This window comes from Triturus cristatus, chromosome 12 (assembly GCF_964204655.1).
Source record: "Triturus cristatus chromosome 12, aTriCri1.1, whole genome shotgun sequence".
Taxonomy (NCBI): Eukaryota; Metazoa; Chordata; class Amphibia; order Caudata; family Salamandridae; genus Triturus; species Triturus cristatus.
In genome coordinates this window covers 284,882,838-285,027,016 of record NC_140595.1, presented here as the reverse complement: position 1 = coordinate 285,027,016, position 144,179 = coordinate 284,882,838, and positions in this window count along the sequence as shown.

Here is a 144,179-nt window from a genome sequence, read left to right as displayed (position 1 = left end):
TTTCACCATCAGAAACAACAAGTGTAATATTTTCCTCTTCTTTAGGACAATACAAAATTCTTCCATTGAGAGGACCTCGCAGGATGGGGTCGGAGATGGTATCTTTCAGTCCCTTGGCGACTGACATCATTTCTCCTCTTGTCTGAAATATCGGTCACTGGGAACGTGCTGAGGCCAGAGAGACCAGGTGAACACCTTTCTGGAAGACAACTTCTCTAACCGTCAGAGAGCAAAGGCACCACCCTGGGCGGCGTGGACGGGACAGAGCAAACAGACGGCAACCGCTCGTCTTCAGTAGACTCTTCTACTTCAGACCGCACACCAGCGTTGATTATGGAAAAATTCATAGGAGTTTGGGACTGCTTGAAAAACGAATCATTTCTAATAATGGTCTCCCCCGCCTGTTGGGCTGTAATCATAGTGCCCTTCACAGCTTCAACCCTCCAGAGACGGAGCTCAAAAGGAAGTGAACATTTTCCTCAGGAGTGTCTATTCTTTACTATCACCTGGGCACTAACATCAATGGAACCCGGTCTAGCTCTGTGAGTTCGGGACGTGTCTGTTTCTTGATTGACGCTTCTGTAACTTGTCAGCAACCTTTTCCAGCAGTCTTGATACACTTTCCATGTGAGGAAAAACATCACCCACACAACGATTAATGCACAGAGAGCTTGGACTGACCTGAGTTGTGGAATGGGAAGTCAACCAATATTCCCTCAGAAAAGCATAGAGAGCACAGTCCACATTCTGTCTATTGGCCAACGCAATTCTGAGCACCTTATTAGGAGTGCGCATAAAGCGATCCACCTCTCTATTGGCTTAGTGCCACCGTGATGTAATTTTCTGGTGGCGTGCACCTCTGGATTGTAGGTACTCCATTACCTGAAGACTAGAGAAAGGAGGGCCATCGTCGGTACGCAGGTCTTTGAGGATTCCATGAGTGGCCATAATCTTTCAAGACGAGGTATGGTCTGATTTGCGGTGGTGGATTTCATTATCTCCACCTCAGGATAATTTGAAAAATCATCATTGACCACCAGCATGTGTCCACCATCTGGGAGGCCACCAAATTCTGCACTGGCTCTCTGCCAAGGAAATGGAGGGATGTCTTCAGTGATGACAGGTGCTGGCAGATCCACAGGCCCAGTCGCTTGACTTGGAGAGCACTGATGAAGCGCCTGCTCTACCAGGGCATCCAGGCTGGAAAACCATACCTCACACCTCAATCGAGACTTCGTCTTGACAACCCCTTGATGAACCAGATGGGCATGATCAACCACCCGCTGTTGCACCACTCCTTGAATGACCAGACGTAACCCTCTCAGGAGACAACCTTTAGGGGCGACAGTCAGTTCATCACGAATGTTGTGCAGGGAGGCCAATGTCAGTCTAGCGTCGTTCATGCGATAGGAGACCTTGCCAATCAGGTTACACCACTTTCCAGACCGCATAGCCGATTTGTCCAACTGGAGGCACTTGTACATGGAGGTTGCTTCGACGATCTCTTTGAGCAAGATAGGGAGTAGCAGGGAGTGCTCAACAACCATTCAAACATATTCCTCTACTTCTTCTGTGTCACGATCCTCGCTCTTCGTAGTGGCTGGGCATGCCTCGATAGATAGTCCGCAGGATTCTGGGTCTCCAGATGGAAGATCACTGAAAAATTATATTCCTGTAATTGGAAGATCCATTTTTCGATGCTGGGTGGAGGCTTGGAGGAGGACCCCATGAGCAATGGGATCAGAGGCTTATCGTCTGTGTGGACCACAAATGGGTGACCGTAGAGATATAACTGAAAATGTTGGCACCCCCAATACACCATGATTGTTTCCTTTTCAATTTGGGAGTAATGTTGCTCCGTTTCTGTCACTGGAGCCCACTCACCTTTATATTGTTTCTGAGATAACACCGCCCCTAGGTCAGTAGGGCTGGCATCAACAGACAGTTCTGATTACGTTGCAGGATCGAAGTACACCAAGAATGTGTCTGCTGACAATGCCAATTTGGTGACTCGGAAAGCTTTCTTCTGGTCAGGCTCCCAGTTCCATTTGGTGTTGCTTTTGGTCATCTCCCTGAGGGGAGCAATAAGATCCATGAGATTTCGAATAAAACAGCCACAATAGGTCACCATCCCAAGAAAACTTCTCACTCCAGACACTGTGGTGGGGGCTGGAGCATCCAGAATATCTTGAACCTTGACAGGATCGTGTGAAACTCCTTTTTGAGAAAAATGATATCCGAAAAATGTAACTCCTTTTGAAGAAAAGAACACTTTTCCTTGTGAGTGTCAGTCCATTCTCTTGAAGGCATTGGAACACGGCCCTCAGCTGATCAAAATGGTCTTCCAGCGTGGGGTCGTGGACCAGAATATTGTCACTAACATTGAGGACACTTTCTAGTCCGCCAAGAACAGTTCTGATGGTGTTCTGAAACACTTTGGTGGCACTAAAGATGCCAAAACTGAGGCGCTTATACCTCCTCAAACCCACATGAGTGGAGAAGGTGGTGATGGCTCGTGACTCGGGGTCCAACAGCAGTTGATGATATCCAGCTCGCAAGTCCATTTTTGAAAACCATCTAGAGCCACTCACTTCTGACACAATATCATAAACTGTGGGTGTCAGGTGCCGCTCACACTTGATAGCCAAGTTGGGTAGGTATATGTCCACACATATTCAAACTTCCCCAGGTTGCTTAGGCTTCCGTGCCGACACCCACGGAGTTGGGCCGCTGACCTTTTCAATGATATCTGCCTGTTCCAGTTTTAGTAATTCCTATTTCACCTTTGGTCTTAGGTGGAACGCTATTCGTCAATGCTTGAGGGCCACAGGGTGGATGGAGTTGTCGATGTGCAAACATATTAAACGTTTTTTAAGGCAGCCTAGGCCTTCAAACAGTGATGTGAACTGAGCCAGAAAATCATCCACACTTTCTTGGTGTACGCTGAGGGCAAAGGTGACTAGCTGAAGGCGCTCTGGTGTTCGACAGCTTAATAGCCAAATGACGATGCAGCGCACGCAATGTAATTTGTTTGAATTATTTACTTACCTCCGGTTGGCTGTATGCCGAAGTTTAATACCCCCCACCCTGCCCCACCCACCGCCCCGCAGCACTCCCTTGAGGAGCCGCCGCTGAACAGAGGTGAAGTAACACGGAGGGTGGGGGGCAAATGCAACATAGAAACAACAAGTGGGGGAAGCAATATGGAGGGCAGGTAGAAAGCAACATGGGTAAGAAAGAGGAATGGGCAGCTTTTGCCAGAAGCACATATGGGCAAACACAATACTGAGGGGGCGGGAGACAAGCACACGGGTGAGACAGAAACAGCAGTACACAAAGAACACATCTGGAAAACACATGCACTCTTGAACAGTGTTTACTGTTCCGCTCAACTCGAACCTTAAATGAGCTGCTGCAGAGGAGTATTATTAAAAATGTGTGCAGCAAATGAGCACAAAGAAAGCAAACACAGTTGAATGCTTAAACCGAGAGTTTAACTAGATTAGGAAATAAGTACAAAATAATGGGTCATGAGAGGAAGCAAACGATAAAAGGGGTTTAATAGAGGTCAACTCGGGGGCAAACAAGTAGTTCTTTATTCAATTTCCTCCAAACAGGACCTACTTGTGTACACAGATTGCTGAAACTCAGCTTGCACCTCTATTCCATACACTCGTCACAAGAATACAATCTGCCGAACTTTGTGAAATATGGATGAGGTACAACAAGGCAATTAGAGAGCCCAGTACATCGATTAATGTGTCATACACCTACAACAAAGCCAATGGGGCTTGTCATTCACATAAGTACAAAACACCCACAGTTTGCCATAAATCATGGAAACTTAATTTTTGTAAACTAGCACCAACAAGTTTCTAGCACCCGTGGTCATTTAATTTATCTGTGAATTCTGCAAAGTTAACAACCAGCTCGAGTATCAAGAAAAAAAGAGCCTTATAGCTTATGCTATGCTACCACATAAAATATGTTATTAAAGTAGTTAGCACATGTAGCACTCACATCAAGAACATGCCAGCAAAGGTGCATGTTTGATCGGTGAAAAAAACCATCATGGGTCATAATCGTGTTAATAATGTGGTAGGCTCAGTTTAATAGAAGTGGCATGGTGAGGGAACGCTACAAAGTCTCGAGATGGGGCAATGTGTTCTGACAGTTTTCGGAGCAGAGCCAGAATTGTGGATACATGGAAAGTTTGCGGCACACAAGCAAGTGGGTTTATAAATGGACTAGTCTACTGCAATTTGGCCAACATAAAAACAAAACACTGAGCGTGGGGTATTTAGGATACAAAAAAGAAATGCAGACAATGATGCCAACTTGTGATCATGGCCCACAGAAATGTAGGAGGAAACTACAGTATTGGTGCTAGGACACGTTAGTTGTCAGTGCATTTGAAAAGCGTATTAAGGGAGCTGGTTGTGAAAAAAGATCATGTGATGCACAGGCGCATTTTCTGCTTGGATTGGTAAATACATTTTTTTAACTCTGGAAAGAGGATGTGGCGCAACATACAGATCTGCCAAATTTGGAATTGGGGAACCAGGTTTGAGTATTAGCGTTGTTTCCCCCCATGGCTACCATAAAAACATATACACAACGAACGTTAACAAAGTAAAACAATGGCGAAAGCCCCCAAAATTCAGATTGGAATCAATTATGGGACAAAAACAAAATGACAAATCTAGAATGCTGCTACGTACGTTTATTAGCACTATCGCAATTGTTACTGAACTCGCACCGAGTGAAGACGTGCACAAAATAAAGCCGACATTTCGAAAACATGGGCTGTAACAAAATAAACAAATAGTGCCCTTAACCAAACCCACATGCACAAAAGGGCAAGCCTATAAGTAATAGAGGCGTGCTCCATGGGAGGAGTGGACACACAAAAAGCAGGGATATATAACCAGCACTGACCCCAAAGAAGCAAGCCTTTGTGGACGACATGCATAGCAAAAAATTAAAAGCAATGGGCCGGCTGTAAACCCACAGAGTAAATACAGCATGTCTTGAAGAGACAGCGCATGCGCTGCCTAGGCGAGACCTAAAAAAAACAGCTCAGCAAACCATAAAACAGATCCACAAACAACCATGAAAACGACCCACATACTGACCTGTCAGACTAGCCCAATGGACAGTGCCTGATTGCCCACTAGAGTAGTGTGACCCAGGGTGTACACTGTTGCAGGATAGGTTTTGGTTGCATTTCTTCGGAATCCATTTTGTCTGTATTTTGGTGAAGTGGGTGAGCCGATAAAAAGAGAAATACAAAACCTTCCCAAAACAACTGAAGAAAAAGAAGTCTAGCCCTGTCAGGTGGCGAGAACCGGCAACGCGCTGCTCGCGCACCTCATGCGCCCGTCATAACAAACGGCCTCTATGGGAACTCCATTTCCCAGACCTCCCGGCGGATCACACCCCACGTGACCGGCGCCGGGCGCGACAAGGGATAAAGCCGCTCCCGAACAACGAGCGGTGCCGATGATTCCTGCCAGCTCCGCATACCCTTATGCGGACGCCTTGCTCCTGTCCGGTATCCTCGACCCTGCCCTCACCGTTGCATCCAGGAACCCTGTGCCCCAGCTAGGGGAATCTCGTAAACCGCCCCGACGCGAGGGAGACTCCAAGGAGAACACAGCCCTCAGCGAGTCCTTCTTCAGCGGAAACCCCCGGTGCTCCTCTGCCCACGCCTGGCTGGGTCCAGAGTAGAAGCGCGAAGGTGAAAACCTCGCCGATCACCCCCGACGCTAGAAGGACGCCCCAGAGACCTCCGCATTCAACACTCCAGACTCCCAGAAGAACCTCCGGCGCTCCTCTGCCCACGGAGCCCCGGGTCCAGAGTCGCAGCGCGAACACGAGTGCTCCTCTGCCCACGGAGTTCCGGGTTCAGAGTAGCAGCGCGAACAGGGGCATTCCTCTGCCCAAGGAGTTCCGGGCTTAGAGTCGCAGCGCCCACTTGGTTCAAAGCCCTTCGAGACCGTGAGTACTACTGTCTTTGCCTTCAGGGAGGCGTCTTCCGTTTGTTTCCTTTATTGACCCTGATTCGCGCTCTGGAGCATTAAGCACTGAGTTTGAAGTGCTGACCTTTGCTCCCAGAGGGGTCGCGCTACCTCGACCAACTGAACCTGCCACTAAGGCCAGCCCTGGACCTAAGGCCGTGAGCCAGTGCCATTGCTTAACTAGGCTACTCGCCTTCTCAGGCTGGGGGGCCTTCCTCCATAGGGCGGGGAAGGTAGCAGGTGAGAATACAACCAAGCGAAAGGTGGGGAGGTAAACGGGGGAGGTCACGAATAACGTGTTGTTAATGGTGTGCTTGTCGCATTCCAGATCCCTCTCCCTGCTGCTCCTTCCCTTCCTTCCCTCACCCACCTGTCTCCTTAGTCCGTGTGTATCACACGTTCTCCGGACTGGGGACGGATGGGAGGTGGACCCCATTAAAGCATCAGCGTCATCCTGAGGAGAGGATTCCCGGCCGCCGTGACAAGCCCTTTCACAAAGCTAAAAGAGAAAGCAGAATACATTCCAAATAAGTTGCATCATCAACATCATTAAACTGGAAATGTAATATAATGTCAATCAAGTATATGCTTGAGAGTATTGCTTTGATGATTTGTAGCAGGTTCCCTCTTTATAAATACACTTGGATACATGTATATTAAATTTATGGGCTCAATTAAGGAGCAAGAACTTGCTCCCAAACATACATTATGTTAATTTGCTCCAACATTTTACAAAAATTAAGCTGACAACAGCACATCTGTGTTACATGTCATCCGTACTAAAGCCACCTGGCGGGTTGTTTTCAAAAGCCTGTTTTATTAACAACAATACCACCTCCACCAATACCACCACCAATACCACCACCATTGCCCTTGCCACCAGCAATACCCTGCCACTGCCAATACCACCGCCAATACCACCATCAGCAACACCACCACCACTAATCTAATACTACCATCACACCACCAATACCACCACCTCCACCAATAGCAAAACCAATACCACCACCACCATCAATACCACCACCTCTACTACCACAATACCACCAGCAATACCACCACCACCACCAATACCACCACAAACAATACCACCAATACCACCACCACCAATACCACCACCAGTATCAATACCACCACCAACACCAATACCACCACCACCAATACCATCACCACCAGTACCAATACCAATATCAACTCCAATACCAATAACACCGCAAATACCAATACCACCACCACCAATACCACCACCAATACCATGACCATTGCCAATACCACCACCACCAATACCACCACCACCAAGAGCACCACCACCAATACCACCACCACTAACACCACCATCACCAATACCACCACCACCAGTACCACCACCACCAATACCACCGGCACCAATACTAATACCACCACTACTAATACCACCACCACAACTAGTACCATCACCACCAATACCTCCACCACTAATACCACCAATACTACCACTACCAATAGCACCACTAATATCACCACCACCAATACCAACAACACCAATACCATTACCAATACCACTACCACCAATACCACTACCACCATTACCACTACCACCAATAGCACCACCAATACCACCACCACCAATACCACTACCACCAATACCAATACCACCACCAATACCACCCCCAACAATACCACCACCACCAATACCACCACCTCCACCACCACAATACCACCACCAATACCATAACCACCAATTCCACCAACACCACCACAAATACCACCACCACGAATACCACCACCACCAATATCAATACCACTGCCACAAATACCACCCACACCACCAATACCACTACCACCTCCAAAACCACCACCACCAATACCACAACCACCACCAATAACACCACCAATTCCACCACCACCGCAAATACAACCACCACCGCCAATACCACCACCAATACCACCACCACCAGTACCATCACCAACACCACCACCACCTTCAACACCAATACCACCACGAATACCACTACAAACAATAGCACCACCACCAATACCACCTCCACCAATACCACCAATACCAATACCACCATCACCAATACCACTACCACCAATACAACCACCACCAATACCACCATCTCCATAAATACCACCACCTCCACCACCACCAATACCACCACAATTACCAATACCACCACCAACACAACTACCACCAATACCATCACCACCAATAGCAACACCATCAATACTAACACCACCAACACCACCACCCCAATACCACCACCAATACCAATACCACCACCACTAATACCACCATCACAACTAATAACATCACCACCAATACCACCACCACCAATACCACCACTAATACCACCACCACCAATACCACCACCAATACCATCACCACCAATACCACCACTACCAATACCATCACCACAAATACCAGCACCACTACAATACCACCACCTCCACCACCACCAATACCACCACCACCGATGCCAATACCACCACCACCACCAATACCACCACCACAATACCAATGCCACCACCAATACCGCCACCACCACTAATACCACCACCACCAATACGACCACCAATACCATCACCAACAATACCACCACTACCAATACCACCACCAATACCACCACTAAGACCAATACCACCACCACCAATACCACCACCAATATTACCACCAACACCACCAATACCACTTCCACCGCCAATACCACCACCAACAATAGCACCACTACCAATACCACCACCACCAATACCACCACCAACAATATTACCACCAACACAACCACCATCAACACCACCAATACCACTGCCACCACCAATACCACCACCAACAATAGCACCACTACCAATACAACCACCATCAACACCACCACCAATGCTGCCACCACCAATACCACTACCAATACCACCACCACCAATGCCACCAATACCACCACCACAAATACCACCAGTACCAATACCAGTACCACCAAAAATACCAATACCAGCACCACCAATACCACCACCACCAGTACCAATACCACCCCCACCAATACCACCACCACCACCAATACCACCACCATTAACACCACCACCTCCACCACCAATACCAATACCACCACCACCAACAATACCACTACCACCAATACCACCACCATTACCACCACCACCAATACAACTCCACCAATACCACCACCACCACCACCAATACCACCACTACCACCACCACCACCAATCCAATACCACCACCACCAATACGATGTTAATACCACCGCCAATGCCACCTCCACCACTAATACCACTACTACCAATACCATGATCACCACCAATACCACCATCACCACCATCACCAATACCACCACCAATACTACCACTGCCAATACCACCCCCAATGCCACCACTATCAATACCCCCACCATCACCAATACCACCACCACCAAAACCACCAATACTACCACCACCAATACCACCACCACCAATTCCAATACCACAAGTTCAAATACCAGTACCACCACCAATACTAGCACCACCACCAATTTCAATACCAATACCACTACCAATACCACCACCACCAATACCACCACCACCAATACCACCAGTACCAATACAAATACCACCACCAATACCACCACCAATACCACCACCAATACCCCACCACCAATACCATCACCAATAACACGACCACCAATACTACCACCACCAATACCACCACCATCAATACTACCACCACCAACACCACCACCACCAATATCACCACCACCACCAATCCAATACCGCCACCACCAATATGAAGCTAATATCACCAAAACCACCACCACCAATACCACCACCAATACCATGCCAATACCACCACCACCAATACCAACACCACCACTACCACCACCCCTAGTACCACCAATAACACTACCACCAATACCACCACCACCACCAATACCACAATCCCCACCAATACCACCATACCAATACCACCACCACCAATACCACCAATACCTCAACCACTACCACCACCACCAATATCACCACCAATACCACAACCACCAATACCACAACCACCAATACCACCACCATAACCACCACCACCAATACCACCATCAATACCGCCACCAATACCACCAGTACCAATACCAATTCCACCACCAATACCACCACCACCAATACCACCACCACCAATACCCCACCACCAATACCAGTACCACCACCACCAATACCAATACCACCGCTACCAATAGTACCACCACCAATACCTCCACCACCAATACCACCACCAATACCGCCACCAATACCAATACCACCAGTACCAATACCAATTCCACCACCAATACCACCACCACCAATACCACCACCACCAATACCCCACCACCAATACCAGTACCACCACCACCAATACCAATACCACCGCCACCAATACTACCACCACCAATACCACCACCAATACCTCCACCACCAACCAATACCACCACCACCAATACCAATACCACCAGCACCAATACCAATACCACCACCACCAATACCGCCACCACCAATACCACCAATGCCACCACCAATAAAAGCACCACCACTACCAATACCATCACCACCACCACCAGTACCAATACCACTACCACCAATACCACCACCACCAATACCACCACCACAAATACCACCACCACCACCAATACTAACACCACCAATACCACCACCGCCAATACTATCACCACTACCACCACCACCACCACCACCACCACAACTACCACCACCAATACCATCACTACCAATAACCCCACCACAACCAATACCATGTCAATACCACCACCAGCAATATCACCACCAATACCACCACTAGTACCACTATCACCAATACCACCACCTCTTCCACCAAACCACCACCATCACCAATACCACCACCGACAATACCACCAATACCACCACCACCAATACCACAAGACCAAATACCACCACCAATTCCACCACCAATACCACCACCAATACCAGCACCACCAATACCACCACCACCACCAATACCAATACCACCACAACCACCAATACCAATACCACCACCACCAATACCACCAGCACCAATACCAATAGCACCACCAATACCACCACCAATACCACCACCATGACCAATAGCACCATCTATATCCCACCACCAATACCACCACCACCAATACTACCACCACCAATACCACCAACACCAATACCATCACCACAACCAATCCAATACCACCACCACCAATACCAATACGACACTAATACCACCAATACCACCAGCACCACCACTAATAATACCAATACCACTGCCACCACCAATACTATGATCACCACCAATACCACCACCACCAATACCACCAACAATACCACCACCACTAATACCACCAATACCACCACCATCACCACCACCAATACCACCACCACTTCTATCACCACCAACACCCATGCCACCAATACCACCACCAATACCAATATCAATACCACCATCATCACCACTACCACCACCACCACCACCAATGCCACCACCACCAATACCACCACCAATACCTCCACCACCAATACCAGTACCACCACCACCATTACCAATACCACCACCACCAATACCAATACTGCCACCACCAATGCCACCATCACAACCAATACCACCACCATATCAATACCACCACCACCAATACCAATACCAATACCACCACCATGAACACCACGACCTCCACCACCACCAATACCACCACCAATACCACCACCACCACCAATGCCACCACCAATACCAGAACCACCACCATGAATACTACCTCCTCCATTACCACCACCAATACTACCACCACCAATACCACCACCACCAATACCACCACCACCACCAATACCACCACCAGTACCATCACCACCAATACCATCACCACCACCAGCAATCCAATACCACGCCAATACCACCACCACCACCACTACTAATAGCACCACTACCAATACCACCACCACCAATACCATGATCACCACCAATACCACTATCACCAATACCAATACCACCACCACCAATACCACCAATAATACCACCACCACCAATACTACTACCAATACCACCACCAATCCTACCAATGCCACCACCACCAATACCACCACCAACACTCCCACCACCAATACCACCACCACCAGTACCACCACCACCACCAATCCCACTACCACCAATACCACCACCAATACCTTCACCACCAATACCAGTACCACCACCAACAATACCAATACCACCACCACCAATACCAATACTGCCACCACCAATGCCACCAGCACCACCAATACCATCACAACCAATACCACCACCAATATCAATACCACCACCACCAATACCAACACCAATACCTCCACCATGAACACCCCCACCACCACCAATACCACCACCACCAATACCAACACCAATACCACCAACATGAACACCACCACCTCCACCACCACCAATACCACCACCAATACTGCCACCACCAATGCCCCCAATGCCACCACTACCAATACCACCACAACCACCAATACCACCACCACTGATAACATTACCACCACCTCAGTGTCTCTCGCTCACTAGTAATAGCAGGGGCACTGTACGAGGTTGGAGCTGCAGCCAAGACCATCCCTCCCTCTCTCCATGCCTGCCATAAAGCACAGTCCACCATGCACCAGGAGGTGAAGATAGTGTCCTACTACAGCTGGAGTGTTTTTATTAAGGCCAAAGATAGCAATGACATTACGCAATGCCACAATGCACACTGAAATCATGGAGAGGGCATGCAATAGCCCCCCCTCCCGCTCTTCCTCCAAACCTGCAACATTGTAATCCTAGAGCAAAAGGTGTCGGAGCGCCTTGTTAGTGTTTATAGCTCGGATCATATGTCATTCTCACTTTACTCTTTGTGTCTGTGTAATTTACAACACTTACACATCTTCTTCACTGCACTATTTATCACTACTTTGAAGACGTCGCAGGCCGGTCTCTTCCTCTTATATTTACAATCTAACAAGCAATCGAGAAGGGCCTTTATTGCAATGCAATAGGTCTCGCATTTGCGAGAGTTTAAGCTATTAGTGTTGTAAATAACAATGCCTTTTATTTATGTTTTAACCTCTTCTGTGCCCATGACGAGATAGTCTCGTCATGGAGCACGGTTGCGCTGTGCCCATGACGAGACTATCTCGTCATGAACCCCGCCCGCTAATGTAACGCCCGGCACAGGAGGGGGAAAGGGCGTGGCACTGAAGGGGTTAAAACCCAAAACATAAATAAAAGGCATTGTCATTTACAATGCCAATATCTCTTTACTACTGGGATGATCATGTTTGGATTAACCTCACATTTCCATGTTAACGATCTGGCTTCCAAATTTATTTTCTATATTATCATCCTGGCAAGGCGAGAAATATGCAGGGCCTGGAAAAATGAAAATGCCCCAAATTTCTCCGAGTGTCTGAAATACCTCATATATATAAGTGAATCGGATATGGCCTGTGACAGCGCAAGTTACGATAAGATCTGGGCGGCCCTTGTGGCTTGGCGGAACAGATGAGAGTACTTCATGGATGTCACCTGGCCACTGTGGGTCCTCTGTCCCCAAACCATGGCATGAGATAACACAAGTCACGATAAGACCTGGGCGGCTTTTGTGGCATGGCGGAACAGACGAGAGTATTCCAATGATTCCACCTGGGCAGTGTTGGTTCTGTGTCTCCAATCCATCGATGGGCAAAGCTGTTTGAATGGAACGGAGTGGAATAAGAAAACAGTTGTTACTAGAGTGGTGTTTTCCCTCCCGCCTCTCCTCGGACCTTAAAACATCAGGACTGGAATATCTTGGGAAGAGGAGAGAGGTGGGATTCTCCATCTAGAATGCCCGTATTGGTATATGAGGAATAAAAAAAAAAGAAGAAAACAAAACAAAAAAAAAATAAACAATGCCAATATCTGAAACTTGTGTGAATATGAGACCTATTGCATTGCAAATGCTTGTTTCTATTTAGTTACCAGTCCAAGTTAGATCACTAACTAAAATGAAAAAATGTGTGGAAGCGTTTTTAAAAATAAAAGTTTGTTGAGGGAAGCAATGGTGGGGCAGAAGCAACACTTGGGGTGGACGCAACACAGGGAGTGGAAGCAACAAGGGGAATAAGCAATAGATGGTGTAAGCAGAAATAACACAGAGGTCTTGGGTGGAAAGAGGAGAAGCAAGAGAGCAACTTGGTGCGTATGTGAAGAAGCATATGGACGAGCAGGCAATGTGGAAGTTTGGGGTGAGGAGGAAGCACCAGGAGAGAGAGGAGGGCGCAGATGCTGGAGAAAGAGCACAGAGGGCGTGGTTAGGAATAGAAGAGGCGAGAGAACAAAGTAGAGCGGGGTAGAAGTACACGGACGAGAAGGCAACAGGGGAAGTACACATGGGCAAGCGCACCATTGGGGGGGGGGGGGGGTAGAAGCACACCGATGACAGAGAGCAACCCGTAATGGAGGGGGAGATAAGTGCATGAGAGAGACAGCTGGAAAAAAACATTCACACTCATTGAGTGCTTAATCGAAAAGAAAGCAGTGGAAGCGTAGAAGCCAGCCAACTAATTGTGATGGTACAGAGGCAATGCTCCATGGGAGGGACAAACACAACATTGGCAAACCGGGACACGTTAGAAAGCAGGCAAATGAAACCTGCAAGGCAGCAAATGGTAAGCAATGGGTGGGCTCCATGCCCCTATATTTTCTCGGTAAGAACACACTATGTCTCACCACAGATAGTGCATGATCTGTCTAGTAGGCAAGACCTAAAAATGCAATTTACTGGCTGTTTTGCACATCTCACATGTACATGACATAAAAGGTAATGTATTTTGGGGAGAGTCCAAGGAGTGTCCATGCAATGAAACTTTCTATGGTAAATGTAAGAAAGAGCATCTCCATTTCTTTAAACAGAGCTTCTGAACACAGGGACTCTAAGTAAAGAGAAACAAGCATTGCCAAAGACAATCGGTCTCGGCACTGGAACCCATTGACTTTGCCGGTGCTTTTTCTATGCAAAGGGCCATTATATCACATGTTCCAGTAGATAAGCCGCATTAGAGTGCTATCCACAAAAACGATGAGCGCAAGGTGCAGTATAATGAAAGCTGAATACAGATCCCCGAAACGTGATGTACGAAACAACACCAATGTAAAATAGCACGTGTTTTTATTCAGAAGTTAGGACCAAATGTACATACATCATGGCTCCGATAGGACCTTCGCCCTACCTCTACCATAATTAACAGCCAGGTCTTCGCCTAACCTCACTGTAAGTAACCGCCACGCTCCCTATCTTTATATCTCATTTCTGTCTCTCACACACCAATATTTACACGTCATCATTGGGATGACTCACCCCTGCCGCAGAATGTCTCACTCAGCATTCTACTGCAGGGCTCAGAACCTCCACTCACACATTACCAAGACCAGAGGCTACTCTCTCCTTGACCTTCTCTGCGCGCTGTGCGTTCTCTTCCCCGAGCCTTCCTCAGAGATGTTTATAAAGATGAAGGAAGCTGCGCTGTGTACATGAAACAGATATCGCTTCGATCATCAGTCAAACACCAGCATGCGGAATCTGCAGTAGAAACTGAAAACAGATCCAGTATATACGGCAATGTGAAACGACCTTCAGAAAAAGCATGGTTTGTGTTTCTTTTTCTTTGAATCAATAAGAAAGTCTAATGCTACAAAACAAGTAACGAGGCAGAACCAAAAAATGAAGTCTAGGCACTATACAAGATGCTATTTAAATAATAAAGGACTCCACTTGTCAGAGGTGCCCTAATGGAACGCTGAGGGTAAAATCAGTGACCGCAATATGCAAGGTAAGTAACAAAGTGGCACAATGTTGATAAAGCAAAAAATATGACATGAAAGCAGTGCTTAATTTGTAAACTAATGTATGCCGGTGCCCACAAATGTTGGGACTGCCGAATATCAGTGAGTACGAATGAGTGCAGGAGTGCCCCACCTGCACCCACCGGCCGAAGTTAAGCACTGCAGGAGAGGATAGGTGGCTATCTTTAAAATGTGGAGGATGTTGCACATCAGCATGGGTATCTAGCCATCTCACAGGGACTATTCAGTTATCACTAGAACCACAGAAGAATTCTTACTGAAAATATGCAACTTAAATATCCGTGTTACATTTAAGGACATGTATCCCATTAGTTTACTTTAATTTCTAAGGACTAGCTGAAGACATTGGGGGACATAAAACATACATTTAATTAATCTAAAGTAGTACTAATGTGTACGTATGTTTATAGGAACAGTCTATGCATTTCGATACAGATATGTCTATTGTGTTCTCGTGCCACCGCTCAGCGGGTGGGTGGCCCTATTGGAGGCTTGGAGCTCATAGGAAACTTAACAATTGATAATTTTCAGCTCTACTTGAGACCCCGGGGAGGACGTGCAACATAGACAGCTAGTTCTGAGTAAAGATTACATATTGTTCATCAAATAGAGGTTAGCAGCTTAGCCCCTTTGTTCCTAAGGGCATCCCTGGCCCTTACTGTGGACTGGCAGCACGTTTCCCCAGTGAGTGTCTTAGATGCAGGCGGACACCTTTTAGTACATCACTTACAGAAGAAAAAGAGCAGGGGCCAATCCACAGCTGGGTCCCTTCCCACCATCACTGCCGTCTTCACAGCAGCACCACAAGCGCATCTTCTGCACCGCTGGCGAAGTATCACCCTATCATATCCGACGATGCCTGCTCCTTGTACATCATCCTTTGCTGCCCAGACTATATTTTGCACAGAGGCTTTCTTGCAGTTGCCACAAAGGCAGACATTCAGTTTCAAGGGTTAAAGTCCCTGAAAGCAATGATCGCCATCTTGGGATTGGAACCTTTCATCGTCTTTGCACTAAAATGGAAACACCCTGCCTAGACTGAGCACAAATCTGATGCCAGACTCTGTTCAGGGGTCCTCGAGGCAGACAGGGGCCGCTGAGCCCCAACCATGGTGACTGAGGTCATTTGCCCTAGGCATCCCAAGCCCCCTCAAACTATGGCTCTGCAAATTGGGAAAGAGGCAAGACTTTCTGCACCTACAGGTCTTTGTAGGTGGGGCAAGCAGTCAAAGGCTTCTCAGGGAGGTACTGTAGGATGCTCTAGCTAAGCACGATACAATCAACCAACAGACACAATAACTTCAATGTTCATGCTAATGATTGTCTTTTCAGGAAAAATTACTTTTAATCATACAGTAGAACTAAATAGAGCACAATTACCTATCCGATACACCACAAGGGGATATGAATCAAAACGATCAATTAAGTGGTGGCACATTTGACTGTGAGAAGTCTTTGAGACTAATCTGAGCTTGATTCATACTTTTCCTGATTTCCAGAAGGGCAGGATAAAACCTAGAGAGGCCACCCAGAATGCGCTAGTGAAGAGGAATCAGGAGTGTAGCGCCTCACACGAGGATCACACCCAGAGACACAATCTTGTGCAACAAATTGAATTGTCCGCACCTCGCTCTTCTGAAGCAGTCTGGGTGCCTCCTCCAAGCACATCATTCGATGTCTGTGGGGAGAGAGGATTCCTCAAAGCCACAGTGTATGTTAGGCATGGGCCACATAGGTCCAAGGGCCTGCCAAGTTAAGTCCTATGATGCCACGGCTCCATGGCAGTCTACTAGGCTCATGGTGGTGGGGCCCCACAAAGGTCAATGACAGATGCCGATCCTATTGGGCCAATGATGACCACTGCAGATGCGGCTTCTTATGGGCCAAAGGTAGATGCATCCCCAATCAGGGGAGAGGATATAGCATCACGGCTAGAGCGGTCGGCCTCGAAGCTGGGGAACCGGGTTCGAGTCTCAGCAATGACGCTCAGCATCCTGCAATTCTGAGCAAATCACTTAATCTCCCCGTGCCTAACAAAAATGAATGTGTCTATCTGTAACAAAACTGGTGCTCATGTAAAGCGCTCTGATACCTGATATCTTCGGGTCTAGTTCGTGCTATATGAAACTCTTTAAAAAAATCAGTCCTACAATGATTACAGCAGTTGCAGCCCCCAGCAGGGCTATAGGGAGATGCGGTCCCGATCATGCCTACAATGATCCCAGCAATTGCAGCCCATGACCAAGCTAAAGGTGGATGCAGCCGTGATTGAGTCTATGATTATCACAGCAGTTGCAGCTCCCGACTGGACTAATGGTGAATACAGCTCTGATCGGGATTATGATGATCAAAGCAGTTGCACTCCCCGAATGGGCCCAAGGTCCAGCAGGTTGTAATTATTCACATCTGGAACCAGGGTCAGGACAAGGAAGAACCCTCTGACATACTAGGGTAGTCAGCTCTCTCTCAGTCCCTGGGGACATGTCGGCCATCCCTCCTCATGGTGAGATTCACCTCCTGTAGAGCCAGCTGGCCCTTTCCACGCTCAGTAGGCAGACACGTTTCTACGTGCTGAGGCAGATCCACAGCTCCTCCAGCAGAACTTGCAGACGTAAGGTGATATCCCCTCAAATCTGACTAGTGGTACAGCAGTCATTTGAGTACTCTGTTGAGCACTCCAGTTCTTTATCACAAAGGACTTGAAACTGAAACAAAGTGGGGTATTTTGGGTCCCACTTTTATATACATTTTCAAGACAACGGATGCAGAGCTCCCTTCACAAACTACAGACCCAGTTTGGGCATTTCTTCTTTCAAGTGTCATCCTCAGGCTGCTCTTGTAACAGTTGGCCAGTCCTCAGGATCGGGTTGTTGCAAGGAGTAACAAATAACCATATATCCATAAGCTCCCTCTTTTCCTGTAGATATCAAACTTCAACAACCTGGCACAGTAAACATGTATCATGAACGGGGAACAGCCATTAAAACACGGTTTTTACCACGCAGTGCAGTTACATCGCATGCGTTACAACGCATGCGATGTTACAACGCTATGCCATTACAACGCAAGTCTGTACATCGACTTGCGCTAGATGGCGTGCTAACATTACAAATAGTGTAGTTTACTATCCCAACACCTTCCCTACTGTTAAGTGGACTGGAGTTGGAATAGTAAATTACACTTTTTTAATGTTAGCACGCCATCTAGCGCAAGTCGATGTAAAGACTTGCGTTGGAATGGCATAGCGTTGTAACATCGCATGCGTTGTAACGCATGCGATGTAACTGCACGCGTGGTAAAAACCGTGTTGTAATGTCATACATCCATCATGAACCTACCCTTATCTAGACTCCACCGTACGTCACAGGGATAGAGCGTAGACCTCTGCCACTCATACCAACCCCTGTTAAAGATAGAGCCAGAGACAACACTTATAACAAGTCTGTGGGCATTTTCCAAATACATAACAAAGCAATCCAGAATCATTCGGTCATAGAAGTAACCTCCCCTTATATGACACTTGAATCATCAAATAAACCTTTTGTAAATCCATACGACAGTATCTGTAAACATTTCTTGTGTAATGCTTCTTACACGGACATCTCTAGGAAATGCAGCAACCAAAGCATATGGGACACACTGGGGAGCGCCTAGAGAGTGAGCTCAGAAGGACCAGGGATAGACCTTGAGTAAGAGCGCGTGAGAACCGCTCTTCATGAGACCCCCCGCCGGCCGACAATGCAGGCCGAGCAAATCCACAGCGCTCCCACGCCGCCAGCCGAAAATGCCAGCTGACTACCAACAACGAGCCAGCCTCCGCACGAGCAGCCGCTCACCAACGGAGGATGGCTAAGGAAGAAGAACGAGTGGTGCAAGGCACCCTTACCAGTCTAGGCAAACAAGGAAGGGAACCGCTGCTGGAGCACCACCAGGAACTAAGAATTTCCGACGACGTCTCGGGAATCTGTTTCCTGTTTATGCCGTCCTCTCGCGACGTCGGACGTGACGCGCGAGGACTCCTGGGCATTGTAGTCGAGTGCAATGAAGCGGAATACTGGTGAAGTTTTCCGCTTCTGGAAACGTGCGCTCCCAAAGAGTGTGCTCATGACAGCTCTCCAGACACAGCGGGTTGAACCGAGGCAGTCTCCAACTTGGAGCACTCATAGTACAGACACAATGAGGTGTGAGGTTTCTGCACCTGGCTGTTATCATCCCAATTGGCAGAGTAATCAGGGACGGACAAAACATGAGACCTGACCTAGAAATGTCTTTAATTCACACAATTGAAACTCAGTCCCACCACTCGTCCCTACCATCAACTAAATAGCAGTGCTTATAGAGGCCAAACTACAGCTCCTTCCTAACCAAAGGACTCATGGAATTTCTAAAGGGAGCACTGTCTCAATCCTCCTCACTTTGGTGTCCGATTCCCCTCTCTGACTACTGGAATGAAGGCAATACACGTCTTGCACATGACACACACGTGCACAGACTTGACATACACATGATTTGCCAGTGCAAGGTTCTGGCCAGATGCATAATACCTGATCTATACACAAGTTTGGCCAGTAGGCCTCAATTCCAGTGAAACAGATAAAAATGTCTGGTCACTCTATTGATCCATAATAAAGCATGGTATGTTGTTACAAATGTTTGATGTGCTATTCCCAAGACAGGCACAGTAATCCTCTTCCCTTAGTAAAGATAAGCTTGGGGAGCCCCTCCTGGTCACTGGGCAGACCTATTGAATTTGCCAATACGTGTTTCAGTCAGCCTCAACATATGTATATATGTGAACACAGGTGTGCATGCTTGTGTATATGTGTTTGCATGCACGTGTGTCTGTGAACACATAAATCAAACATAAACATAAAGTAGACACTTGAAAGTTGTCTGGTTTATGAGGTCGGAATGGGTTTTTCATTTCCCGTATAACGTCTGTCTTTATAATTAAGTTCATTTGAATATGTTAGGCAGGGTGTGTATCTGCATATTGCTCATAAACCTACCTACAGGTAAAGTACATTTCTTCTTCCCCATGCCTTGCTTAGCTACACTGGTTTAGGCACCTCTAGTTGGTTACTTTGCTCCTTTTCTTATTGGATAGACGAACTCACAATCCGAGACACACCTGGAATGGAAATCTATTTGTCACATAAATACCAAATGGACAAAATGCCTACAGCGCAGCCAGACAGGCAGAATCTGCTTGGCGGAAATGTGGAAAGGATGGACTACCACATGAGGAGGGGCTTTTCAGTGAGAGGCGAGAGTGGAAAGACTTTTTGACATGGATTTAAAGATATATTACTTCATAAACATTAGGGTATCAATATGTCTTGGTTTTTTTATAACCATACATTCTCTTTTCTTACATTATAGTTTTACTATTGACAGTTTCACAAGATTTCTTAACATACCAGCTTCATTTTTAGGTCTTGCCTACGCAGCACGCAAGCGCTGCTTTGGAGTGACCTCTTGGAATCACTCCGGGCTTTTAAAAAAAAATTATAAAGCTTTTTATTGAACAAACATTCATTACATAAGAGGGGAACATCATGGGGAGGGTGGATCATCTTGTTCGATACTTCGAGGTGGTGTACAAATTTCTCCTCTATAAGCATTCCACGGGCCCCATACATGGGACCACTTTTTAGGGCATCCCCTTGCAAAGTATACTGTCTTCTCTCTAAACATGCACCAGTCAAGATTCCTTTCCCAGGCTTCTAATGTGGGTGGGTGCGTTGCCCCCCATAGCTGGGTGATGTTCCTTTTTGCCAACATGAACCCTAGGGTGGCCCATTGTGTCTGATGAGTGTTCAAATCCGTGGGCTCCCAGATGTTTAGGAGGCATCGTCTTGCCTCTGGACGGAGACAGACCCGTAACACTTCATTGATCGTGTCGTGTATCTGGAGACAGTAAGAGCTAATATGTGCGCATTTCCAGATATTGTGTATGAACGTTCCCATAAGGCCACAGCGCCACCTGCATTCTCCAGTGTCGGACCACCCCATGCGTATTAAGCGGGCCCCGTAATGTAAATCCTTTGAAGGATCTTAAGCTGCACCAACCGTAGGCGTGCCAGGATAGCCACCACCCTGGGGGAAGATAATGACACTTGCCAATTCTCGTCGTCTAACTCTATCCCATCGTGTACCCACCTATCCCGTAGTGTCTGGAGGGGGTCCGCCATGTGATTAATTAACTTCTTGTATATTAAGGAGATAGTTTTGTTGGGGAGATGACCGTTTAATATTCTGTCCTCCAGGGGACAGGCCTCCGGAGGAACAGTCCCTTTAGTTAAGGAAGACTGAAGAGAGTGCAGGACCTGTTTGTAGCGAAAGTGTTCTGTTCCTGCCAGTTCATATTCACTCTGTAACGTACTGAAGGACTTAATCCCTCCACCTCCCCAAACATCCTTAATATATGAAATCCCAATAAGGTCCCATCTGTCGAACCCCTTCGTTTTCCACAAATCACCCAGTTTCTCAGAGTCCCAAAGAGGGGTGGCCAATGTTAATTTATGTCTCCAACCAAGAGAATTAGTGGCGTCATGCCAGACTTGAACGGAGTGTTTAGTAGGGCCTGTCAACATAAACCGCCTAGGTCGGGAATACAATGCTCTATTGTAGTTGCCACCCGGAAGGAGCCATCTATCCATGGCGTAGCCGGGATCGTCAGCACGACCATATGTTCAATGGTTGATGGCTGCAAGATGGGATGCCCAATAATATTTCTTGATATCTGGGAGGCTAATGCCTCCGTCATACCAATTCAGCGTTAATATACTCAGGGCAATTGGAGGTTTGCCGTCCCATAGTAGGTCCCTCTGCAGGGGCCCTCAATCTCCTTGAAATAGTGTGTCGAAACTGGGTCAAGAGAGTTTTGCAGGACGTAAAGGAACCGTGGTAGGGACATCATTTTGAACAGGGCGGTTTTGCCCAGGAGGGAGAGGGGAAGCGTCTTCCATCTGGCAATATCACTTTTGAGTTTGCGGAGAGGGGAAGGAGGTTTTCAGCATAATGGACTGAAGGGTCAAGTGAGACAAAAATCCCCAAATATTTAAACCCTACCGTGTTGATTTGTATTTGGCAGTTTCTCGGAGGGATGGGTGGTTCTCCTCTCAAAACAAATAACAAGGATTTTCCCCAATTTACGGAGAATCCAGAGTATCTGCCAAAAACTGCGAGAATGTCTAGTACTACTGCAAGAGACTTCTTAGGGGAGGCCAAATAAAGCAATATGTCGTCCGCATAAAGTGAGATGTGGTCCTCCCAGACGGGGGACCACCACAGCCCCCTTATCATTGGATCCCAATGGATCCAGGCTGCCAGGGGTTCCAGGGTGAAGGAAAAAAGGAGAGGGGACAGCGGGTAAACTTGACGAGTTCCCCGACTAAGCAGAAATGTAGCCGATAATCTGTTATTTACCACCACTTGAGCCAGGGGTTCAGAATATAAAAGACGCACCCATTGGATGTATTCCGGACTGAATCCGAACTTTGCCAAAACTGCCCGAGGTAGGGCCACTCAATGGTATCGAAGGCCATGGTCGTGTCTAGTGATACAATCACAGCAGGCTCTCGAAGTGTGTGGGCCCTGTCTAGCACCCCGTGGACTCCGTATGTTCAGGGCCGTGTTCCTATGAGGCATAAAGCTGGATTGATCTGGATGCACTAAGCCACTGATCACTTTTACTAAGCGGTTAGCTAGAAGTTTGGCCAATATTTTGGGCTCAGCGTTTAGGAGAGAGATAGGCCTGTACAAGGCACAGTCTGTTTTGGGCTTTCCTTGTTTATGAATAGTGACAATTGTGGCTATTCTCTGCTCCCTGGGCAATATTCCTACTTCCCTGGACTCTTCAAACATAGATTTCAAATAAGGAGCAAGTTTATCCGGTCTCAGTTTGTATAGCTCAATAGGGAGGCCATTGGGGCCCAGTGCTTTTCCGGAATTTAATGAGCGAAACGCTTGCGCTATCTCATCCGTTGTCAAAGGGCTATCCATGTAGTCTCGGTCTTCAAGGGACAGGCAGGGAGCATAATGTCATGCAGTAATTCCTGTGAATCTACCTCTGTGTGTGAGGTTACTGTCGTATAAACAGTCTGGAAATGCCCAGCGAACCTGTCCACTATTTCCTGCGGCTCCGTAATCGAGATGTCTCCCTCCACCTCGCCCACTCCCTCCTGTCCAGCCACGCTATGAGTTTCCCTGCTTTGTCTCCCAAATCGTAGATCCTACCCTGTTGTTCCCTGCTCAGGGTCTTGGCCCTATCTGAGACCAGGGTTTTGTAATCATGTTGCTTTAGGCTCAGTAGATGAAGTTTCTCTGGGGTCACCCTAGATTCTAGGTCCCTCTCCAGCCTATAAATGTCAGATTCGAGTTTGAGAACTTCTTTCTGTTTATCTTTCTTGGAGTCAGATATCAGTGATAGGGCTTGTCCCCGAATTACAGTCTTGAATGCTTCCCATAGGGTCTGGGAAGAGGATACTGACCCCACATTGGCTGCAAAATATTCGTCTATGGTTTTAATGAGATCTGTACGGATTTTAGGGTTGCGAAGGTACCAAGGGTTAATTGGGGCTAACCTCCCCACTTTACTCGGACTAAGGACCATGTGAACCCAGACGGGCGAGTGATCGGAGATGCCTCTAGCCAGGTGTTTGATTTTGTCTATGTAGGCGACTTGTGCAGCAGGTATGAGACAATAGTCTAGTCGGGAGAGGCTGTGATGTGCCCCGGAATAAAAGGTGCGCTGTATCTGGTCCGGATGGTAGACTCTCCATCCATCGACCAGTCCCATCGTTTCAAGAAAATCTGGCAGCCAACAGGCCGAGGGGGGTATCTATCTAACATGCCCGAGACCACTGCATTAAAGTCGCCCCCTAGAATTAACAGACCATCTGGAATAGTGAGCAGTACCGCACCAAAGTCAGCAAACGTAGTGCCCTGCAGGCCTGGGGGAATGTATATGGACATAAAGGTGATGAGACGGCCCTCCCACATCCCAACCTATCTACCTCGATCGTCCACCCATGTGGAGCTTCTGGCAAGTGGGAGCGTGTTTTTCACCATGATACCCACACCCCTGAAACCAGAGGTGAATCCAGAATGTGCAACCATCTTGTATCCCCCTCTGTGCATTGCCCCACATAGATTCCCGACCAGGTGTGTCTCCTGGAGCAGAACGATATCTGGGGCCTTCCTCTTAATGTATTGGAGAACAATACTCCGTTTGATTTTGTCCCCCAACCCACTGACATTCCAACTCAAAATGTTAACGCTTTCATCCCCCCATCACACTTGCAGTTCAGTTCGTAAGTCCCACAATCCTCCATAGCTATATATTCAGCACCCCTTCCGTGGGTGAGCCCATATTGCACACCGATGTAACAATTACAACAACAAACAAACAAAAGTTCCCCCTCCCAACAACCCCCCACCCTGCTGCCCAGCCCTCTGGACTCTAAACTGCCCATATTAAACTTCCAGAGTGCCTGTCGCCCTAGCAAAAAACTAAAAGAAGAAGAAAGTGGGTGTGGGGTGCATCTCACCATTCTCCCACCTCCCTATCCCAAAGCAGATGATAGAATCTCAAAGGAAAAACACACCACAAAGTCTTGGTTTCCATTCGTCATGGAGAATTTCCTCACAAGTCAGTAACGTTATGCCCACCCGATACCTCACACAGGTCCCCCCTGGGCCACCAAGCCAGGCTTAGCATCTTCTCGCCGTTCCAGAGGGTTCATCCTGTGGGCTGCAACACTTCACCGTTCCTGGGGCGTTGATCCTGTGAGCTCCGGGCCCTCCTGTTCTCGATCCAGTCTGCCGCTTCCTCAGGATGTTCGAAGAACCAGGTTCTCCCTTCTGCCTCAACCCGAAGACGCACAGGAAACAGCATAGAATACTTCAGGCCGCTTTCCCTAAGGTCTCTCTTAACTGCTAGGAACGTACGTCTTTGCTTTTGCACCCTCTGCGTGAGGTCTGGAAAAAGGAGATGCCTGCATTTTCGAATCAGAGTGGGGCCCCCGCCCTAGCGTTTTGAAGAATAACATCTCTGTCCCGGAAATTTAACACCCTCGTTAATATTGGTCGCGGAGGGGTCCCGGGCTTAGGACGACCCCCCCGGTACTCTGTGGGCACGCTCTATGATGAAGAATTTGCTCAGCTCCTTAGGTTGGAGGTGCTTTAGGATCAAGTGTTTGACAAAGAGGTCAGGTGACTGTCCCTCTGCCCGTTCTGGGACCCCCAAAATACGTAAGTTGTTGCGCCGAAGGCGTCCTTCGTAATCGTCTAGTTTAATTTCCGTGAATTTGCGAAAGTTCTGTAGGTCTACAACTTCCCCTTGAAGCTGTGTGACATCCCCCATCAGACTGGTCGTAACAATTTCGGCCTGCTTGACTTTTAGTTTGGTAAAATCCGCTCTGATCAGATTGACGTCGATAGCTATAGTGTCCATCTTGTGCTCGAGGGAGGTATTAACACTTGTAATAGCATCCATAACATCTTTCTTTTTTTTTTTTTTGGTATATGTTTATTGAGAAGTACATGTCAGTTTATAAACAATACATAATCCATAACATCTTTCAATGAAAGTTCTTGTTCCTCGTCACCTCCCAGGGATGCACCTCTAGATTGGTGGCTCTGTATCACGTCTTTGGGCACAGTGTAGCGGTCAAGTTTGTTAGTCTGCGCTACTTTAGGCCCTCTGGTGCCTGAGGGCTTATTTCTCTCTGATGTAGCCATTTCTTACTTAGCAGGTGTACAGTATTACCAAGATCTGGCTAGCATGGGGGAGATGTGAGGGAGCTGTGCCGTTTCCTTCCCAGACCAACATGGGGGGCCAACGGCCCAGGGAGCAAGAAGACAAGGGGCGGTGGGCGAGCACGCCCGTACAACTCACCCGCACCCAATCTTCAGCGCAAGAAGCGGTGTCTAGCAGCTGACCGGTTCCAACGGGAGTCAAGGCCACATACAGATGACTCTTGGTATTCGCAGTTGCCGGGCAGAGGGCAGGCTAACACGCCCACCACTCCGGCCCGTTGGTCCAGGAGCTTCAATGTCCAGTTTTCAGACGGTCCCCGGCCGCTAATGTGGGTCGCCAATGTACGAGGGATGAGCCCACCACCTCCTGCAGGGCAGCTCCTTCGGCCCGATGAGAGCCCCGCTATAATTACGGCACCCGCCGATGCCCCACTGCTCCTCCCGGGTCTCAGTGCAGGTCAACGGGCCGGCACCACAGAGCGATGGCGTCTCGGCCCGTCAATGCGCACTTTGCTGCCGTTCAGATTCCGGTCTGAGTCGGGCCTCACCCCTCAGGCTCCGCTGCAGGTATCTGGCCCCTGTTGCCTTGGCACCAGTCGACGAGTAACCCTGAGGGCCCAGCTTTCAGGCCTCGGGTGCTCACAGGATTCATTCCGGGCCACCTCTCGTTAGCTGCGGCGCCGCTCCACACGGTGGGCCCCAGCTTCAGGACGCCACACAGGCATCAGGCTGTCTACCCTGATACACCCGTCTGTAGGCATCGGGCGGGACCAGAGCCGTCGGGAACCCACTCCAAAGGATCTCCGGAGGGATTTCACCCCTCGGGGAAACGGATTAGAGCGGTGAGTAGACGAGGATCACGGAGTTGCGGAAATAAGCGGCCATCTCGGTTCGCCGCTAAGCCATGCCCCCCACTCCGGGCTTTTGTGGAAACTCGTGCATGTTCTGCACTGTTTCCAATGGGCACTCGTGCATGTACGGCGTTTACCTTGCGGGAGTGAGCAGCGGCTCCATCTGTTTACAATTATCGCGCTCTCTCCAGCAAGGTAAATGCTGTACATGGACTGAGCACGCAGCATCTCCCCCAGGAAGTCGCCTCGCGATATCTCCTCCCCCCCTGTGCCCCAGCACCATCAGAGCCTCACCCCCCAGGAGCCACCGGGGGCAGGGCTCAGGCCTGCAGTTGTGGACTCCTACAATTATATTTATTTTTACATAGATTTAACTAGTCTGCAAGTTACGTTAGTGACTAGCATTTGGAGACACAGCAAGTTTTTGGACGTATTTTCTGGTGTCTGCATTTTTCCTAAGATGTGAAAAAAGAATGCAAAGATAAATACATGTCTGTAACAATGGAAAAACAGTGGAGCAGGAAAATAAAAACGTACGCTTAAGGGAAGGAGCTCTTTCTTATTTTGAGTTTCGGGCTCGCCGGTGAGTTAGCAGTGATGCTCCACGCAGAACAATAACATGATCAAGCGGGCCACTATTTAATGTAATTCACTGCTAAAAAATATGTTATTCTGTTTCACTGTTCCTAGACGCTGTCCTGTCTGATCGTATCCAAACAATCCGAAGCACCACTCCAGTCAATTATAAAACCAGAACTTAAAAATCTGCTCAGATTCCTAAAGCGCTTTGGGGCATTATTAACGATTGTAATGTACTACACAAATGCACTTAACATAACATGCACAGTTCCAGAGGGAAAAGGGGCGGAGATCGAAGTGCTCATGAAAATATTCAAAAGAACTGAAACGGAAATATTTTGGCCTCTAGGGGCGGCATGTCCAGTGTATGGTCAGATCCGTTTTTTGGGTTTTTTTGTATTCTCGTTGAGTATGTAAATATATTTCATTTAAACTTTTTTTTTTTGGTAAATGTATTCCTCGTGGATATCCCGAACATCCGGCCTGGCTGCAGCCCGGGGGATCTCACGGCGTCAGGGCTAAGAGACGGGCCGTGTCCACTGCAAGACAACTGCGCCATCACCTGCCGAACGCGGTGTTCCTCGGTGCGCCTTGCCAGACACCTTCGCGGTGCCTAATGGCTTCTATCAATACCCGTGTTGACTAAACAGTGCCCTCATTACACGTGCCCTAAGAGAAGGGCTCATGCCCAATTGGCCCTAATTAGACTGGGTTCCGCCAATTATTCACCCACTTTCAGGCCCTCAGAGGGGCTTGGGAGGGGGCTCCTGGGTGAGCAGCCCTGGGCCTGGAATGGACATCCATGCGGGGTGCTTAGGGGGCAATTCACTACAAGAGACCCCACCTACTCGCCTTGCATCCATAAAAACGAAAAAAAAGTCCCTCTGTTCGCCAGACACAATATCTTCGTATTCTTAATATCGGCCATTCATTGAGACTCGTTTATTGTAGAAGGAAACCTTTGACATAAAGTGTAGGTGTGAACTTTAAATCTTACTTATTTTAAAGCGCCAAGACGGCAAATGACGTTTTTATGACTTTGAGACGATAAGTACAAAGTCTGCTGAAATGGAATAATGTTTCGATATAGTTCACTGGCCAGAAAAAAGTTTGTAGAACATGGCCGAAGAATGTGGGGTTACCGCCAGAGGTACTGATTTTAGAAGTGGGGATATAGGTTTGATTCTCTGCAGCTCAGCATCCTGTGATTTTGGGCAAATCATTTAACATCCCCATGCCTTACAAAAACAAGCATTGGCATAGCCACTAGGTCTCGCCTTTGGGACCTTAAAAGAGTTTAGCAATGTAACAGTTGATGTTGTTGCAGCAAGGATATTGTGCTGCATAACTAAATACTTATAAGGTCCCAAAAGCGAGACCTATTGGCTATGCCAATGCTTGTTACTCTTGCTCCCAACTTGATATAATTCCAACTTGACAATTCTTTGTTTTCACTACGAGACAATAATGCGAGATTTAGCATCTTTGCCAAATGTTCCACTTTAGTGCTAGTCAAATTAAGCTAGTGAAACATCATGTGGTGCACGCATGGCTTGCGCCCTACCTTTGGGGCATCCACCTTCATCATCTAAGGCAATTTTGTCTTGGACACTGTAAAAACAAGCATTGGCATAGTCAATAGGTCTCGCTTTTGGGACCTAGTAAGTATTTAGTTATGCAGCACAATATCCTTGGTGCAACAACATAACTGTTGCATGGTTAAACACTTATAGGGCCCCAAAGGCGAGACCTATTGGCTATGCCAATGCATGTTTAAATGGCCTGACAGAGCTGCTATGTATCACCTGGGAATAGACCAGCACCTGAATTTGCCATGCACTGTACAGTAATAGGGAATTCAGAACTGTGCTATCCGTCCCTGAAGCTACAATGACAGCCGCACTCAGTGACAGGGGTGAGCCTCTCTAAGGCATTATTTGGTCATAACATGCATGGGTGGTAGCACTTTTTTTGCAGCAAAGAAGCAATGTCCAAAAGAACGGGGATGGCAATTAAGGAATGAGTAAGACACAGAAATAAATGCTGGGGTGAAAGAGTATGAGGTGAGAACCCAGGTGAAAAAAGTAGGAATTAGATGCAGATGAGAGAAAGGAAAACAGGGGAAAATGTCATCACCTTGTCTAATGTCTATTTCATTACCTAGCTCAGGAGTAGTGGGCGAGGCCTCCATATAAGCACAGACAAGTGCTGTCCACCAGTGTACGAGAATTACATGCCAAAATAAAATAAATGGGGTTAAAGGCAATTAATCAATTGAGGAAAGAAGTGAAGGAGAAGGTAAAGAGGAAAAATTATTTGATGAGCCAGACTGTGATGTGATAAAATTAACAGATTGAGTCTAAAGCCATGACATGTTGATCTGAGCGCGGTATAATTTGCTGCGTGCAGGGGATAGAGTAGGAAAGTCTGCCACAGTTCTACAGCCAACCACGATGAGACCAGCAACCTGCATTGGACTAAATGATGCATTTTGTACTGTGAGAACATAGATTCTATTATGGCTGTCTTGCACTTTACAATAATAAAAACAGCTTTTGTTTCACTATTTACTTTGGTTGTGCTATATGAATCTGTAAGAAACATTTCAAAAAATTTTATTCACTTGAGTTCGAGCATTTGAAATTTCAAGTGAATTGTTAAGGGGGAAATGGCTACAGAGATTTCAAAATGTGACATTGCAGTTTCTACTTCAAATTTGGGTTATGTGGCAAGAATACTGAATTACGAATGCCTTTTTTTAATTTGTGGAAATGAATTCAGAGTTTACAGAAAATTCCCAAACATGGTGTAAAAACATATCTATAATTTATAAATATCAACCCCGGGTTGGTCGGTGGACAATGCAATGGCTGTTTTTTTTTAATGAGAGGGATCAGGTGAAAGGTGTCAGGATTAAAGCATACCCTAGAGAACAGTAAAATTTCCTTTTCCCCCCGCAGCAAAAATTATGTATTTTATTTTTCTCATAACATCTACAAGCTGCAATAATGTCCGAGAAATATAATAAGCACATTTAATGTTACGATGCCATAAGAGCTTTCAAGGAGGGAGGGCTGGGAGAGGGGAAAGTCAAATAAGCTACAGCGTGAAAAAAGGAGAAAAAGCACAAAAGGACAAAAAGCAAACAAACAACAAGCAGTGGCCGCGCAGCCGCGAAAGTAAAAGAAAACAAGCACGCGGCGGGAAAAGTGAAAGCAGGCTGGCAAGTGGTGTTCGATGTGCGCACACCATGACGAGAGAGGAAAGCCAGATGGCGCCTAACCGCATGCTCTATGCCACCCAGTCTGACTTTTGAAAGCCCACTCACTAAATGTCTCGCCAGTGTAGTGCATGCGCTGGCTCAGGCAAGACCTAAAAATCACTAGACAACAAACATATTCCTATGCCTTTCTGCTCCAGAAGGAGCTGCCTAAATTACTTAAGGGGCTTGTTACGTCGGAGACAAAATGCCAACAAGCACCCCCCTTCTCTAGAAATGTGCATATTCTGTGCTGCCAACTTCTCTAAGATCAACCAGATCCAGCAACAAAATTCACCCAATTTTCTTATTGACTCAATGGTTCTTTTCTGTGTTTGTATGGTTTCATTGGTGTTGAAATATTACAGTTAAATACGCCATTATTTTAGCACAATTTACATCATATTTAACATGGAACCAGAAAAACAGCTTAAGAATTTAACATAGTATACATGTACTGCAGAAAATATATAATGAACTAACATTACACAATACACAGCTGAACAAAGCAAGCATCTGCTTGTCCGCTATACTTAAAGTATGAAAGCATTTAACACTCATGCATGTCAGGTTGTCCCACTCCTGTTTCTAAATGACAAAATGGATCAAGGCCATGACGCGAAAGCCTATACCGGTACATTGTCTAATTTATTCAGCTGCATCAAACGGAGCGAGACACTGAAAAGGCAATCTTTATGTGATATCGGCCACTATCCATGAAAGGAGTTATCGCATTATATTTAGTTTGCGACTTCCTTCATTTACATTTTGCTCTAAGTCTTTCCTCTTATTTTGGTTGTCCACTAGAGAGGAGGCGTGGACCCCATACCTAGTTGAGGATTTGTAGTTGGTCGTTCAGTTTTTATATTAGACGTTCATGTGCAGCCATTATCATTAGGGATTTCATTCACTCCTTGTGTGTCGGCGTGGTCACTATCTTCGGTGTCTGAGGACACCTGGTTTAACAATGGCCAGTTTTTCCAGGTGTCCTTCTGAGCGAAAGGAGTCTCCCTTCTGAATTATATACTTCTGGAACAGAAGGTTGTGATCCCCTTTGTTTCAGTTGTAGAGCAAGGAATGACCCTGCCTTCGTCCCATCATCATCAGGTCTTCCTTTAATGTTAGAGAGGGATTTTTCAGCTATGGTAGAGAATAACGTATTCAATTTAAATTTCTTGGTCACTTATAATCTGAAACTTTCGTTTGATGGATGCTGGCGGTGTTTGTCTTGCAGTATGACTATGTCTTGTTTTATTTTGTAATTTGACAAGTTGCTTTGAGTCTTTCAGCATAAGACGTATAATGTCGGATTTTCCCAATGTAAGTTTGTATCCAAAATAGTAGAGGTAATAATACTTAAAGTTATCAAGTTAGTAGAAAATAGCAGTGGGCATTTTACTTTCCCTGTTAAATATATATTTTTAATTCATTATGTGCAGCGTTCTCATACATTTTATAAGTGGGCTTGAGCAGTGTTATACCTCAGACATCTATTTGAATATTTGCATACTGTAAGTACTTTCATAAGAGGACCATACTTATGAAAACGTTTTGGGCTTCTTTAGAGATTGGCAGACAGGGTACTACCTCACAAATGTGGCAGATGTGTTGTCTGCCATATTTCAAATACATTATAGTCAAAGGTACTTGCAATAAGGTGGGCAGGACTTCTGCCACATTTGCGAAGGAGTCCCTTCAATCAAATTTTGATTAAGGACTTTTATTATTACTCATGGCTGACACTGATGAGGTTGCTGTCTCACTTGTTGTAAAGTTTGTGTGAGAACCGGGCCTATTTGTCTAGGGATGCAAACAGGTTTCAATGAGCACCACCTTGGCATCTTGGCCTGAACAGCAGGGTGGCATCCAACAAAACGATATTTATGTATTGTGCTTAATACCCCATACCCTTAAATTATTACTGTAAGAAACATAGAACCTTAATGTCCACAAAAAGACAAGTAAAAGAGATGACATAATAATAACAAAAAATAAATAAAGCAAAACTGTAGAAAATGTAAGATGGTGTTCAAAAGTAATGGAAGGCAAAACTGATCACCCCTAAGCATTCACTGAAAAAAACTGTAGTCAAATTTAATTAAAAAACAAACAGAAAATGAAAATAATGTAAACAGTGAAAGAAAATTATAAAACTTGTAATACAAAAATACAATAAATAAAGATGAGTAAAATAAGTCTCCATTGGAAACTACTGGGAAAATATTCCACTGAAATCAATAGAAAAACAATCATGCGATAATAAAAATATCACTTTAAAACTGATTTGTAAAAACAACTTAGCTTGAAAATCAGTAGAAAAACAATAATAATGAAAATGTTTCTATGCACGCTCAGTAATGTTTAAGGACCTTGCACCAACCGTAACCAACTTTCTGACTCTCCCAGGTGGATTCAGCATAAAGGTCTGTCTCTTTAGGTATGTTACCTTCTAGGTTAATAAAATTTATAAAGATTACAACATTTTTTCAGAATTAACCTGGAGGATGGATTAGATTTGAGTTTTAATAAGCTGCATATCTGTAGCACTAAGTTCTAATCAACCAGGCTAGTTCAGTAACAAAAGCTCAAAGTAGTACACCGTCATTACCACTGACCCTGATTCAAAGCACACTCCCCAGCATTGATGTTGAGCCAGCTCTGGGCTGAAGCATGGTTCTCTTGTTGGACATTTGAAAGATGGTGAAAGCAGTTTTCCTTTTAGCAAGTACCCCAAAATATTCAGAATGGGTCTCCCATGATTCAGTCTACATGAGGAAAAAGTTGATATGGTGTGTTAAACTAGGCAAACCCACTCTTCACTCAACCGGTTTACTCCGCACAACTGTTTTCATTTCCCTCAGGATTGCATCACTGCAGTTGCCTATAAATTTCCACAGGTCAGCAGCTTCAATTGGAATTGCAAAGTCTTCTCTAAGTAACACCTTTCTAGAGCAAGAGGTTGTCCACAGCAGACACAAAAATACAGGAGACCCAGTTCAAGAGTCTGATTGGTTGCAGCCTTACAGAAAGTCCTTTCAAGTTTAGTAATTCTGGGGGAAGGTCTGGGCAGCTCTCAAGGTAGTATGTGCTGCGGGCTGTCAATTTGGGGGAGAGTACAACTCCCTCCACTGACCCATCTTGCACATTATTGTAGAGTAGGTCTGGCACTGGTTCTGTCTTTTCCTCTTCACTCTCATCTGTGACCAATAGCATGGTCATTTCTGGCCAGTCGTGGTAGGGTTTCAATCTATTGACATGCATTACCCTATGAGGGTTCCTGGGGGTGTTACGGTCTACCAGGTAGGTAACCTCACCCTTCTTTCTAATGATTGGATAGGGCCCTGTCCATTTGTCATGGAGCGACTTGGAGCTACAGGCTCCCACACCCACAGCAACTGTCCTGGAGTATACTCCGGCATTTCAGCCTTTTGATCATACCCTTGCTTTGTGCGCTTCTGGCTGTCCTCCAGTTTCCTGCCTGCCTTGTGCATGTTCTTTGCCATACAAGATCTCAGGCCTAGCAAATATTCAAGCACATTGTCCTTTGTTTCCTTGAGAGGCTTTTCCAAAGACTCCCAGCAGGAACAATGCCCCCCTCACAGGGTTCCCACACAGGGTTCCCAAACAACAGATCAAAGGGACTGAAACCAACCCCTTTCTGTGGGACCTCCCTGTAGGCAAACAATAGGCATGGGAGAGAAGAACATCCCATCTCCTCCTGAGTTTGTCAGACAATCCATTGATCATGCTCTTCAGGGTAGTATTAAGCCTTTCCACCAGATTATTAGTCTGTGGGTGATATGGGGTGGTGAACTTGTAGGTAATACCACAGTCATCCCACATCTCTTTCAGATAGCTGGACATCAAGATCATGTCCCTATCTGACACAACCTCCTTTGGGAAACCCACTCTGGTGACCACACCAAGTAGGGCCCTAGCCACTGCAGGAGTAGTGACTATTCTGATGAGTATTGCCTCAGAGTATCTTGTGGCATGGTCCACTATCACCAATATATACTTATTCCCTGATGCAGTCAGGAGTTATAGGGGACCAACAATATCCAACCCACTCTCTCAAAGGGAGTCCCAACCACTGACACTCTTACTTTAAGGCAATCCGCCTCAGGCCCTCAAGGGTGGGACAGTATCTCTGCACTACAAAACTCCTCTCGGGAGGGTCCACTGGCTCCTGTCAGTTCTGCCAAGTCTGACAGCTCTGGCAGGGATGGAGTCCTGTCCTCAGAGGCCAGATCCTCCCACTCAGGTTCAGATTCCTGCTGCACCTCTGGAGTTCCCTGGGCTGGCTTACCAGGCCCAATGCCCTTGTCCGTGGATGCTTGACCCTTTGTTCCTGGGTCCAAGTGTCATCATTTCACTTCTGGCCAGTTTGTGATCTGGTCACTGCACATACCCACTGAGTGAACTCCCATATTCTAAAATGGATCCATCTCTCCACCTCTGACCATCCAAATGCTTTTAGATAATTTCCCAGTAAACACTGTACTGGGAGAGCTGAAGACACTGATTGTCACGAAGGTTAGTGATGACGGACAGAGTTAGACACCACTAACCGTTTTGACCGCAGCCAGCAGGAACGATGAGGTGCTGAGAATCCTCCCAGCTCTCCGAAATGATAAGCCCCACAGTGCTATTAACGCAGCTATGGAACCCAGCACCCCGGGGAAGAAGGGAAGGGGATAAAATAAGAAAGGTCACTGCCTGGGGAACGTCTGGCTTGAGGCTGCTCTGTGCTCGGGTCCGGATAATGGGAGCACCCAACAGAAGGGAAGAGAAGAATGAACACAAGCATAAAACCACTATACTGCCTTTCATTCACCCTTCATGCTCTTCCCCCTCCCTTGGTTGTCACCACGGCACTTACAAACTCCAGACAGTCACAGCTTGAAATTCTCTCTCCGAAATCCAACAAAGGAAAGGAAAGCAGTCCACTCTCCACTGGGAACTCCTAATCCCCGGCAAATGTCTCTTAAAGTCAGTGTCCTCGAAGAAAGCTGTTAGTCGCACAACAGGGTCAATGAGGACGAAGGGGGAACCGCCCCAGCTCTGGGCACGAAAGTCTGTACCACCTGTGCAGGGGAAGCAGGAGTACGAGGGAAAAGAGAGAAGGAGCAAAATGCGGAGGAGGATGGTTGCTTCTGGAAGCCTCCGCTCAACGAGTCTCTGTCTGAGGGAAATACGGGCTTTCCGGGACCTCAGAGCGGGAAATAACAACTATCGCTGGACTATCACGAAGAAAACAGTTGTCTAGGAGGACGAATTTGCACACTCTCAGAGAGCAAGTACTTGCGTGTGCGCGGTCAAGGATTCTCTGCAGCCCTCGGTGATCGGCGAGTCAGGAGCGATGTCTCAGGAACGTCGCGTCGGAGTACCGAGAGGTAACTCGAGAAAATTGCAGCGGCGGTGATTCTGGATTCCTCCGCGGGAAGGAAAGCGTCCGCCACGTCTCAGGTAAGCAAAACGATTGTCAAGCACCTTCTTCCTGTATAGGAGGCGCTTATGAGGTCGTTTGAATCTGTGGCTGCCAATCAACTGGGAGAAGTCCCGTCCCTTGGCATTCTGGGAGTTGTAGTGCCGCGGTCCCTTTCTCCATTCATTCTCGTGCATTCGTACCTGAAAGGGAGTGCGGGGGTGGTTACTCACTAGGCTGATGATAGGGATGTGTGGAATCGTGACACTGATACAGTCATAGGGCCTGTCACACCTCCCCATATCAAATCCACCCTAGCCACTGGTTGGAGTTTGGTTCTGGTGTCTGCGTATATCACCTGGTGAAAATCCCCAGGTGGGATCTGCTCTTTAGACCCCAGTGTGTTCTTGACCATAGTAATCCTGGCTCCTGTGTCTCTCAGAGCCTCAACCTCAGTTCCATTGATGATAGGCCTTTGCCTGCACTTATTCATGCTTTGAGGTTAGGTGGCCAGGGTTGCAATATCCACCCCACCCAGGAACACAAAGGTTGCTTCTGTCCCTACCCATCTCTGGGGAACTCTCCACCCCTACACTTACACTAGCAATCCCTGGGGACTGCACGCCAGTTGAGGGCTTCTTTCTGCAGACAGCATCTCCTCTCTTGTGCCCTGGCTGACTTCAGTCAAAGTACTTTCCTACCTTTGAGGGATCAAAGACCTACCATTCTTTCCTTGATACCCCCTCCACTTGAAGATAGATATGCTTGGGCCCCCTCACCTTGTTCATGTTTTTCTTGATCTTTCCAACTAGCTTCCCCCCATGGGGCCTTGCCCCTATTGGGGACCTGTCCTCCCTTCTTCTGACCACCCCTCTGGTGCTAAATGGAAACCCAGGTTCTCACTCACTCATCAGCTGCCCTGGCTAGCTCCCTCGGACTAGACAGCTTAGAGTGCACTAGGTACTGGCATAACTTCTTTTGCACACAATAATTCAAAATGTGTTCTTTTATAAACAAATTATACAACCCCTCATATGTGTTTACTTGGTTACCATCAATCCAGCCTCCTAGCGCTTTTCCTGAGAGATCCACAAAGTCCATCCAGCAATGTGTTCACTTTCTGGGCAGCCGCGGTCCAAGCTGGTAACAGTGGTGGGGCCGCGTGGGGGTGTATTTCGAGGGACGATGCAGAGGGAAAATAATTTATTTAATTTTCACTCTGCATTGTCCCTCAAAATCCCCCCCACGTGGCCTCACCGCTGTTACCTGCACAAACCGTGGCTGTTTCTGGGTGTCCCTCAAATTCACTCTGTAGTGCTCTGGGGTCAAACCAAATTTTTCAACTAAGCATCTTCTCATGTGGGTGTAGGATTTAGCCTCATCTTCCTCTAGGAGCAGGAGCCTGTCCCTCCCAGCTATAGGGATTAATTACTACAAGAGTGAACCTCAATGCTTGGGGTGGACATCCCTCATCTCAAGGAACCTCTCAAATGCTGTGAACAATTTGCCAATGTCATCCCCCTCTGTGTACCTCGGCACTATCCCTTTGGGGAGCTTGGAATCAAACCCCCACACAGCGGGATACCTCAACCTATTCTTCAATTTCACTGCCACTATTTCTTCTTGCTTTCTTCATCTCTGACTGCGCCATAGCTTAATCCAGTTTATCTTTCTCCAAGGCGATTGAAGCTAGCTGGACCTTAAGCTCCCTCTCTCTAATGGATATTTGGGGTCCCTGTGTGGGGGACCCTGTACCCTCCTCCCGCCATCTGGAATTATATACCTAGCGCTAGAAGCAATGAAGGAGGCATCATCATCACCCTCCTCCTGGCAGACATTGGGGGGGTCAGCCTTGCCCTCCCCTTCATTCTCTGGGGCTGGCCTGGCCCAGGCCTTCAGGTACCTAACCAACTCTGCCTCCCTAATCTTGTTAGTAGCAGGTAGCCCCCTAGCCTTACACAACACCCTAAGCTCAACCACTTTGAGTTTAGTCAGTTTAGCCAGATTCAGATCCATGGTATCCCTAGTTTTGGGTCTCAACAACTATCAATCAGACCAAGTTTAGAAAAAATAAAACCAATTGATTAAAAATCCTTTTAGTCCAAATTTTAAAAATTCTAAAATCAAAAGTTTTGTTCTAAGACAATTTAGAGGATTTTTAAAGATCTTACTTAACTACTGTATGGTGTACTATAAACACAGGTCTGCTACTGTTGTAAAGCGCTCTGCTGTCTTTCGGCCAAGTCCGCTCTATATAAAACTGCAAATATCTGTCCCATTACAAAGCAGCCCTGTACCACCAGCTCTGGGCTGTAAACTGCTAGTCCATCCTGAGGGGCTAAGCTGAGCTGACAGTGATAGATCCGACTTTGGACTAATCAGATCTCTGTCAATCACCTGCCAGCCTGCCTCAAGAGCTGATGGAGGTGTAAGGGATAGGGCAGTGTTAGAAATAGGATTTTTGGTCGGCTAGGGCATGTGCCAAAGTCAGGCAGAAACCACCACTCTAGTCAGGATAAGGGAGTTACACTGCTAAATAACCCCTGCTCACCCCCTTGGTAGCTTGGCACGAGCAGTCAGGCTTCTCTTAGAGGCAGTGTGTAAAGCATTTGCACATAGCCAACAGTAATACAGTGTAAGCACTAAAAAAAGGACATCACACCAGTTTAGAACAATATCCAATATTTTTATATACTTAAGACACGACCAAATACGATAAAAATCCACAATACAATACTTAAAAATCTTCGGTTATCAAAATATGCTTGAAAAACTGTTCCTTGATGTCGATAGCTCCGTCCGGGGCTATCACAGTGTTGTGAGCAAACAAATCCAAACAGTTCTGGCTTACCGCGGTGTCGCGGGCTAGCTACGGTGTCGGAAAGACCCGCATACAGTACCTTTTAGAAATGTAGGGTGTTGGCGACCTCTCGTTGAGCTTCTGAAAGCACGCGTCTGCAGACGTCGGTTCTGGAGGTCAGTGCAGGAGTCGTAGGGGCCCTCGAGGTCACACGTGTTGCAGATCGATCTCCTCTCTGTTGGAGTCAGGAGCGCTGGCGTCGGCAGGCGTCGGGTGCTGCGGTGCAAAGTGCAGCGGTGCGGCGTGCGTTGCCCTCATGTCTCAGTGCGAGCAGCGGCTCGGTGGCGGCGTCAGTTGGTGGTGTCGGTGAGACCAGGGTAGCGGTGCGAGGTGAAGGCGGTGCTGGCAGGTCACGGTGCAAGCAGCGGCTTAGTCGTGGCTGAGCCCTGTCGTCAGCTGATCAACTGGAGTTGATGGCGCTGGCAGGCCAAGGCTGCGATGTGGGATGAGGGCGGTGCGTCGTGTAACTTTACGAGCGGTGCCCTCGAACCACGGTGCAAGCAGCGGCATAGATTTTGGCGTGGAGCGGCGGCATTGGGGATACCAAGGCATCGTCGTGAAGCGAGGCGGTGCGGAGTGCGGTGCCCACAGGTCGCGGTGCGAGCAGCGGCTCGGTGGCACGTCTGCAGGCATCGTCGGTGAGACCAGGGTTGTGTTGCGGCAGTGCCCTCGGCAGTGCCTTCAGGACACGGAGTTGGCAGGGGCATCGTAGACGTTGTTGGGTTGCTTTTCTTCTGTTGCAGCACAAAACACACAGTCCCCAGTGCTGAGGCCAGAAGAGCTTGAAGTCTTTGCTGTTGCCGAGACTTCTTGAATAGGGGGCAAGCTCTACCTCAAGCCCTTGGAGAAACTCACAAAAGTAGATTGCAGAAAGTTCAGTCCAGTCCTTTCACTGCCCAAGACAGAAGCAGCCACTGCAGGCCAACACAGCAAAGCACACAGCAGTGTGGTAGTTCATCCTCACAGCTTCTCCAGCTCTTCGTCTTGGCAGTCTTCTTGGTCCAAAAGAGTTGTAAAGTTCAGGGGTCTGAGCCCCAATATTTATATCACAAAATCCTTTGATATCTTAGGCAGAGAATGTCTGTGCCCAGCCAGAACCAGTTTTGCCTTCTCTGGTGTGACTTCCTGGCAGGAGGTGGAGACGGCATGGTCAGAGGCAGACCAGGCCCTTAGAGGTGCAAGGAAATCTCCTCCCCCTTCCCCAATTGCAGCCCAGGTCTATTCAGAAATTTCCTGACCCACCTAGACTATCTGGAGCCACTCCTGCTCCCCAGCCTCCTGTCATCCAAAACCCAGACAGGCAATCCACATTCCAGCAGAGACACACGGGATGACTGAGCAAGAAAATTCTTACTTTCTAAAAGTGGTATTTTCAAACACAGAATGTAAAAATCACCTTCACTTAAAAGATGCATCGTTCGATTCTGAGTTCAGGTATACTAAACTTTATTTTCCTACCTAATAATCCGGGCCAGTTATGTTTATATGATGTTATAAACAAACTCACCATTCTGTCCTATGGGAAACAGGTAGCCTTGTAATAGCGAAAAACGAAATTGGCCGTAATTCGCTATCAGGACATGTCACACACACCAGGGCATGTCCTTCCTTTCACATACACTGCATCCCACCCACAGGGATACCTTGGCCCTACCTTAGGGATGGCGGACATGTAAGAAAAGGGAAGGTGAGGGACTGGCAAGTATGCGCACTGGCCAAGTCAACATGGCTGTTACAAACTGCGCGCAGACTCTGCAATGGCGGGTCTGAGTTACCTTTTCAGGGCTACTCACGTGGGTGGTACAATCAGTGCTGCAGGCCAACTAGTAGCATTTGACTCACAGGCCCCGGCACACTCAGTGCACTTTACTACGAACTAACAAGTACATCAAATGTTCAATCATTGAAACACCTATCCATAACACAATTTACTACAGGAGCACTTGCACTTTACCACTGATAAGCAGTGAGAAAAGTGCACAGGAACACTACGCCAACATGACAGAGTCAAAACCGGGAAGTCAGAAAGCAAAAACTCAGGGGAAACAGGCCAAAAGATGCCAAGTCTAACAGGCAGCGTATATTTATAGGTTGAACTGATCTCTCGACTGTAGCACATTGTTGGTCATCACAGAGGTCAACGATGGGTCAATACTGTTCGGTCTGTGTTCCCAAGCAGCTGCGAGCACCAAAATTAGTAAAGCACTGGAGTGCTAACTGTGCACATTTGAGCCAATGGGAGGCTTCTGCCTGGTCTAGCTAAGCCTCCTTAGTGACAATGGTGAGAGACCTTCCTGCACTAAGCTGGGCCCAAGACATTCAGTGACATTCTTTCCCATTTGTCATCTAAGTTGAAATTCCCACCTCCAAATCCTGCAGACCGACAAACTGACCGGATCCATGACAGCTCTGCTCAGAGTCCAATTCTTCACCTTGGCCATGGCAGCCCGGTATTGGGCGGGAAGGGGAAGCTGGACAGGCCTTGGGTGGACACCCAGAAGCAGTGCTAGCTGCTTCAAAGGACAGCCTTCTAACTGTCCACACTGAACGAGACTCTCTTCAGCCATAGAAATATTGTGCATTCATTTTCAGCTGATGCATGTCTCATTCTAAGCACCTTACCAGGTGAGAACAAATAAAAGCAATATTCAGCGGGTTCATGAAGCAGAGTTATGAATTCAAGCCCCCTCCTGACCTAGCTAAAGGTTTTTTTTGGTACAGTCTCCCACCAAACATGACATCACTCTTTCTCTTGAAGCCTCAAAGGCATCAGCAGCATTGCTTCTAGACAAAATGTTATTTTAATAAGGGTAAGCCAGCTCCCTAGCATGGGTTGGACTTGCCATTCCAAGCGGTTAGACTATTTGCAAGCATACCTTTTGCGTGTTTAAGCCAGCTCCCTCTCCGGGAACAAAATCACCAACAACCTTGTTTCAAATCTGAACAATATCTCTAAATGTATGTCTTGTAGCCGGTACTTAGGCTATTAACTGACTACACTACATTCCTGGGTTGTGAAGTTAAGACATACTACTTATTTTTAGGGCAATTATTCATGACATGTAATGTATTTATCACAATGTTTTTGGGCCCGCTGCCAAACAAACCTTTGATCTGGGTCCCAAGTCACAGTATGTGATTTGCTGTGATGTCATCACCAAGCCAGGGTCATGTGACATCATTCCTGATGGTTGGTCTCATCACTGTGATTACTAGTGGTTTCAAAACCTGAGAAATCCTGCCTCTTTTTGGTCACTTACTGCTGCCAATTATGTTAAACAAGTAGGCGTGACCAGGTATTACCAGTGATACAGATTAGACAGAGCACAAACCAAGAATCAGACTGGAAACCAAACGCAGCCCCTGCAAAGTGTTAAAACCAGTTGTGAGACTTTTCTAGGTCTCGCTTGCAGGCAATGCACATGTGCTTTCACTGAGCAACGATCTATTGTATATGAAAAACATCTAAAGAAGGACTTTAGGCTGTCTATTGCATACCGTTCGTAGGCGTCATTAGCACGCTTCTTTACTGCCTTCTAATTCGTCAGCAGTCCCAGTTGTCCTGCGTCACCTCCATTTCTAAGTGTGGAGCATGGACCAACTACAGATTGATTTAATTTAATTAATGTTCATCCTTACTCGCACTGTGATTGAGGTACTATTTTTTTTTGCATTTTCTATAGCGCAACTCTGCCCTTGAGTGCTTGAATTTCATTACTTCAAACCAAAACACTGTAGAGCTCTTTTGCTTTGCGAGTGTTTTCATTGCCCAGGTTCTATAGCTGTGTGGCTGCTGCACAGAATGGTTGAAAGTAGAAAAAACACAGAATGGTTGAGAGTAAAAAAAAAAGCTCTATAAAGAGGCCAGTGTTTACCACGTCATAGCCCTTTTTAGGTCTCGCCTGGCGTAAGACTGCGCAGACATGCGCAGTCTCGCTGGCGAGATTTAATGACTTTAGGAGATTTCTCTAGTGGGCTTTAAGCCCCGCCCCTCTTTTCCATTGGCTGGCGTCACCGTTTATGCTAAACGGTGGCCAGCCATTGGAAAAGAGCGTCCAGTGACGTACACTTTTCGCTTTTAGAGCCATCCCAGTTGGACTGGCTGCCCGACTTACTGCTGGCGTAAAAGGTTTTTTATCTTTATGGGGCCAAACACATGGCCCCATAAAGATAAGAAACCAGTAATGCGAGCCAGTCCAACTGGGATGCTCTAAAAGAGAGTTGTTGTTTGCGTTGCAGCGCGCGGCGGTGGAGGGCTCTCTCTCTGCAGCTCGCAGAGCAGCCCGCCTGTTGCGCCCTCCCTGCCCGTCCTCCTCCCGTCCCAACCCCCATTTGGCAAAGGATGGGGTTCGTCTGGGGGACGGGATGGGGCGTGTTGGGCTCCCACAGGGCCTAGGTGGCAGAAGAAATACAGACCTGAGTGAAGGCATACACTCAGGGGGGAATGGGGCTGACCGGAAGCGATGAGGCAGCACGAGGATAGACGGACTGACTAAGAAACTGAAGAGTCGGCGTGCTCTACAGGAGACAGGTATGACAAGGAAAGGGGTGACCATTAGAGTGCAGCAATAGGCAAGGAGACAGGGTAAGAATAGAGAAACACTTGTGAGTGGGTGAGAGAGAGAGAGGACCACCAGGCGAGTCCACTCCAGACGAAGAGGCGCAGATCAGAGAGAGGCAGGCACTGAGGAGAGAGTGCAGCTGAGTCCGAGAGGAGAGACAACGCTGCCGACAGGGGGCTTGCAGGAGTAGCTCTCTGGTCGAAGCACGAGAAGCCCCACAGAGACAGGCTGAAAGGGAGTGCAGCCGCTCGAAGACTCTGACTAGGCTGCACATGGCGCAAGAGCGGAGCCAAGACTGACTCGTGAGAGACTGCCACAGAGTGTCACCTGAGAGCGGGCAGAAAATACTGCTTCACACAGGAGAGAACGGCGACTGTCAAATGCGAGGTAGCAACAGAGAGGAGAGACATGCGAATGACACAGGTGAGACTTCAACACAGAGTGTGTCTGAGACTGACAGTGGGGAGACGGTAGCGTGTAGAAGAGAGCTGACACCAAAGAGACTGTAGCAAAGAAGGGAGGCTGAGACTGACACCATAGAGACTGTAGCAACGGGGAGGGGGGCTGAGACTGACACTGCAGAGACGGTAACCATGATGAGAGGGGGGGCTGAGACTGACGCTGCAGAGACTGTAGCACTGAGGAGAGGGCTGAGACTGACACTGAAGAGACTGTAGCACTGAGGAGGGGGCTGAGACTGACACTGAAGAGACGGTAACCGCGATGAGAGGACTGAGACAGACACCGTAGGGACTGTAGCACTGAGGAGGAGGGGGCTGAGACTGGCACTGAGGAGAGGACTGTGACTGACACTGCAGGGACGGTAACCATGATGAGAGGGCTGAGACTGACACTGCAGAGACTGTAGCACGGAGGAGAGGGCAGAGACTGACACTGCAGAGACTGTAGCACGGAGAGGGCAGAGACTGTAGCACTGAGGAGAGGGCTGAGACTGACACTGCAGGGACGGTAACCATGATGAGAGGGCTGAGACTGACACTGCAGAGACTGTAGCACGGAGGAGAGGGCAGAGACTGACACTGCAGAGACGGTAACCATGATGAGAGGGCTGAGACTGACACTGCAGAGACGGTAACCATGATGAGAGGGCTGAGACTGACACTGCAGAGACGGTAACCATGATGAGAGGGCTGAGACTGGCACTGCAGAGACTGTAGCACGGAGGAGAGGGCAGAGACTGTAGCACTGAGGAGAGGGCTGAGACTGACACTGCAGAGACGGTAACCATGATGAGAGGGCTGAGACTGACACTGCAGAGACTGTAGCACGGAGGAGAGGGCAGAGACTGACACTGCAGAGACGGTAACCATGATGAGAGGGCTGAGACTGACACTGCAGAGACGGTAACCATGATGAGAGGGCTGAGACTGACACTGCAGAGACGGTAACCATGATGAGAGGGCTGAGACTGACACTGCAGAGACGGTAACCATGATGAGAGGGCTGAGACTGGCACTGCAGAGACTGTAGCACGGAGGAGAGGGCAGAGACTGTAGCACTGAGGAGAGGGCTGAGACTGACACTGCAGAGACGGTAACCATGATGAGAGGGCTGAGACTGACACTGCAGAGACTGTAGCACGGAGGAGAGGGCAGAGACTGTAGCACTGAGGAGAGGGCTGAGACTGACACTGCAGAGACGGTAACCATGATGAGAGGGCTGAGACTGACATTCTAGCAACTTTAGCAATGAAGAGAGGGCTGAGACTGACAGGGCAGAGACTGCAACAAAATAGAGCTGGTAAGGGTAGAGGAAAGGGCTGGTTACATGCACAGGGTCGACTGCACGGCGGCAGCAGAGTGAGATGACCCTAGAGCTGCGGTGTGAGAGATGAGAATGAGAGAGGCTCCGAGGAGAGCAGAGAGACGGGGTCAGCGAGATGCAGAGCACCGGTGCACACATGGAGACTGGTGCACGGACAGGCAGCACCAGGGTTACAGGCAGAGTGAAACAAGATGAGTGAGTGAGACAACGAGCTGTGCAGGGTAAAAACCGGCAAAGGAATTCGGTGTGAGACGGCCAGGAGCTGAAGATTGAGACTGGGTTGGCGCGTGGCCCACGACCAGAAAGAGACAGATTCACACGAGACTAGAGTTGCAGACTGAGGCAGAGGAGGGGTGCAGATTGAGACAGAGGACTGTCGATGCTGAGTGAGACAGGTCCTGAGAGGTTCAGAGTAGGGATCAAACAGGAGAGAAGTGTCGAGGATCAGAGAGAAGCAGAGTGACGCCGAGACTGAGGGCGATGTTTGAGACGGTACCACACAGCCTGGGGGGAGAAAAGGCCAGGCAGGTGCGGGGCAAGGGGAGTTACAATGACAAAGTGGAGTAGAATGTGACAGGGCCGTTGGAGAGTATAGCGAGAACGGACCAATATGGTGCAGAGCTGAACACGAGACAGGGCGAGAGGCAGTCGTGCACGCAGAGACAGAACCTGGGAGGTGCAGATTTATAGATGCGGGGTGAGAAAGTGACACAGAATGAGAGCAGTCCCGCGAGAGGAAGAACCGGAGTGGAGTGTGAGGCACAAGGATACAGCTGTGGAGTCAAACAAGACCAGAGAGGTGCAGAGAGCAACAGGAGAGAGGGTGTGACACTGGATAAGAGACGCGGCGTGAGACAGACCCAGAGACGTGCAGAATGAGATAGGACCAGAGGTTCAGAGTGAGAGAGGACCTGTGAAGTGCAGAGTGAAACAGAACTAGAGATATGCATAATGAGACAGGACCAGAGGAGTGCATAATGAGACAAGACCATAGGAGTGCAGAATGAGACGGGACCAGTGGGGTGTACAGTGAGAGAGGATCAGTGAGGTGGAGAGTGGGTGAGGACCCAAGTGGTGCAGATTCAGACAGAACCAGAGAGATGCAGAAAGAAACTGGACCAGGGGGCTAAAATTCGCACCTGGTTCACCGGTTACAAAGTTGGTAGCTCTGACTGTGACGCCACATTCTCTCCCCTATCCACCTGATCACATATCTGGTATGAGACCTAAGTGAGACTGACAAATGGGAATAGAAAAGTTTGAGGACATGATGTTGTCATTCAAGGCATGTCTTCGAAAATGATTGCATGTTCACACTCAGTGTGTAATTTAATATCTTCCGTCCAGCAGAGTTAAGAAAGAATATTAAAAAAAAAAATTAAATGTTTTTTCCGATTCATAACCCTATGATAACAACATCTAGTGTTGGCAAAGCCAATATATCTTGCCTGTAAAAGGATGAGCTATTGGCTATACCAATGGTTGTTTGTACTTGCACAACAGCTTCAATTGGCTGCATGGCCAACTCATCCCTTCATCCTTCTGGGGTCGAAAACATGTGTGCCGTACAGTTGTGATCTCTCTTAGACAAAATGATCAATTTAAAGTGCAGACTACTTGCTGCAATTTGCTTATTTTATGGGCATAAAGAACAGTAGTCCCTGCCATCGCAGCACCTTTTTAAAGAGGATTTTCTGGTTCAAGGGGTTGGAGGACCGGTACCAGAAGCCTGTAACACTGAAATATAAAAACAAGCATTAAAAATGCAATAGGTCTCGGTTTTCATTAAGTTAAAGCCATTTGCTATGCTATACAATACCATTAGCAAAGCAAATGGCTTTATTAAGTTAAAGCCATTTGCTTTTCTAATGGTATTATATAGCAAAGCAAATGGCTTTAACTTAATAAAAGGCGAGGCATATTGCATTTTCAATGCTTGTTTACTTTTAGCCGCACATGGCTAAGAATATTGACAAATAGCAACATCTTGAATAGATGAGACCTATTGGAGAGATGATGGGTGGATGCAGGGATGGGTGCAGTGTAACTTGAAAGGATGGATGGAGAGAAGCATGAACAGAAAGAAGGATGAAGGGTGGGGAGAAAAGACAGTAACGGATGAAAGGAAAGAAGGGTAGATGGATGGAGAGGGAAAGAACAATATAGAGATGGATGGATGGATGGATGAATGGCAAGAAGGAAGGATGTATGAGAGATGAAATGGGGAGGAAGGAAAATAAGAAGCAGGATGCAGAGAAGGAAGATGGATGGAAAAGTTACACAAACAATAGAGCAAAATAAGTGCAAAATACCGAAAGGACATTTAATAATTTCACAAAGCCCTTAAGGGAAGCAATCTCCTGAACAACGGGCGGGTTAGCTTGCCTCACCCGCTCACTCACAGATATTTGGGACATGGTTTTTGTAGTATCTGGCTGGATAGATTCTAGTGTTTCCCCCTGCTGTATCACACACTAAACACCCACCCACCACAGGCGTCACCAGTCAGGTGACCCTGATAATAAAAGGGGCCGAGCGCACGTGCTCTGGGCCAGTTATCTACCCTAACCATCCGTGTCTGTGTACTCATTATAGGAGCATGTGGGCCTAGCGCCCGCCAACTCTACAATGGCGACGAGGGGGCTGTGCCCGTGCGTGCAGCAGCTCAGCAGCCCAGCAACTGAATGGTTAGGGGGAAAGAACTGCAGCGTGAAATTGGCACCCCCCTGAGAGGAGGCGCGCCATGCGCCTACCGGCCCGCAGGGCATGTGAAGAGCCCGGGGCCTGCGATAGCGAGGTGACCGGGAGCCCACCCCGTACCTCATGGCCTGCCGGCTTTGATCCGCCCCCCGGCGAGGAAGTGCCCCGGAGAAGTGCGAGCCGAGTGAAGCCCACCCGCATCGGCCGCTGCAGAGCTGACCCCCTCTGTGAGGCGACGCCGGACGCGCCCAATAGCTCACGGGGCATGTGAAGAGCCCCGAGGGAAGAAGAGTTGATCGGGAGCCCACCCCGCACCGAAGAGACTGCGGCGGTGCCATCCGGCACGAAGTTATCACCCCGCGATGGCAGAAGCATAGGGCGAGCAGGGCCGAACTGCCAAGACGCCGGCCGCCGCTGTGAACTACCCCGAGGTGAGGGACGCCGGAGCAGATATCGGGCATGAGGTGAGCCCTGAATGTACAATGGCGGGGGGCCACAATGAGAGCCTAGCGTGGGGATGAACAAGAGACTGTGCCCAATATCCCCAATAGAGCGGACAGCCTTCCCCCAGTGTAGCGCGGACCTCCCCCACCCCACGTGGTATGTGAACAGTGAGCTGGCGGCAGCGGGGTGGAGACGAGAATTCCATCAACTGCCCCCGGTAAAGAGAACGAAGCCGCACAGAGCGAACGCTGGCCGTTAAGGTCGTTTTATGCCCAGGCTGCAACTCCAACCCCCACCCCGCGCAGCATGCGACTGAAGGAGGCTGCCGCGGGTGTGAGGGGGAGCCATCGAAAGCAAGCGTGCAGTCCCAAGATGCAGCCGAGTAGAGCAGCACCAGCACCCCCCCCCTGCGCGGCCCGTGAAGAAAAAGGCCTGCAGCGGGGGGGGCGGGAAGGATTTAAAATTTAAACAAAAGAAAAGTGGCTCAACGCAGCACACCGGAGCCTCCGGTCGTGCCTGACCACCTGCGTGTGCCCCAAGAGCTGCCGAGAGTGTGGCCGATGAGAGCCTCCGGCTGTAGGTGAACAGAAAAGCAGCCGGAGGTGTCTGAGCCAGCCTGAGGAGGAATGAGCGCACGGCCGACAGAGCAGAAAATAAACATAAAGAAAAACACCTACCGTGGTCTGTGTGCCTGGCAGCAGGAGAGCGTCAGCAGCAGAGGCGCACAGTGAATGGGCACCAAGGAAAGAGGCAGCGAGGTAGCCCGGGAGAGTCCCTGCTCAGTGGATACAGGCAGCGCCATCCCCCAAGCACGAGGCCATGCTGCATGAGAGTGCAGCAGAGACTGAAAGGCACAGTTCAAGCAACACTGCCACCTAGCGGCAAACTCATGGAAATGCACCCGCTGATCGTGTAAATTGCAGCCTAACAAGGACAGTGACTGGAGAGCACTGAGAGTGCTCAGAGACAGTTCCAGGCTGCTGCAACTCTCGGTGAAAAGTCAGAGCATGGAAGGCTGACATGAGGAATAGGAGGTGCATTGAACAAGATACACAAGAGGAGAGCCACAAGCGGCGACAGAGAAGAACGAGCTAAAGGCACGAGGTGAAAACAGTGCAAAAGATGGCAAAAGACAGATAGCCCCACAACGTAGCTGGGCTATCGCGAGAGTGCAGGAAGCAAGTACCCCGCAGACAAGGTGACACAGCGAAGGAACCCCAAGAAGAAAAGAAAGGTGCAGCCACTGGTGCGCACAAGGAGCGACCAGGAGCACGTCGGAGGAGTGGTGGCGCAGACCACCAGAAGAGCTGAACCGAGCTGAGACCGAGAGAGAGTGCAGCGGTACCTGGTGGCCACAGGTCGTCGCTGCAGCAGTGAGAAGAGGCAGGAGCACCACGAGACAAACAAAGGAGGTTCAGGAACTCAGCACCAGGCAAGTGCGTAGGAGCGCAGGAACAGCGGACACTGCTCCAGAAAGGAAAGGAACACGCAGCAAGTGCACCCAGTGAGGTTACGGAAGAGCGCCATCAGAAGGGCGCTGCAGCAACGTGATTGCGGAGGAGGAGAAGAGGGGGTTGCGCGGACCACCAGAAGCACGAACACCCGGGAAAGGGAGAAGAAGCCAACCAGCCAGATGGTCGAATGTGAGAAAAAGCCGACCAGACCGATGGTCGCAGGAGAGAAGAAGCCGACCAGCCAGATGGTCGAATGCGAGAAGAAGCCAACCAGCCCGATGGTTGCAGGAGATAAGAAGCCGACCAGCCAGATGGTTGAATGCGAGAAGAAGCCGACCAGCCCGAAGGCCGCAGGAGAGAAGAAGCCAACCAGCCAGATGGTCGAATGCGAGAAGAAGCCGACCAGCCCGATGGTCGCAGGAGAGAAGAAGCCGACCAGCCATATGGTCGAATGCGAGAAGAAGCCGACCAGACTGATGGTCGCAGGAGAGAAGAAGCCAACCAGCCAGATGGTCGCCAGTGAGAAGAGACCTGACAAGAGGTCCGATAGGAAGAATGGAGGGGATGTCCGTGAAGAGGACCCCAGGAGAGGTCCGCGAAGAGGACCAGAAAGAGACGGACGAGAAGTTCAACAACAGTAACCAGAAGCTAGAAGGAATCGAATGGAAGAAGGTCGTGACCACAGGTCCAGTCACAGAGCAAAAGGAAGACAGTGTCCTAGTGCTGGGACAAGACCAGGGGGAAACGTGTAGAGTGCACGCTACACGGCGAAGCCTGGTTAGGATGAGCAAGAAGGTAAGAAGACCAGACCGCGTCGCAAAGGAAGGAAAGAAAAGACAGAGCGTGAGTGGCAAGACGCCATGGTGAAAGAAGAGGAGACGAGGAAAGAGGTGTGCGTGACAGGTCAACTCACACACCAGAAAGGGAACACCCGAAGAGGAAAGTGAAAAGGTGCATGAAGATCCGAACACAGTACCTGGAAAACATCAGCACCGCTGGGAGTACACATCTACGTGCAAATCCGAAGGTCACCCGGTGACGACAAAGGCGAGCAGGCCGGTCCATTGGTAACAACCACCTCTGGGATGGAATGGACACAGGCCCATGGATATTCAAGGGGCAGAGACCTCAGGGACACCGGTGGCAGCGGGTCCCGACACAAGAGATGGACTGTTGAAGCTCGCTCTGGAAATCCAAGGAGGACAAAGGTAGCATGCAAAGGAGCTAGTGCCAACAACACCCTTTTCAGGTGGAACTTGGGACACGGAGAGAGGACCCGTAGCGATTCCTCCAACGTGGTTGGAGCAACAAGGCGGAAGTCCACCGGTCCAGTGGAAGCCTGGCAGCAAAGGGCCTCCGGGTCGTCCCGTGAGAGGGGACACCCACGAGAGAGGGGCATCCGTGAGAGGGACGTCCTGCAACTGCATATCCGGTTGGAGAGAGTGAATCACCAGATGGAGAAAATACGCCAACCAGTACTGCGTGGTGGAAGACAACACAGGCACAATCCACCAGCACTACACCAGTACCTTCAATGTATGTGGAACAGGAAGAGAGAGACTGTAGAGCACACTTCCACGCTGTGAGTCCAAGAAAAGACTACATCCACAAGGCACCCGGACATCATGCCAAGGAGAACTAGTGGTCCCAGCTGCAATGATACCCGCGTCGGCGGTTGACCAGCAGCGAAAGAGACTACGTGGAAGTCGTTATCATTGTGCTGTTTTTGTTTGCAAATTGCATACTCTCCCACAGGTTTGGACTTCATTGTTTTGACCTTCATTAAAATTTGGGAGGGATGTAGTATCCGGCTGGATACATTCTAGTGTTTCCCCCTGCTGTATCACACACTGAACACCCACCCACCGCAGGCGTCACCAGTCAGGTGACCCTGATAATAAAAGGGGCCAAGCGCATGTGCTCTGGGCCAGTTATCTACCCTACCGATCCATGTCTGTGTACTCATTATAGGAGTATGTGGCCCTAGCGCCCGCCAACTCTACAGTTTTAAGTGGGGCTTATTTTATTTTTCTGGCTACTCCCTTGCTCCACGGACTCCAATCACCAGGGAAATGCCGAGCCATTTTGGCTCGTTGAAAACTACAGCCAGCATCGACTGCTTCCCAGAGACAACTATGTGCTGCTTTTGTGAAGCAGAGGGATCCGAGTGGGAGGATGGTTTTCGGTCATGGAAATATATTATAATATTAGAAGCTCGTATAGCCGAAATAGACATGAAGTTACTCACTCGCCAAACTTTCACCAATAACATAGTCCAGAAATTTAGATTGACATTGACATCTAGTGGCCAAATACATTTTTGCAATTAAACACAACGAAAGTCGGGAATGCAACGAACGGCACTGATAGACATAGTCGAAACACTGTTATATCGGTATTATGGCGAATGGGACTAAAGGTATATGGTGTGGACTGTAAATTGAGGTATTTTAGGGTTACATTTCATACTGCCCTTTATATTAAGGCCCTAGAGGCAGATTTACAAGGAGGTTTGTGTTGCGTTTGCATCAAGCAATGTGGTACATGCGTGATGCAAACTTTAAGTAAGATGCATGAAGCTACACAAAGCTAGTTTGCGTGGCCCTGAGTGGCTTCATAAATCTGGAATAACGCAATGTAGCACAAATCACTGCGTTGTGTTATCCTGCCCTGTAAAGGTGTTCCATGGGCGTTGCGTGAGTGTTCCCACGCAACTTCCATGTTTTTTGACGCATTGACAGATTTACCAGAACTGGAAAACATGGGAATGGGCCAAAAAGTTACGCTTTCCCAGGGGAGGCGTAACGAGGATAAATATTTCTATTTCTCCTGGTTCTTCCTCTTTCTATGTTGCTGCATTTTGCAGCACAGACAAAAACAGTAATATGCCTCCCAGGATTGTGTTTGTGCAGGAAAGAGACCCTTTCTTCACAAAACAATCCTGCATGCAACACTGGCACTCTTGCACCATGGTGCAAGGATGCCTGCTTTAGTGCTAGGCAGCTCACTGTGTGCCTACTCATGGGAAATGACAGGCATGCGCCCTATTGCCGCAAATTCGGCACATTCCTGCCTTTTCCCTGTCACACAGCACAGAGCAGGAAGGTGACTTGCTGCGCTGCACTGTGTGACGTTTACGTAAATAGGTCCCCTAGTCTCTGACAGAGACATAGGCTTGGTAGTATGGAGTATCATTTCAATATTTTATTAAAGATTTGGAACTCCTAGGAGGTCCACATAAAAGTACATGCATTTTATTATAAGTAATAAAACATAACAGAACTCATTCCACAAACCATCATAAAATTATCAGGGACCTGCGTTATCAAGGCTAGAATTCCTTTAAGTAACAGCAGTCAATATTGCCAGCTAACCCAGTATGCAAAATACTTAAGATTTTCAACATTAAAACCATTTAGCTCACAGCAGTAACAGAGGCCCGAGACCTCTACTGTAGAGGTTAACATTTTTTTAGGACCGTATTAGACAATAACAGGTACATTTAAATAACAATAATATGCAAAACCTCAGTGCTTAGAAAAGATTTTTCAATAATATGGGCAGCAGCACATAGCGATTTCGACAGAAAATAGCATTTAGAATTAGCAGCATAAGGATTGAAATAACAGCGCATGTCCTAGAATGTGCAAAGGATGTTGAGTAGCTGCCAGTTCATATACAGAATAAAGTCCAAAATTCAGTTTCGGCTAAAAGATCAATTTAGAATTAGCAGCAAGAAAAAGAAATAACTAAGCATATCCAAACCTGTGCAACAAGCAATTCAGTGGCAGCCAGTTCATGTGCAAAATACATCCAAAATCCCACTTCAAATAATTTGTGAAATTAACAACAAGAACATAGTGGGAAGCAAACGCAACATATCCCTATTGTGCAAAATAGCAGTAGATAGCAACCAATCAATGTGCAAAATACAGTTTGAGAAACGACAAAATACTAGTACTTCGTAAGAAGATGACAAACAAGGGGGCTAGACACACAATTAAAAGAATATGTACAAGATTTAAAATATATACATAAACTCCTTAAAATAATTGAAAAGTTTTACACACACTGCTTTGTTTTTTAGACAAAAGAGATTGTCTCGGGCTGATGCTACATTTTTAACACAAGTTTGTAAAAACATTGTCCGAAGCCAACGATGACGACTCAAAGCCAGTACTGGACAGACAAAGAAGACATGGTCCAGGGTCCGAATGCTCAGCTTACACAAATTACAAGTTTTTCCATTTTTCAAATTCTGGGACCAGTTTGCTGTTAAGTCGTTTAGAGGTAAGAGATACATATGACATAAAATGAGCAAACGTCGAGTTCCATGTTCTAAATTCCCAAATAAGTATTTTTGTGCAAGTCTCGGAGAGTTTGTCCTGACTATTCGTTTTAATCTTTCTTTAGAATTGCACAATTTGGTATCTCTATTAAAGCTGATTTTGCCACTTAAGGTTTTTAAGAGAGATTTAAATCCTAACTGTGGGAGTGTGAACACTGATTCTTCTGGTATACCAAAGGTTTTTAGTGCCAATGAGAAATCACGGTAAAAACAGTAATTACCTGCCTTAACATCGAAGATTTCATGACACATAAGACCTCTTAATGAATCTGGCTCGCTTTTTTTTTAGCTGATATCCCCAGCGTAAAACCCTGAATAAACCTTGGATATAGGAGCTTATCAAGCCGAATTCCAGTCTAATTGCTGCCGTTGGAACTAATGTGTTAAAATTACATATTTTACGTAGTATTTGACCTAACCTTGTTGGCTACCAACAGCATATTTGACCTTGGTTCGCTGCTTTATGGTTTAAATCTTTTTTATTGAAACAATGCAAAAGATAAGAGTGCATCAAAACGGGCCATGCAGTGCCCCATCGCGCATATTAGCAGTTGCATGGATACAACAAATAACAATAGGTAACTAAAACATTCCCACCCCCCTCCCAAAGAAAAGGCAGAAAAGGAAAGAGAAGAAAAAAGCCTAAAAGAGAGCCCCCCCCACACCGGTCCACGATCTCTGTAGGAAGGGGGAATCTGACTGCATGCTTACCCCCACTTTTTTCTGGTGTTTTGCTGGTTTTCGACTTAGTCTGACTTGGATCCTGCTAATCAGGACCACAGTCTATCTGCTTTCTCCCTAAATTGGTTGTGTTTGTACTTTAGGTACACTCCAGATTGGATTCTGGAGTACCCTTATCAGTCCCTAGTACATGGTATACTATGTACCCAGGGCATAGGTACCCCAGAGGCCTCCCAGGGGCTGCAGCATGTATTGTGCCACCCCTGAGAGACCATTCAAAATGACACCACAGGTCTGCTACAGCAGCCTGTGTAAGGTGGTGCATGCACCCCTTACTTAGATATAGGTTCACTATATCTATTCTAGATCACTGCACATATAAACCTATCAGACACCCTTATGGCAGGCCTGATGAATCCTGAAGGCAGGGTGCTGGGTTTTATGTGAGAGGGTGCACCTGCATGAGCGGAGCCCCTCTGCAGCCTTCGGTACCTATTTTCCGGGGTTGTTTGTGATGCAGCCAACCATATATACTTAAGCGCATTATAACCTCGCGGTAAATGCTAACTTTAAAACGGCTGCATAGAAACATGTCATGTTTGGTGTCAAACACTTTGGAATCATACCTCCCTGCCAGTAACTGGCAGGGCAGGTATGATTCCACCCTCCTAGAGGGACAAATCTGACATACCGGGCTACCCGGGACCAGCTTTCTCAACCTGGGCATCACAAAATAGATGCTGCCAGCCACAGACACGAGTCTGCCCTCCTGCTGCTAGACGAAACTCGAGCAGAGGATGGCCTGACAATAGGTTTTCCTGTCCCAGGGAGGTGTGACCACCTCGCAGACAGGCTTTAGTGTATTGGGGCTGGGTGGGTGGACTCTGAGAGTGCTTTGATGTCTGCACTGCGGTCACATTTGGTGGGCCTTTGCATAGTCCAGCTCAAACCAGATGCAGGAGCCAGTTGCTGTTGCTCTGGCATGAAACTGGACAAAGGACATGGGTGTAGCCACCCCTCTGTCCCGACCATCCCATAGGTGGGTCCCCAGAGTTTGTCCCACCCCTTCCTTGGGTATAAAGTAGGAACGATCCACACTAGCCCCAGACTGTGCTGGGGAAGGGAACTAGAGGCAAAAAGGGCGTTAGGAGCCGGCCAGCCTCCAACATAAACTGTTCTACACAAATGGGACCGCTCCCAATAAAATGGCCTAAATAGTGCTCTAGTGTGTTATGTGTATGTGAATGTAGACATCTCACAAAACGTTTAGGATTGGCCTCACGCACCACCTGGTGTCATGCTTCATCATTGGCCGTCGTCGCCCTCTAAAAACTTCATTTGATAGAGGGTTGGCATACACCTGACGACAGGGATGCACTTCTAAGCTAAGTGGGGGCCCAGAGTGAGTGAGTGAGATTAAAAACCATTACAGTTGCCTCACTTAATTTTAATGGATTAGGTAACTGTATGGTGTCTAAAAACAAGTGAACGGTGACGTGGGGAAGGCTATTAACCCCTCGCCATGAGGGATTGGGTCAACATGTTTCTGCCTAATGTCAACAGTGGTACATGGCATTCATCAGGACCTATCTCTATATTTATAATAGGGTTCCACTCTTACCAACACTGTGGTTTAAGAAGTCAAAAGAGGGTGACCTTTGTCACTCTCCACTACCTGGGGGTCCTCTGTACACCACAACCTTCACCCTACTCACTTCATGGGAGGGGGGATAAAGGGAAAGCCCTGTAGTCAAACCTTCATCAAGGTGCGCTTTCCGCTGCATCACCTAATAGTATCCAGCTCTCCTCCCCGGTGAGTGGGTGCACTCTGAGAGTGCTTTGATGTCTGCACTGGGGGCACATTTGGTGGCCCTGTGCATAGTCCAGCTCAAACCAGTTGCAGGAGCCATTTGCTCCTGCTCTGGTGCAAAACTGGACATTGGACATGGATGTAGGCACCCCTCTGTCCTCACCCTCCCATAGCTGGGTCCCCAGAGTTTGTCCTACCCCTTCCTTGGGTATAAAGTAGGAACCCCTGACTACAGCACTTTAGATTTTACCTGGACTAAACTCTGCTAAAGAAACCAAGTACTTCGACGATCTGCACGACGCTGGATGCCTGATGAATCTCCCTTGGAGTAAAGGAGTTACTCACCTGCAAGGCAGGCACCTAAAATGCATCTGACCGGTTTGCATCTCCCGAGCTCCTGAGGACTTCGAAGATTTCTGCAACACAGGAGGTGGGTTAAAGAGGTCTCTGAGAATGATCTGCGCTCTCAGCAATTCTAAGACCCGTATCCCTCGTGGGGACCGAGCAACCTAACCCCTGAGCACCGAGTACATTTGCAGCAGCATATGCTTTTTGGCAATCCCTGAGGCTGTGCTTTGGGCTAATTGTAGTCCTGAACCCGAACAGTGATTCTATTGAAGATTTCTGGCCTACACTCCACAAGTGTTCCGTGGGCTGGTATTTTGTGATTCAGCTCGAGGTCCCTTCGCGATCCCTGGTCCGTTGGCCTGTGGGTCTCTGTGAAGGTAACTTTGAGTTTCCATGGGCTTTCCTTGTTGCTCCAGACGTGCCCTGACTCTCCAAAGCTTGGAGAGTCCCCAGGACCTTGCTGGTCCTCACCGAAGCATCTTTCCTCTGACCGCATGGGTTGCAGTTGCCAAGGCTTATTGATGTTCAATCCGGACACTGACCCCCCCAGCACTCGACATTATGGTCTGGATTTTGCTCTGCAATGGTTGAACCTGGCCTCCACCTACAAGATAGCCCAGGTGCACAACCTGACTCTGCCCTATCTGGCACTTAGTAGCCTTGATCGTTAGGCCTGCTTTTTGCAGGGCCTCCAAAACATTCCTCAGGTGGACCAGGTGATCCTCCCAGGTGGAGCTAATGACAGAAATATCATCTAGATATGCTGCACTATAGTCTTCCAGGCCTGTAAGGACTTGATTCACCAACCTTTAGAAAGTGGCAGGTGCATTCTTCAAACCAAAGGGCATTACCACAAATTGATAGTGCCCACTAGGGGTAGAAAATGCTGTATTTGGCTTTGCATCATCAGCTAGTCTGATCTGCCAGTAGCCAGCTGTCAAGTCAAATGTGCTTAGAAACTTGGCTGAGGCCAAGGTATATATTAGCACATCTGCCCTTGGGATGGGATGGGCATCAGTTCTAGTGACTGCATTGAGACCCCTGTAATCCACACAAAACCTCATCTCTCTCTTGCCATCTTTGGTGTGAGGTACCAGGACTACTGGACTAGCCCAAGGGCTATCTGAGGCTTCAATGACTCTCAAATCCAACATCTTTTGGACTTTTGTCCTTATATAGTCCCTGACATGGTTTAGGTTGCCTGTAGATCTTATTCTTCACAGGCAGACTGTCTCCAGTGTCCACTTCATGAGTGCACCAGGTGGTCTGACTTGGAGTCAGAGAAAACATATGTCTGAACTGGCTGAGGAGTTTCCTGCAGTCATTTTGTTGCTGGACAGTGAGGCTGCCTGCCAAGGTTACACCATCTACTGATCCATCATCAGGGTTCTGAGAAAGTAGGTCAGGGAGTGGGGTCCTCTCTTCCTCCTGTCCTTCATCAGTAGCAATGAGCAAGCCCATGTCTGCCCTGTCAACATATGGTTTTAGTCTGTTGACATGAAGTACCCTGTGGGGACTTCTAGGGGTTCCAAGGTCTACCAAGTAGGTGACCTCCCCTTTCTGTTCAACAATTGTATGGGGGCTACTCCATTTGTCCTGGAGGGCTGCTGGGGCCACAGGCTCCAACACCCACACGTTCTGTCCTGGCTGGTAGACAGTCAGTACAGCCTTTTGGTCATCCCAGGCCTTTTGTAATTCCTGGCTAGCCTCAAGGTTTTTAGTTGACTTTTTCATGTGTTCAGCCATCCTGGAGCGGAGACCAAGTACATAGTCCACTATGTCCTGTTTGGGGAATTTGAGAGGTAACTCTCATCGCTCCTTCACCAGACACAAAGGACCCCTAACAGGATGGCCAAACAAAAGTTCAAAAGGGCTGTAACCAACCCCCTTTTGTGGCACCTCCCTGTAGGCAACCAAAAAGCAGGGCAAAAGGATGTCCAATCTCCACCTAAGCTTCTCTGGGAGACCTTTAATCATGCCCTTTAAGGTTTTGTTGAATCTCTCAACTAAACCATTGCATTGTGGGTGATAGGGTGGGGTGAATTTGTAATTCACTCCACACTCCTTCCACATTGCAGTTAAATAACTTGACATAAAGTTTGCATCTCTGTCAGATACTACCTCCTTAGGAAAGCCCGCTCTTGAGAATACACCCAACAGGTGCTGTAGTGGTCCTGAGGGGAATGGCTTCTGGGTACCAGGTGGCATGGTCCACCATCACCAGTATAAATCTGCGCCCAGATGCTGTCTTAGGATCCATGGGACCAACAATGTCAATCCCTACCCTCTAAAGGGGAACCCCCACCACAGGTAGTGGTATCAGGGGGGGCCTTTGTGGTTCCACCTGCCTTGCCACTGGCTTGGCAGGTCACACAGGAGAGACAAAACTCCTTAGTGTCTTCAGACATGTGGGGCCAGTGAAAGTGAGGGACAATTCTGTCCCAAGTCTTGTTCCGGCCCAGGTGTCCTGCTAAAGGAATGTCATGGGCTAGTGTCAATAGGAAGCCCCTAATCTTCAGAGGTATAATCAACCGCCTGGAAGCACCAGGCGTGGGGTCTCTACTCTCTGAGTAAATGAGTCAATAATCTCAATATATCTTATGGGTGCCACTAGCACTCCCAGCCGCCGCCTCATCAGCAGCTAGCTTTCTGAGGGATTCAAGAGAGGGGCAGATTTTCTGTTCCTGGCTCAGATCTTCCCTGGAAGGGCCCCCTGCCCCCAAGAACGCAACCTGGTCAGATTCAAGCTCCTCTGGAATAGTTCCTTCTGAAGGCTCAAGATCATCTCCCTCAGGAGACTGATCTGCATTCTGAGTCAGGGGGAAGGCACTGCCTTACCCCTACTGCTCCTCATCTTGGGAGGCACCTGGTCCATTCTTCCAGAATCCAGGGCCTGCCCAGTGTTAGACATTTTGCCCTGTGACCTAGTCACAGCAAAGAAATGAGCAGGGATCCGTAACATTTCTGCATGTGTCCTGAGCTCCACTTCAGCCCAACCTGAAGTTTCTAGATCATTGTCAAGCAAGCATTCAACTGGTAGGTCTGCTGTCAAGAATTCCTGTCATGCGAGGGGAGGAAAACGGTAACCAGCGAAAACGGACTACATCTCCCAGGATGCTTAGCGGTTGAGAGGTTATGTAAACAGGAGAGCTGTTACATAACTCAAGGAAAACACGCCCTTATGTAAACAGGAGAGCTGTTACATAACTCAAGGAAAACACGCCCTTATGTAAACAGGAGAGCTGTTACATAACTCAAGGAAAACACGCCCTTATGTAAACAGGAGAGCTGTTACATAACTCAAGGAAAACACGCCCTTATGTAAACAGGAGAGCTGTTACATAACTCAAGGAAAACACGCCCTATAAAGGGAGGAACCGGGAGGCACAACGCTGTCGGATATTGTGTTTACACCGACGTACCTGCTTAGTGAAGAGCAGTGTTCCGGAGTGGTGCTCCAGTAAGGCAAGAACGGAGGTAGGTCGAGTCGTTACTCCCTGGGCCGTGTCTTGCCCCATCGTCACCTGTGAAGGACCCGGAAGCTCTACCGGATAACCATTGAGCTTCGCTTTTTGACTCGGCTGAGTCAAAGCGCAGTGGCGCTTTTGCTGGTTGGAGTCGTAACTCCCAGCCCGACCAGAGATACAGGGAATGCCAGCTGTAACGCACACCAGGAGGTGTTTGCCGCGTTACAGACTCGGAAGTCCACAGGATCGATCGAGCGGCTGCTCTCGGTTCAGTCTTCTTTGCTTGTGATTGGGGTATCGGTGACGCATCACCAGGAGGTGACTCCGCGTCCCGGTGCAGTCTGAGGAAGAGGTTGAGCGGCTGCTCCCTTCAGGTAGAGACCCCGGCTGGGTGTTTCCCTGACTCCTCAATTCTCCCCAACACTCTTCGTGCCCCTCACAGCCTACCGATTGGCATTGTCGGCCATTTCATTTCTGCCCTCTGTTGGCATACGCCGGGATCGGCGTATATGCAGAGGACGGTTAGGACCATCCGTGCTGTGGGCTGGTAACGTACTTAGCCTGGAGGATTCCAGTGACTATAACCTTTGTTTATTCCTTGTATTATTTTTGCCTTCATTAAAATAACTAAACCTTCACAAGTGGTTGCGTTCTCATTATCGTGTCTGTTAAACGATCCTGAGACGTTCAGGGCGTTACATCTGCACTTACCACCACCTTCTTAAGGCCAGTTACCCCTCCCCAGGAGAAGTTAACAACTGCCAGAGAATGGTCTGTTCTGACATTGCTAGCATTGGTCACTTGGTACATTTCACCAAGTATAATCTGCCCAGGATCCACAAGATCTTTTGTCACCATTGTGACACTTGCTCCTGTGTCCCTGAATGCCAAAGCCTCTTTTCCATCAATTAAAAGCTGCTGTTTGTATTTGCCCAAGTTACTGGGACTCACAAAGGGGGACATGTCTATGCCCCCATCACAGATCAGGACATCCTGAGTTGGAACTCTGACTAGGCCAGAGTCCATCTCGGAACCCAGGGTCAACCCTACTACACCCTTATTCTGAATATTACCATCACCAATTGTAGCTGTACTAGGGGGAACAGTTGCCTTTGGGCAATGGTGGCTGGAGTTGAGTCTTTGGACTTGGTGCAATCACTTGTCCAGTGAGTCTTCTGTTTACAGATTTTGCACCATGGTTTCTTTTGGCCATTTCCCTTGTTAGACTATGAATCCCCACCCGAAAAAGATTTTTGGAGACCTTGTGAAGACTTCTGGTCTTTACCTTTCTCCCACCCTTGTCAGAGTTTTTAGGATCCTGCTTCTTGGGTTCACCACCTTGGCTCTGTACCATTTGCCTCATCCTGGTTCTGACCCACTTGTCTGCCTTCTTTCCCAATTCTTAGGGAGAGGTCAGATCTGAGTCCATCAGGTACTGGTGCAAAAGCTGATTTTGACAGTTATTAAGGATCTGCTCCCTCATAATTAAATTGTACAATCCTTGAAAGTCATGCACTTTGCTGCCATGTAACCAACCCTTCAAAGCCTTAGTAGCACAATCTACAACGTCTACCCAGTCTTGATTCTGTGCATTTCGGGTATCCCTGAACTTTAACCTGTATTGCTCAGTGGTTAGGCCAAACCCTTCAGTCAAGGCACTCTTCAGACTGTTATAATCGTCTGCCTCCTCCTCTCTAACAGTGAGGAGCTCATCTCTACCTTTGTCTGCAAAGGAGAGCCATAGGATTGCTGCCCACTGCTCCTGGGGGACCCTCTGTAATTTACAGGCCCTTTCCAGTGCAGTTATCCATTGTGGATGTCATCCCACTCTAGTAGGGATGGACAATCTTATTCAGGTTTCTACGGTCATGAGACCTCTCCCTATCTCTAGGGATGTTGCTGCCACCATGGGACTCTAGTCCCAACTTGTTCCTGTCTCTGTAGAGCTCTAGGGCCTCCTTATCTAGGGCTACCTGCTTCCTTCTGATTTCAAGCTGTGCTTTCTCATACTTCAGTAGTCTCTCCCTCCTCTCCTGAGAGGTTTCCCTCCTATGAGAGGAAATGGAGGTCCCTATAGATGTAACCAGAATGGTTAGACTCCACTGAGGGAGATCTAGACCTTCTAGGCCCACCACCAACTCTGCCAGGAGAGACAAAGAGGGGGCCAGTGTGGCCCTCCCCCTCATCTTCCAGAGGAGCTGGATTTTCCAGGTCAAGATCATTGTCATCTTCCTGGCCAACATTAGAGGTCAGGTCATGGGGAATTTCACCCCTAGGCTCTTCCACATGTGCTGTCCCACCCACTTTGCCTACCCCTTCAGACCCTATAGGTCTTCTGAGATCATCCAGCCTGAGTACCTTTATGAGATGCTGGGTGGTTGGACTTTTGCCTGTCTTCAGTTTCCTAGCAGTGCATAATGCTCTCAGTTCCATGAATGGTCAGTTATCATACTTGAAAACGAGAAGCCCATTGGCTTCTGGCAGGGACCCACTGGTTCCTGGCCTTTTAGACATTACTAGTGAGGTGTGATGCATTGCACTACCTACTCTAGTGTGGCCTACTAAACTCTCTTGAGTTGTAGAAAGGGTGTGCTAAGCCCTTAACACACAACTCTAAGTTCAGTAGAACTTACTGTATTCTAAAGCTTGTATTATATATACCTAGGGTACCTTTAGTGGTTTTCAGTTAGTCACTCAATTGAGATTATCTGGTAAAACAATAGCAACCTGGAATCCCACACGCTGCACACCATTGTGGGAAGTTGGCCTGGTATATGCTGTCCACTAGTTATAGTGGGCACCCTGTACCAGTCCAAACAACCCCTTATTGATGATAGGTTAAAGACAACCTTTATTGAAAGCTATCCTAGTGGTAGCTATGGAGAGCAACCTTCAAGCTAAGTCTTAAAGGAATGTAAAGCAGCTTGTTTTACCAGTCTATAATCTCTTTAATGGCTAAATGAAAGACAACCAGACCAGGTATTTATTTCTAAACACACCCTCCTAGTCTCTTTATGAGGCTAAAGGTCAAAACAAATAAGTTACACTTCAAATATTACAGTAAAATAGCACAAATACACGTCAGGCCCTAGGGGCGAGCCAAACCATATACTAAAATAGTGGTATATGAACCACGACTTAACTAGACACAAGGCCTAGAGCCTGTAGAATCACTGGGGCCCCATGGTAGTGACACAGGGGACCCACAGGGGCCGTGTGCAGTGTGAGAACACAGCCGCGAGCTCCCGTTAGCTTCTATGGGGGAAAGTCGAGGCTAGATTTTTAAAGAGTAGGGACATTTAGAAATGAGTCAGGACCAAATCCTTTGAGACTTAGGAGGTTCTAGGGTCAGCACCCATGGGAGCACTGGAGTACTCGTGTTACCTCACCCAGGGAAACTGGGTGCATAGATGTCAAATGGTGTTGGGTCGCGTTGTCGATTTCAATGGAAGCTGGCACAGAAGTGCTGCTGCCGGGAAGATGCGAAGTGTCTGAAGAGATCCAAGCCTGCATCAAAGTCAAGAAGAACCTGAAAGCAGAGGGGACAGAGTCTGGGTCACTTGCCAGTGACAAGGAGGACGATAGGCGAATGCCCACCAATGTCGGGTGTTTCAGGTGAAGAAGGTGAAGCTTAACTCTTCAGCCATGAGGTCCAGGAGGTGTCGAGGACAACCAGGAGCTGGATTCGAACTGTCCCGCAAAGGATGTCGAGTGTTGCAGCATCCGTGCCGGGATTGGACACAACAAGCCTTGGCAACAGCAACCCACACAGAAAGGATAAAGATGCTTCTGTGCAGACCAGCAAGGTCTGAGGGACTCACCACTCGATAGGGAGTAAGGGCACATCTGGTGCAACCAGGGCAGCCCAAGGAAAATCAAAGTTACCTTCACAGGGTCCCACCAGTCGACGGACCAGGGATCGCGACGGGACCTCAAGAGGAAACACAAAATGGCAGCTCACGGGTCACTCGGGGTGACTAGGCTGACAATCTTCAGTGGATTCTCTGCTCGAGGTGGGGCTACAAGTAACCCCAAGCACGACTTCAAGAGACGTCGTGATGTCAATGCACTTGCAAAAGTGCGCGGTGACCAGGAGTTTTGGTTCCATGCTACGTACGATGGCTGCGGGTCTCAGCTTTGCTGGGGACTCGGGTCAGCCTTTGACATGTCTGGAAATCCTATTCCTGGGCTGCAAATACTTTGGAGTCCGGCGGGAGCTTCAGAAGTGCAGACCGTCAAAATGCTTTGTTGGTGCCTGCCAAGCATGGGAGTCACTTTTTGACCCCAAGAAAGATTTCTTCAGTCCTCTAGTCTTTAGTAGAGCATCGAAGTTCCAGGATTCAGCTTCAGAGTTTCGTCCAGGGATATCTAAAGTTCTGGTTACAGAGGTTCCTTACTTATACCTAAGGAAGGGGTTGGACTCGCTCTAGGGACCCACTTATGGGAGGATTTGGCAAGAGGGGTAGCTACACCCATTTCCCTTGTCCAGTTTCAAGCCAGAGCAGGGGCTGGAAGCCCCTGAACCGGTTTGAACTGGACTATGCACAGGGACACCAAATGTGTCTCCAGTGCAGGACTTCAAAGCACTCTGAGAGTGCTCCCACCCAGCCCCAATACACATCATCCTGTCTAGGAGGTGGTTACACCTCCCTGTGACAGGAAACCTATTTTCCAGGCCTCCCCTGGTGGAGTTTCGATCAGCAGCAGGAGGTCAGACCCGTGTCTGTGGCTGCAGCATCCATTTTGTGATGTGATGCCAGGGCTCTGTTAAGTTTCCACAGGGTATACCAGTACTGTCATGTCTCTCCCTCTAGAAGGGTGGAATCATATCCTCACATCAAGAACTGATGTGGGGGTATGATTCCAAGGTGTTTGACACCAAACACAACATGTTTCCATGCAGCCAGTCCAAAGTTAGCATTAACCGTTTAATATATAATGCATTTAAAAGTATATGGTCAGGCTGCACCACTGACAACCCCGGGGAAGAGATTCCAAAGGCTGCAGAGGGGCTCAGCTCATGCATGGGCACCCTCTCACATATAACCAAGCACCCTGCCTTCAGGATCGTTAAGGCCTTTGACTGTTAGGTTTGTATGTGCAGTGATAAGTGAGGTATAGTGAACCTATACCTCAGTAAGGGGTGCATGCACCACCTTACCCAGGCTGCAGCAGCAGACCTGTGGTGTCATTTTGGGTGTCTGTCCAGGGGTGGCATAATACATGCTTCAGTCCCTGGTAGGCCTCTGGGGTACCTATGCCCTTGGTACATAGTATACCATATACTAGGGACTCACAAGGGTACCTCAGCATCCAATCTGTGGTGTACCTAATGTACATGCAATCAATTTAGAGAGGAAGCAGCTAGGCTGGGGCCCTGAATAGCAGGGTCCCAGCCAGACTAAAGTCGAAAAACAGTGAAACACCAGCAAAAAGTGGGGGTAACCATAAGAGGCAGATCCTACTCTCCTACATGCACGCTCAAACACATTTAAGGATCTTGCACCGCTGTAACCAACTTTCAGTCTCCCAGATGGATACAGCCTGATGGTTTGTCTCTTCAAGTATGTCACCTCCTAGGTCAAAAGAAATTATAAAGCTTAAAACATTTTTTCATAATGAACCTTGAGGAAGGATTAGATTTGAGTTTTAATAAGCTGCATATCTGTATCTAATCAACTAGGCTAGTTCAGTAACAAAAGCTCTAAGTAGTACACCGTCACTACCACTGACCCTGATTCAAAGCACACTCCCCAGCATTGATGTTGAGCCAGCTCTGGGCTGAAGCATGGTTCTCTTGATGGACATTTGAAAGATGGTGGAAGCAGTTTTCCTTTTAGCAAGTACCCTGAAATATTCAGAATGGGTCTCCCGTGATCCAGTATACATGAGGAAAACGTTGATATGGTATGTTAAACTAAGCAAACCCACTCTTCACTCAACCGGTTTACTCCGCACAACTGTTTTCAGTTCCCTAAGGATTGCATCACTGCAGTTGCCTATAAAATCCGACAGGTCAGCAGCTTCAATTGGAATTGCAAAGTCTTCTCTAAGTAACAGGGTTCTAGAGCAAGAGGTTGCCCACAACAGACACATAATACAGAGGCCCAGTTTAAGAGTCTGATTGGTTGCAGCCATAGAGAAAGTCCTTTCAAGTTTACTAATTCTGGTGGAAGGTCTGGGCAGCTCTCATGGTAGTGTGTGCTGAGGGCCTGTCAATTTGGGGGAGAGTACAACTCCCTCCACTGACCATCCTACACATTATTGGAGAGGAGGTCGGGCACTGGTTCTGTCTCTTCCTCTTCTCCCTCATCTGTGACCAGTAGCATGGTCATATCTGCCCTGTAATGGTAGGGTTTCAATCTATTGACATGCAGGACCCTATGAGGGATCCTGGGGGTGTTAAGGTCTACCAGGTAGGTAACCTCACCCTTCTTTTCAATGATTGGATAGGGCCTGTCCACTTGTCATGGCGGCACCTAGGAGGTGCAAGCTCCTACACTCACATCAACTGTTCTAGAGCATACTCAGGCATTGCAGCATTTTGCCTATACCCTTGCTTCATGCGCTTCTGGCTGGCCTCCAGTTTTCTGCTGCCTTGTACATGTACTCTGCCATGCAAGATCTCAGGCCAAGCAAATAGTCAAGCACATTCCCCTTTGCTTCCTTGAGGGACTTTTCCAAAGAATCTCCCAGCAGGAACAATGCCCCCTCACAGGGTTCCCAAACAACAGATCAAAGAGACTGAAACCGACCCCTTTTTGTGGGACTTCCATGTAGGCTAAGAATGGGAGAACAACATCCTATCTCCTCCTGAGTTTTTCAGATAATCCGTTGATCATGCCCTTCAGGGTCTTACTAAGCCTCTCCACCAGACCATCAGTCTGGGGGTGATATTGGGTGGTGAACATGTAGGTAATACCACATTCATCCCACATCTCTTTCAGATAGCTGAACATCAAGTTCATGTCCCTATCTGAAACACCTTCCTTTAGCGAAACCCACTCTGGTGACCACACCAAGTAGGGCCCTAGCCACCGCAGGCATAGTGACTTTTCTGAGGTGTATTGCCTCAGGGTACCTTGTGGCATGGCCCACTATCACTAAAATATACTTATTCCGTGATGCAGTTAGAAGTTCTAGGGGACCAACAATATCCACCCCACTCTCTGAAAGGGAATCCCAACCATTGTCAGTGGTATCAAGGGATCCTTTGACTTACCCCATGTTTTGCATCTGGCCTGACAGGTGACGCAGGAGCTACAAAACCCATTTACCTTCTCAGACATATGGGGCCAGTAGAAATGGTTTACCAACCGGTTCCAAAACGTGTTCTGCCCTAAATGACCTGTCAAGGGGATATCATGACTTAAAGTCAGAATTAATTCTCTGTACATCTGGAGTACCTTTTTTTATTTTTTTATTTATTGATTGATTTTATTTCCTTTTAACAGAAGACAATACAGTCATGACTTTCAGTCCAAACATATAAATATATTAAACATTGCTTCTCGTTTAAACTAACATATTCGTTAACAAGTACTGAGGCAAACAAATGAGGAAAGCAAAGCCTTATCCTATCGACAATACATAGATAGCAACTATTTAATCCATTCCTCCACTGGAGCCCAAATCTTAGAAGCAAGCTACCGCCTCCGCCTGCCCTTTATTACCATCTCAGATGTCAAAGTACACTGAATTTTGAACGTGACATTAATGAAACATTCTATGTCAGACACATTTTTTTTCAGCTTTGGACAAAAATAAAACATATGGGTTGTATTTGCTGTATATAACCCACACCTAGAACAATGGTCCCCTGCTCTGCTGCCCATTTTGCAATCCTTGCAGGTGTATAATAAAGATCAAACATTGACATATAACTTTGAGCCCGAAGACTGCCAGAAACCAAAACTTTACTAGCCAACTCCAGGGCCGGATTTAAATCAATAGTAGTCTTTCCCAATTTATCCCCCCAGCATAGTCCTTGTGCACTCAGATCGTCCGGTAAACTGGAGAGTATATACCGATATATTATTCCAATTCGGGCTTTCTTTCGAATAAGTTCAAATATAGTTATTTTATCAAATAGAGAAGGATTTGCAGCAAGATGTTTAGACAATACACTTCTAACCTGCAAATACTTAAAAAAATCATGAGAATACAACTGAAATTTATCCTTCAAAAATACAAAAGGTAATAATTGGCCATCCCCTACCAAATCTCCTATCACCCACAACCCTTGTAATCGCCATCTAGACATTACCTGATCTTGAAAAATAAGGGGAGAAAGGAGTCGAGATGCTTTAAATGGAGTATAAACATTAAGCCGATGTATAGATAATTTCCGCCGAATTTTCTGCCAGATGAAGAACAAAGTATTAATTACCTTAAATCTGATCTTTTTAAAGTAGCTTGGTTCAAGAACTTCAACCAGAATACCCTTAGCCGCAGTACCTAAGCCGATCTCAAAGATAGTAGGGCAGTTACATAGCGGAACTTCAAATTTATCTCCTAAAAGTGGAATTCCAAAAGCCTGTTTCATAACCGACCAATAATATAACAGTAAATTGGGAACTGCCCACCCACCACGATTCTGAGGGAGGCACATCCACTTAGCAGCCCTTCGAGAGCGCCTATACCCCCAAAGAAACCTATGGCAGATCCTGTCTGCCTTAAGCAAACTGCTTTGTGATAATAGTAAAGGGATAGTCCTAAAAAGATATAAAAACTTTGGGAGTATAAGCATTTTAAGAACACTGCAACGACCATAGAGAGATAAATGAAGGTGATCTAATCGTTCTAATTTAGTATTTACTGCATCTATTACCGGATGAATATTCAAATCCGGTGTAGAGTCAACTGCCGCTGAAATTCTTACCCCAAGATACACTGCTTCAGGGACAGCTAAATTGCCAGAATATGGCATATCTGGTGTTTGAACTACCTGGGTTTTAGCCACGTTTAAATTGTAGCCAGATATTACACCAAACTGCGCGGCAGACAGGATAAGTGCCTGTAATGCAGAGGAGACATTAGAGTTTAACACAGCAATGTCGTCTGCATAAGCCAGAGCTCGAAACTCTGTACCCCCAGCTCCTATTGGTAATATGCTCCTATCCCCTTCAATTTGGCAAAAAAACGGATCGATATATAAGGCAAACAATAGAGGTGAGCACGGACACCCCTGACGAGTGCCCCTACTAATGTTAAAATAGCTAGTTTCTTGGCCCGATATACGAAGCACTGCCACCGGTGAAATATATAATGACCGGATAGCTTGGATAAACTCTTTAGAAAAGCCCTTCCAATTAAGCACGGCCCACAAGAACCCCCAGGAGACCCTGTCGAACGCCTTCTCAGCGTCCAACAGGATCACCCCGAGGGGAGAGGCCGTGGCCTGAGCCCAGTCCAATAAAGTAATAACCCGCCGAACATGGTGTGTAGTGTCACGACCCGCAATAAATGGAGTACCACTCATCCCCTGGTGGCCCCCTCCTTGAGGTTTCTGGCCTCAGTGTAGAGCAGCCCATCTTCCCAGTAGATTCTGTGGGACCCACTGTCATCCCCTTCCTCTTGCTTTAAGGCAATCCACCTCATGCCCTCACAGGTGGGGCAGTTTCTCTGCCCCTACAAAACTCCTCTCGGGAGGGTCCACTGGCTCCTGTCAGTTCTGCCAAGACTGACAGCTCTGGCAGGGATGGAGTCCTGTCCTCAGATGCCAGATTCTCCCACTCAAGGTCCGATTCCTGCTGCACCTCTGGAGTTCCCTGGGCTGGCTTACCAGACCCAGTGACCTTGTCCATGGATGCTTGGCCCGTTGTTCCTGGGTCCAAGTGTCATCATTTCCCTTCTGGCTAGTCTGTGACCTGGTCACAGCACATACCCACTGAGTGAGCTCCAATATTCTCATATGGATCCCTCTCTCCACCTCTGACCAATCAAATGCTTTGAGATAATTTCCCAGTAAACACTGTACTGGGAGTGCAGAAGACACAGATACCGTCATAGGGCCTGTCACACCTCCCCATTCCAAATCCACCATAGCCACTGGTTGGTGTTTGGTTTGGCTGTCTGCGTATATCACCTGGTGAAAATCACCAGATAAGATCTGCTGTTTAGACACCAGTGTGTTCATGACCATAGCCACCCTGGCTCCTATGTCTCTCAGAGCCTCAACCTCAGTTCCATTGATGGTAGGCCTTTGCCTGCACTTATTCATGCTTGGAGGTAAGGTAGCCAGGGTTACAATATCCAACCCACCCAAGAACACAAAGGTTGCTTCTGTCACTTCCTTACCCATCTCTGGGGCTCTTTCCACCCCCACGCATACACTAGCAATTCATGGGGAGTGTTCGCCAGTGGAGGGCTTCTTTCTGCAGACAGCATGTCCTTTCTTGTGCCCTCACTTTCCTACCATTGAGGGATCAAACACCTACCATTCTTTCCTTGAAACCCCCTCCCCTTGAAGATAGATTGGCTTTGGCCCCTTATCCTTGTTCATCTTGTTCTTGATCTTTTGAAAACTCCTTCTGTTTTTGACCATCGTTTCAACTGGTTTGCCCCCATGAGGGACCTATCCTCCCTTCTTCTGATCACCCCTCTGGTGCTAAATGGAAAACCGGGTTCTGACTCACTCACCAGCTGCCCTGGCTAGTTCCCTAGCTAGCCAGCTTAGAGTCCACTAGGTAGTGTGATGACTTCCTTTGCAAACAATAAGTCAAAATGTGTTCTTTTATAAACAAATCATACAACCCTTCCTACAAGAGTGAACCCCAATGCTTAGGGTGGGCATCCATCATCTCAAGAGACCTCTCAAATGCTGTGAGCCATTTGCCAATGACATCCCCCTCTGTGTACCTGGGTACTATCCCTTTGGGGAGCTTGGAATCAAACCCCCACAATCCAGGACACCTCAACCTATTCTTCAGTTTCGCTGCAACTATTTCTTCTTGTTTTCATCTCCTCCCACCGCTTCATAGCTAATTCTGATTTCTCTTTCTAAAAGACGATTGAAGCTAGCTGGACCTTAAGCTCCCTCTCTGTGGATATTTGGGGGCCCTGTGTGGGGGACCCTGTACCCTCCTACCGCAAACTGGAATTATGTAATTAGCGCTAGAAGCAATAGATGAGGTATCATCATCACCCTCCTCCTACGTGACATTAGGGGGACAGCATTCCCCTCCCCTTCATTCTCTGGGGCTGGCCTAGCCCAAGCCTAGAGGTACCTAACCAACTCTGCCTTCATAATCTTGTTAGTATAAGGAAGTCCCTAGCCTTACACAAAACCCTAAGCTCAGCCACTTTGAGTTTAGTCAGTTTAGCCAGATTCAGATCCATGGTATCCCTAGTTTTGGGTATCAACAACTATCAATCAGGTGTAAGGGATAGGGCAGCTTATGTTTATGGACTGAACTGATCTCTCAGCTGCAGCACATTGTTGGTCATCACAGAGGTCCACGATGGGCCAATACTGTTCGGTCGGTGTTCCCAAGCAGCTGCGAGCACCAAAATTAATAAAGAACTGGAGTGCTAACTGAGCACACTTGAGCCAATGGGAGGCGTCTACCCGGTCTAGCTAAGCTGCCTCAGTGACAATGGTGAGAGACCTTCCTGCACTAAGCTGGGCCCAAGACTTTCAGTGACATTCTTTACCATTTGTCATCTAAGCTAAAATTCCCACCACCAACTCCTGCAGACCGACAAACTGGCCGGATCCGGAACAGCTCTGCTCAGAGTCCAATTCTTCACCTTGGCCTTGGCAGCCCGGTGTTGGGCAGGAAGGGAAAGCTGGACAGGCCTTGGGTGGACACCCAGAACCAGTGCCAGCTGCTTCAAAGGACAGCCTTCTAACTCTCCACACTGAATGAGACTCTCTTCAGCCATAGACATATGGTGCATGCATATTCAGCTGATGCATGTCTCATTCTAAGCACCTTACCAGGTGAGAACAAACAAAAGCAATATTCAGCGGGTTCATGAAGCAGAGTTATGAATTCAAGCCCCCTCCTGACATAGCTAAAGGTTTTTTTGGTAAAGTCGCCCACCAAACATGACATCACTCTTTCTCTTGAAGCCTCAAAGGCATCAGTAGCATTGCTTCCAGACAAAACTTTATTTTAATAAGGGTAAGCCAGCTCCCTAGGATGGGTTGGACTTGCCATTCCAAGCAGTTAGACTATTTGCAAGCATACCTTTTGCGTGTTTAAGCCAGCTCCCTCTCCGGGAACAAAATCACCAAGAACCTTGTTTCAAATCTGAACAATATCTCTAAATGTATGTATTGTAGCTGGTACTTAGGCTATTAACTGACTACACTACATTCCTGGGTTGTGAAGTTATTTTTATTTTTAGGGCAATTAATCATGACATGTAATGTATTTATCACGGTGTTTTTGGGCCAACTGCCAAACAAACCTTTGATCTGGGTCCCAAGTCACATTATGTGATTTGCCGTGATGTCATCACCAACCCAGGGTCATGTGACATCATTCCTGATGGTTGGTCTCATCAATGTGATTACTAGTGGTTTCGAAACCCAAGAAATCCTGCCTCTTTTTGGTCACTTACTGCAGCCAATTATGTTAAACAAGTAGGCGTGACCAGGTATTACCAGTGACACAGGTTAGACAGAGCACAAACCAAGAATCAGATTGGAAACCAAATGCAGCCCTTGCAAAGTGTTGAAACCAGTTGTGAGACTTTTCTAGGTCTCGCTTGCAGGCAGTGCACATGTGCTTTCACTGAGCAACGATCTATTGTGTAGAAAAACCTCTAAAGAAGGACTTTAGCCTGTCTATAGCATACCGTTCGTAGGTGTCATTAGCACGCTTCTTTACTGCCTTCTATTTCTGCAGCACATCCCAGTTGTCCTGCGTCACCTCCATTTACAAGTATGGAGCATGGACCAACTACAGATTGATTTAGTTTAATTAATGTTCATCCTTACTCGCTCTGGAGTGGCTTTCCTTTTCTGTTGCATTTTTATTCGCCTACATGTATTCCTATGGCGCATAGCCTTCGCCACGCGCCGAAAACCCATGTGCAATGATTCCCAGCTCATTTTATGGTTCACCATGTGAAACTCGCTCTTTACAGGGCGGCAGTGTGATGAGCGCTTAAACCGCGTGTCACAGGTGGCATTGTGTGAGATAACAGGTCTGTGGAGGAGCGATTTACACAGGTATATGGTGGGCGTTCTGGAAACATTTCTCGGACGAAATAATGACAGCTGAACATACAGACCAGCAAAACAATTCCCACCCAGATATGAAAGTGCGCACCACTACGCCGACCGCACGAAAGCAATTTTCCTACAGCACCTTGCAGCGGGAAATTCTTTTTTCAAGGAGTACATTTGGCGTAAGCCATATGGCTACATCATAAGGACGCCTCGTTGCCAGTTTAAGGCCTTTGGTCGCAACTTTCTGAAGCCCGTCCCCGTTTATTCAAGATTTTTACATAGAGACAGTTTCCTCCATATACATGTAACTAACTCAAGACAAGCGTATATCTCGATAAACTAATATAATCTGTTCTGTGCTTGAATGGAATCATTTGTCACACTTAAAACAATGATTTGTTAAAGTAAAGTTCAGGGGCGGAAAAGTTGTGTCAGTGTGAAAAACAGTGACACATATTACAGTCCTCCTGTCACATCTGACTAAGACGCCTTGTTGGCATTGGAAGCAAACATGCCATGCCATCTGTGTTTTGCTTTTTTCAAAACATAAAGGTATAATCGCCTAACATATGGTATCATTGCATTATAAATCCGAGGTCTCAGCTTGTCTTATGTTAGGCATTAACGGCTACAGGTCTTACTTTGCATTCTTGTACCCCAGCATTTATGACAAAAACAAAACTAGAAGTCCCAGAATGCATATGGAAAACATCAAGACACGACAATCTACTAATACTTGCCAGAGACAGTTTGAGGTCTCTCTAAAGTCCACGCAACAATGAAGCTAGTTTCTCCCTTATCTACGCAGTTCAACGTGATTTTTAGCGCATGGAAGCTGTACTATGGCGGCACAGGCTCTATACCAATAACATGAAACATAACACCACGTTGCAGGCTGTAGCCAAGTCCAACAAGCGCGCGCGCCTCGCGCAAGTAGGGGGTGGGGGGAGTGCGGCCGAGAGCAGGCAGCGTTTCCCTTGCAGGAGTGAGTGCGATAATTGCTACCATATGGCGCCGCTTGCTCCCGCAAGGGAATCGCCAGAGGTGCATGCGTTGCCATTGGAAGCAATGCAACACGTGCACATTTTTACCCACAAAGCTGTGCCAATGACTAAAGGTCTCTCGTATTCAGCGCATGCGCACTGCGTAGGCGAGACCTAAAAACCTAGAATGGTTGAGAGTAAAAAAAAAAGCTATATAAAGAGGCCAGAGTTTACAGCGTCATAGCCCTTTTTTACTTGTAGTCGCACATGGCTAAGAAAATTGACAAATAGCAAAATCTTGAATAGATGCGACCTATTGGCTTTGCCTATGCTTTTTTTTTTTTGCCAGACGAGAAGGATGGATGATGAGGGGGATGTAGAGATGATGGGTGGATGCAGGGATGTGTGCAGCGGAACTCGAAAGGATGGATGGAGAGAAGCATGAACAGAAAGAAGGATGAATGGTGGAGAGAAAAGACAGTAATGGATGAAAGGAAAGAAGGGTAGATGGATGGAGAGGGAAAGAACAATAGAGAGATGGATGGATGGATGAATGGCAAGAAGGAAGGATGTATGAGAGATGAAATGGGGAGGAAGGAAAATAAGAAGCAGGATGCAGAGAAGGAAGATGGATGGAAAAGTTACAGAAACAGTAGAGCAAAATAAGTGCAAAATACCGAAAGGACATTTAATAATTTCAGAATTCCCTTAAGGGAAGCATATTTTATTTTTCTGGCTACTCCCTTGCTCCAATGACTCCAATCACGAGGGAAACTCCGAGGCGTTTTGTCTCGTTGAAAACTACAGCCAGCATCGACTGCTTCCCAGAGACAACTATGTGCTGCTTTCGTGAAGCAGAAGGATCCGAGTGGGAGGATGGTTTTCGGTCATGGAAATATATTACTAATATTAGAAGCTCGTATAGCCGAAATAGACATGAAGTTACTCACTCGCCAAACTTTCACTAATAGCATAGTCCAGAAATGTAGATTGACATTGACATCTAGTGGCCAAATACATGTTTGCAGTTAAACACAACGAAAGTCGGGAATGCAACGAACGGCACTGTTAGAAATAGTCGAAACACTGTTATATCAGTATTATGGCGAATAGGACTAAAGCTATATGGAGTCGACTGTAAGTTGTGGTATTTTGAGGGTTACATTTCATACTGCCCTCTAATTAAGGCCCTAGAGGCATATTTACAAGCAGGTTTGTGCAGGGCCGGCTCTAGGGCGGTGCGACCAGTGCCCCCGCATCGGGTGCTGACTTCCGGTGGGGGCGCCCAATTTGCAAGTATATTATTATTTTACAATCATCTGCTACAGCGTTCCTGGCCTCCAGACATTCTCAGGCAACTATAAAAATGCCAAGAGAACTTCCGTGATTAATGTTTTTCCTGGAGCAAGATGAGTTTTGTTTAGTGGAAGTTTTGACTCGTCCAATGGTAGTGCCAGAGTGATATAATTTAAACAGGTCAGTGGCTACTGATTTTGCCTGAGAGATCCTTTTGTTACTTGCAGTTTATACATTATAATTCTAACATAGAACAGTGAGCTATTAACTGCCATCAAATAGCTGCATGCAAACTCCAAGGTATAGTTTAAAGTGTTATGACTTTTCCCCCCCAGTCTTTCATCATCCTAATGTTGCAAAAAGGGTTCATGTAGATAAAAATAAAATCTGATGATTAAAGAGAACCCCCATTAATGGTGTTAAGTTTTTAATTCTGAGTTTGTGGTTCTCCAGACCAAACACTGTTAAACTATACTGCCTACCAGTATGGATGACATATGATGTGACTCCAACACCTTGTAGTCCTCTGCCTTATGTAACATTTCCTATACACTGATTTACAAATGTTTGATTGATTGTCTATGTATAGTGTGTGATGCACAGTGCTCTGGCACCCTACACTGGTATGAGTGGAAGCAGCTCTATAAAACTAATTAAACGCATCTGAGAGAGAATAGATATGGAGACTGAAGGGGCACTGGTAAAGAGTGGTAGTGATGGAATCTGTGGTGGAGGTGGCCATTGGGGGGCGCCAACAAACATTTTTGCACTGGGCGCCACCAGCGCTAAAACCGGTCCTGGGTTTGTGTTGCGTTTGCATCACGCAATGTGGTACATGCGTGACGCAAACTTTAAGTAAGATGCATGAAGTTACACAAAGCTAGTTTGCGTGGCCCTAAGTGGCTTCATAAATCTGGAATAACACTATGTAGCACAAATTACTGCATTATGTTATCCTGCCCTGGAAAGGTGTTCCATGGGCGTTGCGTGAGTGTTCCCACGCAACGCCCATGTTTTTTGATGCATTGCTAGATTTACCAGAACTGGAAAACATGGGAATGTGCCTCCCAGGGGAGGCGTAACGAGGAGAAATATCTCTATTTCTTCTTGTTTCTTCCTCTTTCTATGTTGCTGCATTCTGCAGCACAGACAAAAACAGTAATATGCCTCCCAGGATTGTGTTTCTGCAGGAAAGAGCCCCTTTCTTCACAAAATAATCCTGCATGCAACACAGGCACCCTTGCACCATGGTGCAAGCAGTGCTTAATTTGTGCTGGTGCTTTCCGGTGCTCAGCACCGGCACTTATTTCAGAGGGCCGGGTCTATTGAATCTAAGGATATGTTGTGACTGCCAATGCTTGATGGCTGCTTAGGTACACTGTATGTTTCATGATCCATTTTCAATCTCTTGCATTCCTCAGTATTATCTCTGCCTCGGAAGGAAAGCAGAACATGGGTGGTTACTTTCAGTGAGATTGAGAGGGAAAGAGACGTCCTTCTGCCCAGGTCACGGCACTGTGCATATTTGGGCCGAGCTCACTGACGAGGGAGAGAAGAGAGCATTGGAACATAAGGCCCCACAGTGCTGGGAAGGGGGGCAGGTCACCTAGCCCCTCTAAGCCTGTATTGTGCATGGCAAAATGATACAATTTGTATCCGCTGCTGCCAGGCTGGATCCTGTTTTTTCAGGAACTGAAATGTATCTATTTCGTGAGGCAGGAGGCCCGAGCTTTTTTTTCCAGGAGTGGAAGTGGCCTGGCCTCCCTAGTGTGTAGATGAACTGAAGCTACAACTTAGCTTCACGCACAGCTCTGTGTACCAGTCTCCACTCCAAACTGATGAGCTGTGCTGTGCTTGTAAAGCATATAGCCTGACCTTCAGTCGCTCTTTCCATCGGCAGTGCACTCAGAGATGCTGCAAGAGCCTGTGTTCTGCCTTCCTGCTTTTAAATCAGGTAAATCAAAGTAGCAACAACTCCGTCCTGCTGGCCTCATTTTTTAAATTTCATGTTTCTTGACTCTACGTTGCCAACCTTATCAGAGAAAAGTACTGATCATCTCTTCATGTTTTAAGATTCTGCAAGGGCCTGGACAGGATTCTTACGAAAAACTTAATATAAAAAGGTCTCTACTAATTCTAACATGGGCTTTCTGTCTTTGTTTACGTTATTTACTAGTCGGGATCAGTAGAACACATTTCTGCATCTGGAGAAGTAGATGTTCAGGCCACACTATTGTTTCCATTTTTTGTGGAATTTGGTTTCAAGCTCACTTGTACTCATATTGAAATCAATGAAAGCTTGACGTAGCACCTCAAAGATTAAACTGTATGTCTTGTGTTATGAAAGCTATGCATGAATCACAGCAGCAAGAACATGAGCTTGCTAAACTATGATACTTGGATGATGGCGCGTGGCATTTTCTTACACACTGCTCATCTGCAGCAAGGGCATTAGCAAGGACATTAGCCACCCTAGCTATCTTACAGGAAGAACAAAGACCTGCTTCATACAAACCAGTTGCTGCAATGGGCACTTTAATCCTTTGAGCTAGTCATCCACAGATTTATTTATGTACCACATTGTGCTGCTTGAAGAGGACAGCCGAAAGGTCGCATGTTTGTGGTAGCACAGCCTTTCATGCTTCTAGGATCGATAAATGTGATTTTGGCAGTTGGATAATAACTAAGAAAAACTATCATTTACACTGCCACTCAACTGTAGTACTGATTGCTACGTAAAAGAAAAAGTAGTGCCAGTGTGTGACTCACCTATGAATATTTGTATTATGATTGGTTTGTTTTAGGCCATTCGCAGCACTGAAATTTACGAACCTGGGAACTAATGCTGGCTCTTGTTCCAACTTTATTAAATTCTGTTTTCCTGCCCTGGCCATCTGTGTCACTTTATCTCTGATCTAATATCTAACAAAGATTGTAGTCTTAGAAACCAGCTAGCCTCAGAAGTACTATATTAATTCACATTGTGTTGCAAATAGTGTAGGCTTTTATATATTGCCAGCTTATAACAGATAGCAGCACATGGGTGTTAGTAATAGATGATTTTGTTCTTCATATAATCCAGCACCCCTGATGCTGACCATTGAATGGCTAAATTATCAGTTTGTGAAGCCTAGTAAATATCTCATCACTATACACAGGCTAATTCACTGGCACATTCAGTGTGTGGACTGGGGTCTGGAGTGGGGTCGACTCGGGAGCAGTTCAGAGTGTGAGGAGGAAGGACCTGTGCAGGGTCCAAAGGAGATGAAAGGCGAAGCAGCTCAGGCTCAAACATGTAGCACAGGAGAGGAGCAGAGAGGGCAGAGAGCGGTAGACACTAGTATGCTGCAAAGATAAGCACAGGGTCTAAAGGGGATAGAGAACACTGCCAGGTCTTGGGTGGTGGAGGGGAGAGAATACTGCATTGTCCAGAGGGGTGGGAGAGCAGCACGGGGTCTAAAGGGAGATAGCGGACAGTGCCTGGCCTAAGACAGTGGAGGCACAAGACCACTGAAGGGTTCTAAGGGGTGGGAGACCAGCACAGGTCGGATATGAGGTCAAAGAGCAATGCAGGATAAAGGAGGGTTGGAGAGCAGTATGCTTAAAAGATAGGTGTTAGAGTGCTTACCATGTGTTGTCATGATGGGCCTTTGTAACTGTACTTTGAGCTCAGGGTCATAAATCTAAATCTCGGTGTGGCCACCTAGTCTTTCATCTTTCTGAGGTCGCTAAGATTAGTGCCGTTGAGTTGGATAACAACATTTTTAATGTGGTGTCAAGACCCTCTCTGTTGAATATGTGCTTTACAACATACATAGTGTGGTAATGACATAGAAATGTATTTTAATATTTTGTTTATCAAAGTCTTTGCAATATTAAACTGTCATTATTCCCTCTGTCCCTCTTTGACCTAGTACCTTTCATACCCGTATCCATTCCCTTGTCCTCCTTTCTTTCCTTTGTATCATCATTTTCCTTTCCATTTTCTCTTCCTCAGCACCTCCAGCCATGCCTCCATTCTTCTTTCCATTCTTGCTTTCTTACATCCTCATTCTTTCCCCATTCTTCCTCCTTTGGTGCATTATTTCCTTCTTCCTTCATTCGTTCCTTACTTTCTCTTTTCCTGCTCCTTCCTTAATCACTTCTTTAATTTCTTCATTTCATATCCTCAACCCTTCCTTCTGATTTTCTTCCTCCTTTCTCCTTTCAATTCATCCATCACACATCATTCATTTCCTTTCTCCCTCTATCGCTTCATTTCTTCCTTACACATTCTTTTCTTAGTTTCTCCTTTTTTAATCCATAACAATTTCCTCACTGCAGTACTCCCCTTCCTGTTTTCATTTGTTTCTGCCTTCTTTAATGTATTCCTTCCTTCCTTCAACACTTCCTTTCTTTTAAACAGCACAGTACAAGCGCCTTTTCTTTATTTTGCAAACTTGCCTCAGGTCCTCAAATGACCTTTCCAAAAGCTGCGTATTGAGACGTACACGCATTCTCTAACTTGAGTTCACTTTTGAGTTGTTGTCCATATGTTATATTATGTTGTGTTATATTGATTTATATAGTGCACTAATCACCCGAAAGGGTATCCAGGCGCTTGGGCAGGTGTGTAGGTGTGTGGTCCCAGAGGTGCTTTTATGAAGAGCCAGGTCTTCAGCTGCTTGAAGAACTCAAGAAGTAAGGAGGTGGCTCTAATGTGTTGAGGCTTGTGGATGTGGGTGGAGCCGTTAAAGGAGGTGGGTGGAGCCAGTGGAGGAAGTAGGTGGAGCCGGGAGGTGGGAGTGGCCTCCTAAAAAATGTGAGCACCTGCATCTAATATTTTACAAATTAAGCACTGGCACCAGGTGGTCTGACTTGGAGTCAGAGAAAACATATGTCTGAACTGGCTGAGGAGTTTCCTGCAGTCAGTTTGTTGCTGGACAGTGAGGCTGCCTGCTACTGATCCATCATCAGGGTTCTGAGAAAGTAGGTCAGGGAGTGGGTCACTCTCTTCCTCCTGTCCTTCATCAGTAGCCATGAGCAAGCCCATGTCTGCCCTGTCAACATATGGTTTTAGTCTGTTGACACGAAGTACCCTGTGGGGACCCCTAGGGGTTCCAAGGTCTACCAAGTAGGTGACCTCCCCTTTCTATTCAACAATTGTATGAGGGCTACTCCATTTGTCCTGGAGGGCTGCTGGGGCCACAGGCTCCAACACCCACACTTTCTGTCCTGGCTGGTAGACAGTCAGTACAGCCTTTTGGTCATGCCATGCCTTTTGTAATTCCTGGCTAGCCTCAAGGTTTTTAGTTGCCTTTTTCATGTATTCAGCCATCCTGGAGCGCAGACCAAGTACATAGTCCACTATGTCCTGTTTGGGGGGTTTGAGAGGTAACTCCTATCCCTCCTTCACCAGACACAAAGGACCCCTAACAGGATGGCCAAACAAAAGTTCAAAAGGGCTGTAACCAACCCCCTTTTGTGGCACCTCCCTGTAGGCAAACAAAAGGCCGGGCAAAAGGATGTCCAATCTCCGCCTAACCTTCTCTGGGAGACGTTTAATCATGCCCTTTAAGGTTTTGTTGAATCTCTCAACTAAACCATTGCATTGTGGATGATAGGGTGTGGTGAATTTGTAATTCACTCCACACTCCTTCCACATTGCAGTTAAGTAACTTGATATAAAGTTTGCAGCTCTGTCAGATACTACCTCATTAGGAAAGCGCACTCTTGAGAATGCACCCAAGAGGGTTCTTGCCACCACAGGTGCTGTAGTGGTCCACTTTCTTAAGGCCAGTTACCCCTCACCAGTTACCCCTCCCCAGGAGAAGTTAACAACTGCCAGAGAATGGTCTGTTCTGACATTGCTAGCATTGGTCACTTGGTACATTTTACCAAGTATAACCTGCCCAGGATCCACAAGATCTTTTGTGACCATTGTGACACTTGCTCCTGTGTCCCTGAATGCCAAAGCCTCTTTTCCATCAATTAAAGGCTGCTGTCTGTGTTTTTTCCTCAAGTTACTGGGACTCACAAAGGGGGACATGTCCATGCCCCCATCACAGATCAGCACAGCCTGAGTTGGAACTCTGACTAGGCCAGAGTCCATCTCAGAACCCAGGGTCAAACCTACTACACCCTTATTCTGAACATTACCATCACCAATTGTAGCTGTACTAGGGGGAACAGTTGCCTTAGGGGCAATGGTTGCTGGAGTTGAGTCTTTGGACTTGGTGCAATCACTTGTCCAGTGAGTATTCTGTTTACAGATTTTGCACCATGGTTTCTTTTTACCATTTTCCTTGTTAGACTGTGAATCCCCACCCGAAAAAGATGTTTGGGGACCTTGTGAAGACTTCTGGTCTTTACCTTTCTCCCCACCCTTGTCAGAGTTTTTAGGATCTTGCTTCTTGGGTTCACCACCTTGGCTCTGTACCTTTTGCCTCACCCTGGTTCTGACCCACTTGTCTGCCTTCTTTCCCAATTCTTGGGGAGAGGTCGGATCTGAGTCCACCAGGTACTGGTGCAACATCTTATTTTGACAGTTTTTAAGGATCTGCTCCCTCATAATTAAATTGTACAATTCTTGAAAGTCATGCACTTTGCTGCCAAGTAAACAACCCTCCAGAGCCTTAGTAGCACAATCTACAAAGTCTACCCAGTCTTGATTCTGTGCATTTTGGGTATCCCTGAACTTTAACCTGTATTGCTCAGTGGTTAGGCCAAACCCTTCAATCAAGGCACTCTTCAGACTGCTATAATCATCTGCCTCCTCTGCAAAGGAGAGCCATATGATTGCTGCCCACTGCTCCTGGGGGACCCTCTGAACTTTACAGGCCCTTTCCAGTGCAGTTATCCATTTGTGGATGTCATCCCACTCTAGTAGGGATGGACAATCTTATTCAGGTTTCTATGGTCATGAGACCTCTCCCTATCTCTAGGGATGTTGCTGCCATCATGGGACTCTAGTCCCAACTTTTTCCTAGCTCTGTAGAGCTCTTGGGCCTCCTTATCTAGGGCCAGCTGATTCCTTCTGATTTGAAGCTGTGCTTCCTCATACTTCACCAGTCTCTCCCTCCTCTCCTGAGAGGTTTCCCTCATATGAGAGGAAATAGAGGTCCCTATAGATGTAACCAGAATGATTAGACTCCACTGAGGGAGATCTAGACCTTCTAGGCCCACCACCAACTCTTCCAGGAGGGACAAAGAGGGGGCCAGTGTGGCCCTCCCCCTCATCTTCCAGAGGAGCTGGATTTTCCAGGTCAAGATCATTGTCATCTTCCTGGCCAGAATTAGAGGTCAGGTCTTGGGGAATTTCACCCCTAGGCCCTTCCTCGTGTGCTGTCCCACCCACTCTGCCTACCCCTTCAGACCCTATAGGTCTTCTGAGATCATCCAGCCTGAGTACCTCTATGACATGCTGGGTGGTTGGACTTTTGCCTTCAGTTTCCTAGCAGTGCATAATGCTCTCAGTTCCATGAATGGTAAGTTATCATACTTAAAAACGAGAAGCCCATTGGCTTCTGGCAGGGACCCACTGATTCCTGGCCTTGAAGACATTACTAGTGAGGTGTGGTGTATTGCACTACCTACTCTAGTGTGGCCTACTAAACTCTCTTGAGTTGTAGAAAGGGTGTGCAAGCCCTTAACACACAACTCTAAGTTCAGTAGAACTTACTGTATTCTAAAGCTTGTATTATATGTACCTGCGGTACCTTTAGTGGTTTTCAGTTAGTCACTCAATTGAGATTATCTGGTAAAACAATAGCAAGCTGGAATCCCACACACTGCACACCATTGTGAGAAGTTGGCCTGGTATATGCGGTCCACGACGTATAGTGGGCACCCTGTACCAGTGCAAACAACCCCTTATTGATGATAGGTTAAAGACAACCTTTATTGAAAGCTATCCTAGTGGTAGCTATGGAGAGCAGCCTTCAGGCTAAGTCTTAAATGAATGTAAAGCAGCTTGTTTTACCAGTCTGTAATCTCTTGAATGGCTAAATGAAAGACAACCACACCAGGTATATATATAAAATATATGTATTTATTTCTAAACACACCCTCCTAGTCTCTTTATGAGGCTAGACGTCAAAACACATAAGTTACACTTCAAATATTACAGTAAAATAGCACAAATACACGTCAGGCCCTAGGGGCGAGCCAAACCATATACTAAAATAGTGGTATAAGAACCACGACTTAACTAGACACAAGGCCTAGCGCCTGTAGAATTGCTGGGACCCCAAGGAACCACCCAAGGTAGCAGGGGACCCATGGGGGCCATGTTTAGTGTGAGAACACAGCCGCGAGCTCCCGTTAGCTTCTATGGGGAAAGTCACGGTTAGAGTTTTAAAGAGTAGGGTCACTTAGAAATGCGTCAGGACCAAATCCTTTGAGACTTAGGAGGTTCTAGGGTCAGCACCCACGGGAGCACCGAAGTACTCATGTTACCTCACCCAGGGAAGCCGAGTGCAGAGGTGTCAAATGGTGTTGGGTCGCGTCATCGATTTCATTGGAAGCTGGCAAAGAAGTGCTTCTGCCGGGAAGATGCGAAGTGTCCGAAGAGATCCAATCCTGGATCGAAGTCGAGAAGAACCTGAAAGCAGAGGGGACAGAGTCTGGGTCACTTGCCAGTGACCAGGAGGACGATAGGCGAATGCCCACCGATGTCGGGTGTTTCAGGTGAAGAAGGTGAAGCTTGACTCTTCAGCCACGAGGACCAGGAGGCGTCAAGGACATCCAGGAGCTGGATTCGAACTGTCTCGCAAAGGATGTCGAGTGCTGCAGCATCGGTGCCTGGATTGGACACAACAAGCCTTGGCAACAGCAACCCACACAGAAAAGAGAAAGATGCTTCGGTGCAGACCAGCAAGGTCTGAGGGACTCACCACTTGATAGGGAGTCAGGGCACATCTGGAGCAGCCAGAGAAGCCCAAGGAAAATCAATGTTACCTTCACAGGGACCCACCAGTCGACGGACCAGGGATCGCGAAGGGACCTCAAGAGGAAACACTAAATGGTGGCTGACAATCTTCGGTGGATTCTCTGCTCTACAAGTAACCCTAAGCACGACTTCAAGAGACATCGAGAAGTCAATGCACTTGCAAAAGTGAACGGTGACCAGGAGTTCCGGTTCCATGCTACTCACGAGGGCTGCGGGTCTCAGCTTTGCTGGGGACTCGGGTCGGACTCTGAGATGTCTGGAAATCCTCTTCCTGGGCTGCAAATTCTTCGGAGTCTGGCGGGAGCTTCGGAAATGCAGACTGGCAAAATGCTTTGTTGGTGCCTGCCAAGCAGGGGAGTCACTTCTTGACCCCAAGGGAGATTTCTTCAGTCCTCTAGTCTTTTGTAGAGCGTCTAAGTTCCAGGATTCAGCTTCAGAGTTTCGTCCAGGGATATCTAAATTTCTGGTTACAGAGGTTCCTGACTTATACCTAAGGAAGGGGTTGGACTAGCTCTAGGGACCCACCTATGGGAGGGTTTGGAAAGAGGGGTGGCTACACCCATTTCCTTTGTCCAGTTTTGCACCAGAGCAGGGGCTGGAAGCCCCTGAACCGGTTTGAGCTGGAGTATGCACAGGGACACCAAATGTGCCCCCAGTGCAGGACTTCAAAGCACTCTGAGAGTGCTCCCACCCAGCCCCAATACACATCATCCTGTCTGGGAGGTGGTTACACCTCCCTGTGACAGGAAACCTATTGTCCAGGCCTCCCCTGCTGGAGTTTCGGTCAGCAGCAGGAGGCCAGACCCGTGTCTGTGCCTGCAGCATCCATTTTGTGATGCCAGGGCTCTGTTATGTTTCTACCGGGTATACCAGTACTTTCATGTCTCTCCCTCTAGAAGGGCGGGATCATATCCTCACATCAAGAACTGATGTGGAGGTATGATTCCAATGTGTTTGACACCAAACACGACATGTTTCCGTGCAGCCACTCCAAGGTTAGCATTAACCGTTTAAGATATAATGTACTTAAGAGTATATGGTCAGGCTGCACCAATGACAACCCTGGGGAATAGATTCCGAAGGCTGCAGAGGGGCTCAGCTCATGCATGGGCACCCTCTCACATATAACCAAGCACCCTGCCTTCAGGATCGTTAAGGCCTGCCAAAGTGGTGACTGATAGGTTTGTATGTGCAGTGATAGGTGAGGTATAGTGACCCTATACCTCAGTAAGGGGTGCATGCACCACCTTACCCAGGCTGCAGTAGCAGACCTGTGGTGCCATTTTGGGTGGCTGTTCAGGGGTGGCATAATATATGCTTCAGTCCCTGGTAGGCCTCTGGGGTACCTATGCCCTTGGTACATAGTATACCATATACTAGGGAATCACAAGGGTACTTCAGCATCCAATCTGTGGTGTACCTAAAGTACATGCAATCAATTTAGAGAGGAAGCAGCTAGGCCGGGGCCCTGAATAGCAGGGTCCCAGCCAGACTAAAGTCAAAAAACAGTGAAACAGCAGCAAAAAGTGGGGGTAACCATAAGAGGCAGATCCTACTCTCCTACATGCACGCTCAATAACATTTAAGGATCTTGCACCGCTGTAACCAACTTTCAGACTCCCAGATGGATACAGCCTGTGGGTTTGTCTCTTCAAGTATGTTACCTCCTAGGTTAAAGGAAATTATAAAGCTTGCAACATTTATTCATAGTGAACCTTGAGGAAGGATTAAATTTGAGTTTTAATAAGCTGCATATCTGTAGCACTGAAATAGACGACATTAGGAGGTAAGATTAAGGAGGACTCGAGTTTGCTCGACTAAACATTAAACAAACTGATTAGCCTATGCCTCATGTGCTTCGCAGTTATTAATACTTTCATTACGATTTGAATTATTTTAGGCATTTGAACCAAGGAGAAAAGGTACAGATTCATTAACTCTGGGTAAACTTACTGAGCATGCCTTTCACTAGGGCTGGTGAAAATGATATTAGGTATATGGCAACTTGACACTTTATTGAGTGGATTTACTTGGCAATAAGGATGCGTTGAAATTGCACATTATCAATTGTTTTCAGTTATTACTGTTTATGGAGAAAGTTATTTCAGTATAATGATATGCTAATAATATGCATAATGAGAGAGCACATTGTATAATGACTACTTGATTTGTCATGCACAAAGGTTTCCTCTGCACGAGGTTGTAATCTGGGCTTATTTATTTTAATTTGTATACAAATATTATGTATTCCAATTCCGCTATTTGTGTTACTTCCAGCCCTGAGGAAGTCGTTTGGGTTAATCCCTATAGCGACGAAACGCGTTGGGAGTGGAAGACTTTACTGAGAATTAAAGAAGAACAGAAGCCCGAATGATTATTGTTCTTTCTGATTTATTGTCATACTGTGTTTCTAATATTTAGCGTGTGCGTCAACATGAGTAAACTATCTGTAGCACTAAGTTCTAATCAACTAGGCTAGTTCAGTAACAAAAGCTCAAAGTAGTACAAAGTCACTACCACTGAGCCTGATTCAAAGCACACTCCCCAGCATTGATGTTGAGCCAGCTCTGGGCTGGAGCATGGTTCTCTTGTTGGACATTTGAAAGATGGTGAAAGCAGTTTTCCTTTTAGCAAGTACCCCGAAATATTCAGAATGGGTCTCCCGTGATCCAGTCTACATGAGAAAAAAGTTGATATGTTATGTTAAACTAAGCAAACACACTCTTCACTCAACTGGTTTACTCCACACAACTGTTTTCAGTTCCCTAAGGATTGCATCACTGCAGTTGCCTATAAAATCCCACAGGTCAGCAGCTTCAATTGGAATTGCAAAGTCTTCTCTAAGTAACAGGGTTCTAGAGCAAGAGGTTGCCCATAACAGACACATAATACAGGAGGCCCAGTTTAAGAGTCTGATTGGTTGCAGCCATAGAGAAAGTCCTTTCAAGTTTACTAATTCTGGTGGAAGGTCTGGGCAGCTCTCAATGTAGTGTGTGCTGAGGGCCTGTCAATTTGGGGGAGAGTACAACTCCCTCCACTGACCCATCCTACACATTATTGGAGAGGTGTTCGGGCACTGGTTCTGTCTCTTCCTCTTCTCTCTCATCTGTGACCAGTAGCATGGTCATGTCTACCCTGTCATGGTAGGGTTTCAATCTATTGACATGCTGGACCCTATGAGGGTTCCTGGGGGTGTTAAGGTCTACCAGGTAGGTAACCTCACCCTTCTTTTCAATGATTGGATAGGGCCTGTCCACTTGTCATGGAGGCACCTAGGAGGTGCAGGCTCCTACACTCACACCAACTGTTCTAGAGCATACTCAGGCATTGCAGCCTTTTGATCATACCCTTGCTTCATGCGCTTCTGGCTGGCCTCCAGTTTCCTGCCTGCCTTGTACATGTACTCTACCATGCAAGATCTCAGGCCTAGCAAATAGTCAAGCACATTCCCCTTTGCTTCCTTGAGGAACTTTTCCAAAGACTCTCCCAGCTTGAACAATGCCCCCTCACAGGGTTCCCAAACAACAGATCAAAGGGACTGAAACCGACACCTTTTTGTGGGACCTCCCTGTAGGCAAAGAATAAGAATGGGAGAACAACATCCCATCTCCTCCTGAGTTTTTCAGACAATCCATTGATCATACCCTTCAGGGTTTTAATAAGCCTCTCCAACATGCCCTTAATGTGTGGGGGTGATATGGGGTGGTGAACATGTAGGTAATACCACATTCATCCCACATCTCTTTCAGATAGCTGAACATCAAGTTCATGTCCCTATCTGAAACACCCTCCTTTAGCGAAACCCACTCTGGTGACCACACCAAGTAGGGCCCTAGCCACTGCAGGCATAGTGACTTTTCTGAGGTATATTGCCTCAGGGTACCTTGTGGCATGGTCAACTATCACCAAAATATACTTATTCCGTGATGCAGTTAGAAGTTCTAGGGGACCAACAATATCCACCCCACTCTCTGAAAGGGAATCCCAACCATTGTCAGTGGTATCAAGGGATCCTTTGACGTACCCCATGTTTTGCATCTGGCCTGACAGGTGATGCAGGAGCTACAAAACTCCTTTACCTTCTCAGACATATGGGGCCAGTAGAAATGGTTCACCAACTGGTTCCAAGACTTGTTCTACCCTAAATGACCTGTCAAGGGGATATCATGACTTAAAGTCAGAATTAATTCTCTGTAAATCTGGAGTGCCACTAATCCACTGGTGGCCCCCTCCTGGCCTTAGTGTAGAGCAGCCTATCTTCCCAGTAGATTCTGTGGGACCCACTGTCATCCCCTACCTCTTGCAATCCACCTCAGACCCTCAAGGGTGGGGCAGTTTCTCTGACCCTACAAAACTCCTCTCGGAGGGTCCACTGGTTCCTGTCACTTCTGCCAAGTCTGACAGTTCTGGCAGGTATGGAGTCAGATGTTCAGATGCCAGATTCTCCCACTCAAGGTCAGATTCCTGCTGCACCTCTGGAGTTCCCTGGGCTGGCTTACCAGACCCAGTGACCTTGTCCATGGATGCTTGGCCCATTGTTCCTGGGTCCAAGTGTCATCATTTCCCTTCTGGCTAGTCTGTGACCTGGTCACAGCACATACCCACTGAGTGAGCTCCAATATTCTCATATGGATCCCTCTCTCCACCTCTGACCATTCAAATGCTTTGAGATAATTTCCCAGTAAACACTGTACTGGGAGTGCAGAAGAAACAGATACCGTCATAGGGCCTGTCACACCTCCCCATTCCAAATCCACCATAGCCACTGGTTGGTGTTTGGTTTGGCTGTCTGTGTATATCACCTGGTGAAAATCACTAGGTAAGATCTGTTCTTTAGACACCAGAGTGTTCATGACCATAGCCACCCTGGCTCCTATGTCTCTCAGAGCCTGAACCTCAGTTCCATTGATGGTAGGCCCTTGCCTGCACTTATTCATGCTTGGAGGTAAGGCGCCCAGGGTTACAATATCCAACCCACCCAAGAAAACAAAGGTTGCTTCTGTCATTTCCCTACCCATCTCTGGGGCTCTTTCCACCCCCACGCCTACACTAGCAATTCATGGGGACTGTACGCCAGTGGAGGGCTTCTTTCTGCAGACAGCATCTCCTTTCTTGTGCCCTCACTTTCCTACCTTTAAGGGATCAAAGACCTACCATTCTTTCCTTGAAACCCCCTCCCCTTGAAGATAGATTGGCTTTGGCCCCTTCTCCTTGTTTATGTTTTTCTTGATCTTTTGAAAACTCCTTCTCTTTTTGACCTTCGTTTCAACTGGTTTGCCCCCATGAGGGACCTGTCCTCCCTTCTTCTGATCACCCCTCTGGTGCCAAATAGAAAACCGGGTTCTGACTCACTCATCCGCTGCCCTGGCTAGTTCCCTAGTACTAGCCAGCTTAGAGTCCACTAGGTACTGTCATGACTTCTTTTGCAAACAATACGTCAAAATATGTTCTTTTATAAACAAATTATACAACCCCTCAGATGTGTTTACTTGGTTACCATCAATCCAGGCTCCTAGCGCTTTTTCTGAGAGGTCTACAAAGTTCATCCAGCATTGTGTGTTAACTTTCTGGGTGTTCCTGAATTTCACTCTGTAGTGCTCTGGGGTCAAACCACATTTTTCAACTAAGCATCTTCTCATGTGGGGGTAGGATTTAGCCTCATCTTCTATAGGAGCAGGTGCCTGTTCCTCCCAGCTATAGGGATTAATTCCTACAAGAGTGAACCCCAATGTTTGGGGTGGGCATCCATCCTCTCAAGGGACCTCTCAAATGCTGTGAGCCATTTGCCAATGACATCCCCCTCTGTGTACCTGGGTACTATCCCTTTGGGGAGCTTGGAATCAAACCCCGACACCCCAGGACACCTCAACCTATTCTTCAGTTTCGCTGCAACTATTTCTTCTTGTTTTCTTCTCCTCCCACCGCTTCATAGCTAATTCCGATTTCTCTTTCTAAAAGGCGATTGAAGCTAGCTGGACCTTAAGCTCCCTCTCCCAAATGGATATTAGGGGGCCCTGTGTGGGGGACCCTGTACCCTCCTACGGCAATCTGGAATTATGTACCTAGTGCTAGAAGCAATACAGGAGGTATCATCATCACCCTTCTCCTACGTGACATTAGGGGGACAGCATTCCCCTCCCCTTCATTCTCTGGGGCTGGCCTAGCCCAGGCCTTCAGGTACCTAACCAACACTGCCTTCCTAATCTTGTTAGTATAAGGAAGTCCCTAGTCTTACACAAAACCCTAAGCTCAGCCACTTTGAGTTTAGTCAGTTGAGCCAGATTCAGATCCATGGTATCCCTAGTTTTGGGTATCAACAACTATCAATCAGGTGTAAGGGATAGGGCAGCTTATGTTTATGGACTGAACTAATCTCTCAGCTGCAGCACATTGTTGGTCATCACAGAGGTCCACGATGGGTCAATACTGTTTGGTCGGTGTTCCCAAGCAGCTGCGAGCACCAAAATTAATAAAGCACAGGAGTGCTAACTGTGCACACTTGAGCCAATGGGAGGCTTCTGCCCGGTCTAGCTAAGCTGCCTCAGTGACAATGGTGAGAGACCTTCCTGCACTAAGCTGGGCCCAAGACTTTCAGTGACATTCTTTACCATTTGTCATCAAAGCTGAAATTCCCACCACCAAAACCTGCAGACCGACCAACTGGCCAGATCCGGGACAGCTCTGCTCAGAGTCCAATTCTTCACCTTGGCCATGGCAGCCCGGTGTTGGGCGGGAAGGGAAAGCTGGACAGGCCTTGGGTGGACACCCAGAAGCAGTGCCAGCTGCTTCAAAGGACAGCCTTCTAACTCTCCACACTGAATGAGACTCTCTTCAGCCATAGACATATGGTGCATGCATATTCAGCTGATGCATGTCTCATTCTAAGCACCTTACCAGGTGAGAACAAACAAAAGGAATATCGGTTTCATAAAGCAGAGTTATGAATTCAAGCCCCCTCCTGACCTAGCTAAAGGTTGTTTTGGTAAAGTCGCCCACCAAACATGACATCACTCTTTCTCTTGAAGCCTCAAAGGTATCAGCAGCATTGCTGCTAGACAAAATGTTATTTTAATAAGGGTAAGCCAGCTCCCTATGATGGGTTGGACTTGCCATTCCAAGCGGTTAGACTATTTGCAAGCATACCTTTTGCGTGTTTAAGCCAGCTCCCTCTCCAGGAACAAAATCACCAACAACCTTGTTTGAAATCTGAACAATATCTCTAAATGTATGTCTTGTGGCCGGTACTTAGGCTATTGACTACACTACATTCCTGGGTTGTGAAGTTAAGACATACTAATTATTTTTAGGGCAATTAATTATGACATGTAATGTTTTTATCACGATGATTTTGGGCCAACTGCCAAACAAACCTTTGCTCTGGGTCCGAAGTCACAGTATGTGATTTGCTGTGATGTCATCACCAAGCCAGGGTCATGTGACATCATTCCTGATGGTTGTTCTCATCACTGTGATTACTAGTGGTTTCGAAACCTGAGAAATCCTGCCTCTTTTTGGTCACTTAGTGCTGCCAATCATGTTAAACAAGTAGGCGTGACCAGGTATTACCAGTGACACAGGTTAGACAGAGCACAGACTAAGGATCACACTGGAAACCAAATGCAGCCCTTGCAAAGTGTTAAAACCAGTCGTGAGACTTTTCTAGGTCTCGCTTGCAGGTAGTGCACATGTGCTTTCACTGAGCAACGATCTATTGTGTATGAAAAACCTCTGTCTATAGCATACCGTTCATAGGCGTCATAAAGCTCGCTCCTTTACTGCCTTCTAATTCGGCAGCACGTCCCAGTTGTCCTGCGTCACCTCCATTTCTAAGTGTGGAGCATGGACCAACTACATATTGATGTAATTTAATTAATGTTCATCCTTACTCGTACTGTGATTGAGGTACTATTTTCTTGAAGGTTGAATGGTGGAGAGAAAAGACAGTAATGGATGAAAGGAAAGAAGGGTAGATGGATGGAGAGGGAAAGAACAATAGAGTGATGGATGGATGGATGAATGGCAAGAAGGAAGGATGTATGAGAGATGAAATGGGGAGGAAGGAAATTAAGAAGCAGGATGCACAGAAGGAAGATGGATGGAAAAGTTACAGAAACAACAGAGCAAAATAAGTGCAAAATACCGAAAGGACATTTAATAATTTCAGAATTCCCTTAAGGGAAGCAATCTCCTGAACAACGGGCGGGTTAGCTTGCCTCACCCGCTCACTCACAGATATTTGGGACATGGTTCTAAGTGGGGCTTATTTTATTTTTCTGGCCACTCCCTTGCTCCAATGACTCCAATCACCAGGGAAACTCCGAGCCGTTTTGGCTCGTTGAAAACTACAGCCAGCATCGACTGCTTCCCAGAGACAACTATGTGCTGCTTTCGTGAAGCAGAGGGATCCGAGTGGCAGGATATTACTAATATTAGAAGCTGGTATAGCCGAAATAGACATGAAGTTACTCACTCGCCAAACTTTCACTAATAGCATAGTCCAGAAATGTAGATTGACATTGACATCTAGTGGCCAAATACATTTTTGCAGTTAAACATAACGAAAGTCGGGAATGCAACGAACGGCACTGATAGACATAGTCGAAACAATGTTATATCGGTATTATGGCGAATGGGACTAAAGGTATATGGTGTGGACTGTAAGTTGAGGTATTTTGAGGGTTACATTTCATACTGCCCTCTATATTAAGGCCCTAGAGGCATATTTACAAGGAGGTTTGTGTTGTGTTTGCATCACGCAATGTGGTACATGCGTGATGCAAACTTTAAGTAAGATGCATGAAGCTACACAAAGCTAGTTTGCGTGGCCCTGAGTGGCTTCATAAATCTGGAATAACACAATGTAGCACAAATCACTGCTTGTGTTATCCTGCCCTGGAACGGTGTTCTATGGGCGTTGCGTGAGTGTTCCCACGCAACTCCCATGGTTTTTGACGCATTGCCAGATTTACCAGAACTGGAAAACATGGGAATGTGTCAAAAAGTTACGCTTTCCCAGGGGAGGCGTAACGAGGAGAAATATTTCTATTTCTCCTTGTTTCGTCCTTTCTATGTTGCTGCATTCTGCAGCACAGACAAAAACAGTAATATGCCTCCCAGGATTGTGTTTGTGTAGAAAAGAGCCCCTTTCTTCACAAAACAATCCTGCATGCAACACAGGCACCCTTGCACCATGGTGCAAGGATGCCTGCTTTAGTGCTAGGCAGCTCACTGTGTGCCTACTCATGGGAAACGACAGGCATGCACCCTATTGCAGCAAATTCGGCACATTCCTGCCTTTTCCCTGTCACACAGCACAGAGCAGGAAGGTGACTTGCTGCACTGCATTGCGTGACTTTTACGTAAATAGGTCCCCTAGTCTCTGACAGAGACATAGGCTTGGTAGTATGGTGTTTCAATTCAATAATTTATTAAAGATTTGGAACTCCTAGGAGGTCCACATAAAAGTACATGCATATTATTGTAAGTAATAAAACATAACAGAACTCATTCCACAAACCATCATAAAATTATCAGGGACCTGCGTTTTCAAGGCTAGAATTCCTTTAAGTAAGAGCAGTCAATATTGTCAGTTATCCCAGTACGCAAAATACTTAAGATTTGCAACATTAAAACCATTTAGCTCACGGCAGTAACAGAGGCCCGAGACCTCTACTGTAAAGGTTAACATTTTTTTAGGACCGTATTAGACAATAACAGGTACATTTAAGTAACAATAATATGCATAACCTCAGTGCTTAGAGAAGATTTTTCAATAATATGGGCAGCAGCACATAGCCATTTCGACAGAAAATAGCATTTAGAATTAGCAGCATAAGGATTGAAATAACAGCGTATATCCTAGAATGTGCAAAGGATGTTAAGTAGCTGCCAGTTCATATACAGAATAAAGTCCAAAATTCAGTTTAGGCTAAAAGATCAATTTAGAATTAGCAGCCAGAAGAAAGGAATAACAGAGCATATCCTAAAATGTGTAAAGGGCAGTAAGTATCAACCAGTTCATATACAAAACAGAGTCCAAAGTTCAATTTCGGCTCAAAAGTTCAATTTGGAATTAGCAGCAAGAAAGCGAGATAACTAAGCATATCCAAACCTGTGCAAAAAGCAATTCAGTAGCAGCCAGTTCAAATGAAAAATACATCCAAAATCCCACTTCAATTAATTTTTTTAATTAACAACAAGAACATAGTGGGAAGCAAACGCAACAGATCCCTATTGTGCAAAATAGCAGTAGAAAGCAACCAATCAATGTGCAAAATACAATTTGAGAAAGGACGAAATACTAGTACTTCGTAACAAGATGACAAACAAGGGGGCTAGACACTCAAAAGAATATGTAAAAGAATTAAAATACATACATAAACTCCTTAAAATAATTGAAAAGTTTTACACACACTGCTTCGTTTTTTGGACAAAAGAGATAGTCTCGGGCTGATTTTTAACACAATTTTGTAAAAACATTGTTCGAAGCCAACGATGTCGACTCAAAGCCAGTACTGGACAGACAAACAAGATATGGTCCAGGGTCCGAATTCTCAGCTTACACAAATTACAAGTTTTTCCTGTTTTTAAATTCTGGGACCAGTTTGCTGTTAAGTCGTTTAGAGGTAAGAGATACATACGACATAAAATGAGCAAACGTCGAGTTCCATGTTCTAAATTCCAAAATAAGTATTTTTGTGCAAGTCTCGGAGAGTTTGTCCTGACTACTCGTGTTAATCTTTCTTTAGAGTTGCACAATTTAGCATCTCTATGAAAGCTGATTTTGCCATTTAAGATTTTTAAGAGAGATTTAAATACTAACGGTGGGAGTGTGAACACTGATTCTTCTAGTATACCAAAGGTTTTTAGTGCCAATGAGAAATCACGGTAAAAACAGTAATTACCTGCCTTAACATCGAAGATTTCATGACACATAAGACCTCTTAATGAATCTGGCTCGCTTTTTTTAGCTGATATCCCCTGCGTAAAACCCTGAATAAACCTTGGATATAGGAGCTTATCAAGCCAAATTCCAGTCTAATTGCTGCCGTTGGAACTAGTGTGTTAAAATTACATATTTTACGTAGTATCTAACCTAACCTTGTTGGCTACCAACCGCATGTTTGACCTTGTTTCGCTGCTTTGTGGTTTACATTTTTTTTATTGAAAAAATGCAAAAGATAAGCGTGCATCAAAACGGGCCACGCAGTGCCCATCGCGTATATTAGCAGTTGCATGGATATAACAAATAACAATAGGTAACTAAAACATTCCCACCCCCTCCTAAAAGAAAAGGCAGAAAAGGAAAGAGAAGAAAAAAGCCTAAAAGAGAGCTCCCCCCCCCCGGTCCATGACCTCTGTAGGAAGGTGGAATCTGACTGCATGGTTACCCCCACTTTTTTCTGGTGTTTTGCTGGTTTTCGACTTAGTCTGATTTGGATCCTGGTAATTAGGACCCCAGTCTATCTGCTTTTCCCCTAAATTGGTTGTGTTTGTACTTTAGGTACACTCCAGATTGGATTCTGGGGTACCCTTATCAGTCCCTAGTACATGGTATACTATGTACGCAGGGCATAGGTACCCCAGAGGCCTCCCAGGGGCTGCAGCATGTATTGTGCCACCCATGAGAGACCATTCAAAATGACACAACAGGTCTGCTACAGCAGTCTGTGTAAGGTGGTGCATGCACCCCTTACTTAGATATAGGTTCACTATATCTATTCTAGATCACTCCACATATAAACCGATCAGTCACCCCTATGGCAGGCCTTATGAATCCTGAAGGTAGGGTGCTGGGTTTTATATGAAAGGGTGCACCTGCATGAGCAGAGCCCCTCTGCAGCATTCGGTACCTATTTTCCGGGGTTGTTTGTGATGCAGCCAACCATATATACTTAAGTGCATTATAACCTTGCGGTAAATGCTAACTTTAAAACGGCTGCATAGAAACATGTCGTGTTTGTTGTCAAACACTTTGGAATCATACCTCCCCACCAGTAACTGGCAGGGCAGGTATGATTCCACCCTCCTAGAGGGACAAATGTGACATACCAGGCTACCCGGTACCAGCTTTCTCAAACTGGGCATCACAAAAGAGATGCTGACAGCCACAGACACGAGTCTGCCCTCCTGCTGCTGGACGAAACTCGAGCAGAGGATGGCCTGACAATAGGTTTCCCAGACAGGCTTTAGTGTATTGGGGCTGAGTGGGTGGACTCTGAGAGTGCTTTGATGTCTGCACTGGGGTCACATTTGGTGGCCCTGTGCATAGTCCAGCTCAAACCAGTTGCAGGAGCCAGTTGCTCCTGCTCTGGCGCGAAACTGGACAAAGGACATGGGTGTAGCCACCCCTCTGTCCTGACCCTCCCATAGGTGGGTCCCCAGATTTTGTCCCACCCCTTCCTTGGGTATAAAGTAGGATTGATCCACACTAGCCCCAGACTGTGCTGGGGAAGGGAACTTGAGGCAAAAAGGGCGTTAGGAACCAGCCAGCCTCCAACATAAACTGTTCTACACAAATGGGGCCGCTCCCAATAAAATGGCCTAAATAGTTCTCTAGTGTGTTATGTGTATGTGAGTGTAGACATCTCACAAAAAGTTTAGGACTGGCCTCACACACCACCTGGTGTCATGCTTCATCATCGGCCGTCCTCGCCCTCTAAAAACTTTGTTTGATAGAGGGCGGGCATACACCTGATGACAGGGATGCACTTCTAAGCTAAGTGGGGGCCCAGAGTGAGTGAGTGAGATTAAAAACTGTTACAGTTGCCTCACTTAATTTTAATGGATTAGGTAACTGTATGGTGTCTAAAATCAACTGAACGGTGACATGGGGAAGGTTATTAACCCCTCGCCATGAGGAATTGGGTCAACATGTTTCTGCCTAAAGTCAACAGTGGTACATGGCATTCATCAGGACCTATCTCTATATTTATAATAGGGCTCCACTCTTACCAACACTGTGGTTTAAGAAGTCAAAAGTGGGTGACCTTTGTCACTCTCCACTGCCAGGGGGTCCTCTGTACCCCACAGCCTTCACCCTACGCACTTCATGGGAGGGGGATAAAGGGAAAGCCCCTGTAGTCAAATCTTCATCAAGGTGCACTTTCCGCTGCATCACCTAATAGTATCCAGCTCTCCTCCCTGGTGAGTGGGTGCACTCTGAGAGTGCTTTGATGTCTGCATTGGGGGCACATTTGGTGTCCCTGTGCATAGTCCAGCTCAAACCAGTTGCAGGAGCCATTTGCTCCTGCTCTGGCACGAAACTGGACAAAGGACATGGGTGTAGCCACCCCTCTGTCCTCGCCCTCCCATAGGTGGGTCCCCAGAGTTTGTCCCACCCCTTCCTTGGGTATAAAGTAGGAACCCCTGACTACAGGACTTTAGATTTTACCTGGACTAAACTCTACTAAAGAAACCAAGTACTTCTACGATCAGCACGACACTGGATGACTGAAGAATCTCCCTTGGAGTAAAGGAGATACTCCCCTGCAAGGCAGGCACCTAAAATGCATCTGACCGGTTTGCATCTCCTGAGCTCCTGAGAACTTTGAAGATTTCTGCAATGCAGGAGGTGGGTTCCAGAGGTCTCTGAGATTGATCTGTGCTCTCAGCACTTCTAAGATCCGTATCCCTCGTGGGGACCGTGCAACCCGAACCCCTGACCACCAAGTACATTTGCAGCAGCATATGCTTTTTGGCGATCCCTGAGTCTGTGCTTCGGGATAATTGTAGTCCTGACCCCGAGCAGTAATTCTACTGAAGATTTCTGGCCTACACTCCACGAGTGCTCCGTGCTCTGGTATTTTGTGATTCAGCTTGAGGTCCCTTTGCGATCCCTGGTCCGTTGGCCTGTGGGTCTCTGTAAAGGTAACTTTGACTTTCCATGGGCTTTCCTGGTTGCTCCAGACGTGCCCTGGCTCTCCATAGCTTGGAGAGTCCCCAAGTCCTTGCTGGTCCTCACCGAAGCATCTTTCCTCTGACCGCATGGGTTAGAGTTGCCAAGGCTTATTGGTGTTTAATCCGGACACTGACCCCCCAGCACTCGACATTATGGTCTTGATTTTGCTCTGCAATGGTTGAACCTGGCCTCCACCTACAAGGTGGCCCAGGCACACAACCTGACTCTGCCCCATATGGCACTTAGTAGTCTTGATAGTTAGGCCTGCTTTTTGCAGGGCCTCCAAAACATTCCTCAGGTGGACCAGGTGATCCTCCCAGGTGGAGCTAAAGACAGCAATATCATCTAGATATGCTGCACTATAGTCTTCCAGGCCTGTAAGGACTTGATTCACCAACCTTTGGAAAGTGGCAGGTGCATTCTTCAAACCAAAGGGCATTACCACAAATTGATAGTATCCACTAGGGGTAGAAAATGCTGTCTTTGGATTTGCATCATCAGCTAGTCTGATCTGCCAGTAGCCAGCTGTCAAGTCAAATGTGTTTAGAAACTTGGCTGAGGCCAAAGTATCTATTAGCTCATCTGCCCTTGGGATGGGATGGGCATCAGTCCTAGTGACTGCATTGAAACCCCTGTAATTCAAACAAGACCTCATCTCTCTCTTGCCATCTTTGGTGTGAGGTACCAGGACTACTGGACTAGCCCAAGGGCTATCTGAGGATTCAATGACTTCCAAATCCAACATCTTTTGGACTTCTGTCTTTATACAGTCCCTGACATGGTCAGGTTGCCTGTAGCTCTTATTCTTCACAGGCAGACTGTCCGCAGTGTCCACTTCATGAGTGCACCAGGTGGTCTGACTTGGAGTCAGAGAAAACATATGTCTGAACTGGCTGAGGAGTTTCCAGCAGTCAGTTTGTTGCTGGACAGTGAGGCTGCCTGCCAAGGTTACACCATCTACTGATCCATCATCAGGGTTCTGAGAAAGTAGGTCAGGGAGTGGGTCACTCTCTTCCTCCTGTCCTTCATCAGTAGCCATGAGCAAGCCCATGTTCGCCCTGTCAACATATGGTTTTAGTCTGCTGACATGAAGTACCCTGTGGGGACTCCTAGGGGTTCCAAGGTCTACCAAGTAGGTGACCTCCCCTTTCTGTTGAACAATTGTAAGGAGGCTACTCCATTTGTCCTGGAGGGCTGCTGGGGCCACAGGCTCCAACACCCACATTTTCTGTCCTGGCTGGTAGACACTCAGTACAGCCTTTTGGTCATGCCAGGCCTTTTGTAATTCCTGGCTAGCCTCAAGGTTTTTAGTTGCCTTTTTCATGTATTCAGCCATCCTGTAGCGGAGACCAAGTACATAGTCCACTATGTCCTGTGTGGGGGGTTTGAGAGGTAACTCCCATCCCTCCTTCTCCAGACACAAAGGACCCCTAACAGGATGGCCAAACAAAAGTTCAAAAGGGCTGTAACCAACCCCCTTTTGTGGCACCTCCCTGTAGGCAAACAAAAGGCAGGGCAATAGGATGTCCAGTCTCCGCCTAAGCTTCTCTGGGAGACCTTTAATCATGCCCTTTAAGGTTTTGTTGAATCTCTCAACCAAACCATTGCATTGTGGGTGATAGGGTGTGGTGAATTTGTAATTCACTCTACACTCCTTCTACATTACAGTTAAGTAACTTGACAAAAAGTTTGCAGCTCTGTCAGATACTACCTCCTTAGGAAAGCCCACTCTTGAGAATACACCCAAGAGGGCTCTACCACCAGTATAAAACTATGCACAGATGCTATCTTGGATCCATGGGGCCAACAATGTTAATCCCTACCCTCTCAAAGGGAACCCCCACCACAGGTAGTGGTATCAGGGTGGCCTTTGTAGTTCCACCTGCCTTGCCACTGGCTTGGCAGGTCACACAGGAGCGACAAAACCCCTTAGTGTCTTCCGACATGTGGGGCCAGTGAAAGTGAGGGACAATTCTGTCCTAAGTCTTGTTCTGGCTCAGGTGTCCTGCTAAAGGAATGTCATGGGCTAATGTCAATAGGAAGCCCGTAATCTACAGAGGTATAACCAATCTCCTGGAAGCACCAGGCTTGGGGTCTCTACTCTCTGAGTAAAGGAGTCAATTATCCCAATATATATTATGGGTGCTACTAGCATTCCCAGCAGCCTTATCAGCAGCTTGCTTTCTGAGGGGTTCAAGAGAGGGGCAGATTTTCTGTTCCTGGCTCAGATCTTCCCTGGGAGGGCCCCCTGCCCCCAAGAACTCAACGTGGTCAGGTTCAAGCTCCTCTGGGATAGTTCCTTCTTCAGGCTCAAGATCATCTCCCTCAGGAGACTGATCTGCATTCTAAGTCAGGGGGGAAGGCACTGCCTTAAACCTGCTCCTCCTCTTGGGAGGCACCTGATCCATTCTTCCAGAATCCAGGGCCTGCCAGTGTTAGACATTTTGCCTTGTGACCTAGTCACGGCAAAGACATGAGCAGGGATCCCTAACATTTCTGCATGTGTCCTGAGCTCCACTTCAGCCCAAGCTGAAGTTTCTAGATCATTTCCAAGCAAGCATTCAACTGGTAGGTCTGCACTTACCACCATCTTCTTAAGGCCAGTTACCCCTCCCCAGGAGAAGTTAACAACTGCCAGAGAATGGTCTGTTCTGACATTGCTAGCATTGGTCACTTGGTACATTTCACCAAGTATAATCTGCCCAGGATTCACAAGATCTTTTGTCACCATTTTGACACTTGCTCTTGTGTCCCTGAATGCCAAAGCCTCTTTTCCATCAATTAAAGGCTGCTGTCTGTGTTTGCCCAAGTTACTAGGACTCACAAAGGGGGACATGTCCATGCCCCCATCACAGATCAGGACAGCCTGAGATGGAACTGTGACTAGGCCAGAGTCCATCTCAGAACCCAGGGTCAACCCTACTATACCCTTATTCTGAACATTACCATCACCAATTGTAGCTGTACTAGGTGGAACAGTTTCCTTAGGAGCAATGGTGGCTGGAGTAGAGTCTTTGGACTTGGTGCAATCACTTGTCCAGTGAGTCTTCTGTTTACATAATTTGCACCATGGTTTCTTTTGGCCATTTCCCTTGTTAGACTGTGAATCCCCACCCGAAAAAGATTTTTGGGGACCTTGTGAAGACTTCTGGTCTTTACCTTTCTCCCCACACTTGTCAGAGTTTTTATGATCTTGCCTCTTGGGTTCACCACCTTGGCTCTGTACCTTTTGCCTAACCCTGGTTCTGACCCACTTGTCTGCCTTCTTTCCCAATACTTGGGGAGTGGTCAGATCTGAGTCCACCAGGTACTGGTGCAACAGCTGATTTTGACAGTTATTAAGGATCTGCTCCCTCATAATTAAATTGTACAATCCTTGAAAGTCATGCACTTTGCTGCCAAGTAACCAACCCTCCAGAGCCTTAGTAGCACAATCTACAAAGTCTACCCAGTCTTGATTCTGTGCATTTTGGGTATCCCTGAACTTTAACCTGTATTGCTCAGTGGTTAGGCCAAACCCTTCAATCAAGGCACTCTTCAGACTGTTATAATCATCTGCCTCCTCCTCTCTAACAGTGAGGAGCTTATCTCTACCTTTGTCTGCAAAGGAGAGCCATATCATTGCTGCCCACTGCCCCTGGGGGACCCTCTGAACTTTACAGGCCCTTTCCAGTGCAGTTATCCATTTGTGGATGTCATCCTACTCTGGTAGGGAGGCACAATCTTATTCAGGTTTCTATGGTCAAGAGACCTCTCCCTATCTCTAGGGATGTTGCTGCCACCATGGGACTCTAGTCCCAACTTTTTCCTAGCTTTGTAGCGCTCTAGGGCCTCCTTATCTAGGGATACCTGCTTCCTTCTGATTTGAAGCTGTGCTTCCTCATACTTCAGCAGTCTCTCCCTCCTCTCCTGAGAGGTTTCCCTCCTATGAGAGGAATAGAGGTCCCTATAGATGTAACCAGAATGGTTAGACTCCACTGAGGGAGATCTAGACCTTCTAGGCCCACCACCAACTCTTCCAGGAGGGACAAAGAGGGGGCCAGTGTGGCACTCCCCCTCGTCTTCCAGAGGAGCTGGATTTTCCCAGTCAAGATTATTGTCATCTTCCTGGCCAGCATTAGAGGTCAGGTCATGGGGAATTTCACCCCTAGGCCCTTCCTCATGTGCTGTCCCACCCACTCTGCCTACCCCTTCAGACCCTAGAGGTCTTCTGAGATCATCCAGCCTGAGTACCTCTATGAGATGCTGGGTGGTTGGACTTTTGCCTTCAGTTTCCTAGCAGTGCATAATGCTCTCAGTTCCATGAATGGGAAGTTATCATACTTGAAAACGAGAAGCTCATTGGCTTTTGGCAGGGACCCACTGATTCCTGGCCTTGAAGACATTACTAGTGAGGTGTGGTGTGTTGCACTACCTACTCTAGTGTGGCCTACTAAACTCTCTTGAGTTGTAGAAAGGGTGTGCTAAGCCCTTAACACACAACTCTAAGTTCAGTAGAACTTACTGTATTCTAAAGCTTGTATTATATGTACCTAGGGTACCTTTAGTGGTTTTCAGCTAGTCACTCAATTGAGATTATCTGGTAAAACAATAGAAAGCTGGAATCCCACACGCTGCACACCATTGTGAGAAGATGGCCTGGTATATGCTGTCCACTAGTTATAGTGGGCACCCTGTACCAGTTCAAACAACCCCTTATTGATGATAGGTTAAAGACAACCTTTATTGAAAGCTATCCTAGTGGTAGCTATGGAGAGCAGCCTTCAGGCTAAGTCTTAAAGGAATGTAAAGCAGCTTGTTTTACCAGTCTATAACAGGGGTCTCCAACCTTTTGTGTAGTGAGAGCTACTTCTGGTCAGTGAAAATCATCATGAGCTACTAAACCCCAAGCAACTCGCACATTTTTCCGAGAGACCCCCCCCCACGCCCAATTTCATTGATTTTAAGCCTCATTTCTTCAGAGCCCATACTGTGGTTTGAACAAAATACTAAAGAGTTCCCGTCTAGATTGGTCTAGTGGGGCCTTCTAAGGTCTAGCATGGGAATGTGCTCCCTCAGTAGAGTGGTCTGGTGGACTGGTCATGAAGGGTGAACCCGGTTCCACAGTTCCAAATTCGACAGCTCTGGCCATAGTGCCACATCCTCTCCCCCACTGAACACCATACTTCCCCACTGAGAGAAACTCGCACTGCCTTCAGCTATAACCTAATTGTGCCAGCTATAAACACTTGGATGTGGCTCAATTCAAATTATGCACTTGATAAGAGTAATATGCTGCCTAAAAAAAAAAGTTAAAGCAACCACTCATAGGGAATGCAAGATTAAGTAAACAAAGCATGTGAAATGTAAGCAGAAACAACATGGTTACCTTAACGATGTCTAACTCACTATTCAGAAATCAGCGAGTGGTTTTACCTAAAAAGTTAAGGACATGACAAGAGGGCCCTGAAAGGAACCGTTTCAATGTCCATTGCTTCTATCCTTACAAAATGTAAGCATTATGGTTTAAAGACCACATCCATAAACACAGAGCCATGGTACACATTGTGTTTTCCAATCCACCCATCAACCAGGTATTGCAGTACCTCCAGGAATGGTACACGTTCCCACCTGGGGACAACAATGCTGTTCAAAGAAAGACGAGAAAACAAAAGTAGCGCTTCACTGGCAAACTCTGTAAAGTGATGCTGATGTATTTGGATGTAAATAAAACCAATCTGGCCACTTTGCAACCCCTCTGTCTTGCTTTTTTTTAGTTATGTATTTATTTTTCATATTTAAAACCTTCTATTTCTCTCCATCCCGCTGCACTTTGGAATAGAAAAATGTCAGAAAAAGGGCATTTCTCGCAAGAGTGTTTTTCTTTTTTGGATCCATTTCACAGGGAAGCAACTAAATGAAAGAAGGAAAGAGAGGTTGTGAACCGTTTCTTCAAGTCATGGTTTTCAGTAAGTGAGGAGCAAGACAGAAAGAGAGGGAATAATAGGAAGCGAGGGGGAGACAGCTGCCAGCACAAAAAAGAAGAGGACATTGCCCGAGTCCTATTCCTTCTCTGACTGTCCCCGAACGTCCACGAAAGCAAGCCAAGCCTTATCTGAATGCCTTTGTCCGCCCCCAAAATAGTGCCGCCTGGGGCAGACCGCCCCACCCTAGCTACGCCACTGAATATCGGCCCAGCCCCAGTCAGTGCCTGAAAGGACTTTTAATTTTAACGTTGCCTGCAACTGCGCTTTTTTACTGAAGGCAGATCTAAAGTGCAGTGGCAGACAATGCTAAAATCAAAAGGCCTTGCAAGCACGGAGTGCTTTTACCCGGCGACTCGGCTCATGCAGGGTCAGGGGCCCCTCTTACCTCTGAGCTGCTCCGGAAGGCCCAAGTGAAGTCAGTGGAGTCGAAGATGATGGGAAGCAATGTGCCAGCCTGGAAAAGGCAGGTGGCGCGTTAGTAGGAGGAAAAACGATACAGTCTTCAGCCCGCCAGCCCCAGCTAAGCTCACTACAGCCAATCAGAGCAGCTGGTTTGTGTGAGGGCAGGGAAGGGCTGTTTAGTTGTGGAAAAGGGCTGAAAGTTGTGAAAGAAAATGACGGGATACAAAATAAAATTGTAAATGACGTCTCAAAAATTAAATAGCAGCGCAAGCTACTCTCAGAGGGTCGGCGAGCTACCGGTAGCTCGCGATCGACCTGTTGGAGACGCCTGGTCTACAATCTCTTAAATGGCTAAATGAAAGACAACCACACCAGGTATATATAAAAAATATATGTATTTATTTCTAAACACACCCTCCTAGTCTCTTTATGCGGCTAGAGGTCAAAACACATAAGTTACACTTCAAATATTACAGTAAAATAGCACAAATACACGTCAAGCCCTAGGGGCGAGCCAAACTATATACTAAAATAGTGGTATATGAACCACAACTTAACTAGACACAAGGCCTAGAGCCTTTAGAATCGCTGGGACCCCAAGGAACCACCCAAGGTAGTGACACAGGGGACCCACGGGGGCCGTGTGCTTTGTGAAAACACAGCCGCCAGCTCCCGTTAGCTTCTATGGGGAAAGTCGCGGTTAGATTTTTAAAGAGTAGGGACACTTAGAAATGAGTCAGGACCAAACCCTTTGAGACTTAGGAGGTTCTAGGGTCAGCACCCACGGGAGCACCGGAGTACTCATGTTACCTCACCCAGGGAAGCCGGGTGCATATGTGTCAAATGGTGTTGGGTCGCGTCATCGATTTCAATGGAAGCTGGCAAAGAAGTGCTGCTGCCGGGAAGATGCGAAGTGTCCGAAGAGATCCAAACCTGGTTCGAAGTCGAGAAGAACCTGAAAGCAGAGGGGACAGAGTCTGGGTCACTTGCCATTGACCAGGAGGACGATAGGCGAATGCCCACCGATGTTGGGTGCTTCAGGTGAAGAAGGTGAAGCTTGACTCTTCAGCCACGAGGACCAGGAGGTGTTGAGGACAACCAGGAGCTCAACTCGAACTATCCCACAAAGGATGTCAAGTGCTGCAGCATCGGTGCTCAGATTGGACACAACAAGCCATGGCAACAGCAACCCACGCAGAAAGGAGAAAGATGCTTCGGTGCAGACCAGCAAGGTCTGAGGGACTCACCACTTGATAGGGAGTCAGGGCACATCTGGAGCAACCAGGGCAGCCCAAGGAAAATCAAAGTTACCTTCACAGGGACCCACCAGTCGACGGACCAGGGATCGCGAAGGGACCTCAAGAGGAAACACAAAATAGCGGCCCACGGGTCACTCAGGGTGACTAGGCTGACAATCTTCAGTGGATTTCCTGCTCGAGGTAGGGGCTACAAGTAACCCTAAGCACAACTTCAAGAGACGTCGAGAAGTCGATGCACTTGCAAAAGTAAACGGTGACCAGGAGTTCCGGTAACATCCTACTCACGAGGGCTGCGGGTCTCGGCTTTGCTGGGGACTCGGGTCAGACTCTGGGATGTCTGGAAATCCTCTTCCTGGGCTGAAAATACTTCAGAGTCCGGTGGGAGCCTCGGAAATTCAGACTGGCAAAATGCTTTGTTGGTGCCTGCCAAGCAGGGGAGTCACTTCTTGACCCCAAGGGAGATTTCTTTAGTCCTCAAGTCTTTATTAGAGCATCAAAGTTCCAGGATTCAGCTTCAGAGTTTCATCCACGGATATCTAAAGTTCTGGTTGCAGAGGTTCCTGACTTATACCTAAGGAAGGGGTTGGACTAGCTCTAGGGACCCACCTATGGGAGGGTTTGGAAAGAGGGGTGGCTACACCCATTTCCTTTGTCCAGTTTCGCACCAGAGCAGGGGCTGGAAGCCCCTGAACTGGTTTGAGCTGGACTATGCACAGGGACACTAAATGTGCCCCCTGTACAGGACTTCAAAGCACTCTGAGAATGCTCCCAGCCAGCCCCAATACACATCATCCTGTCTGGGAGGTGGTTACACCTCCCTGTGACAGGAAACCTATTGTCCAGACCTCCCCAGCTGGGGTTTCGGTCAGCAGCAGGAGGCCAGACCCGAGTCTGTGGCTGCAGCATCCATTTTGTGATGCCAGGGCTCTGTTAAGTTTCCACCGGGTATACCAGTACTGTCATGTCTCTCCCTCTAGAAGGGTGGTGGGATCATATCATCACATCAAGAACTGATGTAGGGGTATGATTTCAAGGTGTTTGACACCAAACACAACATATTTCCGTGCAGCCAGTCCAAAGTTAGCATTAACCGTTTAAGATATAATGTACTTAAGAGTATATGGTCAGGCTGCACCAATGACAACCCTGGGGAATAGATTCCGAAGGCTGCAGAGGGGCTCAGCTCATGCATGGGCACCCTCTCACATATAACCAAGCACCCTGCCTTCAGGATCGTTAAGGCCTGCCAAAGGGGTGACTGATAGGTTTGTATGTGCAGTGATAGGTGAGGTATAGTGACCCTATACCTCAGTAAGGGGTGCATGCACCACCTTACCCAGGCTGCAGTAGCAGACCTGTGGTGCCATTTTGGGTGGCTGTTCAGGGGTGGCATAATATATGCTTCAGTCCCTGGTAGGCATCTGGGGTACCTATGCCCTTGGTACATAGTATACCATATACTAGGGAATCACAAGGGTACTTCAGCATCCAATCTGTGGTGTACCTAAAGTACATGCAATCAATTTAGAGAGGAAGCAGCTAGGCCGGGGCCCTGAATAGCAGGGTCCCAGCCAGACTAAAGTCAAAAAACAGTGAAACAGCAGCAAAATGTGGGGGTAACCATAAGAGGCAGATCCTACTCTCCTACATGCACGCTCAATAACATTTAAGGATCTTGCACCGCTGTAACCAACTTTCAGACTCCCAGATGGATACAGCCTGTGGGTTTGTCTCTTCAAGTATGTTACCTCCTAGGTTAAAGGAAATTATAAAGCTTGCAACATTTATTCATAGTGAACCTTGAGGAAGGATTAAATTTGAGTTTTAATAAGCTGCATATCTGTAGCACTGAAATAGACGACATTAGGAGGTAAGATTAAGGAGGACTCGAGTTTGCTCGACTAAACATTAAACAAACTGATTAGCCTATGCCTCATGTGCTTCGCAGTTATTAATACTTTCATTACGATTTGAATTATTTTAGGCATTTGAACCAAGGAGAAAAGGTACAGATTCATTAACTGGGTAAACTTACTGAGCATGCCTTTCACTAGGGCTGGTGAAAATGATATTAGGTATATGGCAACTTGACACTTTATTGAGTTGATTTACTTGGCAATAAAGATGCGTTGAAATTGCACATTATCAATTGTTTTCAGTTATTACTGTTTATGGAGAAAGTTATTTCAGTATAATGATATGCTAATAATATGCATAATGAGAGAGCACATTGTATAATGACTACTTGATTTGTCATGCACAAAGGTTTCCTCTGCACGAGGTTGTAATCTGGGCTTATTTATTTTAATTTGTATACAAATATTATGTATTCCAATTCCGCTATTTGTGTTACTTCCAGCCCTGAGGAAGTCGTTTGGGTTAATCCCTATAGCGACGAAACGCGTTGGGAGTGGAAGACTTTACTGAGAATTAAAGAAGAACAGAAGCCCGAATGATTATTGTTCTTTCTGATTTATTGTCATACTGTGTTTCTAATATTTAGCGTGTGCGTCAACATGAGTAAACTATCTGTAGCACTAAGTTCTAATCAACTAGGCTAGTTCAGTAACAAAAGCTCAAAGTAGTACACCGTCACTACCACTGAGCCTGATTCAAAGCACACTCCCCAGCATTGATGTTGAGCCAGCTCTGGGCTGGAGCATGGTTCTCTTGTTGGACATTTGAAAGATGGTGAAAGCAGTTTTCCTTTTAGCAAGTACCCCGAAATATTCAGAATGGGTCTCCCGTGATCCAGTCTACATGAGAAAAAAGTTGATATGTTATGTTAAACTAAGCAAACACACTCTTCACTCAACCGGTTTACTCCACACAACTGTTTTCAGTTCCCTAAGGATTGCATCACTGCAGTTGCCTATAAAATCCCACAGGTCAGCAGCTTCAATTGGAATTGCAAAGTCTTCTCTAAGTAACAGGGTTCTAGAGCAAGAGGTTGCCCATAACAGACACATAATACAGGAGGCCCAGTTTAAGAGTCTGATTGGTTGCAGCCATAGAGAAAGTCCTTTCAAGTTTACTAATTCTGGTGGAAGGTCTGGGCAGCTCTCAATGTAGTGTGTGCTGAGGGCCTGTCAATTTGGGGGAGAGTACAACTCCCTCCACTGACCCATCCTACACATTATTGGAGAGGTGTTCGGGCACTGGTTCTGTCTCTTCCTCTTCTCTCTCATCTGTGACCAGTAGCATGGTCATGTCTACCCTGTCATGGTAGGGTTTCAATCTATTGACATGCTGGACCCTATGAGGGTTCCTGGGGGTGTTAAGGTCTACCAGGTAGGTAACCTCACCCTTCTTTTCAATGATTGGATAGGGCCTGTCCACTTGTCATGGAGGCACCTAGGAGGTGCAGGCTCCTACACTCACACCAACTGTTCTAGAGCATACTCAGGCATTGCAGCCTTTTGACCATACCCTTGCTTCATGCGCTTCTGGCTGGCCTCCAGTTTCCTGCCTGCCTTGTACATGTACTCTACCATGCAAGATCTCAGGCCTAGCAAATAGTCAAGCACATTCCCCTTTGCTTCCTTGAGGAACTTTTCCAAAGACTCTCCCAGCTTGAACAATGCCCCCTCACAGGGTTCCCAAACAACAGATCAAAGGGACTGAAACCGACACCTTTTTGTGGGACCTCCCTGTAGGCAAAGAATAAGAATGGGAGAACAACATCCCATCTCCTCCTGAGTTTTTCAGACAATCCATTGATCATACCCTTCAGGGTTTTAATAAGCCTCTCCAACATGCCCTTAATGTGTGGGGGTGATATGGGGTGGTGAATATGTAGGTAATACCACATTCATCCCACATCTCTTTCAGATAGCTGAACATCAAGTTCATGTCCCTATCTGAAACACCCTCCTTTAGCGAAACCCACTCTGGTGACCACACCAAGTAGGGCCCTAGCCACTGCAGGCATAGTGACTTTTCTGAGGTATATTGCCTCAGGGTACCTTGTGGCATGGTCAACTATCACCAAAATATACTTATTCCGTGATGCAGTTAGAAGTTCTAGGGGACCAACAATATCCACCCCACTCTCTGAAAGGGAATCCCAACCATTGTCAGTGGTATCAAGGGATCCTTTGACGTACCCCATGTTTTGCATCTGGCCTGACAGGTGATGCAGGAGCTACAAAACTCCTTTACCTTCTCAGACATATGGGGCCAGTAGAAATGGTTCACCAACTGGTTCCAAGACTTGTTCTACCCTAAATGACCTGTCAAGGGGATATCATGACTTAAAGTCAGAATTAATTCTCTGTAAATCTGGAGTGCCACTAATCCACTGGTGGCCCCCTCCTTGAGGTTTCTGGCCTTAGTGTAGAGCAGCCTATCTTCCCAGTAGATTCTGTGGGACCCACTGTCATCCCCTACCTCTTGCAATCCACCTCAGACCCTCAAGGGTGGGGCAGTTTCTCTGACCCTACAAAACTCCTCTCGGGAGGGTCCACTGGCTCCTGTCACTTCTGCCAAGTCTGACAGTTCTGGCAGGGATGGAGTCAGATGTTCAAATGCCAGATTCTCCCACTCAAGGTCAGATTCCTGCTGCACCTCTGGAGTTCCCTGGGCTGGCTTACCAGACCCAGTGACCTTGTCCATGGATGCTTGGCCCATTGTTCCTGGGTCCAAGTGTCATCATTTCCCTTCTGGCTAGTCTGTGACCTGGTCACAGCACATACCCACTGAGTGAGCTCCAATATTCTCATATGGATCCCTCTCTCCACCTCTGACCATTCAAATGCTTTGAGATAATTTCCCAGTAAACACTGTACTGGGAGTGCAGAAGACACAGATACCGTCATAGGGCCTGTCACACCTCCCCATTCCAAATCCACCATAGCCACTGGTTGGTGTTTGGTTTGGCTGTCTGTGTATATCACCTGGTGAAAATCACTAGGTAAGATCTGTTCTTTAGACACCAGAGTGTTCATGACCATAGCCACCCTGGCTCCTATGTCTCTCAGAGCCTGAACCTCAGTTCCATTGATGGTAGGCCCTTGCCTGCACTTATTCATGCTTGGAGGTAAGGCGCCCAGGGTTACAATATCCAACCCACCCAAGAAAACAAAGGTTGCTTCTGTCATTTCCCTACCCATCTCTGGGGCTCTTTCCACCCCCACGCCTACACTAGCAATTCATGGGGACTGTACGCCAGTGGAGGGCTTCTTTCTGCAGACAGCATCTCCTTTCTTGTGCCCTCACTTTCCTACCTTTGAGGGATCAAAGACCTACCATTCTTTCCTTGAAACCCCCTCCCCTTGAAGATAGATTGGCTTTGGCCCCTTCTCCTTGTTTATGTTTTTCTTGATCTTTTGAAAACTCCTTCTCTTTTTGACCTTCGTTTCAACTGGTTTGCCCCCATGAGGGACCTGTCCTCCCTTCTTCTGATCACCCCTCTGGTGCCAAATAGAAAACCGGGTTCTGACTCACTCATCCGCTGCCCTGGCTAGTTCCCTAGTACTAGCCAGCTTAGAGTCCACTAGGTACTGTCATGACTTCTTTTGCAAACAATACGTCAAAATGTGTTCTTTTATAAACAAATTATACAACCCCTCAGATGTGTTTACTTGGTTACCATCAATCCAGGCTCCTAGCGCTTTTTCTGAGAGGTCTACAAAGTTCATCCAGCATTGTGTGTTAACTTTCTGGGTGTTCCTGAATTTCACTCTGTAGTGCTCTGGGGTCAAACCACATTTTTCAACTAAGCATCTTCTCATGTGGGGGTAGGATTTAGCCTCATCTTCTATAGGAGCAGGTGCCTGTTCCTCCCAGCTATAGGGATTAATTCCTACAAGAGTGAACCCCAATGTTTGGGGTGGGCATCCATCCTCTCAAGGGACCTCTCAAATGCTGTGAGCCATTTGCCAATGACATCCCCCTCTGTGTACCTGGGTACTATCCCTTTGGGGAGCTTGGAATCAAACCCCGACACCCCAGGACACCTCAACCTATTCTTCAGTTTCGCTGCAACTATTTCTTCTTGTTTTCTTCTCCTCCCACCGCTTCATAGCTAATTCCGATTTCTCTTTCTAAAAGGCGATTGAAGCTAGCTGGACCTTAAGCTCCCTCTCCCAAATGGATATTAGGGGGCCCTGTGTGGGGGACCCTGTACCCTCCTACGGCAATCTGGAATTATGTACCTAGTGCTAGAAGCAATACAGGAGGTATCATCATCACCCTTCTCCTACGTGACATTAGGGGGACAGCATTCCCCTCCCCTTCATTCTCTGGGGCTGGCCTAGCCCAGGCCTTCAGGTACCTAACCAACACTGCCTTCCTAATCTTGTTAGTATAAGGAAGTCCCTAGTCTTACACAAAACCCTAAGCTCAGCCACTTTGAGTTTAGTCAGTTTAGCCAGATTCAGATCCATGGTATCCCTAGTTTTGGGTATCAACAACTATCAATCAGGTGTAAGGGATAGGGCAGCTTATGTTTATGGACTGAACTAATCTCTCAGCTGCAGCACATTGTTGGTCATCACAGAGGTCCACGATGGGTCAATACTGTTTGGTCGGTGTTCCCAAGCAGCTGCGAGCACCAAAATTAATAAAGCACAGGAGTGCTAACTGTGCACACTTGAGCCAATGGGAGGCTTCTGCCCGGTCTAGCTAAGCTGCCTCAGTGACAATGGTGAGAGACCTTCCTGCACTAAGCTGGGCCCAAGACTTTCAGTGACATTCTTTACCATTTGTCATCAAAGCTGAAATTCCCACCACCGAAACCTGCAGACCGACCAACTGGCCGGATCCGGGACAGCTCTGCTCAGAGTCCAATTCTTCACCTTGGCCATGGCAGCCCGGTGTTGGGCGGGAAGGGAAAGCTGGACAGGCCTTGGGTGGACACCCAGAAGCAGTGCCAGCTGCTTCAAAGGACAGCCTTCTAACTCTCCACACTGAATGAGACTCTCTTCAGCCATAGACATATGGTGCATGCATATTCAGCTGATGCATGTCTCATTCTAAGCACCTTACCAGGTGAGAACAAACAAAAGGAATATCGGTTTCATAAAGCAGAGTTATGAATTCAAGCCCCCTCCTGACCTAGCTAAAGGTTGTTTTGGTAAAGTCGCCCACCAAACATGACATCACTCTTTCTCTTGAAGCCTCAAAGGTATCAGCAGCATTGCTGCTAGACAAAATGTTATTTTAATAAGGGTAAGCCAGCTCCCTATGATGGGTTGGACTTGCCATTCCAAGCGGTTAGACTATTTGCAAGCATACCTTTTGCGTGTTTAAGCCAGCTCCCTCTCCAGGAACAAAATCACCAACAACCTTGTTTGAAATCTGAACAATATCTCTAAATGTATGTCTTGTGGCCGGTACTTAGGCTATTGACTACACTACATTCCTGGGTTGTGAAGTTAAGACATACTAATTATTTTTAGGGCAATTAATTATGACATGTAATGTTTTTATCACGATGATTTTGGGCCAACTGCCAAACAAACCTTTGCTCTGGGTCCCAAGTCACAGTATGTGATTTGCTGTGATGTCATCACCAAGCCAGGGTCATGTGACATCATTCCTGATGGTTGTTCTCATCACTGTGATTACTAGTGGTTTCGAAACCTGAGAAATCCTGCCTCTTTTTGGTCACTTACTGCTGCCAATCATGTTAAACAAGTAGGCGTGACCAGGTATTACCAGTGACACAGGTTAGACAGAGCACAAACCAAGAATCACACTGGAAACCAAATGCAGCCCTTGCAAAGTGTTGAAACCAGTCGTGAGACTTTTCTAGGTCTCGCTTGCAGGTAGTACACATGTGCTTTCACTGAGCAACGATCTATTGTGTATGAAAAACCTCTGTCTATAGCATACCGTTCATAGGCGTCATAAAGCTCGCTCCTTTACTGCCTTCTAATTCGGCAGCACGTCCCAGTTGTCCTGCGTCACCTCCATTTCTAAGTGTGGAGCATGGACCAACTACAGATTGATGTAGTTTAATTAATGTTCATCCTTACTCGCACTGTGATTGAGGTACTATTTTCTTTCTGCCTTTTCTATAGCGCAACTCTGCCCTTGATGCTTGAATTTCATTACTTCAAACCAAAACACTGTAGAGCTCTTTTGCTTTGCCAGTGTTTTCATTGCCAGGTTGTATGGCTGTGTGGCGGCTGCACAGAATGGTTGAAGAAAAAACCCAGAATGGTTGAGAGTAAAAAAAAAAAAAGCTCTATAAAGAGGCCAGTGTTTACGGCGTCATAGCCCTTTTTTACTTTTAGCTGCACATGGCTAAGAAAATTGACAAATAGCAAAATCCTGAATAGATGAGACCTATTGGCTTTGCCTATGCTTTTTTTTTTTTTTTTGCCAGACGAGAAGGATGAATGATGAGGGGGAAGGAGAGATTATGGGTGGATGCAGGGATGGGTGCAGCGGAACTTAAAAGGATGGATGGAGAGAAGCATGAACAGACAGAAGGATGAATGCTGGAGAGAAAAGACACTAATGGATGAAAGGAAAGAAGGGTAGATGGATGGAGAGGGAAAGAACAATAGAGAGATGGATGGATGGATGAATGGCAAGAAGGAAGGATGTATGAGAGGTGAAATGGGGAGGAAGGAAAATAAGAAGCAGGATGCAGAGAAGGAAGATGGATGGAAAAGTTACAGAAACAACAGAGCAAAATAAGTGCAAAATACCGAAAGGACATTTAATAATTTCAGAATTCCTTTAAGGGAAGCAATCTCCGAACAACGGGCGGGTTAGCTTGCCTCACCCGCTCACTCACAGATATTTGGGACATGGTTCTAAGTGGGGCTTATTTTATTTTTCTGTCTACTCCCATGCTCCAATGACTCCAATCACCAGGGAAACTCCGAGCCGTTTTGGCTCGTTGAAAACTACAGCCAGCATCGACTGCTTCCCAGAGACAACTATGTGCTGCTTTCGTGAAGCAGAGGGATCCGAGTGGCAGGATATTACTAATATTAGAAGCTGGTATAGCCGAAATAGACATGAAGTTACTCACTCGCCAAACTTTCACTAATAGCATAGTCCAGAAATGTAGATTGACATTGACATCTAGTGGCTAAATACATTTTTGCAGTTAAACACAACGAAAGTCGGGAATGCAACGAACGGCACTGATAGACATAGTCGAAACAATGTTATATCGGTATTATGGCGAATGGGACTAAAGGTATATGGTGTGGACTGTAAGTTGAGGTATTTTGAGGGTTACATTTCATACTGCCCTCTATATTAAGGCCCTAGAGGCATATTTACAAGGAGGTTTGTATTGTGTTTGCATCACGCAATGTGGTACATGCGTGATGCAAACTTTAAGTAAGATGCATGAAGCTACACAAAGCTAGTTTGTGTGGCCCGGAGTGTCTTCATAAATCTGGAATAACACAATGTAGCACAAATCACTTCATTGTGTTATCCTGCCCTGGAACGGTGTTCCATGGGCGTTGCGTGAGTGTTCCCACGCAACTCCCATGGTTTTTGACGCATTGCCAGATTTACCAGAACTGGAAAACATGGGAATGTGCCAAAAAGTTACGCTTTCCCAGGGGAGTCGTAACGAGGAGAAATATCTCTATTTCTCCTTGTTTCTTCCTTTCTATGTTGCTGCATTCTGCAGCACAGACAAAAACTGTAATATGCCTCCCAGGATTGTGTTTCTGCAGGAAAGAGCCCCTTTCTTCACAAAACAATCCTGCATGCAACACAGGCACCCTTGCACCATGGTGCAAGGATGCTTGCTTTAGTGCTAGGCAGCTCACTGTGTGCCTACTCATGGGAAACGACAGGCATGCGCCCTATTGCCGCAAATTCTGCACATTCCTGCCTTTTCCCTGTCACACAGCACAGAGCAGGAAGGTGACTTGCTGCGCTGCACTGCGTGACTTTTACGTAAATAGGTCCCCTAGTCTCTGACAGAGACATAGGCTTGGTAGTATGGTGTTTCAATTCAATATTATATTAAAGATTTGGAACTCCTAGGAGGTCCACATAAAAGTACATGGATATTATTGTAAGTAATAAAACATAACAGAACTCATTCCACAAACCATCATAAAATTATCAGGGACCTGCGTTTTCAAGGCTAGAATTCCTTTAAGTAAGAGCAGTCAATATTGTCAGTTATCCCAGTGCTCAAAATACTTAAGATTTTCAGCATTAAAACCATTTAGCTCACGGCAGTAACAGAGGCCCGAGACCTCTACTGTAAAGGTTAACGTTTTTTTAGGACCGTATTAGACAATAATACAAAAAAAAAAGAAAAAGGTTTTCTTGAAATTTAGATATTTATATTGTTTAATAGGCGACTGGGGCATAGATGGGGAACACCACATGGACCTACTCCTGCTTAGAAGCCATCAGACTGGTTCGGCTGAACCAGGCTGTCAATATGGGTGGTGGGAGGGGGGTGGAGGTTGGGAGGGAGATTAGGGATTAGGAATTGGGGGGATGGAAGGGAGGGATGGGGTGGGCTCGACCAAGGGACAGTAAATATCAGATGGGTGGAAGAAATAATGAGAGGCTGCAACTGTATGTTAAAACAAACAATGGGAAGCACAATTTTGAAACGAACAGGTCACTTCAGGGAGGAAATATTGATTGATCTAATTTTATTATGGCTACACTAAACATTATTTCAATTAATATATGTGGCCTTAATGATATGAGAAAAAGACAAAGTAGCTATCGGACTACAGCAAATGCGTGCGAACATCGTTTATCTACAGGAAACACACATTGAGGGTTCCCAACTTTACTTGCTTAAAACTCTCGGGTATAAACTTATCGTTGCTTCGACACGGGGGCTCGAACTAAGGGAGTAGCTATTTTGGCAAAAGAAGGGGGGTTCCATTGTACAAAATCTCTATCTGATAAATACGGGCGATGGGCAATCACTGAATTACATTATAATAACGGATCAAATAAGTTAACGTTATGCACTATATATGGTAGTGTAAATGATGATCCAGATGTATTAATTCATGGTTCCAATAAGCTTGTACACTGACCAAGTCCCCGGATAGTCTGTGGGGACCTCAAACTACATTTACCAGGAAACTGGTTATCAGGGAAGAAGTTTAAATATCAAGGCAGGAAACCTAAAGTTTACAGGGCACTTCAAGATTTCTGCATACTACATGATTTGTTGGATATTTGGCAAGACAAACATCTTATAGATCTCGGCTTTACATATTATTCTTATCCACATTCACGCCATGCCCGACTAGATTACATGCTTATCTCAAACTCCCTGAAAACTGATTGCTCCATGGAGAAATTACCGAGAGTTTTGTCCGACCATAACCCATTAGAACTAAAATTAAATTGCACTAAAAACAATCCTACAATTAGATTATGGACTTTTGAAAGGGCACTGTTGCAGAATGAGAACTATTGTCAAAAGGTGAGAGAATGGATCCCGACCTTTTTATCAGATAACGTGGGTAGTGCACCAATCCATGTGGTCTGGGATACCCTGAAAGCAGGTATCAGAGGAGAAACACAGCAGTTTTCCTTTTGTGCTAATAGAGAGAGCAAACAATATATGGCAACATTACTGGAGAAACTTCGAACCACAGAAGAAGACCTAATCAAAGCTGTACAAGAAGGCAGGTCAACAGAAAATGAATTGGCTAGGGTAGCAATTACTAGAAACCTTATCTCTGAGATCCTGATAGAAAAGTCAATAGCCAAAGCAACATTATCTAAAGAAAAGGTGTATAAAATGAGCGAACAAGTGGGACATCAATTAGCGGTCCGAACAAGAGAAGAATTCTCTGCTACAACAATAAAAGAAATCCAAGATCCAGAACTAGGTTTAAGAAGAGATTCGTCGGAAATTAGAACTTCATTTCAGAAATTCTATCAACAACTTTATACAGAATCAGATAAAGACCAGGATTATCCCGAGGCATATTTAGAGTTAACTTTCCGTAATAAACTCGAAAAAAAGGACCAAGATAAGCTAGATAATCCCCTTGCTTGGGAGGAAATTCTTCTCTCTTTAAACTCATCGTCAAACGGAAAAGCATCAGGTGTCGATGGGATCCCGACGGAGTTCTATAATAAATTTATAGAACAACTTAGAGCAATCATGACAGATCTATTCGCACATATTTTTCAGGGTGGGATACCACCGGCCTCTTGGTCGGATGCCAAGATAGTGGTCTTTCCCCCCCCAAAAAAAAATAACCACAGAAATGGGATCCTATCGCCCTATAACTCTGATAAATGGGAATTCTAAAATATATTCGAAACTTCTAGCCTCTCGAGTAGCACCAATTATACACAAAATCGTATCTGAACGTCAACATGGGTTTATCCCCGGTCGATCTACAATTGATCATGTGCAAAGAGTTATCTCTCTATTTGATTATACACAGACAACAGGAGACCCTATGGCGCTTATTCTGCTTGACGCAGAAAAGGCATTTGATAGGGTCTCCTGGAGATTTCTCTGGGCTGCCCTATCTCACTCTGGGATCACCGAGAAATTTATAAAAGCTATACAAAGACTGTATATTAATCCAGGGGCTCGTGTCCTGATTAATGGGCTCCTTTCAGAAAGATTTACTATCACTCGGGGAACTAGACAGGGATGCCCATGCTCTCCTCTCCTTTTTTCGATCTATATCGATTCTTTTATTTTCCGTCTAGAGAACCATACGCTAATATTACCTATTCAAATACATAATCATAAAAACAATATTTTAGTTTATGCAGATGATATAGCAATTGTCACAACTGATCCTCAGAGTGCTATAATTGCTATAGAAGAGGAGGCAAAACAATTTGGAAATATTTCAGGTTATAAATTAAACCCCGGGAAAACTCAGATTGTGCTGAATAATAATATCAGGATGAAGGATACAAGAGTTATCGATAATGCTGTCTATCTAGGGGTTAATATTAGTGCCAAAATAGAAAGTATAGTCAGTATTAATATAAACCCATTAATTGCACATACAAAGAAAGAATTGACTCGATTGAACAATTTGCATTTGACAATAGGGGGTAGATGCAACATAATTAAAATGCTGTTTTTGCCAAAACTTTTATATTTTTTTTGAACTATTTGTTTGGAGTTCCCCCCAGAAATACTGAAAGCAATTGATGCAATTTTCTCGGGGTTCATTTGGGATACAATAAACCTTGTCGGGCACTCAGATGGATTACTTTACCTAAAGAAAGAGGGGGATTAGGATTACCCAACTTTAAACTATACTATTGGGCCACTGTTCTAAAATATAGTGTACATTTGATTTCCCCGGACGCCTATGATCATATCATACCGACACCTCAAGAAATCATTTTAGGTGAGGGGTGTGAAGGATGCTTCTGGCGAAATATTAATGACTACTATTTCAAAAAAACTAAGTTTAAGACTATATCTAGTATATATAAAGTCTGGTGTGATCTACGAAAGATAATTGGGCTGGGACGCTATTCATTTTACACCCCCTTAAATAATAATAAAGATCTTCCTGAGATCTTTCAAGATAGCTGTATGAAACGATGGGTTACTGCCGGGCTGAGGCAGCTAGGCTGTTTCTATACTCCGAATGGTTTTAAGACATTCTCGGAGCTACCCCTCAACTATGGAATTAGCAATAAAGATTTCTTTAAATTCCTTCAAATTAGAGATTTTTTATCTAAGAAGGGGGGGGGGGGGATGTTAAAATTTCAATTGAGCCAATTCATAGATAACCTATGTAAAAAATCTACCCCTACGATTGGGGAATTATATGATGCTTTGAATTCGCTACTCCCGGATGATATGGAGAAACAATATATAAACTGGCAAACAAAATTAGCAGTTCGATCTCAAATTCCTCCTTCAGCGTTTGAATTATCACAGACATCTTTGATGTCCATTAAATTACAAGCTCAATTCTATAAGACATTCTTTTCCCTATACTATACACCTCATAAAATCGCAAAGTAGGGACCTGGAAAGGGAACTACATGCCCGCGATGTCTGCTATATGAGGCCGATATTATTCATATGTTCACTTCATGCAATATGCTTACAAATTTGACAACAGAAATTTCTGGTTTTCTTTCCGAGATATTCCAAATCAAGATAAATGTAACAACGGAAGAGATTGTATTAGGGGTTGCAAACCAGAAGAGGATAAAGCATATGCAAGGCTTAATCTTTATTGCTATGGCCGTTATACGGATGTGTATCACAACATCCTGGCTTTATCCGAACCCACCCACTTTTATACATTGGAGAAGCAGATTCCTGGCGACATGTAGTCTTGAGGTGGCTATTTATATAAATAAAGGGCTTAATAAAAGAAAAAGGTATGACAATCTGGGAACCGCTACTGTCATGGATACATAGCCATACCTAATTGGGTTTTTGTTTTGTGACCCTAATTATTTGTTGCATATTGCACCAATGTCTCTGATAAGTTTCATTTTGTAATGTAGTTCCCTTGGTCTGGGCGATGCGGGGGAGGGCTGGGGGGGGGGGGGGGTGAATTCAAAATGAAATGCTTTTGTTTCAATAAAAAGATTTTTTTTTTAAAAAGAAAGAATGATGAATGGTGGAGAGAAAAGACAGTAATGGATGAAAGGAAAGAAGGGTAGATGTATGGAGAGGGAAAGAACAATAGAGAGATGGATGGATGGATGAATGGCAAGAAGGAAGGATGTATGAGAGATGAAATGGGGAGGAAGGAAAATAAGAAGCAGGATGCAGAGAAGGGAGATGGATGGAAAAGTTACAGAAACAACAGAGCAAAATGAGTGCAAAATACCGAAAGGACATTTAATAATTTCAGAATTCCTTTAAGGGAAGCAATCTCCTGAACAACGGGCGGGTTAGCTTGCCTCACCCGCTCACTCACAGATATTTGGGACATGGTTCTAAGTGGGGCTTATTTTATTTTTCTGGCCACTCCCTTGCTCCAATGACTCCAATCACCAGGGAAACTCCGAGCCGTTTTGGCTCGTTGAAAACTACAGCCAGCATCGACTGCTTCCCAGAGACAACTATGTGCTGCTTTCGTGAAGCAGAGGGATCCGAGTGGCAGGATATTACTAATATTAGAAGCTGGTATAGCCGAAATAGACATGAAGTTACTCACTCGCCAAACTTTCACTAATAGCATAGTCCAGAAATGTGGATTGACATTGACATCTAGTGGCCAAATACATTTTTGCAGTTAAACATAACGAAAGTCGGGAATGCAACGAACGGCACTGATAGACATAGTCGAAACAATGTTATATCGGTATTATGGCGAATGGGACTAAAGGTATATGGTGTGGACTGTAAGTTGAGGTATTTTGAGGGTTACATTTCATACTGCCCTCTATATTAAGGCCCTAGAGGCATATTTACAAGGAGGTTTGTGTTGCGTTTGCATCACGCAATGTGGTACATGCGTGATGCAAACTTTAAGTAAGATGCATGAAGCTACACAAAGCTAGTTTGTGTGGCCCTGAGTGGCTTCATAAATCTGGAATAACACAATGTAGCACAAATCACTGCTTGTGTTATCCTGCCCTGGAACGGTGTTCCATGGGCGTGGCGTGAGTGTTCCCACCCAACTCCCATGGTTTTTGACGCATTGCCAGATTTACCAGAACTGGAAAACATGGGAATGTGCCAAAAAGTTACGCTTTCCCAGGGGAGTCGTAACGAGGAGAAATATCTCTATTTCTCCTTGTTTCTTCCTTTCTATGTTGCTGCATTCTGCAGCACAGACAAAAACTGTAATATGCCGCCCAGGATTGTGTTTGTGTAGAAAAGAGCCCCTTTCTTCACAAAACAATCCTGCATGCAACACAGGCACCCTTGCACCATGGTGAAAGGATGCCTGCTTTAATGCTAGGCAGCTCACTGTGTGCCTACTCATGGGAAACGACAGGCATGCACCCTATTGCAGCAAATTCGGCACATTCCTGCCTTTTCCCTGTCACACAGCACAGAGCAGGAAGGTGACTTGCTGCACTGCATTGCATTGCGTGACTTTTACGTAAATAGGTCCCCTAGTCTCTGACAGAGTAGTATGGTGTTTCAATTCAATATTATATTAAAGATTTGGAACTCCTAGGAGGTCCACATAAAAGTACATGCATATTATTGTAAGTAATAAAACATAACAGAACTTACTCCACAAACCATCATAAAATTATCAGGGACCTGCGTTATCAAGGCTAGAATTCATTTAAGTAAGAGCAGTCAATATTGTCAGTTATCCCAGTACGCAAAATACTTAAGATTGTCAGCATTAAAACCATTTAGCTCACGGGAGTAACAGAGGCCCGAGACCTCTACTGTAAAGGTTAACGTTTTTTTAGGACCGTATTAGACAATAACAGGTACATTTAAGTAACAATAATATGCATAACCTCAGTGCTTAGAGAAGATTTTTCAATAATATGGGCAGCAGCACATAGCCATTTCGACAGAAAATAGCATTTAGAATTAGCAGCATAAGGATTGAAATAACAGCGTATATCCTAGAATGTGCAAAGGATGTTAAGTAGCTGCCAGTTCATATACAGAATTAAGTCCAAAATTCAGTTTAGGCTAAAAGATCAATTTAGAATTAGCAGCAAGAAGAAAGGAATAACAGAGCATATCCTAAAATGTGTAAAGGGCAGTAAGTATCAACCATTTCATATACAAAACAGAGTCCAAAGTTCAATTTCGGCTAAAAAGTTCAATTTGGAATTAGCAGCAAGAAAGCGAGATAACTAAGCATATCCAAACCTGTGCAAAAAGCAATTCAGTAGCAGCCAGTTCATGTGCAAAATACATCCAAAATCCCACTTCAATAAATTTTTTTAATTAACAACAAGAACATAGTGGGAAGCAAGCGCAACAGATCCCTATTGTGCAAAATAGCAGTAGAAAGCAACCAATCAATGTGCAAAATACAATTTGAGAAAGGACGAAATACTAGTACTTCGTAACAAGATGACAAACAAGGGGGCTAGACACTCAATTAAAAGAATATGTAAAAGAATTAAAATACATACATAAACTCCTTAAAATAATTGAAAAGTTTTACACACACTGCTTCGTTTTTTGGACAAAAGAGATAGTCTCGGGCTGATTTTTAACACAATTTTGTAAAAACATTGTTCGAAGCCAACGATGTCGACTCAAAGCCAGTACTGGACAGACAAACAAGATATGGTCCAGGGTCCGAATTCTCAGCTTACACAAATTACAAGTTTTTCCTGTTTTTAAATTCTGGGACCAGTTTGCTGTTAAGTCGTTTAGAGGTAAGAGATACATACGACATAAAATGAGCAAACGTCGAGTTCCATGTTCTAAATTCCAAAATAAGTATTTTTGTGCAAGTCTCGGAGAGTTTGTCCTGACTACTCGTGTTAATCTTTCTTTAGAGTTGCACAATTTAGCATCTCTATGAAAGCTGATTTTGCCATTTAAGATTTTTAAGAGAGATTTAAATACTAACGGTGGGAGTGTGAACACTGATTCTTCTAGTATACCAAAGGTTTTTAGTGCCAATGAGAAATCACGGTAAAAACAGTAATTACCTGCCTTAACATCGAAGATTTCATGACACATAAGACCTCTTAATGAATCTGGCTCGCTTTTTTTAGCTGATATCCCCTGCGTAAAACCCTGAATAAACCTTGGATATAGGAGCTTATCAAGCCAAATTCCAGTCTAATTGCTGCCGTTGGAACTAGTGTGTTAAAATTACATATTTTACGTAGTATCTAACCTAACCTTGTTGGCTACCAACCGCATGTTTGACCTTGTTTCGCTGCTTTGTGGTTTACATTTTTTTTATTGAAAAAATGCAAAAGGTAAGCGTGCATCAAAACGGGCCACGCAGTGCCCATCGCGTATATTAGCAGTTGCATGGATACAACAAATAACAATAGGTAACTAAAACATTCCCACCCCCTCCTAAAAGAAAAGGCAGAAAAGGAAAGAGAAGAAAAAAGCCTAAAAGAGAGCTCCCCCCCCCCGGTCCATGACCTCTGTAGGAAGGTGGAATCTGACTGCATGGTTACCCCCACTTTTTTCTGGTGTTTTGCTGGTTTTCGACTTAGTCTGATTTGGATCCTGGTAATTAGGACCCCAGTCTATCTGCTTTTCCCCTAAATTGGTTGTGTTTGTACTTTAGGTACACTCCAGATTGGATTCTGGGGTACCCTTATCAGTCCCTAGTACATGGTATACTATGTACGCAGGGCATAGGTACCCCAGAGGCCTCCCAGGGGCTGCAGCATGTATTGTGCCACCCATGAGAGACCATTCAAAATGACACAACAGGTCTGCTACAGCAGTCTGTGTAAGGTGGTGCATGCACCCCTTACTTAGATATAGGTTCACTATATCTATTCTAGATCACTCCACATATAAACCGATCAGTCACCCCTATGGCAGGCCTTATGAATCCTGAAGGTAGGGTGCTGGGTTTTATATGAAAGGGTGCACCTGCATGAGCAGAGCCCCTCTGCAGCATTCGGTACCTATTTTCCGGGGTTGTTTGTGATGCAGCCAACCATATATACTTAAGTGCATTATAACCTTGCGGTAAATGCTAACTTTAAAACGGCTGCATAGAAACATGTCGTGTTTGTTGTCAAACACTTTGGAATCATACCTCCCCACCAGTAACTGGCAGGGCAGGTATGATTCCACCCTCCTAGAGGGACAAATGTGACATACCAGGCTACCCGGTACCAGCTTTCTCAAACTGGGCATCACAAAAGAGATGCTGACAGCCACAGACACGAGTCTGCCCTCCTGCTGCTGGACGAAACTCGAGCAGAGGATGGCCTGACAATAGGTTTCCCAGACAGGCTTTAGTGTATTGGGGCTGAGTGGGTGGACTCTGAGAGTGCTTTGATGTCTGCACTGGGGTCACATTTGGTGGCCCTGTGCATAGTCCAGCTCAAACCAGTTGCAGGAGCCAGTTGCTCCTGCTCTGGCGCGAAACTGGACAAAGGACATGGGTGTAGCCACCCCTCTGTCCTGACCCTCCCATAGGTGGGTCCCCAGATTTTGTCCCACCCCTTCCTTGGGTATAAAGTAGGATTGATCCACACTAGCCCCAGACTGTGCTGGGGAAGGGAACTTGAGGCAAAAAGGGCGTTAGGAACCAGCCAGCCTCCAACATAAACTGTTCTACACAAATGGGGCCGCTCCCAATAAAATGGCCTAAATAGTTCTCTAGTGTGTTATGTGTATGTGAGTGTAGACATCTCACAAAAAGTTTAGGACTGGCCTCACACACCACCTGGTGTCATGCTTCATCATCGGCCGTCCTCGCCCTCTAAAAACTTTGTTTGATAGAGGGCGGGCATACACCTGATGACAGGGATGCACTTCTAAGCTAAGTGGGGGCCCAGAGTGAGTGAGTGAGATTAAAAACTGTTACAGTTGCCTCACTTAATTTTAATGGATTAGGTAACTGTATGGTGTCTAAAATCAACTGAACGGTGACATGGGGAAGGTTATTAACCCCTCGCCATGAGGAATTGGGTCAACATGTTTCTGCCTAAAGTCAACAGTGGTACATGGCATTCATCAGGACCTATCTCTATATTTATAATAGGGCTCCACTCTTACCAACACTGTGGTTTAAGAAGTCAAAAGTGGGTGACCTTTGTCACTCTCCACTGCCAGGGGGTCCTCTGTACCCCACAGCCTTCACCCTACGCACTTCATGGGAGGGGGATAAAGGGAAAGCCCCTGTAGTCAAATCTTCATCAAGGTGCACTTTCCGCTGCATCACCTAATAGTATCCAGCTCTCCTCCCTGGTGAGTGGGTGCACTCTGAGAGTGCTTTGATGTCTGCATTGGGGGCACATTTGGTGTCCCTGTGCATAGTCCAGCTCAAACCAGTTGCAGGAGCCATTTGCTCCTGCTCTGGCACGAAACTGGACAAAGGACATGGGTGTAGCCACCCCTCTGTCCTCGCCCTCCCATAGGTGGGTCCCCAGAGTTTGTCCCACCCCTTCCTTGGGTATAAAGTAGGAACCCCTGACTACAGGACTTTAGATTTTACCTGGACTAAACTCTACTAAAGAAACCAAGTACTTCTACGATCAGCACGACACTGGATGACTGAAGAATCTCCCTTGGAGTAAAGGAGATACTCCCCTGCAAGGCAGGCACCTAAAATGCATCTGACCGGTTTGCATCTCCTGAGCTCCTGAGAACTTTGAAGATTTCTGCAATGCAGGAGGTGGGTTCCAGAGGTCTCTGAGATTGATCTGTGCTCTCAGCACTTCTAAGATCCGTATCCCTCGTGGGGACCGTGCAACCCGAACCCCTGACCACCAAGTACATTTGCAGCAGCATATGCTTTTTGGCGATCCCTGAGTCTGTGCTTCGGGATAATTGTAGTCCTGACCCCGAGCAGTAATTCTACTGAAGATTTCTGGCCTACACTCCACGAGTGCTCCGTGCTCTGGTATTTTGTGATTCAGCTTGAGGTCCCTTTGCGATCCCTGGTCCGTTGGCCTGTGGGTCTCTGTAAAGGTAACTTTGACTTTCCATGGGCTTTCCTGGTTGCTCCAGACGTGCCCTGGCTCTCCATAGCTTGGAGAGTCCCCAAGTCCTTGCTGGTCCTCACCGAAGCATCTTTCCTCTGACCGCATGGGTTAGAGTTGCCAAGGCTTATTGGTGTTTAATCCGGACACTGACCCCCCAGCACTCGACATTATGGTCTTGATTTTGCTCTGCAATGGTTGAACCTGGCCTCCACCTACAAGGTGGCCCAGGCACACAACCTGACTCTGCCCCATATGGCACTTAGTAGTCTTGATAGTTAGGCCTGCTTTTTGCAGGGCCTCCAAAACATTCCTCAGGTGGACCAGGTGATCCTCCCAGGTGGAGCTAAAGACAGCAATATCATCTAGATATGCTGCACTATAGTCTTCCAGGCCTGTAAGGACTTGATTCACCAACCTTTGGAAAGTGGCAGGTGCATTCTTCAAACCAAAGGGCATTACCACAAATTGATAGTACCCACTAGGGGTAGAAAATGCTGTCTTTGGATTTGCATCATCAGCTAGTCTGATCTGCCAGTAGCCAGCTGTCAAGTCAAATGTGTTTAGAAACTTGGCTGAGGCCAAAGTATCTATTAGCTCATCTGCCCTTGGGATGGGATGGGCATCAGTCCTAGTGACTGCATTGAAACCCCTGTAATTCAAACAAGACCTCATCTCTCTCTTGCCATCTTTGGTGTGAGGTACCAGGACTACTGGACTAGCCCAAGGGCTATCTGAGGATTCAATGACTTCCAAATCCAACATCTTTTGGACTTCTGTCTTTATACAGTCCCTGACATGGTCAGGTTGCCTGTAGCTCTTATTCTTCACAGGCAGACTGTCCGCAGTGTCCACTTCATGAGTGCACCAGGTGGTCTGACTTGGAGTCAGAGAAAACATATGTCTGAACTGGCTGAGGAGTTTCCAGCAGTCAGTTTGTTGCTGGACAGTGAGGCTGCCTGCCAAGGTTACACCATCTACTGATCCATCATCAGGGTTCTGAGAAAGTAGGTCAGGGAGTGGGTCACTCTCTTCCTCCTGTCCTTCATCAGTAGCCATGAGCAAGCCCATGTTCGCCCTGTCAACATATGGTTTTAGTCTGCTGACATGAAGTACCCTGTGGGGACTCCTAGGGGTTCCAAGGTCTACCAAGTAGGTGACCTCCCCTTTCTGTTGAACAATTGTAAGGAGGCTACTCCATTTGTCCTGGAGGGCTGCTGGGGCCACAGGCTCCAACACCCACATTTTCTGTCCTGGCTGGTAGACACTCAGTACAGCCTTTTGGTCATGCCAGGCCTTTTGTAATTCCTGGCTAGCCTCAAGGTTTTTAGTTGCCTTTTTCATGTATTCAGCCATCCTGTAGCGGAGACCAAGTACATAGTCCACTATGTCCTGTGTGGGGGGTTTGAGAGGTAACTCCCATCCCTCCTTCACCAGACACAAAGGACCCCTAACAGGATGGCCAAACAAAAGTTCAAAAGGGCTGTAACCAACCCCCTTTTGTGGCACCTCCCTGTAGGCAAACAAAAGGCAGGGCAATAGGATGTCCAGTCTCCGCCTAAGCTTCTCTGGGAGACCTTTAATCATGCCCTTTAAGGTTTTGTTGAATCTCTCAACCAAACCATTGCATTGTGGGTGATAGGGTGTGGTGAATTTGTAATTCACTCTACACTCCTTCTACATTACAGTTAAGTAACTTGACAAAAAGTTTGCAGCTCTGTCAGATACTACCTCCTTAGGAAAGCCCACTCTTGAGAATACACCCAAGAGGGCTCTACCACCAGTATAAAACTATGCACAGATGCTATCTTGGATCCATGGGGCCAACAATGTCAATCCCTACCCTCTCAAAGGGAACCCCCACCACAGGTAGTGGTATCAGGGTGGCCTTTGTAGTTCCACCTGCCTTGCCACTGGCTTGGCAGGTCACACAGGAGCGACAAAACCCCTTAGTGTCTTCCGACATGTGGGGCCAGTGAAAGTGAGGGACAATTCTGTCCTAAGTCTTGTTCTGGCTCAGGTGTCCTGCTAAAGGAATGTCATGGGCTAATGTCAATAGGAAGCCCGTAATCTACAGAGGTATAACCAATCTCCTGGAAGCACCAGGCTTGGGGTCTCTACTCTCTGAGTAAAGGAGTCAATTATCCCAATATATATTATGGGTGCTACTAGCATTCCCAGCAGCCTTATCAGCAGCTTGCTTTCTGAGGGGTTCAAGAGAGGGGCAGATTTTCTGTTCCTGGCTCAGATCTTCCCTGGGAGGGCCCCCTGCCCCCAAGAACTCAACGTGGTCAGGTTCAAGCTCCTCTGGGATAGTTCCTTCTTCAGGCTCAAGATCATCTCCCTCAGGAGACTGATCTGCATTCTAAGTCAGGGGGGAAGGCACTGCCTTAAACCTGCTCCTCCTCTTGGGAGGCACCTGATCCATTCTTCCAGAATCCAGGGCCTGCCAGTGTTAGACATTTTGCCTTGTGACCTAGTCACGGCAAAGACATGAGCAGGGATCCCTAACATTTCTGCATGTGTCCTGAGCTCCACTTCAGCCCAAGCTGAAGTTTCTAGATCATTTCCAAGCAAGCATTCAACTGGTAGGTCTGCACTTACCACCATCTTCTTAAGGCCAGTTACCCCTCCCCAGGAGAAGTTAACAACTGCCAGAGAATGGTCTGTTCTGACATTGCTAGCATTGGTCACTTGGTACATTTCACCAAGTATAATCTGCCCAGGATTCACAAGATCTTTTGTCACCATTTTGACACTTGCTCTTGTGTCCCTGAATGCCAAAGCCTCTTTTCCATCAATTAAAGGCTGCTGTCTGTGTTTGCCCAAGTTACTAGGACTCACAAAGGGGGACATGTCCATGCCCCCATCACAGATCAGGACAGCCTGAGATGGAACTGTGACTAGGCCAGAGTCCATCTCAGAACCCAGGGTCAACCCTACTATACCCTTATTCTGAACATTACCATCACCAATTGTAGCTGTACTAGGTGGAACAGTTTCCTTAGGAGCAATGGTGGCTGGAGTAGAGTCTTTGGACTTGGTGCAATCACTTGTCCAGTGAGTCTTCTGTTTACATAATTTGCACCATGGTTTCTTTTGGCCATTTCCCTTGTTAGACTGTGAATCCCCACCCGAAAAAGATTTTTGGGGACCTTGTGAAGACTTCTGGTCTTTACCTTTCTCCCCACACTTGTCAGAGTTTTTATGATCTTGCCTCTTGGGTTCACCACCTTGGCTCTGTACCTTTTGCCTAACCCTGGTTCTGACCCACTTGTCTGCCTTCTTTCCCAATACTTGGGGAGTGGTCAGATCTGAGTCCACCAGGTACTGGTGCAACAGCTGATTTTGACAGTTATTAAGGATCTGCTCCCTCATAATTAAATTGTACAATCCTTGAAAGTCATGCACTTTGCTGCCAAGTAACCAACCCTCCAGAGCCTTAGTAGCACAATCTACAAAGTCTACCCAGTCTTGATTCTGTGCATTTTGGGTATCCCTGAACTTTAACCTGTATTGCTCAGTGGTTAGGCCAAACCCTTCAATCAAGGCACTCTTCAGACTGTTATAATCATCTGCCTCCTCCTCTCTAACAGTGAGGAGCTTATCTCTACCTTTGTCTGCAAAGGAGAGCCATATCATTGCTGCCCACTGCCCCTGGGGGACCCTCTGAACTTTACAGGCCCTTTCCAGTGCAGTTATCCATTTGTGGATGTCATCCTACTCTGGTAGGGAGGCACAATCTTATTCAGGTTTCTATGGTCAAGAGACCTCTCCCTATCTCTAGGGATGTTGCTGCCACCATGGGACTCTAGTCCCAACTTTTTCCTAGCTTTGTAGCGCTCTAGGGCCTCCTTATCTAGGGATACCTGCTTCCTTCTGATTTGAAGCTGTGCTTCCTCATACTTCAGCAGTCTCTCCCTCCTCTCCTGAGAGGTTTCCCTCCTATGAGAGGAATAGAGGTCCCTATAGATGTAACCAGAATGGTTAGACTCCACTGAGGGAGATCTAGACCTTCTAGGCCCACCACCAACTCTTCCAGGAGGGACAAAGAGGGGGCCAGTGTGGCACTCCCCCTCGTCTTCCAGAGGAGCTGGATTTTCCCAGTCAAGATTATTGTCATCTTCCTGGCCAGCATTAGAGGTCAGGTCATGGGGAATTTCACCCCTAGGCCCTTCCTCATGTGCTGTCCCACCCACTCTGCCTACCCCTTCAGACCCTAGAGGTCTTCTGAGATCATCCAGCCTGAGTACCTCTATGAGATGCTGGGTGGTTGGACTTTTGCCTTCAGTTTCCTAGCAGTGCATAATGCTCTCAGTTCCATGAATGGGAAGTTATCATACTTGAAAACGAGAAGCTCATTGGCTTTTGGCAGGGACCCACTGATTCCTGGCCTTGAAGACATTACTAGTGAGGTGTGGTGTGTTGCACTACCTACTCTAGTGTGGCCTACTAAACTCTCTTGAGTTGTAGAAAGGGTGTGCTAAGCCCTTAACACACAACTCTAAGTTCAGTAGAACTTACTGTATTCTAAAGCTTGTATTATATGTACCTAGGGTACCTTTAGTGGTTTTCAGCTAGTCACTCAATTGAGATTATCTGGTAAAACAATAGCAAGCTGGAATCCCACACGCTGCACACCATTGTGAGAAGATGGCCTGGTATATGCTGTCCACTAGTTATAGTGGGCACCCTGTACCAGTTCAAACAACCCCTTATTGATGATAGGTTAAAGACAACCTTTATTGAAAGCTATCCTAGTGGTAGCTATGGAGAGCAGCCTTCAGGCTAAGTCTTAAAGGAATGTAAAGCAGCTTGTTTTACCAGTCTATAACAGGGGTCTCCAACCTTTTGTGTAGTGAGAGCTACTTCTGGTCAGTGAAAATCGTCATGAGCTACTAAACCCCAAGCAACTCGCACATTTTTCCGAGAGACCCCCCCCCACGCCCAATTTCATTGATTTTAAGCCTCATTTCTTCAGAGCCCATACTGTGGTTTGAACAAAATACTAAAGAGTTCCCGTCTAGATTGGTCTAGTGGGGCCTTCTAAGGTCTAGCATGGGAATGTGCTCCCTCAGTAGAGTGGTCTGGTGGACTGGTCATGAAGGGTGAACCCGGTTCCACAGTTCCAAATTCGACAGCTCTGGCCATAGTGCCACATCCTCTCCCCCACTGAACACCATACTTCCCCACTGAGAGAAACTCGCACTGCCTTCAGCTATAACCTAATTGTGCCAGCTATAAACACTTGGATGTGGCTCAATTCAAATTATGCACTTGATAAGAGTAATATGCTGCCTAAAAAAAAAAGTTAAAGCAACCACTCATAGGGAATGCAAGATTAAGTAAACAAAGCATGTGAAATGTAAGCAGAAACAACATGGTTACCTTAACGATGTCTAACTCACTATTCAGAAATCAGCGAGTGGTTTTACCTAAAAAGTTAAGGACATGACAAGAGGGCCCTGAAAGGAACCGTTTCAATGTCCATTGCTTCTATCCTTACAAAATGTAAGCATTATGGTTTAAAGACCACATCCATAAACACAGAGCCATGGTACACATTGTGTTTTCCAATCCACCCATCAACCAGGTATTGCAGTACCTCCAGGAATGGTACACGTTCCCACCTGGGGACAACAATGCTGTTCAAAGAAAGACGAGAAAACAAAAGTAGCGCTTCACTGGCAAACTCTGTAAAGTGATGCTGATGTATTTGGATGTAAATAAAACCAATCTGGCCACTTTGCAACCCCTCTGTCTTGCTTTTTTTTAGTTATGTATTTATTTTTCATATTTAAAACCTTCTATTTCTCTCCATCCCGCTGCACTTTGGAATAGAAAAATGTCAGAAAAAGGGCATTTCTCGCAAGAGTGTTTTTCTTTTTTGGATCCATTTCACAGGGAAGCAACTAAATGAAAGAAGGAAAGAGAGGTTGTGAACCGTTTCTTCAAGTCATGGTTTTCAGTAAGTGAGGAGCAAGACAGAAAGAGAGGGAATAATAGGAAGCGAGGGGGAGACAGCTGCCAGCACAAAAAAGAAGAGGACATTGCCCGAGTCCTATTCCTTCTCTGACTGTCCCCGAACGTCCACGAAAGCAAGCCAAGCCTTATCTGAATGCCTTTGTCCGCCCCCAAAATAGTGCCGCCTGGGGCAGACCGCCCCACCCTAGCTACGCCACTGAATATCGGCCCAGCCCCAGTCAGTGCCTGAAAGGACTTTTAATTTTAACGTTGCCTGCAACTGCGCTTTTTTACTGAAGGCAGATCTAAAGTGCAGTGGCAGACAATGCTAAAATCAAAAGGCCTTGCAAGCACGGAGTGCTTTTACCCGGCGACTCGGCTCATGCAGGGTCAGGGGCCCCTCTTACCTCTGAGCTGCTCCGGAAGGCCCAAGTGAAGTCAGTGGAGTCGAAGATGATGGGAAGCAATGTGCCAGCCTGGAAAAGGCAGGTGGCGCGTTAGTAGGAGGAAAAACGATACAGTCTTCAGCCCGCCAGCCCCAGCTAAGCTCACTACAGCCAATCAGAGCAGCTGGTTTGTGTGAGGGCAGGGAAGGGCTGTTTAGTTGTGGAAAAGGGCTGAAAGTTGTGAAAGAAAATGACGGGATACAAAATAAAATTGTAAATGACGTCTCAAAAATTAAATAGCAGCGCAAGCTACTCTCAGAGGGTCGGCGAGCTACCGGTAGCTCGCGATCGACCTGTTGGAGACGCCTGGTCTACAATCTCTTAAATGGCTAAATGAAAGACAACCACACCAGGTATATATAAAAAATATATGTATTTATTTCTAAACACACCCTCCTAGTCTCTTTATGCGGCTAGAGGTCAAAACACATAAGTTACACTTCAAATATTACAGTAAAATAGCACAAATACACGTCAAGCCCTAGGGGCGAGCCAAACTATATACTAAAATAGTGGTATATGAACCACAACTTAACTAGACACAAGGCCTAGAGCCTTTAGAATCGCTGGGACCCCAAGGAACCACCTAAGGTAGTGACACAGGGGACCCACGGGGGCCGTGTGCTTTGTGAAAACACAGCCGCCAGCTCCCGTTAGCTTCTATGGGGAAAGTCGCGGTTAGATTTTTAAAGAGTAGGGACACTTAGAAATGAGTCAGGACCAAACCCTTTGAGACTTAGGAGGTTCTAGGGTCAGCACCCACGGGAGCACCGGAGTACTCATGTTACCTCACCCAGGGAAGCCGGGTGCATATGTGTCAAATGGTGTTGGGTCGCGTCATCGATTTCAATGGAAGCTGGCAAAGAAGTGCTGCTGCCGGGAAGATGCGAAGTGTCCGAAGAGATCCAAACCTGGTTCGAAGTCGAGAAGAACCTGAAAGCAGAGGGGACAGAGTCTGGGTCACTTGCCATTGACCAGGAGGACGATAGGCGAATGCCCACCGATGTTGGGTGCTTCAGGTGAAGAAGGTGAAGCTTGACTCTTCAGCCACGAGGACCAGGAGGTGTTGAGGACAACCAGGAGCTCAACTCGAACTATCCCACAAAGGATGTCAAGTGCTGCAGCATCGGTGCTCAGATTGGACACAACAAGCCTTGGCAACAGCAACCCACGCAGAAAGGAGAAAGATGCTTCGGTGCAGACCAGCAAGGTCTGAGGGACTCACCACTTGATAGGGAGTCAGGGCACATCTGGAGCAACCAGGGCAGCCCAAGGAAAATCAAAGTTACCTTCACAGGGACCCACCAGTCGACGGACCAGGGATCGCGAAGGGACCTCAAGAGGAAACACAAAATAGCGGCCCACGGGTCACTCAGGGTGACTAGGCTGACAATCTTCAGTGGATTTCCTGCTCGAGGTAGGGGCTACAAGTAACCCTAAGCACAACTTCAAGAGACGTCGAGAAGTCGATGCACTTGCAAAAGTAAACGGTGACCAGGAGTTCCGGTAACATCCTACTCACGAGGGCTGCGGGTCTCGGCTTTGCTGGGGACTCGGGTCAGACTCTGGGATGTCTGGAAATCCTCTTCCTGGGCTGAAAATACTTCAGAGTCCGGTGGGAGCCTCGGAAATTCAGACTGGCAAAATGCTTTGTTGGTGCCTGCCAAGCAGGGGAGTCACTTCTTGACCCCAAGGGAGATTTCTTTAGTCCTCAAGTCTTTATTAGAGCATCAAAGTTCCAGGATTCAGCTTCAGAGTTTCATCCACGGATATCTAAAGTTCTGGTTGCAGAGGTTCCTGACTTATACCTAAGGAAGGGGTTGGACTAGCTCTAGGGACCCACCTATGGGAGGGTTTGGAAAGAGGGGTGGCTACACCCATTTCCTTTGTCCAGTTTCGCACCAGAGCAGGGGCTGGAAGCCCCTGAACTGGTTTGAGCTGGACTATGCACAGGGACACTAAATGTGCCCCCTGTACAGGACTTCAAAGCACTCTGAGAATGCTCCCAGCCAGCCCCAATACACATCATCCTGTCTGGGAGGTGGTTACACCTCCCTGTGACAGGAAACCTATTGTCCAGACCTCCCCAGCTGGGGTTTCGGTCAGCAGCAGGAGGCCAGACCCGAGTCTGTGGCTGCAGCATCCATTTTGTGATGCCAGGGCTCTGTTAAGTTTCCACCGGGTATACCAGTACTGTCATGTCTCTCCCTCTAGAAGGGTGGTGGGATCATATCATCACATCAAGAACTGATGTAGGGGTATGATTTCAAGGTGTTTGACACCAAACACAACATATTTCCGTGCAGCCAGTCCAAAGTTAGCATTAACCGTTTAAGATATAATGTACTTAAGAGTATATGGTCAGGCTGCACCAATGACAACCCTGGGGAATAGATTCCGAAGGCTGCAGAGGGGCTCAGCTCATGCATGGGCACCCTCTCACATATAACCAAGCACCCTGCCTTCAGGATCGTTAAGGCCTGCCAAAGGGGTGACTGATAGGTTTGTATGTGCAGTGATAGGTGAGGTATAGTGACCCTATACCTCAGTAAGGGGTGCATGCACCACCTTACCCAGGCTGCAGTAGCAGACCTGTGGTGCCATTTTGGGTGGCTGTTCAGGGGTGGCATAATATATGCTTCAGTCCCTGGTAGGCATCTGGGGTACCTATGCCCTTGGTACATAGTATACCATATACTAGGGAATCACAAGGGTACTTCAGCATCCAATCTGTGGTGTACCTAAAGTACATGCAATCAATTTAGAGAGGAAGCAGCTAGGCCGGGGCCCTGAATAGCAGGGTCCCAGCCAGACTAAAGTCAAAAAACAGTGAAACAGCAGCAAAATGTGGGGGTAACCATAAGAGGCAGATCCTACTCTCCTACATGCACGCTCAATAACATTTAAGGATCTTGCACCGCTGTAACCAACTTTCAGACTCCCAGATGGATACAGCCTGTGGGTTTGTCTCTTCAAGTATGTTACCTCCTAGGTTAAAGGAAATTATAAAGCTTGCAACATTTATTCATAGTGAACCTTGAGGAAGGATTAAATTTGAGTTTTAATAAGCTGCATATCTGTAGCACTGAAATAGACGACATTAGGAGGTAAGATTAAGGAGGACTCGAGTTTGCTCGACTAAACATTAAACAAACTGATTAGCCTATGCCTCATGTGCTTCGCAGTTATTAATACTTTCATTACGATTTGAATTATTTTAGGCATTTGAACCAAGGAGAAAAGGTACAGATTCATTAACTGGGTAAACTTACTGAGCATGCCTTTCACTAGGGCTGGTGAAAATGATATTAGGTATATGGCAACTTGACACTTTATTGAGTTGATTTACTTGGCAATAAAGATGCGTTGAAATTGCACATTATCAATTGTTTTCAGTTATTACTGTTTATGGAGAAAGTTATTTCAGTATAATGATATGCTAATAATATGCATAATGAGAGAGCACATTGTATAATGACTACTTGATTTGTCATGCACAAAGGTTTCCTCTGCACGAGGTTGTAATCTGGGCTTATTTATTTTAATTTGTATACAAATATTATGTATTCCAATTCCGCTATTTGTGTTACTTCCAGCCCTGAGGAAGTCGTTTGGGTTAATCCCTATAGCGACGAAACGCGTTGGGAGTGGAAGACTTTACTAAGAATTAAAGAAGAACAGAAGCCCGAATGATTATTGTTCTTTCTGATTTATTGTCATACTGTGTTTCTAATATTTAGCGTGTGCGTCAACATGAGTAAACTATCTGTAGCACTAAGTTCTAATCAACTAGGCTAGTTCAGTAACAAAAGCTCAAAGTAGTACACCGTCACTACCACTGAGCCTGATTCAAAGCACACTCCCCAGCATTGATGTTGAGCCAGCTCTGGGCTGGAGCATGGTTCTCTTGTTGGACATTTGAAAGATGGTGAAAGCAGTTTTCCTTTTAGCAAGTACCCCGAAATATTCAGAATGGGTCTCCCGTGATCCAGTCTACATGAGAAAAAAGTTGATATGTTATGTTAAACTAAGCAAACACACTCTTCACTCAACCGGTTTACTCCACACAACTGTTTTCAGTTCCCTAAGGATTGCATCACTGCAGTTGCCTATAAAATCCCACAGGTCAGCAGCTTCAATTGGAATTGCAAAGTCTTCTCTAAGTAACAGGGTTCTAGAGCAAGAGGTTGCCCATAACAGACACATAATACAGGAGGCCCAGTTTAAGAGTCTGATTGGTTGCAGCCATAGAGAAAGTCCTTTCAAGTTTACTAATTCTGGTGGAAGGTCTGGGCAGCTCTCAATGTAGTGTGTGCTGAGGGCCTGTCAATTTGGGGGAGAGTACAACTCCCTCCACTGACCCATCCTACACATTATTGGAGAGGTGTTCGGGCACTGGTTCTGTCTCTTCCTCTTCTCTCTCATCTGTGACCAGTAGCATGGTCATGTCTACCCTGTCATGGTAGGGTTTCAATCTATTGACATGCTGGACCCTATGAGGGTTCCTGGGGGTGTTAAGGTCTACCAGGTAGGTAACCTCACCCTTCTTTTCAATGATTGGATAGGGCCTGTCCACTTGTCATGGAGGCACCTAGGAGGTGCAGGCTCCTACACTCACACCAACTGTTCTAGAGCATACTCAGGCATTGCAGCCTTTTGACCATACCCTTGCTTCATGCGCTTCTGGCTGGCCTCCAGTTTCCTGCCTGCCTTGTACATGTACTCTACCATGCAAGATCTCAGGCCTAGCAAATAGTCAAGCACATTCCCCTTTGCTTCCTTGAGGAACTTTTCCAAAGACTCTCCCAGCTTGAACAATGCCCCCTCACAGGGTTCCCAAACAACAGATCAAAGGGACTGAAACCGACACCTTTTTGTGGGACCTCCCTGTAGGCAAAGAATAAGAATGGGAGAACAACATCCCATCTCCTCCTGAGTTTTTCAGACAATCCATTGATCATACCCTTCAGGGTTTTAATAAGCCTCTCCAACATGCCCTTAATGTGTGGGGGTGATATGGGGTGGTGAACATGTAGGTAATACCACATTCATCCCACATCTCTTTCAGATAGCTGAACATCAAGTTCATGTCCCTATCTGAAACACCCTCCTTTAGCGAAACCCACTCTGGTGACCACACCAAGTAGGGCCCTAGCCACTGCAGGCATAGTGACTTTTCTGAGGTATATTGCCTCAGGGTACCTTGTGGCATGGTCAACTATCACCAAAATATACTTATTCCGTGATGCAGTTAGAAGTTCTAGGGGACCAACAATATCCACCCCACTCTCTGAAAGGGAATCCCAACCATTGTCAGTGGTATCAAGGGATCCTTTGACGTACCCCATGTTTTGCATCTGGCCTGACAGGTGATGCAGGAGCTACAAAACTCCTTTACCTTCTCAGACATATGGGGCCAGTAGAAATGGTTCACCAACTGGTTCCAAGACTTGTTCTACCCTAAATGACCTGTCAAGGGGATATCATGACTTAAAGTCAGAATTAATTCTCTGTAAATCTGGAGTGCCACTAATCCACTGGTGGCCCCCTCCTTGAGGTTTCTGGCCTTAGTGTAGAGCAGCCTATCTTCCCAGTAGATTCTGTGGGACCCACTGTCATCCCCTACCTCTTGCAATCCACCTCAGACCCTCAAGGGTGGGGCAGTTTCTCTGACCCTACAAAACTCCTCTCGGGAGGGTCCACTGGCTCCTGTCACTTCTGCCAAGTCTGACAGTTCTGGCAGGGATGGAGTCAGATGTTCAAATGCCAGATTCTCCCACTCAAGGTCAGATTCCTGCTGCACCTCTGGAGTTCCCTGGGCTGGCTTACCAGACCCAGTGACCTTGTCCATGGATGCTTGGCCCATTGTTCCTGGGTCCAAGTGTCATCATTTCCCTTCTGGCTAGTCTGTGACCTGGTCACAGCACATACCCACTGAGTGAGCTCCAATATTCTCATATGGATCCCTCTCTCCACCTCTGACCATTCAAATGCTTTGAGATAATTTCCCAGTAAACACTGTACTGGGAGTGCAGAAGACACAGATACCGTCATAGGGCCTGTCACACCTCCCCATTCCAAATCCACCATAGCCACTGGTTGGTGTTTGGTTTGGCTGTCTGTGTATATCACCTGGTGAAAATCACTAGGTAAGATCTGTTCTTTAGACACCAGAGTGTTCATGACCATAGCCACCCTGGCTCCTATGTCTCTCAGAGCCTGAACCTCAGTTCCATTGATGGTAGGCCCTTGCCTGCACTTATTCATGCTTGGAGGTAAGGCGCCCAGGGTTACAATATCCAACCCACCCAAGAAAACAAAGGTTGCTTCTGTCATTTCCCTACCCATCTCTGGGGCTCTTTCCACCCCCACGCCTACACTAGCAATTCATGGGGACTGTACGCCAGTGGAGGGCTTCTTTCTGCAGACAGCATCTCCTTTCTTGTGCCCTCACTTTCCTACCTTTGAGGGATCAAAGACCTACCATTCTTTCCTTGAAACCCCCTCCCCTTGAAGATAGATTGGCTTTGGCCCCTTCTCCTTGTTTATGTTTTTCTTGATCTTTTGAAAACTCCTTCTCTTTTTGACCTTCGTTTCAACTGGTTTGCCCCCATGAGGGACCTGTCCTCCCTTCTTCTGATCACCCCTCTGGTGCCAAGTAGAAAACCGGGTTCTGACTCACTCATCCGCTGCCCTGGCTAGTTCCCTAGTACTAGCCAGCTTAGAGTCCACTAGGTACTGTCATGACTTCTTTTGCAAACAATACGTCAAAATGTGTTCTTTTATAAACAAATTATACAACCCCTCAGATGTGTTTACTTGGTTACCATCAATCCAGGCTCCTAGCGCTTTTTCTGAGAGGTCTACAAAGTTCATCCAGCATTGTGTGTTAACTTTCTGGGTGTTCCTGAATTTCACTCTGTAGTGCTCTGGGGTCAAACCACATTTTTCAACTAAGCATCTTCTCATGTGGGGGTAGGATTTAGCCTCATCTTCTATAGGAGCAGGTGCCTGTTCCTCCCAGCTATAGGGATTAATTCCTACAAGAGTGAACCCCAATGTTTGGGGTGGGCATCCATCCTCTCAAGGGACCTCTCAAATGCTGTGAGCCATTTGCCAATGACATCCCCCTCTGTGTACCTGGGTACTATCCCTTTGGGGAGCTTGGAATCAAACATTCTTCAGTTTCGCTGCAACTATTTCTTCTTGTTTTCTTCTCCTCCCACCGCTTCATAGCTAATTCCGATTTCTCTTTCTAAAAGGCGATTGAAGCTAGCTGGACCTTAAGCTCCCTCTCCCAAATGGATATTAGGGGGCCCTGTGTGGGGGACCCTGTACCCTCCTACGGCAATCTGGAATTATGTACCTAGTGCTAGAAGCAATACAGGAGGTATCATCATCACCCTTCTCCTACGTGACATTAGGGGGACAGCATTCCCCTCCCCTTCATTCTCTGGGGCTGGCCTAGCCCAGGCCTTCAGGTACCTAACCAACACTGCCTTCCTAATCTTGTTAGTATAAGGAAGTCCCTAGTCTTACACAAAACCCTAAGCTCAGCCACTTTGAGTTTAGTCAGTTGAGCCAGATTCAGATCCATGGTATCCCTAGTTTTGGGTATCAACAACTATCAATCAGGTGTAAGGGATAGGGCAGCTTATGTTTATGGACTGAACTAATCTCTCAGCTGCAGCACATTGTTGGTCATCACAGAGGTCCACGATGGGTCAATACTGTTTGGTCGGTGTTCCCAAGCAGCTGCGAGCACCAAAATTAATAAAGCACAGGAGTGCTAACTGTGCACACTTGAGCCAATGGGAGGCTTCTGCCCGGTCTAGCTAAGCTGCCTCAGTGACAATGGTGAGAGACCTTCCTGCACTAAGCTGGGCCCAAGACTTTCAGTGACATTCTTTACCATTTGTCATCAAAGCTGAAATTCCCACCACCAAAACCTGCAGACCGACCAACTGGCCGGATCCGGGACAGCTCTGCTCAGAGTCCAATTCTTCACCTTGGCCATGGCAGCCCGGTGTTGGGCGGGAAGGGAAAGCTGGACAGGCCTTGGGTGGACACCCAGAAGCAGTGCCAGCTGCTTCAAAGGACAGCCTTCTAACTCTCCACACTGAATGAGACTCTCTTCAGCCATAGACATATGGTGCATGCATATTCAGCTGATGCATGTCTCATTCTAAGCACCTTACCAGGTGAGAACAAACAAAAGGAATATCGGTTTCATAAAGCAGAGTTATGAATTCAAGCCCCCTCCTGACCTAGCTAAAGGTTGTTTTGGTAAAGTCGCCCACCAAACATGACATCACTCTTTCTCTTGAAGCCTCAAAGGTATCAGCAGCATTGCTGCTAGACAAAATGTTATTTTAATAAGGGTAAGCCAGCTCCCTATGATGGGTTGGACTTGCCATTCCAAGCGGTTAGACTATTTGCAAGCATACCTTTTGCGTGTTTAAGCCAGCTCCCTCTCCAGGAACAAAATCACCAACAACCTTGTTTGAAATCTGAACAATATCTCTAAATGTATGTCTTGTGGCCGGTACTTAGGCTATTGACTACACTACATTCCTGGGTTGTGAAGTTAAGACATACTAATTATTTTTAGGGCAATTAATTATGACATGTAATGTTTTTATCACGATGATTTTGGGCCAACTGCCAAACAAACCTTTGCTCTGGGTCCCAAGTCACAGTATGTGATTTGCTGTGATGTCATCACCAAGCCAGGGTCATGTGACATCATTCCTGATGGTTGTTCTCATCACTGTGATTACTAGTGGTTTCGAAACCTGAGAAATCCTGCCTCTTTTTGGTCACTTACTGCTGCCAATCATGTTAAACAAGTAGGCGTGACCAGGTATTACCAGTGACACAGGTTAGACAGAGCACAAACCAAGAATCACACTGGAAACCAAATGCAGCCCTTGCAAAGTGTTGAAACCAGTCGTGAGACTTTTCTAGGTCTCGCTTGCAGGTAGTACACATGTGCTTTCACTGAGCAACGATCTATTGTGTATGAAAAACCTCTGTCTATAGCATACCGTTCATAGGCGTCATAAAGCTCGCTCCTTTACTGCCTTCTAATTCGGCAGCACGTCCCAGTTGTCCTGCGTCACCTCCATTTCTAAGTGTGGAGCATGGACCAACTACAGATTGATGTAGTTTAATTAATGTTCATCCTTACTCGCACTGTGATTGAGGTACTATTTTCTTTCTGCCTTTTCTATAGCGCAACTCTGCCCTTGATGCTTGAATTTCATTACTTCAAACCAAAACACTGTAGAGCTCTTTTGCTTTGCCAGTGTTTTCATTGCCAGGTTGTATGGCTGTGTGGCGGCTGCACAGAATGGTTGAAGAAAAAACCCAGAATGGTTGAGAGTAAAAAAAAAAAAAGCTCTATAAAGAGGCCAGTGTTTACGGCGTCATAGCCCTTTTTTACTTTTAGCTGCACATGGCTAAGAAAATTGACAAATAGCAAAATCCTGAATAGATGAGACCTATTGGCTTTGCCTATGCTTTTTTTTTTTTTTGCCAGACGAGAAGGATGAATGATGAGGGGGAAGGAGAGATTATGGGTGGATGCAGGGATGGGTGCAGCGGAACTTAAAAGGATGGATGGAGAGAAGCATGAACAGACAGAAGGATGAATGCTGGAGAGAAAAGACACTAATGGATGAAAGGAAAGAAGGGTAGATGGATGGAGAGGGAAAGAACAATAGAGAGATGGATGGATGGATGAATGGCAAGAAGGAAGGATGTATGAGAGGTGAAATGGGGAGGAAGGAAAATAAGAAGCAGGATGCAGAGAAGGAAGATGGATGGAAAAGTTACAGAAACAACAGAGCAAAATAAGTGCAAAATACCGAAAGGACATTTAATAATTTCAGAATTCCTTTAAGGGAAGCAATCTCCGAACAACGGGCGGGTTAGCTTGCCTCACCCGCTCACTCACAGATATTTGGGACATGGTTCTAAGTGGGGCTTATTTTATTTTTCTGTCTACTCCCATGCTCCAATGACTCCAATCACCAGGGAAACTCCGAGCCGTTTTGGCTCGTTGAAAACTACAGCCAGCATCGACTGCTTCCCAGAGACAACTATGTGCTGCTTTCGTGAAGCAGAGGGATCCGAGTGGCAGGATATTACTAATATTAGAAGCTGGTATAGCCGAAATAGAC